This window comes from Gallinula chloropus (genome assembly GCF_964237585.1).
Source record: "Gallinula chloropus genome assembly, chromosome: 1".
NCBI classification, from domain to species: Eukaryota; Metazoa; Chordata; class Aves; order Gruiformes; family Rallidae; genus Gallinula; species Gallinula chloropus.
Genome location: NC_140085.1, coordinates 194,795,125 through 194,939,303, shown reverse-complemented (window position 1 = coordinate 194,939,303; position 144,179 = coordinate 194,795,125). Strand labels below are relative to the sequence as shown.

Below are 144,179 nucleotides of genomic sequence, written 5' to 3'. Positions count from 1 at the left end.
CTTATTCTGATAACTCTTTCAGAGTCAAAATATTAGCTTACATTACCTCCTCTACCATTGTTTGCACTTCTCCAATATTTCTTAATATACAAAAATAAGTAAGATTTTTGTTCTTACTTTTGCTACCCACAACTGCAGGTAGAAATCTTGACATCTAATGATTCATTGAAAGCAAGCAATTGCATGTGGTTCTGCATGTAGCAGGACATCCCTTTGCTCAAGTAATAGGATTGGGAATAATTAACCCTCATTTAAAATATTATGGCTTCACATACTTTACTTTAAACTATCAATTACTCTAAAACCTCACTAAAATTTTACAGCTGATTTTCATAATCAAGTCCAAAATCAGCCAATACCATAAACACACAATAACCACCTGTGATTTTTTTTACATTCTTTTCCATTTTAGGCTTTTCTTTTGTTAGTTTAAAAACCCCAAACTATCACACAGTAATCTCAAACTAAACTGAGCTGCCCTTACCCAAGCTCATCTCTGGGAATACAGGAAAATTGAGAGGGTGTGATGTCGCAGGATTAGACACAGGAAAGCAAGGCTACACTGTAGTTACACAACTTATAGAAAGTATCAAGCTGTAGTTCATCCCAGTTTTGAGATAAGTACTTAGCTTGCTTCATTAGCACACAGCAAAATAGGATTTAAAAAATATAAAGATTATAAATATTAGGGCAATCTGGTAAGAATAATAAGTCTTGGTCGAATGGATTTAGTAGAGCTAGAGGGTGTTAAGAGGGGCGGGGGTCAATTTCTCCAAGGAAAAAGATAAAATATCCCTTTCTGTACAAAGAATGACAAAAACGACCTTTCTCTTCAGGTTAGAAAGTCAGATGCTGAGAGACTTATAACAGAAGTGTATCAAATCCTGCACACTATATTGTACATGTTTTTGTGAATACAGATTGACTATTTTCTCTCCCAGGGATAATGTTAACAGGGATCAGTTCCAAACCAGAAAAGGAAGTGGTCACTTCTTAGATGGAAAACCTTTGTTTTAAGATGCCTCAGGACAGGACATGGTGAATGATAGAAGGGGGTGGCTTAAAAAAACTTCTTGAACAAATTAATTGGGGAAAAAAAAAAAATTCAGAAATACCTCCCCTATTGCAAATAAAGTCTGAGGTGCAACTGGCTCCAGACGGGTCCTGGCCTCAAAGCTTACACAAGCCAGAGTGCTGAGGAGAAGAGATTTTAGTCTGACCCAGCAGAGCAGCTCTTATGCACCACTTTGCTTCTCCCCAAACAAAACACTGATTTCCTTCTGATGTTAAACACAAGGCATTTTCTTCCCATAGTCTTTTTAAATAAGAGTTTCAGAATATAATAATTAAAAATATTGCCAAATGTTGTAGTCATCAATGGCTTGATGTCCAAATGGAGATCTGTGACAAGTGGTGTCCCTCAAGGCTCCATACTGGGACGGGTATTATTTAATAACTTCATCATTGATATTGATGATGAGGTTGAGTGCACCCTCAGCAAGTTTGCAGATGATACCAAGCTAAGTGGTGCAGCTGGCATGCCAGAAGGACAGGATGCCATCCAGTGGGACCTGGAAAAGCTGGAGAAGCGGGTCCATGGCAACCTCATGAGCTTGAACAAGAACAATTGCAAGGTCCTGCACTGGGGTCAGGGCAATCCTCATCATGATGATGTGCTAGAGAGCAGCTCTGCAGAGGAGGACTCGGGAGTGATGGTGGATGAGAAGCTTGACATGAGCCAACAATGTGTGCTCACAGCCCAAAAGGCCGATCATATCCTGCCCTCCATCAAAAGGAGTGTGGTCAGCAGGTCAAGAGAGGGGATTCTAGCCCCTCTACACTGGTCTTGTGAGATCCCACCTGGATTACTGTATCCAGTTCTGGAGTCCCCAACATAAAGAAGGGCATGGAACTGTTGGACCATGTACAGAAGAGGGCCATGAAGACGATCAGAGGGCTGGAGCATCTCTCCTATGAAGCCAGGCTGAGAGAGTTTGGCTTGTTCAGCCTGGAGAAGAGAAGGATCTGAGGAGATCTTACAGTGGCCTTCCAGTACCTGAAGGGGCCTACAAGGAAGTTGGGGAGGGACTTTTTAGAAGGGCATGGAGCAATAAGACAAGGGGGAATGGTTTTAAATTGGAAGGTGGTAGATTTAGATTGAATACTAGGAAAAAATTCTTCAATATGAGGGTGGCGAGGCACTGGAAGAAGTTGCCCTGGGAGGTGGTGGCTGGCTCCTCCCTGGAGGTGTTCAAGGCCAGGTTGGTGAGGTTGAGCAGACAGGTATAGTGACAGGTGTCCCTGCCCATGGCAGGGGGTTGGAACTTGATGGTCTTTACGGTCTCTTCTATGCCAAACCATTCTGATTACCTAGTTTACACACTCAGTTTACTCCTACCTCTCTACTGCTACATTACTCTCTGCAACTGTTACCTGACACATGAGCACAACTGGCTTTAAGAAACATTTCTAACAGATCATTTGAGGGCACCCACCATGATGTGGGGAATGGCAGGTACATCCAAAGGTAAGCTGGACACACATGTCAGTTCTAGCTGCCAGATCTCTTCACATGTATACTTCAGTAGTTACAACCAGCAGCTCTAGCTCATGGCACTTACTATTTTGAATCAACAGGAATCACATTTGGTGTCCTTAAAAATAATAATTTTTAAAATAATAGTTAAAAATTAATTAATTAAGCCTCAGAGGGCTCAAACTGAGTACCCCAAAACCTTGGAAATCCATACTAAAACCCTCAATCTCCAATTCTTTGCATATTCCAGGGTAGCCCATGGGGCCTCAAAAAATGGGAATGAGAATGGAGTGCAGGGGGCTTTCAGTTCCTCACAAACACAAGCCAGTCCCTCTTGTTAGCAGTCATCTCACAGACCTCTCTTTAATACATAGCACTGGGGGGAGGAAAGATTAAAGCTTACGATGCAAGCTACATAGGAAATCTATTCTGTAACATTTTCTGCTTGTAGAGATAGCAATATTCTTCCTGTATTTCACATGCAAGTGTCTGAGGTTAGCTACATAAGAGCCAGCCTTTCTAACATAAAATGTAAACCAAGTGCTTACCCAGAGTGGCAGGTTTCCGGCGCATAGAAGCTCTTATGATATCTGCTCCATGTATCTTATCCCTGTGCCTCTTTGACTTTGCTTCATAAAACCACTGCCCACTCATATTCTTTAGCTGAACATCATCTTTGACTTTTTCTGGTAAATGCCTGAGAAGGGAAAAAAAAAAGGAAAGAATGAGACACACACAGCCTACTAACCTGTGTGAGCAGAGTAAAAGTCAGATTGGGGGGGTGTGGGAATGACACAGACTGTTTTTGTTTGTTTGTTGATTTTTTAATGTGGTCTCAGCATGTTATTTCCATCTTGTTACCTGTTGTATTCATATTATGAAGGATGACAAAGAACGAGAAAGGGAAGAGCCTCAGCCCTGGCACCCTCAGAGTATTAGTAGATGTAACTCTTAAAAATATACATTTAAAAAAATCTGATAAACTGTCAAGCACACAGAGCTCTGGAGAAGCCTCTGATAACTGCAGATCTTGACTTCGTACCTCCAAAGACCAACTTCCAAGCTTGAAACTGAGATAAGCTAGCCAAGCAGTCTGTTCCACAATTATGTCCATGGCTGTTCTGGGGCCTTTTCAGGCTGTCCATACAGCACTACTTTTATACACACACTTCAAAAGCACACTGGGAAGGTGGTGTCATTTTTTCCATGGGTTACACAACAATCCTTGTATCAATACAATGAGTTACAAAGGAAGACAGCCTCACATGAAACAAACAACACAATTTTACATTGTTTATTAATCTACACGTAATCACCACATGAGCTGCTGCCATTTTAAACACTGTGAAGTAAGCTTTTAATAATTTGATTTCAGATTCAGGGACACACTGCTTTTACAAAGCATACTTTAACTGAGTAAGGAGTTGCTTTGTGCAGTTTAAGAGGTTGTTTTCTTTCTTTGTTAGGCATATAACACATTAGGCATATGCTTATATGCAGCCTGGAGGTTAACCTGTAGACTAAGAAAGTTACTACATAGATCTAGAGAGTCCTCAATCAAAAAAAGTCAAGTCAAGCTTCATCTGCCTTCTTCATTCATGTCCTTTCCTTCAGCAAACAAGCTAATAGCAGAGCCCAAGGGAGAAATCCAAACAAACCAAGTTACTCAGGAACTTTAAGGTTAAAAACAACCCACACTGCTATAGGATGGTGCTACCTTCCATAAGCCTGATGACCTTTAAAGCTCCCTTCCAACCCAAACAGTTCCATGATTGGTCACCTAGTCCAATCCCAAAGAGGTTCATGCCAGTTTTAGATTTCTTGTTTTACATTTCTCCTGGAAAGAGTCCAGCAGAGGCTATGAGGGTGGTCAAAGGCCTGGAGCATCTCTCCTGTGATGAAAGGCTGAGTGAACTGGGGCTGTTCAGCTTGAGAAAAGATGACTGAGAGGGGATCTGATCCATGTTTATAAATACTTCAAGTGTGGGACACAGGGGGAAATGGCCAGCCTCTTCTCAGTGGTCTGTGGAGACAGGACAAGGGGCAATGGCCTCAAGTTGGAGCACAGGAAGTTCCACACCAATATGTGGAAGAACTTTTTCACAGTGAGAGTGACAGAGCCCTGGGACAGGCTGCCCAGGGGGCTGTGGAGTCTCCATCTCTGGAGATATTCAAGACCCATCTGGACTCCTCCCTGTGTGACCTGTCGTAGGGAACCTGTTTTGGCAGGGGCGTTGGACCCGATGATCTCTGGAGGTCCCTTCCAGCCCCTACGATCCTGTGAGTTTAGGTGAAGGAACCTCCAGTGCAATCAAGTTACGATGATGACAGTTCTTTATAGGTTCTTGGTTTGACTGTGAATTACAAGACAAACATTCACAGTAGAGAGACAACACTGAGCCAATCCTAACCTCGACATTAAGACAGACCATTCTCACGTATCACCCAACTACTACTTCTTCCTTGTACAGCCAGAAATGAAAAGGTTTATTTGAACGCAACAGCTATAGTAGAATTTGAATACCTACACTTCATTTTGAAAGTGTTGCAAACAGCCAGTCCCTTCTAGGTGTGTAAACAACTTCTGTCTCAAATCAGCTACACACAGTTGAGGCTGCCAGGAGCTGAAGTCACCAGTGACATTTCTAATGCCAAAATTCAATAGCCCACTGCATTACCGGCCATTTAAAATTTGGCCCTCCCTCTTGCTTATAACTCTGTACTTCTATAAGAGCCAAAATACACACTTCTATGCTGCAGGTCTTCCAAGCTGGAGCAGGAACACAGCAGAACACAGCTTCCCTCTGTCCTCAAGCAAACACATTACTCAGGTATGAGCCAACTCCTCATTGCTCAGCCAGTTTATGAACATAGCCAGCAGTAAGAGTGGAAATATGTCATGCAAGAACTTTTTACACAAGTGATTGCTTCTCCCTTTCACCTCCTTTCCCATGTGTTATTTGTCTCCTCAGAACAATATTCCTTAGGGCAAGGGATTGGCTTTTCAGCTGTTTGTACAGTCTGCAGGGCAGCAGAGCACTGACCTCAGCTGGTGCTTCAGGGCAATATGACAACACATGCAAAGAGAGGTTCTTTGGCTGGAAGGTACTGAGTCATGGGACAAGTATTCAGTACCCTAACCCTGCTTGATTCAAACCAGGTTCTGCTTGCTCTATTCCCCTTTGTATTCAACCACTGAAACTAGGGTGTGGTAGGAGACCTTCACCAGTCAGCTCAGGCCAGTGAATCACTGCAGAAGACAGGACCCCAGGTACTCAGTCCTGTCAGCCTGCTTACCAGCTTCTTGGACTCTTGGATCTGCAACCGATAAACATCAGCAGGACTGAGACATGGATTTGTCATGGCTCTAGACTCTTATTTACTGTCATCCATGGACAATGCAGCCATCGTTTTGGCTGGAAGTGAATGTCAGGGATGTTGCTCCCACCCCTGCGCGCTGCCTATGGAAGTGAGTTGACCTTAACACCACCAGCTCAACAGGCCTTCTAGACTTTGGGAGATGGTTACGCTTGCTAACCCAGATATAAACGTGCTATCAATTTCCCCAGTACTTCCTTTACAACCAAAACATCTGGCTGATAGGACTTGTATGAGAGGCTCACAGCACCTGACTTATAAACTACTAGTTTTGCCTTCTCACCTTGAAAATGCTTGACTTTTGTTAGCTTGGCTTACTCGTCCCTTCAAGAGACGTATTTAGCCTCCCATTTCCATCTTTTGAGGAACTAAGAGCAACATAATGTTAGAGCTACTCCCAAACATTCCCCAGCACAAAGCAGCAGATTTTCATTATCAGAAAGACAATTATTTCTAGGACTTGGCGAGTAAAAAAGGTTTTTAAGAAGCCCCTGCTCACCAACATATCATAAACTTGTTGCAAAAGCAGCTGCTGAAGTTACAAATGGGAACTGTTACAAAGCTAGATGAATCCTCAAACCCTTCTATAAGCAGGCCCTAGCAGCAGCATCAAACTGCTTTCACTGTGTGGGCTTGTTTCGCTGCTTTAGGTTGTGGTTTACCTTCAAAGGAATCAGTGAGAAATCAGACTGCAGCCATGGTTTTCCACTGCCACGTACACGTCCCAGCACACCACAACAGGATGAGAAGCCAACAGTTGATCAGCTCCTCAGCAAACAGAAAGAGGCTAACCAAGCTGTCATTATGTTGTTTTCCTCATGGTGACCGAAGAGCCAGCAAGCATCCAGGTTCAGATTCAGATTGCAGGCTCAGCTGCCCAGGTTGCAATTAGAAGAAAATTAAATAACGGCTTTACACATGATGTAAGCACGTACTATGGAGGCCTCAGTGGTGTGTTAAATCACAGAACATTAGGATTTGAAAGGGATCTTGAAAGATCCTTCGGTCTAAAACCCCTGCCAGAGCAGGATCACCCAGACTACATCACATAGGAACACGTTCTGGTGAGTTTTGAATGTCTCTACAGAAGGAGACTCCACAACCTCTCAGGGCAGCCTGTCCCAATGCTCCATCACACTCACAGTGAAAAGGTTTCTCCTTATATTCCCATGGAATTTCCTTTGCTCCAGCTTGCACCCATTGCCCCTCGTCCTATCACTGAGGAGAGCCTGGGTCCATCCTCCTGAAAAATGTCAGGTAGCCTATGTTGCAGTCTTCAGAGTGAAACAGCCTGAAGTTTAATAAACCTAGAGCCTGTTTCTTCTGTGGGAATGTTAAACTCAAGAAAATGATGGTACATAGTTAAAAGGAATTCTCTAACATCCTCTTTTAAAATAAGCCTGTTTCCCTGTTACTTAATACGATTTTTCCACTATGCCCAGATGAAAAATTTTTTATGGCAAGATGATAAAGTTTTCATCCCACTGCAGCATGAAGTACACGCTGAAAGACACTGACCAGCATACACACAGCGACTGTCAGGCACTCTGCAGGCAAACATAAAATCTACTCCTGTATCAATTGGGTTGTTTCTCCCTGGAACATCTGACAGTCAGCTCAAGGACATGGTACCACTGTAAGGCAGGAAACCTGCTCTGATAAAATCACTCCCTCTGATACAATCAACCTTCCTTTTAGCAAATCCAGAATGCTTTGCAGGCTGGAGTACTAACTCACTGAGTGTTAAAGCAAAGTGGTAATGATTTGTTTCTTTTTTAAAAAGAACAGTACATATCAATGCCTACCTGTAATTAAAATGGTTCAGTCTCTCTTTTTTCCTTCCCTGTATCCCCTTATTTATAGTCCTTCCTACAAAAAACACACACCCCAAAAAAAACCCCTACAAAACCGAAGAAAAACCCCACAAAACCAAAAAAACCCACAGAATTTTCAAGATGTTAACTTTTTATTGCTGTATTCCTCAATCAAAAGCTTAAACTCAGCTTTTCAGACTTTTTTGTGACCTCTTGTGACAAATCTTGAGACAGATCCATTAGTGTCTCACATTTCCTATTCTGAAGAAACAAAAGAAGCACCCCAGTGATTGGTGACAAAGTTCTTTAAAGCCTGACACCACCACCTTACCTACAAATTCACTTCCAAACCCCTCCTCTTGAATGAGTGGATAAGGAGGAAGGACAGAAACTTTGGGGGGATTTATCCTAAATTCTATTAACTACAAGCAAAACAATGTACTCCAAGACCAACAGAAAGATGACAAAGGATTTAGGTTCCAGGTTACCTTCTGTGCAGACACAACACATTTTGTAGTATCGCTTATGCAAGAACAGGAGTAAAAGGATATATTAGACCACACGTCATGTCAGACTTGCTGATTAGATTTGTTTGCTTGTTTTAGAGTGGCAAACAGCCATAAAAGGTTTACAAGGCAGAAAGGGTAATTGTTTAAACACTCCACTTTGTATGACCATGCCTCTTTAGTCTGCACATACCTAGATGATGTGTAGGAACAAAGTCTGTTCTGGTGTTTGTTAGAGGACTACACCCAAAACATCTATAATGGGCAGCCCCAACTTGGGAGAATGGGTTATTGCCTTTGCATGGTAGCTGCACACATATGACTCCTCTAAAAATCAGCTACTATTTAATTGCTTTCAGTAATAAAGGAATATAATTTTAAACTGGTTGAGGGCTATAGTAGGAATAATAAAGGAAATCAATGGGGTCATGCAACCTTTCCCCATCCTTGTCATAGAATGTTATGGGTTGGAAGGGATCATAGAGTTCCAACCCTCCTGCCACAGGCAGGGACACCAACCTCCAGGCCTGGATCTACACCTCCAGGGACGGGGCATCCACCACCTCTCCAGGCAGCCTGTTCCAGCACCTCACCACTCTCTCTGTAAAAAAAACTTCCCCCTAATATATAATTTAAACCTTCCTTCTTTTAGCTTTAATCCATTCCCCCCTGTCCTGCCATTGTCTACCCTTTTAAAAAGTTGATTCCCCTCCTGTTTGTCACCACAGTAATTGATCAGCAACACCTCTTGAATTCTTGCCTTTGGGATTTCTTTGGATAGAGCAAGGTTTTGGGGAGTTAGAAGTAGGTGCAAACATGAGAAAAATGCAGTCAAATTCTGCTTGTGGTCATGCATGTTCTTCCATTCTACACCTATTCAGAAGTCTGAGCATGTTAGGTCAAATAACAATACTGTGATTAATTAATCTGAGCTAGCATCTTGCTTTTGGATCCTTGGAGAACTAACCAGGCTTGATGACTAACAAGACAAACTGCCACGTATCCTGAAGTCAAAAGGAAATGCAGACACATCCAGGCCTGGAACGTTAGAATGAGCAAGTTACATGTTTGTAGATGTGTGACAAGTCAATTCCCTTTGGAAAGAAAGAGAAAACTGGAAGTTCTGTTGCTCATGGAAATATGGTCTCCACTGACAACACTAAGGTGTGCAGTGCAGTCCATGTGCTGAAGGGAAAGGATGCCATCCAGAGGGACCTTGACAGGCTTGGGAGGCGGGCCTGTACAAACTACATCAAGTTCAACAAGGCCAAGTGCAAGGTCCTGCACATGGGTCAGCATGATTCCAAGCACAGCTAAAGGTTTTTCACTGTATTTTGGTGACAGTCATTGACATTGCAATGGTAATTCCAGTTCCCCCAATGCCAATATTCAACTCACCTCAGTACCTTAAGTATATCCCATCCTAAGAAACAAAAACACCACAGCAGAGCCTTTCCTTCTGACAGTCTAGAATATAAGGAAAACTGCGGTGAAAACCACTGAAGCTACCTGTTTGAGCTGACCAGAGGCAGAGAGACTTTTATTTACACTAGAGTTTCAACACCACCACTCTCCCAATGGACATTACGAGAAAGGTCAAGTGTATGTAGCACCCAGCAGAATCAGACCCTTGAGGCTCTTTTTTCTCTTTCCACAGTGCCACACCAGTTCATGTATTAAAGGGGTTTGGCACACACACAGTGGTCCCCACCCCCACCACACAAACAAGCCCACATCAGAATTTCCCAATCTCTAGTCTCCTTCACTTTATGGAAGGAGCAAACAATCCCAAGCACAGCCCACAACAGCACTGCCAGGTCTTGCTGGGAAGGGCTGGTAACCACAGCAAGGAACCCTGGTGCAAAGGCGACCGCAAGAGCTTTCTGCCTCAGACACACTGGTGCAGGGGCCAGCCACTCCACCGCAGAAGAGTCACCCAACCACAGCCCAGAACTTCAGATATATTTCTGTTCCATGTTACCATCCCCAGAAGCAGCCCAAAGTTGTGTTAATTCTGAACTACACAACTGTAAGAAGAGTCAGGGGCTATGCTGAAGCTACTGCCAAGAAATTCAGTTAAACATTTAGCCCACTTACTTGTTCAGCACCCAAACCCCAACTGAAGCAGGGTGCATCAGAAATTCCTGCCAAGAACAAGGGCAGCAACACAAGATAAGTCAGTAGTGTGCTGAAAAATAGCTTCTAGTCTTGACAAACTGGTGCTCAGCTTTTCCCATTTTATGCTAGTTTTTTCCCCTGACAAGCAACACTGCCATTCAGAAGCTGGCAGCAGCTCCTGGGGTAATGAATCCGAGAGAGGCATCTTCTTGCACTAGGAATAAAAAATGTTTTTGATTTCCTTGGATCACACCCTCTTGTCATAGGTTCATCACTCTTTTTGCCCATGGAGAAGAAAACACCCATATTCCCTTTCCTTTGGGACGTACCTCTGCAGAGGTCAGAGAGGAAGCAAGACATGCTGTTCCCAAAACTATCAGCCTGATTCATGACTGCAGCAAGAGGAGCCACAGGATGGGACAAACACCTATTACAGCACAGAATTGAGGCAGACCAGCCAAGGAGGCTGCACGGGGCAGCCTAAGCAGCACAGCTTTACCTCAGACAGGCCATGTTAGGAGCTGTCAGCAGAGAAGGGACTCCCACCATCAGGTGATCTGTAAAATTCCACTAGGAAGTTGCTCAAAGAGGATTTTGTCGTGTTACCACTTTGCCCACGCTTCAGGAACACGGTGCAGACTGTTAGAACACCCTTCAAAACTCAAAATTTCTTAATGGGATCTCTTTCCCTGTAGAAAAGACTTCCATTATATACACATACAAACAACACTTTGTCAGGGCTTGATGTTTGTATGAGGACATCTGATCCTAACTCTTGGAATCTTCCAGGAGTGCCAGGCTGTAGGATTCAAACTAAAATACCACATCTTGTTGGATGGAGATATAATCCAGCTAGTGTTTTAATATATAATATATAAAAAGCAAGCTCCACATGCCACATCTACACAGAAAAATCAAGTTCATCTGTAAGTTTCCAGTTTCTCAGAAGTTATAATATTCAGAAGAGACATTTTATTGTAGGAACAAGCATGTTGATTACAGGCTGCTACAACCTGCAGTCCCTTGTGTTTTCCACCACACCCTCTTGAACTAGAATTACAAGTGGCAAAAGCAAAGTTACACAGACAAAAATATTTGTTGACAACCCTTTCAGGCCACTACTGAGAGTGACTTTTATAATTTTCTGTTCCAGGAAGAGCTTTTTTCCCTGGATACTGTTTTCAAACTCACATCTACAATTACTTTCCCTGAGGTCTTTCAAATCTGGCACTGATGCACCATTCCAAGACTAGAACCAGCATTTTTTCTACTTATAGTTCTGTTACAGCAAAGACAGTTTTCTCCTTTTGGAAGCAGGTGACAAAACTGTGCGGTGAGAACATCTTCTCCTCAAGGTGCATTAAGAGAGCAGGGGAAAAAACTGGGAACGTTGCCTAGACTGATTTTAGTGGAATCAGTGGAGCAATTGCCGTAAGAATAGAAGCCTCTTAAACCAGAAGAAGCAAATGGTTTGACCTTTATTGCTCCTACACTGAAAAAAGCAAGAGGAGTAACTCAACTACACACTGTCCAAATGACCCCAAGGCAGCAAAATGAAATGCTGCTCTTGGGGCAAGTGGCAAAGCTGCCATTTCATTTGCTTCAGGGTACACCTACACAGAGGGCATTTGTCAAAAAGTATTTCTCAGCAGAAGAGAAGCATCACAGATCCCTCATGGTTGGAGTAATCTCAAAACATTTAAATGAGATACAGCTTCATGAGGAACATCACAATAAGAGTACTGAATCACTAAGAAAAAGCCCTGTCTCAGCAGAGCCCTTTCAACACGTGTGTGCTACAGCACAAAGGGACCTGGGCTCCTTTTTTCATTAGTCAGCCACTTAACATCTTGTGTAGCTGAAACAGCTACTTTCCTTCACACTGAAAAAAGCCCTGACTACTAAAATTCTCATTCTCAAGCAGGTAGGTATCTGTCTCAGCTGAAAGCACTGTTCAGCCATCTACACAAGTACAAATCACAGCTTTCCCAAAGCCAAGTCATCTGCTGAATGCTGTTTTCCATGCAGACATCTCTATTCATGGCAGCTACCCCAACAGCAGCTCTAAGAAAACCTCCCAGCACACAAAACACTCCAGAAAAACACCGCATTGCTCAGTCTGTGACACCACAAAGAAAACTGGGAGCAATTTTCTGCTTTAGCCACAGATCGTAAGGACTTCTCTTGGCAATGGAGCACAGCTTTGCTACCTCCCCTGCACTGTAGCTCTAATGCTCCACATATTTGAGGTATAACTTCATCACTTAGACATACTGCTGACTGCATCAATAGTGACTTCTTTGTTGGCTTGGGGCTCTAATGATCCTTTGGAAACGCGTCTCCCCCCTCAGTGTGCATTAGTACAGTTTGCAAAGGTTTTGGTACTTGCAAAATTAATCCTTTTCTGAGGAAACTAAGCCAGATGCTTAGCAAGTCAGACATAGCAAACGTGCTTGGCCCCTTGGGGAATTTAAGGGGTTCAAATCAACAGTTAGTGTTTGGGCCAGTAGTGACCCATTTGTGTCAGGGACTATGCTAGATCTAACCCAGGATAAAAGTCTCCAAAACACATATACTGTGGAACACAGAGCCCTCATCAACAACTGCTTTTAGGTACTGCTGAATAACTCAGTATATGAACTGTGCAGTCTTCCCAGGACAACACAGGGCACTAGGTCCCCTTACCTGACTCTCTCTTCTTCAGCTCTTTTAAGCTCTGCATCCCGTTGCAGCACCTTCATTATCGCCTCTTGCTCCTCCTCTGTTAGGAAGCTTAGGTCAATCATCTTGTCTGTGTTTAGGGATTGGTAAAGTATTCAGGAAGATCTTAAATCCTGCTGAGGAGGGTAGTCTTGTAGTCTGCTTTAAAGGTATGGAAAAAGAGAAGTCTTTTTTAGCAGGCACTGAGAAAGCTGGACGAGGGTACTGTCAGTTGTTTAATGAGCCCCAAACATTGCTTCCTTGCAGTAGAGTATGTGCATGCTTCCCTAGAGAACAGACTTTTGGGAACGTGTTGCATTCCTGCTTGCCTTCACAGCAATGTCTCCTCAGGTTGTCCTCTCAGCTCTGCTTCTTGGAGTAACAGTTCATTGACCCAGCATATCCAGTGTTTAAGAACAAACAAAACATCCCCTAAAAGAGAGACAAGGAAGAACAAACTGTGATATCAGGGATCAGGGAAGTAGATTATGTCTACATTTTTAATTAAAAGAAACAAGTTTTTCAGTGTGATTAAGCTACTTTGTGAAGTTCAAATGGTCACTTCAAGTCAAACCTGTTTTACAGGCCTCTTGAGCAAGGTGGCCATATAATGGCTCACACCCTAAAACACAGAATTAAGTGTCATTCAAATTACAAAGTTTTAAAATAAATGCATCTTAAAGTTATCCTTTAAATCAGAAGAACCATTTGAAAGAGAGAGGGAAGGGAAAAAATAAAATCAAGAACATCTAGAACGTTCATTTAAAGTTAAAAAAAAAGTAGTCACAAGTATTGACATCATATTCAAGAGGACAGGAGAAACATGTGTCTGTGGATATCGTACACAGATAGGCAAGAGCCAGATATCTCTGTAGAAAAATTCAACGATGCTTGCAGCCCTGATTCACAGCCCAACATGCCTCTGCGGTGTTAACCTTCTGTCAGCATAGGTTTTAATCACATCCATGAACTTTCTTCACAAGGGCTAAAGTTTGGGGTTTGTTTATTTAAAGAAAGATTGCCTGAACTCCAGGAACTGAAGACTTAAAAGAAAAAATACCAAAAAACCAATCAACCAAATAAAAAACTCAAAAAAACAATAAAAATCGTCACACACAGCCACTTGGACTAAAACCCATAAGCTGGCTATGCTGATTTATTTAGCACTAACACACATCTTGGACATTATTTTTAGTAAGTCACCAACCCAACAGAACAGAAGAACCACTCCATTTGGACAAGCCACTAAACTTTTGGACCCTGCTCCTACTAAACTCTGTGCCTTGCCCTCCACACCTGTCTTCCCACTCCAAGCCTTCAAAGACTCTGCTTTCAGATGATCAGAAAGGCAGCAGTCATCACAAGCCTGGAGGAAACCCCCTGGGGTGGTCCTCAGAAAGCTGCCAAACGCAACATGTTGCAGCAGTGAGATGGGAGGAGGCTGGGAATGCCTAACAGGAATTTGTACCTTCCTGTTCAAGATTTGGGGAGAGTGTTTTCAAATTGTAGCAATGCCTCTTTCTGCAGGATTTTGTCTTCTATTTGTAACAAAAATATGTATGACTCAAAAGCTACTCACAATCTACTCAGAAATGGAATCAGAGAACTATAGAAAGGTTATGGTTGGAAAAGGCCTTCAAGATCGAGTCCAACCATCTATCCATCCCTAATAGGTTCAACACTAGACTAAGTACAACAACTAGAAGCAACAAGTTTAAGAAACTATTTCCTCAAAATCCCCCCAAACAGGAATTCTGTAACAGACTTTTGACCAAAATACACATAACACTCCTCGACGAAGGGTCAGGTACCAGATTTGCAAAGTCAGGTTCCTTACAGTAAACCTGTTAAACAATCTAGAAGCTGCTGGATGGAGCTGTAACTGCTATGTCTTCTGACTAGTCACACTGAGGTCAAATAGTTCCCTTCATCCTGAGTCATATCCCTTCCTTTGTACAGGCCCTGATTTGGGAAGTCAGGGTATCTGTGATCATCATGGGCTGCAATACAGTTTAGATTACATGATACAAATATAACTTTCACTCACAACGTTTTACCATTGACAGCATATAATTATGTCAGGGATATGATCTCATGTAGGCCCAATCACTGCTGTACAGCACATATGGAATAAATGTGAAATAATATCTATGTAACCATCTTGAATATGTGGGATTAGAAGTCAAGCAGTAACGTGAATCTCACTGCTTCATCCAAAATAAACAGCACGTACAAGTAGTAATTGAAAATACTGTTCTGTCTGTTTTACAGGCCATGGTTCCAGAGGACTGTTCACTTACAAGGTGATCCCAACCATCAATGACAAAAATCCTTTTCTTAAAAAACTCAGAAGAACAAAGTGGGGGACAGGTGGGCACACGGGGATCCAGCTGTGTCTAGATTTGAGTCTTAGTGTCTCAGGGTTGCAGCACCATGGATGTAACGAAGCCAGAGAAAAAGAAATAAATATCTTGAATCTAATGTAAGCCTGAGAAGCATCCCTAGTGGCAAAGCTGGCAGGAGACACAAGAGAAGCAGTTGTTACTGGAAAGGTTTCTTATTAGGGAGCTACCATCACTATGCTCTAGGTTTGTGCATGCCTGCCTTAGCCCCTCACAGGCTGACGCTACCATCTGGCAGGCAGGATGCTGACATCATATCGACCTAAAAAACATGGCACAAGTCACTGCACTTGCTCGCCTGGCCACAGGCTTCAGCCAGAAGATTCAAACTGGCACTGGCACCACTGAAAGGAAAATTTCATCTCTAAAGATGACAGCATTTCTTACAGATGTGGAAGGTAGCTGCAGCCAGGTTAATGAGTATGCACCCTCTAAAAAAAAAAAAAAAAAAGTGCAACCTTCTGCATGTAGTTATGTTATTTTATGAGTCTAATATATCAGTATCTTGAACAACCTATCTGCAACTTTATTTATATTTAGAAAATTGCAGTTTTATAATTAGGCAGAATTAATAAGTGCTTACTATTGAGCTACCAACAAGCATAATCCTAAATTTGTTGGGGATCTGTGACAGCACTCCTTCAGCTTGCGAATAGGTAGAGATATCTGGTTTTACTATCAAAGGGAAACTTTTCGCACCATCCGATACACCAGTCAGCACCTGCAGTGCTAATCCAAACCTCTGGATGCAGACTGGATGGCACATGCACTACTGCCAACAGGCACAGAAGCTTATGTTGCAACCACAAAACCTGGACAGCTCTGAACTGAAATTACCAAGGATTTTTTCATGTAAATCAGGCAACTTTCCTGCCTTGAGTCAATCTAGTCAGAAGCAAGCTCTTGTAGGAATATCTCACCATGTCTTTGTGTTAAAATTGTCTATTAGAAGTAGTTGGACAGCATTTACAAATGAGGTTTCACCTGTGCCTGACAGTATACAAGTAAATAAAACTAGTGGAAGCAGAACTTAAGCCCTTACCAAACAAACAACACGTTGCAAGAGCTGAGCAAGTTGCACTGCAGTACCATCTTCCCAGGTACCATCGCTCTGGAGAGCAATCCCTGCAAATAAGTTTGCACTCCCATTTGATTTTCAGTCAGGTGTGAGATACCACCTCATCCTGGCAGGCTCATAACCATTTTTTTTGTCCATACAATATGGTTCTGTACTTCACAAAACAGTGTTTTTCTAAGTTTAACATATTTGCTATGCTGTTTCAGGGTCAGATTAGATGTTAAGAAAAAATTTTGTACGGAGAGAGTTGTCAGGGCCTGGAACAGGCTGCCCAGGGAGGGGGTTGAGTCATCAGCCCTGGATATGTTTAAATCAGGTACTTAGGGATATGGTTCAGCACAGGACAGGAACGGTTGGACTCGATCTTGAAGGTCTTTTCTAACCTTATGATTCAGTGCTATGTCTAGCTTCACTGGAGCACATTCTCCTCCCAGTTCCACAGAGGAAGATCCCACATAACTCCTGTTCTACTGTCCACTTGCACATATCCTGTATTCAGATTTACACGGTATCTCATTAGTTGGCTTTGCTTCCAGCCTAAGTTATGATTAAAAGGTTTCCCAGCCTTGAGCAGAACAGGAGAGATCCTTTAGGTTCCTTTGCAAAGCTAACAATGTTACGCTTCAGTTAAGGCATGTCTGAATACCGGAAAAACTGGCCCCTGATCTCACTAGATAAATAGTTAAGAAAACCCTAGCAATAATCAGTTGGTTGGTGGTTTTTTTCCTCTCCTTTAGTGTGTATCATCCATAGAGTGCAAATCACATCTATGATAAGAAGTCTGTAGTCGCTGAAACCATGCCAGGCACAGAGTGAGGGCAGAGCAGTTCTCAGTGCCTGCATAAGTAAGAAGAAAACTTCTTTCTGCGTGCGACGCCTTTGGCCAACCTCAAGGGACCAACTGATGCAAGTTACTGCAGGGCTGGCTCTCTGCAAAAGGCTGCAAGCAGTGTTTCTAATGGCAGATGGCAAAAAGCACTGGCTTAGAGTATAGCACCTGTTATAAGACCCAAGGCTAAGTTAAAAAAAAAAATAAATGCCTTTGTTCTCTTCAAGGTACCCACTACCAAAACCCAAGCTCAATTCATTCCATTTCTTTTTTGACATTTCTTTTTGCCATGTATACGGGCTTTTAAGATGGAAAAAAAGAACTGTGAGGTCTCAACAACGTTTGGTGCCATTGCAAGTTCAAGGGGAGGTTTTCCTTTGCCAGGAAAGTTTTCAGACCTAAGTTTCAAATAAAACTGAAAGATCCATACTGACTGATGAAATCATGGAAATCAATAGAAATGCCATGCTGACTGATTTCTGCAGAAAGGCTGTCATGTGCTTAGCCTAGCATTTGTGACTCTTGGGATATTTGGCATAATCTTTTTCTTAAACCTAAAGTTCAAGTGAAGCCACAGGAAAATCTTCCCTTTCATGAAATATTTCTAATCCCTGTAATAAACAGGAATCTGAAATGATGTTTTATGTAACTCATGCAAGAAATCTTCCACATTTTAGCAACAAAAGAAATACAAAGACAACCCAAAATATAGTTTCATACACACACTCTTAAGCTGCTCACAACTTCCAAATGCTTTAGGCCAGGCACTCATGCAAAAATTTTATAAGATCTCTGAAAACCTCTCAGGCAGTTATATATATCTCAATTCCTTTAAGTAAAGCTTTACATTTTTCAAGAGCACAAGTCATAACAGAAAGACAACCTTGTCCACAAACTTGTTTACCCTAATGAGAGAGCTGTTTACCCCCGCTGCTGCTTTCTCCCAAGTAAAAAATGGGAATGTTAATTCAATTCTGCATTCCAAACATGATTAGACATTGCTTTAAGGAGGTACCACAATCATAGTTAAAGTTTTCACTCAGTGTATACATATGGGATGTAATGAGGGAGAGGCGAGGAAGAGGTTGGAGTAGTTTGCCACGGTTCATCACTTAGAATCAGAAAATAAACAGCAAAACCCTAGTCAGCTGTTCCCTCCAAATTAGCAAGACCTTTTTGCATGTAGAAATCTCAATATCCTAAATTTACATTGCAAAACTACTTCTCAAGTGTTTCTTGTACAGAATACTTAAGCTCCTGAGAATGTGTCTTAGAGTCAATGTCTTCTAGTAAGAGGAAGAAGGCGACAGCCAAACTTTTGGCTGCTTTCACACCCCTATGTGTGCCAACTCCTCCAGTTGAACCAACAATTATCCTGCTGGCCTGGCTGATCAGTGACTCATCTGTATACATCTTCATCCCATAAAGTGTTCAGTTGAGAGGAAACTATTTGGTCTTGAAAAAAAAAAAAAAGAGGGTTTAGCTTTATTCATTTGAAAGCTACACATTTTCTTAACTTAAGTCCAGACACAAGGCAACAGGAAGCTGAGGAAGACAGATAACTGGAATTGTACAATATACCACGCTGCATCTGCAGAGAATCTTAGAAAAGAAGTAACTAAGTTTGGCCAACACCCATTCTCAGGAAATAATAAACCCTTATTTTGAAGCACGGAAGCCAAGAACATCAGGAGCAATAAGAGCTTTGCAGAATGGGCCCCTATTGCTCTGCAAGGTCACATTAGGCAGTAACTGTGAGGTCTACAAGCCTCAGGTTTGCAACAAAAACAAATTACACGCTCCCGGACTAAAATGATTCTCCACTGACACTTAAGCAGTTTGGCAATGGATAGTTCAACACCATCCTAGGCTTACAGGATATAATTTTTCTGCAAATACATGAGGCAAATCTCACAAAGGGAGAACAGCTAATTAAGGTAAATGCCAGTGTTGGCAGAAGCACAAATAGTTTAAGACAGTCACAAACCTATTTGTGCAGAAGATGGGAGGACTATGGGTTTCACTTTGAGTAGTGGAAAAAGAAGAGCTATTACTTTTCAAGAGGACTTAAGTCATAATTCAAGAGAGTTTTAAACACGGTGCCCGCAATGGTAAAGACCTTAACTTCAACACAAGAAGGCCTGTTGACATTTCAGTTCTTGAAGGAGAAGAAAGGAAGAGATCACCCAGCAAGATATGCTTATCTGTAGCCAATCCAGCTGCTCTTTCAAGGGGTATTATCAGAGCATTTTCAGAATGGTAACAGCTAAGTATACACAGCATATCGTATTTCCAACAGTCCCAGAGATTAATTTAGGGAACAGTATTTGCCAACATGTATCTTTAGTCAGTGGGAGGTAGAGGAAATCTTGCCTAGCTAGTTGTGAAGTGGAGGATGTTGCTGGAATAGGTACCTTTGCAGAAATGTGGGATTTCTAAAAGGAAACACTGAAGTTGCTCTTACAAATACTGGAATAAAGAACTTCTGTAATAAACCTATTCATTATAATACAGTTAAGAAAATATTCAACTTATCTGTAATTACAGGACCAGAGATCTGCTCAGAACAGCCCCAACAGGGGAAAAACAAAATATTAAAAAACATCATTTACAAGTCTTTTGCACACCTTACCATTCCTGAACAGTACCATGATGATCCCTGTTGTTTTTAACCTAAAAAACAGTTGCAATCTTAAAATATTCTTACTGACAGCCTTACATAGCCTTACATCTTGAGCTGGCTAAAAAAGAAAAGTGGCAAAGGTAATGCAAACACTTGAGAAAAGTTCTACTTTTCTCCAGGAAAATCAGCTTTGCTGGTCTGCACAGTTCTGCCTGCAATTTAATTTTGCTCTTTGTTTGGCAAGAAGTCCAGGCCTTCATCACTCTGAAGACTATACGGGCAAGTGTTCTGTTTTACACAAAATTTACTCTGAACAAGACAGCAGAAGGTGGTGAGGCCCTGGCACAGATTGCTCAGGGCGATGGTGAAAGCCTCTGGATGCCTGGCAGGGTTCAAGGCCAGATTGGATGGGGCTTTGGGCACCCTGGGCTAGTGAAGGTGTCCCTGCCCATGGCAGAGGGGTGGAACTAGATAGGCTTTGAGGTCCCTTCCAACCCAAACCAGCCTGTGATTCTATGAAAATGTTAATAACAGAAAGAAAAAGATGAAAGCTAACAACTGAAAGCGGGAAGAGAAAATAATAATTTGCTTTGGTTGTGGCCTAATCCCTCTAATCTCACATGGCAGTTTGCCATTTCTTTCATAGGGCTTGCCTATTGGCAGCAGTGCCCAAGAATGTCGATCTCTATACCTACTATGGTATGCGATCATTAGGCAAGTGGTTTCAAGAGGATGTGGGCTCTGGAATAAGAGGTTCATAAATTAAAGAGAAGCCTCAGAGACACACCTAAATTTATTTTTCCCTTGTGACCACTGTTTGTCAGGGTACTATAGATGCCATGCCATTTCTTTTATATCACCTTAAGTATAAAACTACTAGAAAAAAAATCATTTTGCAGCTTCAAACTGACACGGTTTCCAGCAAGTTAACATCAACAGCATCACCCTATCTCATTATAAATTCTGAGGTTCTTCAAATACAGCTGTGTTTCCTTACACATCACACCATTGGCACTCTGTTGTGGTTTAATCCCACTAGGCACATTGTCTGAACTAATAATATTTTGTTGCAAGAATTAAGTTTCTTCTAGTTGCTAATACTTTTCAGCAAGAGTTACAACACAAAGAATATTTTCTCAGGGTAAGAGACCTGAAACATAATAATGAAGGTGGCCCAGTCATTTAGAACTCTGAAGGCAGAGCACTGTCAAGTAGGAAAATTATTCTTGTCCCCCTTTTTGGAAGGGCTATAATCCCCCCAAAAGTAGAGGTGTAGGGGCTTACAAAACAAGCTCCCATTTTCATGTTCTCATCCTTCATGTCAGCATTCTCAATAGACACACACAGGGTCCAGTCTAAGAGCATTTTCATGTCTTGTTTGAAAACAGTTTTAAACAAAACACTAAAACATTTCAGAGAGACTGGCAAGAAATCAATTACTTAGTGGGAAGTTATCTGGCATGCTTCTGTATTTAATGGCTAGCTGTTTCTGAATGTTTTTGGAACATAATTAGAAGGTCAATTTAAAACCCAGCAAGGAAGTTCCACAAGAAACAGCCAAAAGATTGCCCTCCCCCTACAAGTCATAATGCAAGTCATTAATGAATTCCTTACACAGGTTATGTTAAGCCAATTACTTCCTTTCATTTTAGAGGAAAGGAGTGCTAGCCCTCTCCTCCTGGAGACTTGCTACCTTAACTGTACTGATTCAGTATGGATGATGAAAGTGAGGAAGGGCCAACAGTACTTACATTCCCTTCTCACAAACTTAGTGTACAGGGGAAAACCCACCTGCCCTTCCTCTCACCCACACTGGCCCACAGAGAACATGAGCATAGGAGCTGCTGAATCCCCTTCCTCCTCTTCCCTTGCCCCATTCTTAAAAACCCATTTGTATTCAAGTTTGGCCTAGTGCAGGGAATGCCAAATCCCAATCAATATCATTTCTAGATGCAAGTCAAACAAAACCACCCTTTGTACTAGGAAGTCCTTTTAAAAAAAGTTTTAAAATAGAAAGGCAAATTAAAACAAAACAAAACAAAACATCAAAATACTAAAGTGGCAGAATTCCTTCAGACAGCTGTGTTCTGAGTATACTTCTCCCTCATTTGTCTTTGGCTTTTCTTCATTCAAATGCTTGTGTGTATATATATGAGAAAACTGAAAGGAACGTTCCCAAAATTATCAGAACAAGGAGTCTGGTTTCCAATTTTTCCTGTGCTACTGCAATTTCTTAAAGGCATCAAACCCTACATTCCCCTCATCTTTCATCTTAAAATTCCCAGATTCTGTGAGCAGTTGCAGCCCTCAGTAAACCATAACTAGTGATTTACTTGACTTTGTTTTCTTCCTAGCTGGCTGTTCACAAAGTCTCTGCTTGATTTGCAGCACATTTTCTACATTAGCTCCCTTGACAACAGGCTCTTCTCAGTGATGGCCAGCAATAGGACAAGGGGCAGTGGGCACAAGCTGGTGCAGAGGAAGTTCCATGTGTATGTAAGGAGAAACTTTTTCACTGTGAGGGTGACAGAGCACTGGAATAGGCTGCCCAGAGAGGTTGTGGAGTCTCCTCTGGAGACACTCAAACCCCACCTGGATGTATTCCTGTGTGATTTAGTCTAGATGATCCTGCTGTGGCAGGGGGTTTGGACTAGATGATCTTTCAAGGTCCCTTCCAACTCATAATGTTCTGTGATTCTGTGTGACACAGTTGGTCAAAGGGTCGTGCTGTGGAATTGACACAAATAAACCCTCAAAACTGCTGTTAAACACGTTGTTCCAAGTTCTAGCAAGTTTTATCCTTAAGCACATCAAAGTTCTAGCGTTCCCACCACAGAGATGTTGACAAGCTAAGACACTTGAGACTTTGTAGGAACCATCCTGCCCTGCTTCCTCTCTTCCCGACAATTTAGCAAGTCCTTGAGTACCCTTTAGCTAGGACTGTGTTCTGGAAATTGTACCACTCACGAATGAAAGCGTGCAAAACAGTGCAACGAATTAACAAGTATTTCCTATCAGAGGCTACTGGGAAGTGACACACTTCCTGCACCTCTTCTGTATGAAAGCAAAAGCCAAGGAGCTGCAGTTTAGGCCTGCCCTCTTCACTGGTGCAGGCTTTCTTACAAGAGGTCTTTACTAAGGGGCTAGCAGCATTGATGCAGAGAAATTCACATTATAATTAACAAACATGGATTTGCATTAAAATACTTAAGACTGTGCTGACTAAGACGTTTTGTAGAGCCATTTCAGTCTTGGACACCAGTTTGAAGATAAGTATATAATTTCTGAAGAAACTTTGAAAAAGGTTCATTTCAAAGCCTGTCCATGTGACTTCTCTGGTGATTTTTGTCCCATTGGTCTGGGAATCTATTGAATAGTATCGGTTGCATCCCTGTGAGTTTAAGAATCCCATCTGTCACTCCTCATGTGAGTTGAGGTGATGAGTTCATTGAGCAAGGGTGGCCACCATCACGAGCAGGCTGGTGTTCTCCACTCTGTTTGTAAACCCAGGATCCTGCACATTACTAGGTTGTCCCTTTTATGCATCTACTCTAAAGCGCTGTCAGAGACAACTCCTCAGGTCACTGTTCCTCAGCAGGTGGGTGCACAACACAGCTCTGTGGTACAGCTCACACACAAAGCTGCCAAATCAGGAGGGCAGCATTTTACATCATCATTGCCTCCCCCGAGGGAAGCCACTGATCCCAACTTCACTACAGCAGCTTTGCCTGTAGCCCAACACAAAACTGAGATCACGGAACATTGCAAAAGGCACTCCATCATTCTCAGACACAATTAACTGTGGGAAGCAAAATCATCTCTTATCTAAAGCAATTTGTCACTGTAGCCCCATGCTTTTCAGCCACCAACCTTATTATTGTAAATACAGCTCTGTTTAATTGATTACGAACATGCACAAAGAGACGGTGAACAAAATAAGGCCTTTGGCTGTCTTTTCTCACAAGATGACTAACCAGCCACTGGCCTTAGACAGTCACTCATGCAAGTTTTTAAGGTTAAAATCAGCCAGCTAATAATTGATGTAATCTGAAGGCTATTAAGAAAGCTTGCGTCAATTAATCCAGTCCCTCCTACGATAACCGAGGCATATGCCTGTCTGAAAACAGGGCCTTACGCAGAACCCAATTACCAGCAGAAATCAGGTGCCAGAGGAAAAACAATGTACTTCAGGAGTCCTGCAGTCAGAAATAATAAGAAAGTTAAGGAGGGAGATGGGAGAAAAAGCTCTTTGACCAAGTTTTAATAGAAATTAAAATTCAAAATAATTAAAAGCCCAAAGTCTACAGTCAAAATCAGGTCACCTCAGTCACCAAAATTAGTTTAACCTTTGCAATGTATTTTTTAATAATTACAGTAAAAAAGCTTTCCATAGCTACCTATTAAGAGGAAAATCACTCATCTTCCAATGCATAATGATATTTTAATGGATAACCCCATAATAAGAGTATTCCATCTGATAGCAGATTCATTCTGGCAAAGCTGAAATGAACAAGCAGCAATGTCAGTCCTCCTTAATAGTAATATTAAATTGCAAGAATAACAGGAAGTCTATCAGCCATGAAAGCTTCACTCAGGAGATAGTTTGCAGTGCTGGGCTAGGCTGTATCATGCAGAACCCAGTCTTTTCCCTGACTGGTACAAGTTTCACTGAATACTCACAGCTAGATTCCAACAGAACACTCGGGCCCAGAAAAGGAGGTGCGCTACGATGCATAGTGTGGTGTCAAATCCCATTGCCCTGTAAATGCTGCTGAAGCATTTTGTGCTGAAAGCACCGGGGTGGCAAAGAGGGAGAAGATGTTTGTGATTGAAATTGTTTCTCAGGCACAGGTAGCAAAATCGGGACTTCTGAGTTTGAGAGTCTTAGATTTGGGTATAATCACAGAATCACAGAACATTAGGAGTTGGAAGGAACCTCGAAAGATCATCTAGTCCAACCCCCCTGCCAGAGCAGGATCACCTAGACTAAATCACACAGGAATGCATCCAGGTGGGTTTGAATGTCTCCAAAGAAGGAGACTCCACAACCTCTCTGGGCAGCCTGTCCCAGGGCTCCATCACCCTCACAGTGAAAAAGTTTCTCTTTACATTCACATGGAACTTCCTCTGCTCCAGCTTGCACCCATTGCCCCTTGTCCTATCGCTGGCCATCACTGAGAAGAGCCTGGCTCCATCCTCCTGACTTTCACCCTTAATGCCTGTCCCCGGACAGGTATTTAGTTTTGCAGGCGTGGCTCGTTCTTTAAGAACATTAGTTCTGCCTTAGCCAATGGCTACAGCACACAGTCAGGAAGCAGCCAAAACCAGAGCCCCCAAAACCACTTAACCCAAGAGGTTTCAAGCTCACATCCCCTTGTTTACCAGAGACACACAACAGTTTCTGAAGGTTTCACTTGGTTCACTTTTAACCACTGCTAGGGTTGCGCTACCGAGGATTAAACTGCCCAGCTCACAGAGTGGCCGTGGGTTTAAAGGGATGCCACAGCCTTGGAAACAGAAAGAACACAGGTCACATCTCTTACAGCCAGCCACCCACATAACAAATAAAGCTCGCCCCCTTTCCTGACTTCCCTCTTCAGCCAGTCAGCTCTGTATTCCAGTAGTTCTCAGAGAGCAGAGGGAACAGAAGAGTATCCCCAGGGTATTAATTTTTAATCCAGGCCTTGATCTCCAGAAAAGTACTCTAATCAAAATAAAACAAGACAAATGTAATGACACTTCCACTAACAAAAATTATCCCAGGCTTGACAAATAAACAAACAGGAACAACCCACAACTCAGAGTTACACAGTTACAAACATACTCACGCAATACCCAGGTGGAATACAGGCAATCTGCAAATGCACAGTCAAAAAAACTACTGCAACAGCTTTGTGTGGGCAGAACCAGAACTTCTCACAGGTAACCTTAACAATTCTATGATCCTTTTGTAGAACAAAAGCATATGGTAGTGAGTGCATGGGGATAGCCTTGACTGAAAGGGAGAAAAGAAAAATTAACTTTTAGAAGATTTGTACTACAGAGGAAAAGGCATATAGCAAGGAGGGGGGGGGGAATTGTCAAGTTGCATATAAATTTGGTCAAAACCAGACTGGCATTATCATGCAGATAAAGAGCTATAACATAAGAAGAGGGGTGGAAGTATGCTTTTCCTCCTCTGAAATACATTACATATCTCTTCCTCCTGCCTCTCTCAATGAAATAAATAGGAGTCAAGTTACATATAGCAAGGAGCCCTTATACCATGAGGTAAGAATCTAGCACAGCCAGTTGCTGGATCCAGGTGAATTGGAATGACTCCCTGCCACAAGAATGAAGTAAATCAAGAATAAGTCTGCTAAAATCAGCTGTCACTCACTTTATGCCCAAATAAGCTAAAGAACTGGAAAATGCTAGTACAGCAAATGCAACATCACTGGTTTGACATACCATAAAGTATAAGTGTTCTGGCATTGCAATCATGGAATCATTTAGGTTGGAAAATACCTTTAAGATCACCAAGTCCAACAGTAAACCTCACGCTGCCAAGTCCACCACTAAAGCATGTCCCTAAGAGTCACATTTAGGCCAAACTAAGAAGCCTCCTTAACTTGACTTACGAGTAACCTACATAAACTGACTTTAAAATGCAACAGGTGATGAACTTTGAGCACCAGAAGGTTACCTAGTGCTTTTAGCAGTTACCTGTTCAGTCACCCATCCAGACTGAAGAGCACTTGCTGTGCAGAAAAACAGATTGTTTACTCTGGTGGAAAACAACTTGCTGTTTAATGAAGACTAACTTCCATGGGACTGAGTCAGCACTTGTAATTAAAGAAATGTAAAATTAAACTGAGAGACTACACATTACTTTTATATGTTCCTGCAAACAATGTTTTCTTAGTAGACTTTTGTTTGAAGTCTGTTCTGTTCACCACTGGGAAAGCTGATTTCTTTTTCTTATGAGCACAGAAAACCTGATATGGGGCAGAAAACAAGTAATTCCTTCAACTTCAACCCACTGTTTAGCTTCCTAGTCAAGCTGCTTCTTGTTGCTAGACACAACAGTTAAAATCTCACCTTCTGTGGAAGCATCAAAGGTTTTTTCCAACTACTAAATTAGGGCAGAACTTCTACCTGGGAATCTGACAAGTGTCTCCTGCAGAATAATGGGAGTTTACTCCAGAGAATGTATTCTGCCCATGATCTGTATCCAGTGCTTTAGTAAAAATAGGAATTCTCCTTTTGGCATTAATTTTGAGGGGCAATGGAGTGCTGTTTTCTCAGGCCTTTGTCAGCACTGGTAAACAAGAACATGAATACCTATTTCCCTGAATTTTAAAAGCGACGGTTATACTGATAATACACTATTCTGGGCTGGAAGAGATGCTGGAAGGAAATGTCTTTAACAAGAGACACTTTTAATGACAGCATCAGAAAATTCAACAACGTGTTCTGCACGCAAAGCAGAAGCCTGCTGCACTCATAAGGGAGATGCAGAGTAAGCAAGACGCTTATTATTTCCTTGCCTTAAACCCAGACACAAGCACACTAAAACACAGTAACTGTGCATAAGTGTTTTCTAACATTGTAACACTATTGGTAGTATTTTATAATGTAACTACACATAAGTATACAAATAACCCATAAGTGCAAATGGACAGAAACTTGACCAAACAGCACACAAGAAAACCTGCAAATAGTAAAATCTGCAGGATAAGTACAAAGGATGTAGAGCAGGCAGAAAAAGATGTCAGATAAAATCAAAATAAACCTGCAGAAAAAAAAAAGAGGTGAGGTTTATTTTGATTAGGATTATTTTGGTTCCACCAGGCAGAAGAAAGATACCTAGCTTATTCCCAAAAGTAGTGTGAACTATGTCAAAGGCAGATGAGAGCACCTCCTTTTCTCCAAAGAGGCGGCAAGGCCCATAAAACAATACCAATAAGTAAAAAGAGATAGTAATTTATGAAAATCACAAAATGCTCACGTTCACTCCAGCTTCTCCTGACAGAGAGAGAGAGAGAGCATCAAGTTCTGCAGCCATAGTGCAGAGTACAGGGCACCAGCTCCACGTCACTGCATACTCCTAGGTGTCCTACCACTTAGGGATGTTAAGAACCGTTTGGAAAAATGTTGACGTATTTAATGAAGTGGTTTGATTCATCAGTCTTTTAAACACTCCGTCATACCTTGATTGCTTCTTTTATCCAAGAAAATCAAGTTTCTTTTCAGAGAATCCTGTCAAGCATGTTTTAAGTCCCCTCCCCATACACTTTGGGGAAAGTTCAGAAATACCTGTCCTGCCACTTGACGATTAGCCCCCAGATTTAAGTGACCTTTACCCCTGCAATAGCAATCTCACAAACAGGTCCTGCTGCTCACACAGCCAAAAAGCACATGAAACTTCAGGGCCAGCTCCAATTCCTCAAGTGACCCCAGAGACAGCGTTAAAGATGCAATTACTCTTAGCGTTTCAAAATGAAAGCGTTGACACGAAGGTCATTAACATCTCTCAACTGAAATCTAAGCACCTTCCTTTAAATAAAAAGAGGCTTTTTATTAAAACAGGCTCCTACAGAAGGTAGGCGCAGGGGAGGGTGAGCTCTGACAGTTACTCGGCTCTCACCGGCAGCTCCCGTCGGCGGAGCCAAGACGCCTCACAGCCCCCCCTTCGCAGGGGACAGGCTGCAGCCCTCCACACCGGCTCCCGAGACCCCTTCTGGGAGAAGCCGCCGGTAAAGCAGCGCTTTCCTCCGGCCTGGCTAACAGGGCCCGGGCGGGGCAGACACCTGCGAGAGCTGCCCCCGTCCTCAGGCGAGCGGCCCCGCAGGCTGGTCACGGCGAAAACACACGCCCAGCTGCCGAAAGCTGGGAGTCAGGACTCCTCGGCTGCCACACTCACCCTCACGCTGCTCCAGCACCTCCGGCACTAGCGGGTTTTGCGCTGTTTTCAATCCCTGGGCCACTCCATCAGCAAGACACCCGTACCCGCCGAGAGCCGCCCCCTCCCCGCCCAGAGCAGCCCCGCCACTCCCGCCGCCACAGTGGACAGCGCGGGCGGCCCAGCACCCCCGGCCTCAGCCTCGCAGCACGTCCGTCAACCCCGCCGCAGGTCCCCCAGAGCCCTTCCCTCCGATCAGAAACAGCACCAGTTACCTCATCGCAGGCAGCAGCCGCCACCCCAAGCCACCTCCCCACCCGTCTGAAGGGAAGAGAAGGGAGGCGGCGGGGTGGGAGAGACCGGGCGAGGCAGCCCAGTCCCACTGCCGCCGGGCCAATAGCGGCGCCGCGCCCCTGGGAGCGGGGCGGTTCCCCGCTCCTCGGGCCGGCCTCCTTCACCCCCGCCGCGGCCGTGTCACCTGTGGTGCCTTGTGAGGGTCCGGCCAGGGTCTGTGAGGCGGTCCGCAGCGCAAGGCGGGTCTCAGTGGGCACTTCTGAGGGACAAGCTGGCGGAGGGGGGCTGGCTCCACAGCGGAAAGCGGGCAATTCAGATAGCGTCCAGGCAGGAACCATCAGCTTGACTTGACAAGTTGCCTTGAGGTAAAATGATTAGTATTTCGCTTCACCTCAGAGGTGCGAACACACGCCCATGTTTGCAGTAAGGATACAGGCAGCGATAAGGGAGGTTTCGGTCATCTGTTTGTCCAGGAAGCCGCTGTAAGTGCTGTTCTGTTTAAGTAGTGGCACAAAATACACACGCTGACGTCTCAGCAGAGCCTTCCCCTTGAAGCGTCTCGCCCAGCTGCCAAGGCATCAAGATGACTTCAGAAGCTGGAGCCTGTCTGGGAGCAGGGTGACAGCACCAACCCTTTGTCATGTGGAAGGGTTGATGTGGCATTCTCCTGTTATGTGTGTGCTTTGTATTTTAATTGCGTTTTGTGGCAGCTGGAGGATTTCAAGTCTATGGAGTGCCTGGGAGCAGGGCCTGCTATGCCTTGTGGGCAGCCCCTGATGAGGCACTTGCTCCCTCTCGTTTGCAGAAACCCTGTTTTAAATTACTTCCCTGTTGTGTTCCCAGCCCGAATCCATTCACTCTCCAAATCCTAGATCATTAGCACTGGCTTCCTGCTATCCATAAAGTCTTACATTTGCCTCCTACTCAAAGTGGGTATGGTGAAACAATTATGGTGCTCTCTGTAGTGAGAGATTGGCTTGATATTAATGATCATGCAAGAGATGGCTTTAAAGAGCAAATGTGCACAAATGGGGCCTGATTGTTTTCCTGCTCTTTTGCTCCAAGACAAAACAAACACAAGTCCTGCCACTGACCCTGGCATCTTTAAATTTGAGCTATTATGCAGCATTGCTAGAGATTGCTGTCAAACACTCAGTTGAGGAAAAGACATGAAGCCCTAATTAGCTGTTTGATGATGTCTAGGAGGTGAGGAGTCTATGAGTAGCTGCAGTTTTCCTCAAGCGCTGATCAAAATAGTTTCTGCTTTGTCCCGTATGTGCACATATCTGTAAAAAGGTGACTACTCCCCTGTGACAGGATGGGGGAGAGAATGAGAAGAGTAGAAGTGAGAGAATTCATTGGCTGAGATAAAGCAAAAGCTGCATGTGCAAGCAAAGCAAAACAAGGAATTCAGTCCTTATTCCCCATCCACAGGCAGGTGTTCAGCCGTCTCCAGGAAAGTGGGGCTTCATTAGTGGTTACTTGGGGAGACAAATGCCATCATTATATGCTAAGCTTGATGTCATAGAATCGTAGAATCATTAAGGTTTGAAAAGACCTCCAGGATCATCTAGTCCAACTGTCCCCTTACCACCTATATTACTTACTAAACCATGTGCCTAAGTACCTCATATACATAACATATACATATACACCTTAAACACCCCAGGGGATGCTGGCTCTACCACCTCCGTGGGTCATACAGTATGGGATATCCCTTTGGTCAATTGGGCTCAGCTGTCCCAGCTCTGTCCCCTCCAAGGTCCCGGTGAACCCCCAGCCTGCTTGTTGGTGGGATGGTGTGAGGAGCAGAAAAGGCCTTGGCTCTTGTGTGAGCACTGCTCAGCAGGAACAAAAATTACTCTGTGTTATCAGCACTGTTTTCAGCACAAATCCAAAACACAGCTTCACACGAGCTACTAGGAAGAAAATTAACTCTATCCCAGCCAAAACCAGCACATCTCTCACCAGACTGCCAAAGTAAAAAAGAAAAAAATAATAGAAGCATGACAGTTTCTCTTCCAGTTGTTCCAGTTGTCAAGTTAATGGGACAGCTCAGTGAGAAAATCAGCTTTAGGGATGGTCTCAGAATAGGAACCAGATCTCTGGACTCAACTTTGTTATAAGTCTTTTCTTTGAGCAGAACCTTCTGCAGCCTATCTTAGAAGGTCATCGAGCAGCAAACCACATTCTCTGGCCTGCCTCTTTTTGGCACAATTTGTGTTTTCTGCGTTTCTTTCCTGCAAGGTACAAGGCTGAGGATTCTGGAAAGAATGCCCCCAAAGAGTGAAGGCTTCTCCTCCAGTCCTAAGGGGTATTTGCAAAGTTTTCATTTAATCTCTTTACTTACTTAAATAGGGAACCACTGGCCCATACTGCCCCTGCACTCTATTGATTTTTATTGATCTTTATTGATATTTATTGAACACAGCAGGACTTCTCAGTTCAAAACCAGACTTAGCAATATTCTACTGTCTTTCATTCTTGTGATGGACATTTTGTCAGTGGAATTACAGGACTCCTACACCTATATGCTCTGTTTCTGCCTTGTTCCCCAGTCCTATAACTTTCAGAGCACTTCCTGGGTCCTACCTCTTCAGCCTTTCACTGGGCTTTCTCTTTCTAAGAAGAAGGTTTTCCTGGTCCATCCTTCCTTCAATATAGCCAGAGCTGTTTCCTTGTCCACAAGGAAAAACCCATCACCTTCACCCAATCTCAGGCTTTGCAGAGGAGCAGGTTTATAAAAGAACAAAACAGGACTCACAATGCTTACTGGAGTATTCAAACACCTCTTGGGTATTTTGCAATAGAAAGAAGAGGGATTTCCCTTCCCTCTTTAGGTGTTCTCTAGGCTTTTCTTGTGCAGGTCAACTCTTCATGGCCCTGCTGCTATTTCCCTGCCTGTGTGAGCTTCTATTCCTCACTTTTCCGTGAGAGAGAAGTGCTCTTGGATCACTTCTTTCTTGCTCTGAAGGTTTTGTAAGTCTGCCCCATTGTCCCTGAGGACCTGAGGTGCTGCCTGCTGCACAGGAACATTTGTCCTGCAGTAAGTGGAGGGCTGAAATGACACAGGAAGATGCATCAAAGACCGTGAAATCCCAGGTCAGAATGGTCATGGCTTCCCTGACTTCCCAAGCAGAGGAACACTTGAGAACCCTTGACAGCCTTCCCTGGGTTCAGTCCCATACCCAGACTCAGGTTTGGGACAGAACACCAGAGAGAAGACAGCGTAGGACAGCAGGAAAGTGTTGACATTGTTCCCTTGTCAGGGAGGCAATGTAAAGGAGGAAGGGCAATTTTAATCTATGTATCCTCAGAAGACTCATACCCTGCGCTGTCATCTGGGATATCTGGCCATATACATCCCCCTGATACTCTTCTTTGGAAGAATGAGCCACCACAGCCCTGATGACAGCCTGGTTGACTGGAATTTTGCTCCAGCTGAACTCAGCATTCCCCAGACACAAGCTGCCTCTTCTCAGAAGGCATCATAGAATCCCAGAATGGTTTGGTTTGGAAGGGACCTCAAAGTTCATCTAGTTCCAGCTCCCTGCCATGGGGTGGGACACCCTCCACTAGCCCAGGGTGCCCAAAGCCCCACCTAACCTGGCCTTGAACCCTGTCAGGGCTCCAGGGGCAGCCACAGCTTCTCTGGGCAGCCTGTGCCAGGGCCTCACCACCCTCATGGGGAAGAATTTTTCCTAATGTCTGATCTAAAGATTTCCCTTATTCCTCTGGAGAAAACAGGGTTCTTTGAGAGGAAAGGGAGTATTTATCTCCTTTTGTGCCTGAAAACCTTCTGACTGAAAGGCCACTGGAAATCAGCAATTTCCTAGCAGGAGTTCTCCAGGCCCAGCTTGTAGGAGAGGTGGGAAGCTGGAGTACACACACACCATGTTCATACCCTTTTGCAGCACCTACTTTCCAGCTCCTGACATTTTCATAGACAAGCTGCTTCCTCCCAAAGCACTTCTGATATGCCACCTTTACACCAAAAGTCAGGTTAACTCCAACCTCACAGCTACTGCTGAAGGGCCAACAGAAGCAGTAACTCTCACCACTTCTTCCCAGTCCAGCCAATTTCTGACCACACAGCAAAAAAATCCAGTATATTTTGTCACAAACCTCAGCTTCTCCCATTTGAGGGGGAGAGCATTTTTCCCAGTCTTGGAAATCAAGATTGACACCTCTTGACTGTCTTTCCAGAAGAGAGAGTATGTGGTGTTAACCACCCATTGTATGGAGATCTTCCTGGCATCCATGTTCAAGCTTGTTAACAGAGGGTCCAAAAAGAGCTGAAAGCAGTGCTTGACCCTGAAAAACACTGCCAACCCTCAAAATAGGGACTCACACAGTATTTTCTCTTCCTGGATGTAAGACAAGGCTTTCCAAAAGATGTATTGTCTGCGCATGCAAATGGAAAAAGGCAAAGGTTGCCCTTAGTCTAGTTTAATCACTGTTACTTTTTGGCATAATGGGATTTAAATCCACCCAAGTTAAAGATCTTGTGCCACAAAGAACAAAGGTCACGTCTGTGTTTATCTTTGCCAGGTGATTTAAGATGCTGCTCTTTCTTTTCCCTGCCTTCTACTCAATGCCTGGGTTATGTGTCAGCGAGCTGCTGTGTCCTAATAACATCATTCAATCCATGATACAGGAGAAGGAAATTAGAAGTCACTAGATTTTAATTATTTGTGTTTTCTTATCTGAGCAGTTCTGTGGGGTCACTCAATGAATATGAACAGCATCTTCCTACTGCCTTCAGTACAGATGCATTGCAAATTAGGATCTCTGCCTATAGGACTGAAAGTGCTTTGTCCTTGTTTCAATCAATCACAGAACATTAGGAGTTGGAAGGGACCTTGAAAGACCATCTTGTCCAACTGCCCTGCCAGAGCAGGATCACACGGACTAAATCACACAGGAACGCATCCAGGTGGGGTTTGAATGTCTCCAGAGAAGGAGACTCCACACCCCTGGGCAGCCTGTCCCAGGGCTCTGTCACCCTCACTGAAAAAGTTCTTCCCCATATTGGTGTGGAACTTCCTGTGCTCCAACTTGAGGCCATTGCCCCCTGTCCTGTCCCCACAGACCACTGAAAAGAGGTTGGCCATTTCCCCCCGTGTCCCACCCTTCAGATATTTATAAACATTAATAAGATCCCCCCTTAGTCTTCTCAAGGCTGAACAGCACCAGTTCATTCAGCCTTTCCTCATAGGGGTGATGCTCCAGGCCTTTGATCATCTTCATAGCCTCTGCTGGACTCTCTCCAGGAGATCCCTGTCTTTTTTATACCGGGGAGCCCAGAACTGGACACAATACTCCAGAAGCTGCTTCTAGAGCCATCGTAGTCTGATCAAAGTCCTCAGTGAGATCCGCAAACCACCGCCCAGCGCACCCGACCGCGTTGCGGCGAGGGAGGCCCAGCGGTGCCCGCCTGACGCCCGCAGCGGCCGCTCCCGCACGTCGCCGCCAGGGGGCGCCGCCGCTCCGTTAAACGCGCTCAGAGGCGGGGAAGGGAGGGGAGGGGATTCCGTTGCTTTGGCGACCGGCGGCCGTTGGCGTCGCGGCGGCGCCGCGGCGGGCGGGGTGCGCGGTAAGGCCCGGACTGACCGCCGCCCGCAGCCGGGCCGGGGAGCCGGGAGTGGCGAGTCCTCCGAGGCAGGGCCGGCGCGGGGAGGCTGCCGCGAAGCAGAGACAGTGCGTGGGAGCAGCGGGTTGCGGTGGTGGCCGTTGACGCCTGGAGGACACGGGGGCGGAGGGGGGGCAGGTGCCCGGAGCCATGGGAGGGGCACTTGGATGTGGGTGGTGGCACGTCGAGGGGAGGAACCCCAAAGCATGGTTTGGGGAACTCGTTGTGTGGTCAGAGGCCTTGGGGGACGGCATGGAGAGGCTCTGGCTGCGGAGTGACAGCGGCTGCAGACAGGGAGGCTCTGGCTGCTGGGGGATGGCCAGGCTTCCTCTGCTGCGGGGCCTGGTGATGAAACGGGTAGTGCGGGACACACGCAAGGGCCGTGCAGGAAGGCACTGAGGGAAGAGGGGATTGTTAGTCTGCTTCGGAGATTGGGAAGGGATGATGGTGTGGCTGCGGAGCGCTGAGATGATCATTGAGGACTGAGGGGTGGAGACTACTGATAATGCAGCTGCCTGAGGTACAGGGAACAGCACGGGCGCAAGTGCTGATGTGGGTGGCACCAATGAAATGATAACGCTCATGTGAGCCATGAGCTGCCACATAGGTGGTCACTGTGGTGCGTGCCAAGCTGGCCAGGGAGGCGGCTGAGTCACCATCCCTAGGTGTGTTTTTAAAAAGGGTAAATACTTAGACATATGGTTTAGCATAGCACAGGTGTTTAAAAAAAAGGTAGATGAGGTACTTAGGGATATGGTTTGGCATAGGACAGGAATGGTTGGACTCGATGATCTTAGAGGTCTTTTCCAACCTAGCCATTCTGTGATTCTGTGTCTGAAAAGTCACAGTAGTTTTTTTCACAGTGTCTTGGATCTGCTTGCTGCTTTTGAGGCTGTAATGGCAGTGTAGTTACTGATTGAGGAAGTGCTGGTAGCGATAGCAGAGATCTGTCAGGAGTTATGCCTCATGCTTTATTTGTTAGAAGGAATAAATCTCGCCCTCTGCAAATGTTGTCCTGCTGGTTTAAAATCTGCAGTTAATTCTCAGTCACCCTAAATCTGTTTCCTTCTTTCTTGTGTGTATTTTCTGTGGTTTACAAAATGCAGCAAATCCCTTCTCATTGTATGTTTTGGGTTTTTTTTTACCTTGCTGTACAGCTTGGAGGCTTTCTTGTTGCTCCCTGAACAGGAAGAATATCATAAATATATCACTGGAACTCATCAGGGGTTGGAGTTCCAAAGAAACCCCAAAACGTTTTCAAAGTATTACTGCTCAAGATGTTTCAGTTTGTACCCAGTTTTAAGCAGGGGAATTGATTCTCCATTTAATGTGACAGATACAAAACCAAAAACAGACTAGGGATTGCTGCGTTTCCATTTATGAGGAAAATCAGTAAATTAAATGCTCAAGTGAAAGTGTAATCTTCACTAAAGAAGGATGACAGGTTCCTTTTTGTACTTAAAAAAAATGTATCCTGCATTTGGGATGAAAATATCAAAGGGGTCTAGGGGACCTAAGTACCTAAATTCCTGTCTCAGTGAGGATTTTTTAAAATTAATTTGGTCTTTTTTAAAAAATCTCAATCATCCAACAGTCTGTGTGTAGGACTTCTAAAAGTTTCATGAAAAATGTTATATTGCATTGGTATCCTCAAAGGTTGTGTGTGAGTATGAAGGATTTAGTACAGCTTCAGGCTATTGAAGTTCCACGGTAGAATATTTTACTAATGTGTAGCAACTATTCAACTGTGATGTAGGAATCAGAATTTTCCAGGTTTCTGTGAATGGAATCGGCTGTATCTATGACAAATAATCAGGTGGTGCAGAGAGAGATTGACAGTTCTAGACAGTTCTCCCTACGAGTGTGAACTTTTCTTCAGCAGCAGAATAGACAAAATCTGACAAACGGGTTTTCAACAGAGTGGGAGTAAATTGTTTTTCTGGTTAAAACATTATGAAAAAGATATTCCAAGATCTAAGGAGCTGTGTGGGGACATAGACTCCAGGGTTTATTTACCCTTTCTTTCACTTGTAGAGCTGCACAGTGAGCGTTCCTTTTACATGACTTTCTGCAGGACGCAGTGCACTGCCTGCCCTTGTTTCATCAGCAGGTATCAACTACTCGTTTAGGGTAGAAGGTTATTTTGTGTGGAGGACGCTGACATTGCCTTGCGTTGGGGTATGGTGAAGGCATCGATAAGGAAGTGTGCCAGCATATGGAGTAGAGTGCATCTGTCCATAGCTGGTTTAACTTCATTCCCATGCTTCTACAGCAATTTGGCAGGCTTCCTATGTGGCTTTCCATTACATTTTTTTTCCTGCTTCCTTGTGCTCTTTTTTTAACAAGAAAAGTATCCAGCCAGTTGTATTTAGCTATGGAACAACTTGTTACAAATTTTAGCTCTTTGCTAGAGTGATAATTGTTAGAATTCAGAACTTTAATTCCTAAAAACAGTTTAATGTGAAACAGACTATATACAATGTTTCTACTCAGTAATAAAATGTTTATATATCAAATGTTTCTATTTAGTAATAAAACATCCTATGTTCTTAGGGTGGTTTAGCCCTGGCTACAGGCCAGATGCCCACCAAAGCTGGTCTATTCCTCCCCTTTTCAGTCTGGCAGAGGAGAAAATATATTTTGAGAGGCTTGGGAGCCGTGATAAGGACAGGGAGAGATCATTCCGCAATCAGCATCACGTTTTTCTTCTTAGCTGGGGGGTGGGGGTGACATTCCTCACACCCTTCCCCTGCTGCACTGTGGGGTCCCACACACGGGAGGCAGTCCTCCACGAACATCTCTGTGAGTCCCTTCTGTCGGGATGTCAGCTCCTCACCAATTGCTTCAGTGTGACTCCCTTCCATGGGATGCCTACCTTCAGGCACAGACTCTTCCAGCCCGGTCACCCACAGAGTCACAAGTCCCCCAGCAAACCTGCTCCAGCATTAGTTGGTCTCTCCACAGACTGCAAGTTTCACTGCCAGGAACTCGCCCCAATGCAGGCTTCCCATGGGGTCACAGCATCCTTCAGGTGTTTGCATCTGCTCCTGCATGGGGTCATCCATGGGCTGTAGATCAGATCTCTGTTCCCTGCTTCACCATGGTCTCCTCCACGGGCTGCAGGGGAATGTTGCTCTCTGGCACCTGGAGTGTCTCATTCTTCCTACCCCCGACCTTCTTCCCTGGCCTTGGTGTCTGCACAGTTTCTTACATCTTCTCACCCCTTCTCTGGTGGCAAAATGCAGCTGCTAGCATTTTTTTCCTCCTAACTGTGATTCCCAGAGGCGCTGTGACCATTGCTGATGGGCTCGGCCTTGGTCAGCAGCAATTCTGGCCTTGAGCCGGCTGGTGTTTGCTCTGTTGGGCCTCTAGAGAGCTTCTGGCTGCTTCCTGCAGCAGCCACCCCTGCAGCCCCCCCCTTCTCCACCAGGACCCAGCCACACAAAACAGCAACAGTTCTATGAACTAATCTGGTTTTGGCATTTGATTGTGACTGCTAAAAGTGAGGAATCTTCACCTGTCCCCTTTCCTTGTGACTTCTTTTATATAATATATGCTACCAGTTCCGTTACAGAACTACTCATTGTCAGTTGAATTCTGAGGTTGGTAGTTGTGACAACACTCCCAGGGAATACTGCTGACATGCATTTCCCTTTAGAGACTGGTTTGTTCCAGCTCTGACAATGAAAACTGGTATCAGAGTTGCAGTGAAAGGGAAATATTCATAGAACTCTGAGAACAGAAGGCAAGGGAGAGAGATGCATATTAATAGGTGGACCCGATAAAACAAGCCAGATAAAGAAAGAGACAAATGACTGGATAAGGAACAACTGCTTGTTTGATTTGCAAGAATGTAAAATACAGCCTGCAACAAGGGATTCAGTAATTAACTGATGATAGAAGCACACAGCTTTTCTCAGGACAGCCTTCAGGATGTCCCAAAAACATGTGCCTGAGCGCTGCCCTGGGTAGCATTAGATTATTGTTGTCAGCAAAACATCTTGTTTTGTGCATTTCAGAACTGTTGAGAACGTGTTACAAGTGACAAAGGCTAGTGAGCATATGAGATCTTGTAACTCATTAATTTCTCTCTCTTTTTTTCTCTCCCTCATCCCCTTATTTTCCACTTGCCCTTTAGATCTCACTTCTAGCACAAATACAACAGAAAACATGGAAGAGAAGAAGAAAGGGGAGAATCCAGAAGGGCGATTTACAGTTCCGGAACCAGATTCCCCAGAAGCCTTACTAGAATTTCAGTAAGTTTAACATGTTTGACTCTTCACTCATACAGAATGTGTGAATGGATAAAGCAGATAACAAAGACAATTTATCAGCCCCTGAGCTGATTGATTTTGGAAGTTGTGTACTGTTCTTTTGTGTTCTCATTTTGGGTTTTCAAGGCTATTTTGGAAACAGACACTTTTTAAAAGCATAAGAAAGCATTTAAGTGGGTCAGAAAGAATTTAATGCATTTAGCTTATCACTCAAGAAAAAGAGTTTTATTATAAACAAACAAAAAACCCCAAACCACATTCTTGTCTGTTAGTAGCAAGCTTTTGATCACCATACTCTGAAGTTGCAAGATCACATTTGACTGTATTTTTTTAGATTCTTTTGTGTTCTCAGATGTATATAGTCACTAGCCAGAACCTCAAGGCCTACAGTATGCTCCCTCGGTGCAGCTGAGAGCAGAGCACAATGCAAAGTGGTTTATTTTTAAAATTAGAGAGGTAACTTCATGGTCTCTTAAAATCAAGCAGAGAAAAATAAGAGCTAAGAGAAGAATACATGAAGTAGTTGCAAAATAGCCCGACTTATTTAATCTCCAGCCTCTTGACTAGATGATGGAAAGGAGAAAAATTAAGCTCCATAACTTCTATCAAAGAGACAGAAATTGAAAGGGAAAAACCTCAACAGCCTCCACTATTCAGCAGTTACCAGCACTTAGGGAGCAAGGAGTACTGCCTTGGTGGAGAAATGAAAAGCAGGGTAAGCAAACTGAAGAGCAACAACATATAGTTTTAGTGACATCTATAGGAGTTTAAAGGATTTATGTGGAATTTTCTGTTTAATTTTACAAAGAACATGGCACAGGTTTCCACAGTGAAACAGACCAGATTTTGCTGAATCATGTCACAAATAAATACCATCCAAAAAGTCAAACCAGCCCATCTATTTGGCTAAGAAATAAATGAACTGTATTACAACTCTAAGGGAAAAAAAAAAGTTAACAACAGTGCTTTCTGATATGTTATGTATATTCAAATAGCCAAGAAAATTACTCGTCTGAAGAGGCTTCCACTGGAATGTGTCCTGTACTGACACAGGATGTTTAGTTTCTACAGCAACAGTAGTGGTAAAGGGGAAGAAAAATATTTTTCTATTTGTTTTTATCTTTCTACATCTCTTTCCCTCCTGCTTTCTCTTTTTCCCCTCTCTTCACTTCTGTAATCTGTAACTTCTCTGTACCACTTGATTGATCAAGGCACCAAATCATACAGAATCATAAGGTTGGAAAGGACCTTTAAGATCATCAAGTCCAACCATTCCTGTCCTATGCTAAACCATATCCCTAAGTACCTCATCTACCCATCTTTTAAACACATCTAGGGATGGTGATCCAACCCCCTCCCTGGGCAGTCTGTTCCACATCTCGACAACTCTTTCAGTGAAGAAATTGTTAACATCTAATCTGACCCTGCCCTGGTGCAGCTTTGTGCCATTTCCCCTTGTCCTATCTCCTGTCACCTGGCTGAAGAGACCATTGCCCACCTCTCTACAACCTCCTGTCATGTAATTATAGATGGTGATAAGGTCTCCCCTCAGCCTTCTCTACTCCAGGCTAAACATCCCCAGCTCCCTCAGCTGCTTGTCATATGATTTACCCTCTAGCCCTTTCCCCAGCCTGGGTGCCCTTCTCTGGACTCACTTGAGGACCTCGATGTCCTTCTTGTAGTGAGGAGCCCAGAACTGGACACAGCACTCAAGGTGCAGCCTCACCTCATGAATATACAAGTGAATATCTGTCACATTCTGGTTTAGGATTTATCAAGCATATAATATTTACTTAACTTCAATTCTTGCTTTTTCTTCTGTACCTTGAAGAATGGTTCTGTTCAAAGTGAGTTTGTTATTTTGCATTTTCAGTAATTTTCTGTTTCAGGATTGGTTAGGAACAACAATCCCATTAATTACTTGCCCTAGTAACATCATGTAGATGACTGAAAACTGTCATGGTGCTGGAGAAGAGTGTTGTTTCTAGATAATGAAATCATCTAGATGAAACCTACTATACAGAGCTGAAAATAATCATTTCAAAGGAGTCATCAATCTAGCTGGTTTTAGCTTCTTGAATCTGACAAATACTGTAAAAAATAATCTAAATGGGAAAGTTCCAATATGGAGTAGACAAAATAGCAAATGTTTATTCTATTCATAAAAAAAAATTACATTAAGAAAGTGATGGGTATAGACTGACATTTCATGGAAAACATTAAAGTAACAGAAATTAAGATTATCATCACTGATCAAAATACAGAAAGAGTTTGAAATTGCAGGTAATTTGGGAGGTCACACTGCATGAGCAAGCTGTCCCCTCTGTCCAATAAGTGATATATTTTTGCTGTAGCCCTCACCGCCATACTCCCATTTCTGTGGCCTGGTCTCTCTAACTAATGTCCTCATACTTACTGGAAAACCTGAAGAACACCTTGGAGCACACTGACTCCGGAAGATGCAAACTGAGTAACCTGCAATTTGTATGACTGAGTGATCTGAACAGACAGGAAAAAAATAATATTTTTTAAAAAATAACTTAATACAGTAGAGAGGGGACAAAAATCCTCAAAACAAAACCTGAAGGAACAATAGCTGTTGAAACAGTAAAAGACATTGTGATAATTGTAATACTTGCTTCCATTGTGCTGTCTGGTGAATGAATTCTGGGAACAGAGGGAAAGATTACAGAGAATTTTGCAAACAGATATCATTTGCAATCCAATGTTTCTCATTCTAGAGGAGGGAATACCAGAAAAAACCTTATTTTACAGCTGTGGCAAAGAGGATGACTAAGTAGTCTGTGAAAGTAGTGAAAGCAGTGAGCTAATTCTTTGATAAAAATGTCTAAACATACTTAGAGAATATTACTCAGGCTGCAGTTCCTATTCCTGTAGTGCTTCTTCAGGCTAACAAGTTTTTGGTGTACAAATGCAGTTTATGAAGCTGAAGAAACCACATTTTTAGATTAATTGAATCCTATTTAATTCTCTGTTTTTTTGACCTATATCTGAGTGAGTTGCCTAGGCTTCCCTATAGTGAGGGGTGAGTAATAAATATTTCTGGAGCACAAATAATCATGCCCTAAGAGTGACCTGTGCAACAGGTCAGCTAAACAACATCCAGAAAGTATAAACCAGCTTAAACTTCTTTAAAGGTCACAGAGGAACAGTATAATTGGGGAGCCTATCTCTCAGTAGGGAATGACACCAAAACTAACACAAAGGTCCATAAGTATATGGGAAATAATTTCTTTATGTGTAGTAAGCAGGCAGTAGTATCTACCCACAGGAATCAAGCAATGTGATACAAAAATAAACATTTCAGTACATTTCCAATGCAGCTTAAATAGCATCCCTTTCTCTTCTGTTTTCATAAGAATGTCTCTTTCTTTACTTTCTCCACAGAGTTGAGACAAAAGAGGCAGCAATTGATCGTCTTTTGGTTGATCTGAAACAAGTGGAAAAAAAGAACAAAGAATGTCGTGAAAGAGTGAGCGTCCATGCATCCTCTCCCAACACATTTTAATGTGTTTTTTTTAACTCTTAGCCTCAATTTTGCTCTTTTAATCTTAATACTACATTCACTAGAACTAGTAAATGCAGTGAATTTCTTACAGTCAATGAGACTAGAGTTCATGAGTCAATGTGTTCAAAAATTAGTGTTATCTGAATTAAATGGGACATAAAGCATAAATGTCTGAAATAGAACTATGCAAAAAAAAAATAGAAAAAACAGGAGCTGCAGTAGTAGAACATTGCAGAATAGGGCACAGCAGTAAGGGAAAGGGAGTTCAATGAAGGTGTTCTCCAATGCATACAAGATCCTCATTAACCACCTGAGTGTTTGATATGCAGCAAACACAGGACAGTGAGCCCCCTCTCAGTCGGCAACTTGACTGCAGTCTATTCAGCTGTGCCTTTTCAAACAGTCCTGAAAATGTTCCTCAATATTGCAGTGCACAAAGAATAAATAGTATTAACTTCCTATTTGCCAGTAGTATGAGCAGATCTGACCAAGTATTCAGATTTGCTGACCTCATTTGATTCACTTCTGAGGTAATGGAATTGCACAGGCTTCTGCAGGAGCTTAGTTGTTTTTGCAAGCTTAGTTACAATGAAAACTGAACAAAGAAGAGGGAGCATAACACAATTGTCTAGGTGCAGTTTTGAGGACTGCTTGATGAAGACTCACCTTCTTGTGGATTAAGAGTTATGTTGGGTCATTTTTAGATCAAGGCTGCGTAACTACTGATTGCACCCGAGTGACACTTCAAGGAGCAAGATACATTAACTGTATCTAAAGAATTGTATATATAAAGAACTGTTATGTGGCATCTGATGACTGAGAGCAGTGAACTTCAAAAGTGTGTATCTATATATCTATATCTCTATATATATACCGTTACCTAATGAAAGGAATTCAAATAGCTTAAAACTCCTTACACTGGATCATGTTATTAAACAATGTTGCAGCCTGACTTCCTATAGCAGTGAAACATTGAAACAAACAATGTGTCTCTGTCCTTCCCCTGCCCCATCCTTGCTCTGCTTTTCTAAGATCAATCTGTTCAGCTCCATGGTGGGATCTCTAGAGGTCCCTTTCAACCCCTACAATTCTGTGAGTCTTTGTGATTCTTTCAGTCTTGAAGCCTGGATTGTGTTTCATTGTGGCCTTAACTATCAGTGGAAGCGGCATTTGGTTCTTCTCTTTGCAGACATCTGAAGTCTTATATGGTTATTCCCCCAATTTTCTGCAGGTCTATCAAGGACTCTTTCACAGTTTATACTGTGCAAGGTACTTCAGAGAATGCTTGAAGTGCTGTTTGTTCAATTTAGCCATGTTTTGATGGTTATTTGGGCTCCCTTCTTTGTCTGCTGCTTCATTTTTCTGAGTGGTTTAGATCCTTTTAGAAATGAGGAATGTTTGAGACTCGCTCTATTGCATAGTTACTGTTACAGTGTGGCTGATATATTTACTCCTTTGGGAGCAAATGTACACGATCAGCAATTTCCAATAACTGGAGTGTCACTTGCTAGGGTCAGGGCGAGGTGATATGATCACACTTGTGGAACCAGTAGGCATAACTAATTCCAGCTCTGACAAGACTCTCTGCTGGGGTTACATGCAAGTGACCTGGTTCTCTGACATGTCTACGTGAAGGTGGTTAATTGTCATGAAGAATGTTAAAGCAAAGTAAATAAATCCTACAAATAAAGATTGTTATTAAATAACCTACAGGAACTTTCTTTCCAGGCAACAGGAGACTATTCATATGTAGGAATGTATGGCAGGCGTTTGTCTGTCATTTCCTTCTTATGATCTTGAAGTTACTGAGAAACTTCTGAGATGTGAACTCTCCCTTCTGCTCCATCCTTTTCAAATAGCTATTCAGCTGAGTGGTTTTGCAGTGTACCCTGGCACTGGGTCAGATTTTACTTTTCTTCAATACTTCAGTTTGTAACTTTGAAAACTAAGTTGAAGGTGTTTTAATATATGTTTTCTTCTGTTATTCTTTCATAGAATGACCTTCTAAAGGAAAAACAGCAGGCTCACATCAGGAAGATACTAAGACAAATAGAAAAGGCGGAGAAAGAACAAGATGAGAAGGAGGTTGTAACTAGGGAAGATGTGGAAGAGTCGCTGAAAGAAATGTGGCAATATGTTAAGGACAAAAAACAACTTCTGAAAGGTACATTGTGAGTCATGGAACTGTGGTTTGCAGTTTACACAGTTAGGATTGAGTACTGTTTTTTTTTTGCATTTTAAATAGAGATGCGACTTTCTTGTCTCATAAAAAAGCATAAAACTTTTCCTTCCCAAAATTAAGCTCTCAAAATGTGGTATGAGATTGTGGAGGCTTATAAGTAAATCCGGTAATTGAGTTAAAATTCAAAAGAAATGGGTCTTTACAGAAATCCTGTATATTAGTCTCTGTTTTATGGATGCACTGGCTTCACTGGAAGATTAAAAATAAATAAACTGATAGCAGCAAAAGGAGCAGTTTTGATTATTGAAACTTCTGGCTGCCACCTCTGACGTTCTCAATGGGAGTGAAGTCACATGTGTCTTTGGGTTCAACATTTCAGTAAGAACTGCTGTCTTCCCTTGGCAGAGTAAGGTCATGCTGTTTTCAGCAATGATGGAGGCCTGTGACATTATCTAAGGCTGTCATGTTGTATTGCAATGTAGAAAAGTCACCTTCTTTCTCTGATCTCAGTGAAAATGCCTTTATTAAATAATTTGATGGTGTAAGAATTACAAACTACCACTTCAAGTAGTTGGTAGTGAACTTGTCTTCTGACATTCTCTCTTTAATAGATCTTCATTCCCAAATTGAAGAAACTGAGCAAAGAGTTTCAGTAAAGAAGGCTGAGAGGGATTACTGGTTGGAGTACAGAAATGTAGGAATTAAAGCACAGGCCGACAGGATTATGGATCTGGAAAAAGATATCAGGGAAACCAAAGACAACTTTCACAAGGCTACAGGTCAGTTTACAGCCCACGCAATGTAAGTCTTACAAGCTCTTTTTCTATTACTGTTGGGAATTAATTAAATTATAAATTTATCTTGATTTCAATTTATAGTAATTTAATTCTTCTTCTGCAAGACAGTGCACCTAACATATATGATTCTATAAAATGGAAGAACTCTCTATCTCCATAAAAGTCCCTCTATTAAAGAATTCTAGGAAGTTTCAGAAATTAAGAACACTTTAAGAAACTGATGACCTTGTCTTCTGAAAACTTTTCTTGCAAAATACAGACAACTCATCTTAAAAACGTTACTGTGAAGGACAGTGGTTTTCTGAAAATAAGTCTCTGTGTATTTAGGTCACCTACACACAGATCTCCCTTAGGAGTCATACTTGAAAATGTTGACTCCTCTCTTGTTGCTTCTTACCATGCTATGAGCATTTCACATGTTGAAAACTCCTTTGATGGGAAAGTACCATGAGCTCAGTTTCAAAAGGGTCTGTTGAATTGATCATTCTCGTTTAAATGCAGAACTAGAGGGAGCTGTTCAGCCAGTGGCCTGAATGCCTCCTGATTGCATAGCCTTGTGTATGAGACCCTGCAAAATTGCCAGTAGGGACACATACAAACACTGGGAACAGTTTCAGTGTTGATACAACAGCGGAATTAATTTGAGAGTTTATGTATTCTGGTGCTGAGTGCTTTACAAAGCTTTCTTTACTACTGCATTATTTTAAAATCATTTAAATATTTTGCTGTTACATAACCCACGCTTCTATGGGGAGAAAAATGTCCTGGTTTTCTTCCTTTATGTCCCTCTCAGTATGCATGACCACAGCCAAGCAGCTGGTAGTAACAGGCAGTGACACTGCTCCAAGTGTCTCTGTATATTCTGTGACAACCATTACCAGGCATCAAACTACTGTGGATAAGAGCCAGCTAGCTATCTTTTCATCTCTTGACACATATTTTACCACAATTAAGATCTGCACTGCATTTCCTACGCTACCAGATAGCTTACCAGACACCGACCCTGTATTGAGGAGAGGCTGATATTTTTCATTATGCATTTTCTGTATTCTTAGTCAATTTTAAACTCATTATACAGCTGCTGAAATATGAAATATAAGAGCCCATTCTCTTCTTAATCGAATGCCAGAACGAGCCAGTAGGAACATTCAGTTTGTCCTCCTGTGTGTCACAGGGTACTGAGCTAAATATCTGTGGTCAAATGGAAGTGTATTTATTTGTGAAAAGACTGTTCTGGTGGTACATAGAACAGTTGCCTAATTAACATACTGCAAAAAGATGCTGCCACTACTGGATTTTACTCAGCTTCCTAAAATCAAACTTATAAAGTGGCCGGTGAATACAGTCTTCTACCTCACAAGAATCCCCCAAAACAAACCCAAAACAAAACCCAGAACTAACAAGCTTTCAGAGCGATGTGGCAGCAAATTTGGCTTGTTCACTTCTTTACTGTCTAACAGGCTTAAGGAATGAGCAAAGATGAAGATGTTTCTGTCTCTGTAAGTACCACTGAAAGGCTTGATGTTTGCACAGTTCATGTGGTCTGGAGATGTCAATTTAAGCAAAATTACTGGAGGAAGAGGAAGCAAAAGGGAGCCATACACTTGCATGAGGTGTGGGGTAAACCTTATGGTGATCTTATGAAATGTAACAAGGACCAGTGTAGGCCCCTACACCTACAGAAGAACAACCCAACCACCAGGACAGGTTAGGGGTTGACCTGCTGTGAACCAGTACTGCAGAAAAGGACCTTGAAGTGCTGGTGGACAAGAAGCTCTCCATGAGCCAGCAGTGTGCCCTCATGGGACCAAGAAGGCCCATGGTACTTGGGGTGCATCAGGAGAAGTGTGGTGAGCAGGCTGAGGGAGGTTCTACTCCCCTCCTCCACTCTGCCCTGGTGAGGCCACAGCTGGAGTGTTGTGTGCAGTTCTGGGCTCCCCAGTTCAAGACAGACAGGGAACTACTGGAAAGAGTCTGACAGAGGGCTACCAGGATGACTAGAGGACTTGAACATCTTCTGTATGAGGAAAGGCTGAGACAGCTGGGTCTGTTTAGCCTGGAGAAGAGAAGGCTGAGAGGAGATCTCATCAACATTTATGAATACCTGAAGCGTGGGTGCCTACAGGAAGGGGCAAACTCTTCTCAGTGGTGCCCAGTGACAGGATGAGGGGCAATGGCCACAATTTAGAACATAGGAAGTTCTATCTCCATATGAGAAAAATACTTCACTGGGAGGGTGACAGAGCCCTGGCGCAGGCTGCCCAGAGAGGTTGGGGATTCTTTTTCTCTGGAGACATTCAAGACCCATCTAGATGTTGTCCTGTGCAACCTGCTCAAGGTGATCCTGCTCTGGCAGGAGGGTTGGACTAGATGATCTCCAGAGGAGATCTTCCAATCCCTATGAATCTGTGAAAACAGTGTTGCATTGAGAGAATTAGGGAAAACAGCCTCCTGAGGAAGAGTAGGTATGTCTAAACAGTGCCTCCTTCACTCTTCCAGTACAGCTCAGGTTGTTTAACTACCTGAAAGAATGAAAAGATTCATTAATTATAGTGTGCAAATACTTCCATTTCATTCTGCCAAGACTTGCCCCTGTACTTGGCATTGGTGAGGCTGCACCTCAAGTTCTGGCCTCCTCACCGTAAGAAGGACATTGAGGTCCTTGAGCAAATCCAGGGAAGGGCAACCAGGCTGGTGAAGGGCCTGGAGGGAAAATCATATGAGGAGTGGCTGAGGGAGCTGGGGCTGAGGGGAGACCTTGTCATTGCCTATAATTACCTGAAAGGAGGTTGTAGAGAGGTGGGCAGTGGTCTCTTCAGCCAGGTGACAGGAGATAGGACAAGGGGAAATGGCACAAAGCTGTGCCAGGGCAGGTTCAGATTAGATGTTAGGAAAAAAATTTTCACTGAAAGAGTTGTGAGGGCCTGGAACAGGCTGTCCAGGGAGGGGGTTGAGTCACCATCCCTGGATGTGTTTAAAAGACAGGTAGATGAGGTACTTAGGGATATGGTTTAGCATAGGACAGGAACGGTTGGACTTGGTCTTAAAGGTCTTTTTCAACCTTGTGATTCTGTGAGTAGATGGGTTGGTGAAGGCAGGCCAGCTCCCGCTGTTAAATTAAGAACTAACACACAATAAATGTGTATTTGACTTCACACTGGGTCCGTGACCACTCATGTACAGCCAGACCAGCAATAGGCTGTCTGTAGCACAAGTGCAGAACTCAGCTGAATGTCAAGCCTCTGGAACAAGTATAAAGTTCCATACTTAAAAGAAAATCACTACAATTGCATTCATTCCTTCCAAAGGAGAAAATTCCAGGCAGCACTGGGCTACTTAGAATAGCACAAAGACAACCGAAAGGGAGGATGAAATGGTTCAGTAGTGAGGGACTCGGACTTGAAGCCGAAAAACCTCAGTTTGATGTAAGAAGTGCTTGCCAAATAATCACAAGTGATGATGAAAGCAAGTCATTGAGGTGATTCCCACATTCTTTGTTTTGTCCTGTTGTCAAATTAGGAATTCATGGAGGGTTTAGGTAAGTCAGAAAGTTTATTAGGCTCTGTGTAATAACCCACTGAAAAAATGCCATGTACATAAGATGATCCAGTGTGTTTATAGGCCTAAAACAAAACCCATTCGTACACAAATCTGTCATGTGACTCCAGGACCTCTGCTATTGATAGAGACAAAATTTAGTGTTAAGGTACCAGTATTTTATCAGATAAAGCTAGCAGTGGATTGCTCAGCTGTTGTAGTTGCCATCAGAAATGTGTAAGCCACTTCAGATTGCTGCTGCTGTAGTTGTCATTACTGTCCTTTGGATATAGGAGGGTAATTTATATGGAGAAGAATCTTTGAATCCTTTTCTGTGCAGCATCTATGCTGGCTGATAAGTTCTGGTTCAGGAACAACATGCCAATTATCTGTTTGTTGTCAGGAGAAATTGATGTGAAATATTGATTTCTGATTTTTGTTGTGAAGAATACTACAGAAATGCTCTGGAAGCAGTGAAAGAAGAAAATGACAGACTGTTTGAGAGCCAAGTGAAGTTAATTATGGAACAGGCCCCTGAGGTATTGCTTCTGCCTTTTTAAAAACTGCTAATGGCACCATATTTCATAATATTTAGGATTCATGTGCTCTGAATTAATGATTATTTTGACTTGAATTAGAATTTTCGAATAAACCGAGCGTAAATCTCCTTACTAAACATGTCTCTTTTTTTTTTTTTTAAACTCAGGTAGCAATGAGTAGATGTGAGGGCTTTTTTACAAAGTTTGGGAAACTGAGGCAACACATACTGATATCACTGGTTCAAGAACACCTAACTTTTGCTATGACCTTGATTTTGATGTTTGCGTGGACTTCAAAAAACAATAACACACTAAGAGATAGTCTGCATGGAAATACACCAGTACAGGTGAAGGATTGACCAGCTGGGAAATAGATCTGCAGAAAAGGACCTCGAAGTCCTGGTGGACAAGAAGCTCTCCATGAGCCAGCAGTGTGCCCTCATGGGACCAAGAAGGCCCATGGTACTTGGGGTGCATCAGGAGAAGTGTGGTGAGCAGGCTGAGGGAGGTTCTACTCCCCTCCTCCACTCTGCCCTGGTGAGGCCACAGCGGGAGTATTGTGTGCAGTTCTGGGCTCCCCAGTTCAAGACAGACAGGGAGAGGGTCCATCAGAGGGCTACGGGGATGATAAGGGGCATGTTTTGACCCATTAGGTGTTTAAACTCCTTGACTTCAGTGCTGGGATTTTCAATCATGTGAGAACATAATCTAAAGGACTTTTTTTACTGTGATCTATGGGGGCATCTTCCCTCCCAGTTGTTCCTTTCCACTTACTGATATAAAAAATTGTAGCCTTGGCTCATTAGCATAGACCTCTACATTTTTTAGTTCTCTTGTGATAGATCAGTACTGCCTCATTTGAGATATTACTGGATTTTTTTAATATCTAAAGCTTTGATTTTCTGAAAAACGGGACGATTTGAGCAGTGGTGGGAACACAGCAGAACTTGATGGGCAAAAATCTTTTCATTTAATATGGGAAATTACAAAATATTGGTAAATTGCTCGAGATATAAACTGCACTAGGCTGGATGAGAGAGAAGAAACAGCTGGTCTTGTCGACTAAATCCCCTTGTAATCCCTCAGGGGATGCTGCAGTCTGTTGTGTGGATGTTTCTTAATTACTTCCTGCTAAACAGCAGAAGGTTCTTCTTTATAGAATGCAGCGCTGTTGAAGTCCCGCTCTCAGATGAGATGATCTTAAATTGTGTTTCCTCAGAATGCTGTAAGATACTTAAACAAAAGCAGTCTCAGAGAACTCAAAGAGAACGAATGGCTGAAAGAAGAGGTAAGATGATCACTTAGCACTGAATTCAGGTTTGAAACACCTGAAGTACAGGCACAACTGCTTCCAGTGATGGATATCTGAAGACTGTCATAGGAAAAGGAGAGTGATTGTCCTGTAATTAATCAGCAATCCTGAGTCTATGAATCTGTAATCCTGACAGTGTATGTGAGCGATGAATAAAGGTTAAAGGTGACCATCTATTTTCACAAATGCAGGGCCCGTTTTCCTGCCCAAGCACTTAAGCTATACAATCAAGTATTGTATCTTTCAAGATGGGGATACTAAATAGTGCAAAGGTTCAACCCTGTAAGTATTTGAAGAGAGAGTAGTTTTGGTTCATGTTAAAGTCCTAGTGCTGCCATACTGAAAGGAAATGGATGTGGATGTTGGAAACATTTTTGAAGACAGGGCTTGAGATGGCCTTCAAGGGAATCATAGAATGGTTGTGGTTGGAAAAGACCTTCGAGATTATCAAGTCCAACCATCTGGTCAGCCTTACTAGGTCCAGCACTGGACTATATCACCAAGTACAACATCTACTCTTCTTTTAAACACTTCCAGGGATGGTGAATCAACCACTTCCCTGGGCAGCCTGTTCCAATATCTGACAACCCTTTCAGTAAAGATTTTTTTCCTAATATCCAACCTAAACTTCCCCTGACATAACTTCAGACTGTTTCCTCTTGTCCTGTCTCTAGCTACCGGGGAGAAGAGACCAACCCCCACCTCGCTACAACCAGCTTGTAGGCAGTTGTAGAGAGCGATGAGGTCTTCCCTCAGTCTCCTTTTCTCCAGACTAAACAGAAGACAATAAAGAAACCCTGGAGATGATTAGGACACTGAGGAGAGGAAAATCAAAATCGTACATAGCTGTAATTGATTACTTGATAGCTTTTATACAGTCCTTTCATGGCAGTTTAGAGCTATATAGTAGATACTTGTAACTGTTTGTTATGAAAAACCTTTGTGAGCCAAACTTGGGAAACTGCATTTCCATGGGCAAAGTTTGATGGTCTTTGTTCCAGTCAATACAGATTCTTTGTTGTGATCAAATCTAAGGAAGCGAGTTGGAGGGAGGAACTATCCTTCCCCATCTTTACCACCTCACAATTTAGAACTGAGCAAAACCTTTTGGAAAATTAATAAATGAACTTCTTATTTTTCAGTGCCACATCAACAAACCTGGCAGAGGTTTCTCTGTTTTACTTACTAGTGTAAAATACTTGCCAATATGCAGGGATACAGCTTTCCTTCTTCCCCCTAATGAGCTCTGAGCCTCCATCTTTAACTTTCCAAGGAGAGTGTCCAAACCACAGCTTCTGAGGCAATGAGATAGGGGTCAACAGGAAAGAATTAAAGTTTTAATCCCTATAAGAACCAGGAGCTCAAATCTGTACATCATACCACTGAATGAGTATGAATTCCCTTCTCCTCATCTCACTGAACACTATAGGAATTTTACACACATTAGGCAGTGTCAGCAGGGGACGTACACTTTGGAGTGCTCTTAAGTCCTGACAGGCCCTCTCCTGAGAGTTGAGGGATGTGGGTTTCTTTCCTCTCAACTAGAAGTTTCCTATGTTATGAATTAGTTTCCTATGTTCCTAGTTTCCTCTGTTATGAATTAGTGCTTTGAATTATTGCAGAAAACAAAATTATTATCACTAACTTCTCCAGCCCTCTGAATTCAGCCATTCATTTGCTCTGCTTTTCTTATAGGGATGAAATATTTTCTTCCAGGCTAATGGTTCTATCTAGTTGACAGATTCTTCCAGTATTTTCTTTTGGGGACATAAACCAAAAAAATTCAGTTTTGCCTCAGTTCAATACTTAGTTCAGTGGCCAAACTGAAAATCAACTCTGAAAAGTAACTTACCAAAACAGCCCCAAACTAGTTACCTCTCAAATTTGAAGAGATTTGGAAACTTTAGTCACATTTTTCCATGGTTACTCTGTCACACCGAGATGGTACAAAGCTGCATCACCTCATCATGCCAAGCCACATCCTGTCACTGGTTAATGTCATGTCATTTTCAGTTATTTTTTTTTAATCCCTGGGTAAATGGGAACTAGATTTTTAACTGTAAATCTGAATGGTTTAGCTGGGTTCATTTGGCTTTGGTGAGAACAGATGCATTCAGATCACAGGCACTGTTTGTAAAGATGTGCATGTGACTGAGATTCCTGGGAAGGTCTCTGTCCCACAGTAGGTTCCAATTCTGAGTGAAGGGGTAAGAACTTGCTTGCACTTCAGGACAAGTGAGAAGAATTGTGGGAACAGATAACTGCTGTCCTTCAGTTAGTATATCTTCATGGAAACATGGAGCAATTACCAGGTGAACAAAAAGTAGAACCTGGTGGTTATCCACTGTCATGGCTCCCTTGGACTGAGAGCTTTACCAGTTCTGGAGAAGAAGGTTTTGTGTGTAGGCAGGAATTGGGGAAAAAAACTTGCTGGGAAAGAGTCTGAATTTAACTCTACAAAGAAGGTTTTTTTTCTTCTCTCTCGACTCCCTGATGTGAAAACACAAAAAAGAAAAATCCAGAGCTTCTGTCTCCCAGATCTGTTCAGCTACATATGAGAAAGTCCTGTTGTCAGGGTTGCATAGCCCAAAGGTGTGGCTGTGACTGAGAGAATTGTGCCAGGAAAGGATTCTAAAAAGGGTATGAAAGAACCAGAGAGGCCCTCCCTCTGCCAGAAGATGTGTCGCTTTGTTCACTAAATGTGTGGTCTTGCTGATACATTCTTTATAGGTGAATGCTATTGAGAGAGTTACTGTGAAAGCTTTCCAAAATGGGTAGAGTCTTTCTAAGATTTTCTTGTTGTTTTTTTTTTAAATTTATCAAAAGGTTGAGAGGTACCGAAAGGAAGTTAGTGATTTGAACGCGTCTGTTCAGCTCCTGGAAGAAAAAAATGTCAATTTAGTGGCAAAACTGATTGATATGAAACTTCAGAATCTGAGTGTACCCAGGTAATGTGATGCCTTTACAAACTGAAAGTGATTTAATTTTAATTTTTTTTTAAGTTAATGCCTTCTCCTGCCCCTGGGCCTATTTGGGTTCTCCCACAACAAAGCCAAGGTAGTTTCCTAGTTGAGGAGAAGCAGGATTTGACTAAGTATGTGTGGGTCTTATGTCTGTGACAGTGACATTATAACCTCCTAAATACTGAAACTTGGGGAAGAAACTGGGTTCTTTACTAATCTGTTGAGCCCTAAAACACTCGCTTTCTTTTAGCGGGGATACCACTGGGGTTGGAAAATAGTTTCTTTGTGTTGTAATTGTCTCAGCCCCAGCATCTCAGACCAAGTGCTGAGTAATAGTTTTTTCCCCTTTATTGTTAGCAAAATGTTTAAGGATGTGAAGATTAATATGGAAATATCTGAGGTTTTGCAATCTCAAGTGAAGCAGATGACCTGGTACTGAGTAAGGAAGAGGCCCTGTGATAGATCTGCCCGCAGAAGTGTCTTGTTTCTTTTATACTGAAATTATTTAACATGTTCCCTAGAGGAAGATTAATTTAGCTGCAAAATATCAACACTAATGGTATCAAAAGCACAATGTAACAATGGGAATGATCCATCTTCATTTTCCAGTCCCAGCTCAGTGATTTCAACCATATTGCATCAAAAAGTTCCAAGTCTTAAGAAGTGACCATTTTTCTCTCCTCTCCAAATTTTGGACTGCTTTTAAGTGAGAGCTGCCAGCTGTGGTTTAAGTCTTGGACTGACTGGAGACTACAACATTTGTTTTCTTTTAGTCTCATGAACATAGCTGAATTTTAGTCACTAAGAATAAAAAAGAGCAATGTATGAGCTGCTAAGCTACCTGGCTGCCTCCATCACATTTTTAAAGCATTGCGCTATTCTACATCTGTGGTTAAGGAGTAAGTGGCTTTCAGAAAGGGCACCCTCCCCTCTCACCAAAAGATTTCAAAGGACAATTCAGAGAGGAAATTCAGACCTCTAATCTGAGTTTCACTTCATTATTTTTAATTTTATAGGCATTCATTTCTCACCCAAGCAGCTGTCTTGCAAGAGGAATTTCCTAAGGATGAAAGGAAGGAAATAGAGTATAGACTGTATGCAGGTAATGCACATGCCAGCAGCATGTAAGAACAGATGAATCACTAAACATTTAAATACCTTGTATTTCGGGGGGGGGGGGGGTTGTGTTTTTTTAATCAAACTGCCTGTTTTACATGGTGAACACTTAATTTTCCACTTAATTACAGCCACCACAGCAATGGCAGACCTAAGTTTCCATTAAGAAGATGAAACCACAGTCTGCCTGCAATACAGGTGTAAAATTGAAATTGGTGGTTCAATTGTTGAAGTAATTACACATATAGAGCTAGCCTGGATTGTAATTAATAGGATTGCCCATCATTTGTAATGATATAATTCATAGCTTACCGATTGATATCATCATGACTTAGAATCATAGAAACACAGAATGCTTTGGGTTGGAAGGGACCTCAAAGATCAAGTTGCATCCCCCCCTGCCATGAGCGAGTTGGAGCTAGGTAGACTTCATGATAGAACATGATAGACTTCATTCTATCTCATCCCTGAGAGGACACTCTCGAACTCTACACTGGCTTTCACTTGAAGTTTGCAGTCATTCAGCTTGTGGAGACACACTGGAGTTATATTATAAACAAATCCCTTGCAAGAGCAGAAGGAATTGCACTGAACTCAGCTTGAGCTGAAACACTTGGTAAGTGGTACTGAAGTTTGGGCTGAACCTCCATCTATTCTGGTAGGAAATGTATACACCTTTAGGCAAGAAGGACTGTATGGGTGTGCTTATCCATTCAGGGTGCTTGGTATGAATTCCTTACAATCACATGTTTTATTTACTCCCTTTATGTTAGTAGAAGAAAGAGGGAAAAATAGAAAGAACAAAATTAACGTGAAGAAATAAGTTCCAAAAATGGAAGCCATACAGTTATCAGTACATGAACAGGTCTGTTGAAGTTCTGGGCAGTTCCAGCCACAGGTTGGCATTTCTGGAGCTATTAGGCACCACCAAGCTTGTTGACTAAGGCTTCTGAGTTAGATGTATGTTTACTTGGAACACTTCTGCTCTGGTACCTTTACTAGACCCTTATAGTAGTTACTGGGAGGAGTAGGTTTTGTTCCAATAAGATGGGGTCAAGTCCCTGTCCCAGGCAAACATATATAGCTTGCTATTTCATGTCCAGAATTGTCTTATCAGCCTGAGAATTACTCAACTGCAGATGTGAGCTCTTCTGGGGTTATAAGCAGACTAGCTGTGTTTCAGGAGCTTGTACCTATGTACATAGAGAGATACACACATGGACATAGAAAAAGTTTATACTGTTTTTTGCTGCCTTTCCTATTTTTTAACTCTTCAGGGCTACACAGCATTTTAGTTGAACTGATAAAAGCTGATTTTTTCCCCTACCCCATCCCACAGGTATTATTTCTGATTTCCAATCAGTGCCTGTTTCTGATCTTGATCAGAAATTGTGAACAGAAGTAATCATAAAAATACCAGTGAGAAAACCCAAGCCAATTGGCTTGGAAAGCCAATTAAAGATCTTACCAAGCTGTTCTTTACATTACACTGGCCAAGCCCCATTAAAGACTGCAGGCAATGCTCGTACCAAGTACTAATTCTGAGCTTTGTAAAGCTTAACAATTGCATTCACATCACTGTTCTTCTCTTTAAAAAGCAAAGACAGATGGAGAGGAAAGCCTCAGAAGTGCCACAGTCTCCTGCCAGAAAAAAAACACCTTTCTGGAGAGTCGGTCTGAAATAAAGAGCAAGAAGCTTCAAGATAGGGATGCAGAGCTGTGGGAAAAGTTATTCACTCCAACCTTTGACAGCTTGTATGAAGATGAAAAAGATTTCCAGGTAGGAGTTAAAGTACTGGAGTCTTTCACTGGCACAAATGTATTTCAGTATGGAAACTGAGGTACTGGCGGGAGTCTTCTATTCCTAATGGTGTTACAGCAGGAGAAACACCAGTGGCTCCTACCTAGCACCCAATTCAGATGTTTAACTGTAGGCATCTGGTCTGATTTGAGATGAGCAGGACACTCCCTGTCATTCAGCTGCTGGGCTGAAAGAGCACAGGTTCTGTGTCCTTCCAGCCAGCCTCGTGGATGTTTTGGAAGCCTTAAGGTGTTCCCCACAGCATGAGGCACGTTGTTTTGGCAATTGAACGGTGTCCTGGGAATTAGTATATGTGGGTGTCAGGGTTAAACTCCCCCTAGAAAGAATCCTGGATGTCACCTAGTGACAGTTTTCTCTGGCATTGCACAGGCTCCTTTGCTTGGATGCTGGTCCTTTAGAATTTCTGTTGTGTAGTAGCACTAAAGGATCAACAAGTAATTTATTCCTTTGTCAGAGAGCCAGAATGAAGGTGCTCTGGGGTTGCAAAATACAGGGGTTGAGAAAGTAAAAGGTACATGTCACATGTAAACAGGCAGAGTTTGTGTGGTTCTTGAGAGAGGTGGTAGCACCTGCTTTAGGAGATCCTCCTCGAGCTGAGGTTGTGAAAAGATGATTCCTGGGTGCCTTTGTTACTACACTCTCGGGTTATGAAAACTTCAATACATTTCTAAATAAACTAATTACTCTTGGAAAATACATTACATCACCAATTTCTACTGCAAATTAAAGATGATATCGGTGTGGAGCAGACTGCAGGACATGTGGTGTGAAGATACTTCTCCATAATGTTTCTTTAGATTATTCTGTTCAGACACACTCAGTAAGGAGGTTAAAAAAGCCCAAGCAACCAAAACTAGTAACTCCCCTTTTTCTAGAAATTTTGTGTTTAGTTTCATTAATACACTGAAACTTGTGGCCAGAGAAATCATCTTGTGTCACAGAATTTCACAATATTGTAGGGGTTGGAAGGGACCTCCAGAGCTCATTGGGTCCAACCCCCCTGACAAAGCAGGTTCCCTAGGACAGGTCACACAGGGAGGTGTCCAGAGGTCTTGAATATCTCCAGAGAAGGAGACTCCACACCCCCCTGGCAGCCTGTCACAGCGCTCTGTCACCCTCAGTCTGAAAAAGTTCTTCTGCATGTTGGTGAGGAACTTCCTGTGCTCCAACTTGAGGCCATTGTCCCTTGTCCTGTACCCACAGACCACTGAGAAGAGGCTGCCCATTTCCCCCTGTGTCCCACACTTCAGATACTGATAAACATGGATCAGATCCCCTCTCAGTCTTCTTATCTCAAGGCTGAACAGCCCCAGTTGGGTCAGCCTTTCCTCAGAGGGGAGATGCTCCAGGGCCTTAATCATCTCCATAGCCTCTGCAGGACTCTCTTCAGGAGATCTCTGTCTTTTTTATCCCAGGGAGCCCAGAACTGGACACAACACTCCGTGGGGCCTGACCAGGGCAGAGTAGAGGGGTTTGTCCTTGATCAGAGATTGACTTAAGGAGAGGGTCTGTCCTATAGAGTTGTTACATAGACAAGTGAAACATTTTAAAAAAAACCCAGCCCAACGTGTCCAGGCATTTATGTCCTTGCAGTTGTTCCTCAGGAGATGAATACCAGCTTCACTTCCCTTTTCCTGCTGTTAGCGCTGCAGAGCCACCCCCGCTGAGGGACAGAGGTGCTGCTGGCAGTCTGGTGCTTAATAACAACGAAATTGCAAATGGTGACATTGCATTGGCAACTGTTATGAAAACATTCATTAAATAGGAGTGATTCAGGAGCTTGCACTGTTGGGTTCCTTCTTCTCTCACCCCAGACGTGGCCATGTGGTCCTTCTCCATCCCTTAGGGAACCCACAGTGCACTTTCCTGTAGCTGATTCACTCACTAACCCAGCAGAAAAAGTTGCCTTTTTGTTTGTTCTCCTCCTGAATTAGTCTTCTGTTGTGTTAGTCAACTGAATTGACTCAGAGGTTTGGAGAAGACCAGAGCCAACGCAGACGTGGTGGAAGCACATGGCTGGACTTGGACCTCTCTCTTTTGGCAGGGGATAGCTGTTGGCTTAGTTTGATTCTTCTCACAGAACTGAACTGTGGGAGCAGAGTTTGGTTTGCAGAGAAAGCATTACTGGTGAAAACACAGGGGAAGAGAGGGCAGCAGCTCCCAGGATGAGCTGGCCTGTAAACCAAGCTCGTTAACACCTATATGACCAAACACAACAACCCCAGGGCAGCATCTCTACAGTCAGTTTTAAACAGAAAGTTGCTGGGGTTTGGGTGGTTTTATTGAGGAACAGCTGCTTTTCTATGTAATTGCAGAAGAATACTATTCTTTCTTCTTAAGGAACACTTAAAACTGGGTCCTCTGGAGACACAGCTAATGTGTATGGTTGGAAGAGCCATGCCCATTCATAAAGAACCGGAAGAAATGCTGAGCAGGAACCACGAAGAAAATGGTATTAGTAAATCTGATGGGCACATCACAGCTGAGATGATCAAGGCCTTATCTAAAGGAAATGTTGGATAAAACCAGGCAAGCTGGGCTGTTAAAGTAGAAATGTAATGTTCTCTGCTCATTAAATCTTTGTTCTGTTCTTCAAGGCGTGTGTGGCACTGGGCTTTGTGGAAACTGATTTTGACTTGAGTGTGTGATTTACACACAGGAGTTTAACAAGAGGTACATCTACGTGCAGATGGCTAATCAAAAGGTTCCTTTCCTCACTGCTGGGAGAACTCTCTTGAGCTTCTTGGGCTTCTCAGGCCATGTGGTTGCACATGTATCTAATAAAGGACCCGAGGTACTATTTAGGTTTTGTGGTCCCCACTTGCAGCCTGACAAAATTGGAATTTCCTCTTGATCAGACAGTGAATGAGGCAATGCCGGCTGCCACAACACATAGAACTGTTACAAAATATTTATTACTGTCCTAAAGCAGAATTTAATTTACCCAAGCATAGCTCAACTGTCGCTAGAGATGGAATGTCAGAATGCATTTTATCTGTCTTCCTAAACCTCCTACCTAACCAAAAATAACTGGAAAAAGCATGGAAAACAGAGCATAATCAGTCATCAATTTTCTATTTTCTTCTTTAAAAATTGGCCAGGTCTGGTTTGTGGCTCATCTCTGTGAATATGCATCTTAGTGTGGTGGGTCAATGGGGGTTTTCCCACTCTCGTTGCCCATTGTGGACCCTTGTCCAGAGCACACAACACAGTCACATGGGCACAAGCAGGCTCCTGGCCTGGGTGTTTCCTGTTTAGAAACTTGTGAAAGCACTAAGAAAATCCTATTTAAACCCTTGAGAGGTTTTTTCTTTCTGGGTGGAGAAAGAAAAACCACCAACATCTCAAGTATGTTAAACAAGGTCAGGCTTGATGGGGCTCTGAGTGAAGATGTCCCTGCTCACTGCAGAGGGTTGAACTAAATGACCTTTAAAGGTCCCTTCCAACCCAATGCATTCTGTGATTAACCAACCTGTAGCTTGCAGTGTCTCATCTCACCCTGTACTGCAGTATTCCTGCTCAGCAGATGTCTCCTTGGAGGTGACGGTGAGTAGAACTGTGCTCTGGGCTCCACTGCCTCCAGCTCCTCTGAAACTGGGCTCGCAAGCAGTGGTCTAAAGGTAGGAGCCTTCACCTCTCTGTGAATCTCACTTGTGTCGCCATGTAGTGAACATCTAAATGAGTCTGGACGTGTCCCTGCTGGAGCCCGAAGTTACCCCAGAAACCGAGGCGACCGCGAGTGAACGGGGCTTGGTGCTAGCGAGCTGGTAATGCTTTCAGCAGGAGAGAAGCCTGCCCTCAGCTACACGGCCTTTCTCTCAGCACGTTGTACTGCTCCTCATGAAATGGCTGGCTTGGGAGAGATTAGTTCTGCTAAGTGATTAGTTTAACTTTTCATTTAGGCATGGGATTAGAATATGGCTTATGCCAAACAGCTTTTCAGTTTGAGAAAGGCCTCTCCTTCTTCCCACCACTCCCCAAAGGGCATTTACATTTCCCAGCGATGTAAATGTAGGGCCCATCCCTCAAGCTTCTCTTTGCTCATGCCCATAATACACCACATGCAGGATACACAGGAAGAGAATGCAAACTGGTACCTTGGAAAAAACAAACAGCCTCTTCCCATGACTGTCAGGCCTTTTGCCCTAGCTGTCTGGGTTTGTGTGAGGGGGGTAAAAAGAAATCTGCAAGATGCTAACGAGGGTTTGAGCCACCAGCAGCCTGCACAAAGCAGAAGCAAAACATGTTCAGTGAAGTGCCCTGAATCCCCTTGATTTTTCTAGGATTAATGTTAAGGCCAGCGTGAGGCTTTTGTAGGGAGAAGGCAAGGTCTTGGGCAAAACCTCTCAGGAACGAGCAACATGCTGTAGGACAGAGAGGCCGGTCAGTCTGCTTCCAGGCAGCATGGCTGGTGCTCCTGACTCTTCCTGAAACAACAGGAGTTGGGGTTGGCTGCTCCAGTTACAGGAGTTGCCCTTAAATTCCCAGCATCACTGTTTCTTTACTGTGTTGCCATTGCAGAAGACAACTATAGGACAAGGTCAGGCTTGATAGGGCTCTGAGCGACCTGATCTAGTGAAGATGTCCTTGCTTACTGCAGGGGGGATTGAACTGGATGACCTTTAAAGGTCCCTTCCAACCTAATATATCCTGTGACGATTCTATGACACCAGTCAGGCCATAAGATGCAGAAAAATGACCACATCTCCCAACTCTAATCCAAGCAGAGCCTCAGCTGTGTTTGAGCAGTGTACCAGCTGACACCCAGCTTCTAAGAAACTCTCAGTTTGAACAGGAAAAAAAACAGCCCACGAGTGTTCACTGAGAACGCAAAGCCAGAGAAACACAAGCATCGCCCAGATTGTAAGCTGTGTGGTAACTGAAGCCATTTTAATGGAACCAAAGTCCACGTGCTGGAGCTCAGAACCATCAAATGGCTAAATGGGATGGGGTGGGGTGGGCTGTGCTGGCCTGCATCACGCCATGAAAGGCATGCTGCTGGTCTGAGCCCTCGCTCAGCAATTCCCTGCACAGCCAAGCAGCTGGGTTATGTATATTACAGTCCAGCTGCATCCGTCCCCAGCCCGAGCTGCAAAGGAACACAGGTTACCTAACCGTGAGTCCGGGGTGAGAGGTTTGGAGCCTGTGGTGCAGCAGGGTTATATAAAGCCAAGACCTTGCCACAGGTCCAGACCTGCGTGTTTTGGGTAAACGAGGGCAGGAGGCTCGTTCTGCAGCGTTTGTTCCAGCTTGGCTGCTTTCCAAGGGAGAAGCTATTAAACATTCTGCTCTGGGTTCAAAGGCATTTGCCAGAACAAGGTCAGGGCAGAAGCCAATGGACTGAAAAGCTACACTGCAGTGACATGTGAGGAGCAGAGAACCTCCTGGCAAGGAAGGCTTAAGCCACTGATATATTGCAGCTGGATGTTCCTCTGGAAAAAGACATTCCCTTGGATTTTTGAGTCCAGGAAGGATGTTTCTCTGCAATATGACACCACAAACCCGGCATCAGTTTAGGATGCAACACGGTACTGAGATGCTGACAGCCGTTCCTGTGTGTGACCCACAGAACATCTCCACCAAGCTGGGATTTACCATGGTCCTGGAGTTTTTCTTTACTTTTAGTGACTCAAGTACAGGAAAAGGCTGAGATGGGGTCAAAGATTTTTCTAGAACAACAATACTTGGGCAATTGCTGTAGCTGCAGTGGGGAAGTTCAATGGTTACCACTGTGAACAAAGCTGAGATCCACGGTGTAAAAATAAACCTGAGACCTTAGCTCTCCTCGTGCACTGCGGCTGCCGGAGACCCAGAGCAGCACAACTGCATCCAGCACCTTCTTGGGGCACTATCAGCTCACACAGAAGTTCTCAGGAAACTGGCTGTTTGTTTCAAAGCTTTTTAATCTTCACCCTGGGAAATTTCATCACCAGAGAAGGAAAATAAGAAACATGTTTTAGTCATCAGTTATCTCGGGCAGGTCACCTCCCAGAAGTGACATGGATAGAGCGTGCACTCAGCCTCCAGCTACTGAAGAGTGTTGAGTGGGTGGCAGCAACATTACACCTTCAGGGGAACTTACTCATGGTTCTCTCCTCCTCCTTGCCCACTCTTCCGCTCCAGCCAGGACTTCTCATCCTGATCTGCCAAGTCCTGTCAGTCTCCAGTTTGAACACGGACAATAATCAGTACCTCCCAGCTTTGTCTTGTTGGGCAAATTCAGCAAAAGAGGCCAAGGCTGGTTCTGCTCTGCCCTGCAGCCAGAGCTCCAGCAGTCACACCAGGGCTTGCCAGTGAGCCAAGGACAAAGCTCTTAGGTTACAGACACTCCCCTCAATGTTACTTTTTCTTTTGCCTCAGCACAACCCCTCACGTTACCTTCTCAGTCTTCTGCTCCCACCAGCATTTCCTGCCTTCGCCAGTATTTCTGTTCCCTAATTCTCATTTTTCTACCAGAGTCTTTGTCTCAATTACATCACAGCCTTCAAGTTACAATGTGTTTATGTCACTACAAAATTTACACCCAGCTCTGAAAACAGGCGCTTTGTGTGTAATGAATGATGCAGGTTGGACCCTGTCCCTGTTCAGCAGCTGGGGGAGCCTGCAGCTTCTTCCAGCAGCTGGATGAATGGCTCATCTGACGTCACAAACACCGTGTTTAAACATCTCTTTCCTGAGGTAGCATCAATTTATTGCACAGAACAGTTCAGTTTGTGACTTTGAAACAACGAACAGAAGCAGCAGCAGAATTTAGTTTGTCTTCAGCTAAAGATTCCACATTCAGGCTCTTGGAACACTGACAGAGTTACAAGCTGTTCACGTTCTTGTACTGGCAGGAATAATTGTCTCATGAAAATTTTTTCCACTTCCAGTTGTTTTAATCCACCTTCCATGAATCATCTCCTGAGGCCAGGACATCCAAGGAGGGGATTCTGTCCCTCTGCTCTACCTACCTGCAGTGCTGTGTCCACATCTGGGGTCTGCAGGACAAGACAGACTTGGAGCTGTTGGAGCAAGTCCAGAGGAGGTCATAAAGATGCTTAGAGGGCTGGAGCACCTCTGATACAAAGCAGAGAGAATTGGGCTTGTTCAGCCTGGAGGAGAGAAGGCTCCGGGGAGATCTTAGAGCAACTTCCAGTACCTGAAAGGGACCTACAGGAAAGCTGGGGAGGGGCCTATTTGCAAGGGCAGGGAGTGACAGGACAAGGGGAATGGGTTTAAGCTAGGGGGTAGATGTAGGTTAGATGTTAGAAGGAAATTCTTCCTGTGAGGGTGGTGAGTCCCTGGCACAGGGTGCCCAGAGAAGCTGGGACTGCCCCTGGATCCCTGGCAGGTTGGATGGGGCTTCGGGCACCCCAGACTAGTGCAGGGTATCCCTGCCCAAGGCAGGGGATTGGAACTAGATGGGCTTCAAGGTCCCTTCCCACCCAAACCAGCCTGCAATTCTATGAATTACAGAATTCTCCGATTAAAAGAAAATTAAAATAACCTTGTGCTGATCTTGACCCAGAAGTTTGCACCCAAAGCTCTGAAGGAGCAGCCATCCTCTAACCAAACCTGACCCCTCCCCTGCTTGCAGGAGCAGGCAGCATTCCTAAACAGCGCCTCCTCCTCTACGTTAAACAACCTCTGAACTCAATTTTGAGGAGAAACAGGTTTTCTCAGCCCCCCCGTACTAAAAGTGATCGGCAGTTCACAGAAACACAGCCCTGACCTACAGCTTTTGAAGCTACAAGTGTTACCTGAAATCAGACATACTTATTACACATAAAGTAAATGGGAAAACAACCCTTAGCAAAATCCTCAAGCCATTTGCCTCTGAAGAGTAAACCAGAAGTAAGGGTTACCAGCTGCCAGTGAACATCACCGACCTTGAAATATGACAAGGCTGGTGGCTGGTTTTATCACAGCACAGCACACTGGGCTATGCAGGAGGAAGAGGAAGGTCTGCCTTCATCTTTCAAACAAGCCCCAGACTGTGCATACCCCAGTAGGTACTGATTTAGCCAACAGGACACAAATGTGCATCTTTTTTCCAGCCACCAACAAGCTCATGTTTCTGAGCCCAAATTCCTCTTGGGTGGGGGGTGAGGGGGGGGTGGAGAGGAATCCCACACTGGCACTCACACATGGTGGAAGGGAGAGCTTCAAGTGAACCATGAAACTCCCCAGGCCATGCCACATATACTCTGTATGTTACATCTACCGAGATACAAGACTACAAGCCTCAGGTAGTTGAGAGGAGGTAAGTTCCACTTCTACCCCATCTCCACATCTACCTCATCTCCATGACAAGAGCGAGCGTCTCACTGCAGACGATGCTGGAAGCTTCTCTGGCGTTACCTTCTGCTGGAAGATCAGGGGAGATACCCAAAATAATTTCTCTGGGGCATGTTTATTCTTCTTGCTCAATTATAAACAGTACAAGTTTATTGCAGAGAGAATTTTTAAAAACAAGAAGATTATGAAATACCATATTAAGTAAGGAATCCAGCTCTTCATCAGACAACTTGTCATAGCGGACCTCAGGTCGTCCGTCTGTCTGTCTACAGCAGCAGCACTGGAAAGATGGGGTAGAGGTCAGCTCGCTGCACCTCCTGCAATACACTGTGCACATATGAAATGCATTTGGTGTTCTATTAAGTAAACAAAGTGAGTATCAGTGCACATTTTAAGCAGCAAAAAGAAAAGAAGCACCTCAGACTTTCATACCGTAACAAAAGGTCTGTGGAAGCTGCGTTTTATTTGAAAATCCACCCATTTTTGCGAACATACATTTTAATATTTTAAACAAAAATAGAATCTGCAGAGACAATGCAGCAAGTATGCTTAATTCATGTACAGAATTGCTTTCAGATCATCGACTATCCTTCCGAAGGCCCCACCCCACCTGGAAGTTAGGATGTATTTACACAACAGCACCGATCAACAGCGCTACTTTAATTCTTCGTTAACTAAACACCCACTAGACGGACACGAGGAAGCTCCCTCACCCTTGTTATTTCCACATTTAAAAAGGTAAGTGATCAGAAACGTGGTGCCAGCCGAACGAAAAGGCTTCCCTCCCACAACACATACCACCTTGGTTTGGGTTCTTTTTTTTTTTTTTTTTTTTTAGGGATTTTTGTGGCTTCATTTTTTTACAGAAAAGAAGGAAAGTCTTAAAAGTGAAAGCAATTCCTCACATTCATTTTGGAAAGGCCTTATGTCAAATGTAAAAATAATGACATGCCAAGCACAAAGCGATAAAGTTCCTCCCCAACGCACTAATGCTGAATTAAAAATGTAGTGCTTCTTCTAGTCAGTTAACTGTTCCCTTGCAAAATCCTAGGCACAGAATTGACTATAAGGATTAATGTGTTTTACAGCTCATCCCTAATTCCCAAATATACTGAGAATTCATTAGATTCAGACCTTTAAAGTATTTAGTGCCCTGTATGTCAGCTGAAAAGCGTCCTGAATCAGATTCATTCTTTGTGGATAAAAATCAGACGTACTGTATACATCCATACTCATTTTCATAAGGAGTGTTTTCTTTTTTGATACAATATTAATGTTAAATTGATAATCATAAATAAATACAAACAATAATACATAAGGAATGTCTACTGCAAACTGAATATATAATTTTTTTCTTTAAAAAAAAGTTAATTTCCATTACTGCTGTGCCTACGTTTGTGAGGACTGAAAAGGTAACTGCAGAATTACAAGTTAGGATTTGACCCTCCCCTACCCAAAGTCTTGTTTCGAGTTACGGTAAAGGACACGTCTCCATTCCTGACAGCATTCCCAAACACCAATCTCCATTTCCAGAACAAAGGCTTCTCCTCTCCATGTATTACCCATTCCAGACATTATTAGAAGCTCAAAGTATTGACGTGTTAGTCACCAGGACAGAAAAAAAAAGGGAAAGAATTCTTGGCCTTAATTCATGGCAATTCTTGGCTTTGTCTACTGATGTTTTCTCATGGAGTTGTCCCAGGTTCCTTCATCGGTCTTCATCATTTCACCGCATCATTTAATGGAAGAGGAGTGTTCGAGAGACGGAAGTTCGTTCTTTTCCTGGAAGTGGGGGCTTACCGGTGAGCACATCTTGGAAACGTTCCTTTCTCTTCCATCTAACGCAGTTACATGAACTGAATCTGGAAAGATTGAGAACCCTGATGTTAACGTACAACACACAGGCAGGACTTCACTATAAAGCCACCTTTGTTTCAAAACTTTCCACTCTCCAAGCACCCAACCTTCCCCAAGATCCGAAGGGTCAAACAGAAACGTCACAAAATCGGGACCAGAAGCCAACCGAACGCCACCCGGATGTTCTTCCAACTACACAGCTCTCTGTGTTAGGCTGGTCCGACCAAAACCAACCCCTTGTCATCCCTGCAACAGCCACACCAGCAGCAGCGTAACACAGACCAACATCATCAGAAGGAGAACTCAAGGTCACTTTTCAAGCTGAACCACAGGGAGTGCACAAAAGGAAAGCAGAAGCCACGTGTAGTACAGCCTACTCTTGCTTTACTCTATGTATTCTTCCATTTTTTCATGTTATCACTCATTTGGGTATTTAATATCCACCTGCTCCAGATTGAGAACAGAGAACAGAAGACCACTCCAGGTCACACCTGTATCAAAATTTAACCCTCACACACATGAAACCAAGTATCTTCCTGCATGGAGTGAACTCTTCGGCCAAGCAAGCTGGTGCAGTGCCGTCAGCAGTCAGGCATTTACTGGTAACTACAAACCCCGCACTGTAAATACCAGTTAACACCAGTTCCTTCTCCCCAACTGCAGCCAAGTGCCACACACGCTGGTCCTGCAGCTCAGCAAGGAACCACTGAACTTTATTTCCAATGGACTGAAGCAGTTCATTGGCTTGTTCAGCTTGGAGAAGAGAAGGCTCCAGGGGGGACCTTATAGCAGCCTTCCAGTACCTGAAAGGTGCCTGCAAGAAAGCTGGGGAAGAACTGTTCCTGAGGGCAAGGAGCAATAGGACGAGGGATGATGGTTTTAAACTAGGCAAGAGGAGATGTAGGTTGGATATTAGGAAAAAATTCTTCACTGAAACAGGTTGCCCAGAGAGGTGGTGGAGGCCCCACCCCTGGAGATATTCAAGGTCAGGCTTGATGGGGCCCTGAGTCACTTGTTCTAGTGAAGATGTCCCTGTTCACTGCAGGGGGGTTGGACTAGATGGCCTCTAAAGGTCCCTTCCAACCTAATGCATTTTATGATTCTAAAGCAACAGGGCCTTTAAACTTAGTTACACTGAGTTTTCACATCACTTCCACAATGCTTCCAACTCAAACACAACTTGTTTCTATCTTCTTCAGAGACAATTCTAGTCATGTTAATAAATCTGGAATCAGAACTTTATTTTGCTCTGCATCACAAAACACCAGCATCTCCCCAGAATAACAGACAATACCTAAGTTGTTCTACAAGAAATCCTGGAGAGAGAGCTCTGCAAAGGGATCCTTTCCTGAGGCTCTGTGAGGACTCTGACTGGAAGGGCTGGATGCTGCAGACAGCTAGTAGGAAAGACGACAGAGAAAGGGAAAGAAAAAGAAAAAAAGGTCTCAGAATGACAGAATATGAAAGCTGAACGTGTAATGAAAGGACAAGGGGAGGTTAAGAGGCAAACTCTGTAGAAATCAACTATTAGCGCAAGGTGTTTGGTCACATGGAAAACAAGAAGCCTCTTTGATGGTCGGTGTAATGCAGAAACGAGCTGGACATGACCCTCCAGGAAGGAAACGGTAGCTGGCATTTGCTGAGTAAGCAGATAACCTGGCACCTCCTTTGAAAGGAGATACAGAACACAAAGCCTGACACTCCTGTGTGCAGGTTTGAGCTCTCCCTGCTTTACCAGCACTGCTACGTACTGGCAGAGAGAGTCGAGGTCAGGGGTCTGGCCAGGCACCTTTCCAGATGCCTTCTCCAGAAGAAACAGTTCTCAGCATCTTTTCCTCTCAAAACAGGATGTGGAGAAAAAGCAGCCAGAGAGCAGACAATAATTAATTGTCATCTTGGGGCCTAGGAGGAGAACACGGGATGTATTCTGGGGGTAGGGATAAAATATTAAATAAGAGTTTATCAATCGCTGTGGCTGTAGGTGGGAACTGAAGACCAGTGGCCCACACTCTCTCTGCTAACAAAAATCACATCCCTTAGCTGTGTAGTTAAAGCACCACACCACAAATACAGCCACACAAAGCACTTAACTTAGGAGCAGGTAATGCTGGCATTCTCAGAGACTGAGAATCTGCTGGCTGTAACTGCCGCATTATCAAGTATTTTTGATTTATTTCTTTTCCAGCCCTCTTCCTTCTTTACTGGGGCTTTCCCAGTTACAAATGGTGCTTTATTAAATCCTACTTGCCCTCTTCCCTCACAGAATTTGTTTTGTTTGTAACTGCAGGAACATGCAATCAGAGATGCCATCGCTTTAACAGGTTACTCATAACCGAGTCACCCATCACCGGTGCGTACTTGCACTTCATACTCATTGCAAAAAACCATTGTACGAAGACATGTTCCCTTTGGAGACCCTGGATGGCTGCACACCTACATGTGACAGGGAACATGCTTATGGGAACTGCTTGCACAAGTGCCCAGAGCATGAATGCTGCCATTTGAGACTGAAGTTTTTCATGTTAATGTTTGTTTCGGAAACCAGGTGGGGAAGAGGGGTTCTTTTAGGATCAGTACTGTGTTGGATCTATCTATCTATCTCCCAAAACCCAGAGGAGCACTTGGATCCAGTCCCCATAAACAGATCATGAAAGAGTCATGAGACAGAATGGGAAGGGCTCAAGAAGCAGTTTCAGGATGTCAGAAGTTCCCCTGTGAAACTTGGTTCTTCCCTTTGGAAAGCCACAGCAATCACACTCCACTGCTCTCCAGGATTTGAGCCAGCCTAACAACAAAACTCAGCAGAGCCCTTACAGCAGCGTGGCAGGTCTGATGTCACTTGGTTTCCTGGGACATTCTACCTCCCAAATTGCTCCAAGTCACACATTAAGAGTCTGTTCAATTGAGCTGGCAAATCTCCAATTGGTATCAAGTCTAAAGCAACAGCCCAGTTTGAAAGCAGTGTGGAAGACAGGTAGGTTTGCAACTCTCTCATTTGTGCATCATCACTGCCTAACCAGAAACAGAAGGGAAAGTTCAGGAAGCCTGATCAGGTTAAATACTGGGAGAAAACAACTTGACAATGCTCCTTCCTAGGTCCCACAGCCACATTTGGACAACACACTGTATCTTATGGCAAAATATGCATTTTGACAAGATTCCTTTAATTATTAAAAAGGAGGCCTAAAAAATAAATTTTTATATAAAGTGTTGCAAGTATAGTGAAGACAGTTTCCTACATTGCATCTATCCAGAATACTGCTTACACCTGAAAAGCACAGCCTACTGCAGCAGTTCCAGGGGAGAAGTGTTTCCAGCAGAGCACTGGCCATCGGTGTCTCTCACATTAACACACCTGGAACCGTGGATTTAACCTGACTGCTCGTGTGACCTGAAATGCACCATCTCGTCCCAATAGTGGTCATCACTTCTTGCTGCTTCCAGAGACTAAATTTCCCCAGAGTAAAAAGAAAGCAACCCCAAAACCCTCCCACAGTAAAATAACCTCCCCAGAAATGAGCGCTGTGCTGATGCCCATCACCACCCATGTACTGGTTTCCCATTACATGAGTCTGTCAAGCTGGTTTAGCACTTTAGAATTCACGTGCTGAACGGAGCCCCTGTGTAACTCTGCCCTGAACTTCACAGACTGTTATTCCAGTTTGAGGTCAAAAATCCTCCACCCAAACAAAACCCAAAGCCAAGTTACCTCCCCCCAACTTACTCCTTTGCCCATTTACCTCTTCACCATCCCCAACAGGAGCTGGCTCCTACTACTTTTTCTGTACAGTTCCGTGCCATTAGTTCTGCAGTGTTACAACTCACATAGGCAGCAGGCAGAGCAGCTTATTTTAAAACATATTTCCCTCCCCAGCTGCTTCCCCTCCTAAGCCTGAGTCTTTTTCAGGGCAATCAGACCAGCCTATGTAACTCTTGAAGGCATAATGGATTTGTCAGTACTGTACCACTTGCTACCAACCAACATGATGATGCTTTTGGTGGAGGTGAACGCTCAGGTACTGCTGTTCTGCGTGACAACACTCGGGTCGTACCAGGGGTAGTTACATTCCAGTTAACTGTACACCACAGATCTGGCTTGGCTGAAATGTTTTGCACTTGCCACCGCTCTGGCTACCCTTTAACCTTGTCTGGGCCATGCATTCACCTGTCCCTTCCTCACGCACACACTCTCCCTCCCAACAGCCAAAATGTAATCAAATGTCTCTGCCCATTCTCGCTCTTCTGGGCAGCACAATGGCCGCTGTTCTGCGGTGAGGAAAGCCTCCTATTCTATCATGATGAAAGCTATTATTTCCTTTTTGAAGCAGGAAATACTGTCCCTAATGCAAGGCAAGTGATTTCAAAGAAGAAAAAGGTACACACTAGCTTCTACTAAAACTACAAATAACTTCTGCACTTAAGTTTTCAGGAAGCAACCACTCTAGTCCCACTCTTTTCAAATTCCTTTGCCCTTAAAAATGAAACTGTGCTTGCTTTTGATAGCAAGAATTAGAAATAAATGTACATGCATATAGAGAGAGCACTTGAAAGAGGCAAAACATATGTCTAGAGGTAGAAGTAGTATATTTATAAGGATAAACCTTAAGTGTGTCAATGTTAGCAATACCAGTTTAAGTTATAAAGAAACTGAAAAACACTGGGATGTCTATTGCAGCAGTCTGTGTGCAAAGTAGGAGTTCCCAACATGCTACAACTTGGGAATTTAATTTTTAGGCAACACCTTGATATCTGTCATTATGATTTCCAGTCCCTTCACTGTAGGCAGGTACCAAACTATCAGCAGGCTCAAGGTAAGTGATACCATCTGGTGTTTTGAATATAAATATTAAGAACAATTTACTGTTTGGCAGTGATGACACCACGGACGAATCTTGTGTGCACAGCCATTATTCTTTTAAATTTGTTTACTTACCCCAATGTCCTGGTTTTGACTAGGATCAAGTTAGTTTTCTTTCTAGCAGCTGGTAGAATGCCGTGTTTGGGAGTTAGGGTGAGAGCAGTGCTGGTAAGGCATGGATGGTTTAGTTGTTGTCATGCAGTCAGGGACTTTTTAGTTGTTTGTATCACCCTGCTAACGAGAAGGCAGTGGGCACCCCGGGAGCTGTGAGGGGACACAGCCAGGACAGGGGACCCAGACTGGCCAAAGAGGGTATTCCATGCCAATTATGTCACGCTCAGCATAAAGGGGGTTGGTGGGGGAGGAGGACACAACTCCAGGACACACGATTTGGGGATAATCCAGTTTTGGGACAGCTCTGAGCTGTATGACCTGCGTCTTGCAGTTCAGTGAGAAACTGCACTGTGTATCACCAGTTTTGGGTATTTTGCTATAAAGTCCTGTTATTGTTATTTCTCTCTCTCTGCTCCTGGTAATCTGTCCTTATCCCAACCCATGATGTTTGCCTTTGGTTTTTCTTTCCCTCTCCCTCTTCTCCCTTACCCCCAGAGAGCACAGCTGCGTGGTGCTCAGCTCCTGGCTGGGGCAAACCCACAACACTCAAGCACACACAGCTTTCTCTGGTACAACAGGAGTATAAACCAAACCTAAAGAGGCAAGTGTGCTCTCCCAAGAGCCCCAAGACTAAGCCTAGAGCAATACTGTAATTCCCCTCTGTGGCTGTATGTTAGGAAATGCCAGCTCCACCACGCCTGGGGAAGCAGCTCTTGCACGCAGCCTTTGTTACACACAGGCAGTTTTATTGCTGTCAGCCCCCTAAAAGCTCAACACCCACACGAAACAGAGCCTGTGTCTCAGGGAAAACCCTTCCTGGTCACGCAGCAAATGCTGACTCTAAGAGTGTGTTTTCTATCCAGATAATTCTCACAGGAGCCAAACATGAGAAGCACATCAAGCAGAGCTCTCCACACCTGGCTTGTGACTAATTCCCCTTTCTCCTGTTACAACCAGCAGCTGGGATTCCACCTGGACCAAGCCCTGAAACAGTCTAAGGAAGCAGAAGCAGAAAGGCTCACCTAGCTGTTCACACCTACTGACACCTGTTTATAACATAATTAAGCAGGCAGATTTACTAGGTTTTTTAAAAGAGACATTTCACAGAATTTCAAAATAGATGGTCTGGGAATTGCAGGAAAAAAACCAACCACCTCTTCTCCTTAAGGTTCCTTTAGCTTGTTCTCGGTTTAAGATGTGTCATAAACATCTTTTTGCCCCTTGACATGGTCTCAAACCCACATGGAAGATCCCAAATCAATTATCTTTGCACAGTGAGCATGCGAAAGCAGCTCTCAGAAGTCCAGGAGAAAGTCAAATGAAACTGCATTTCTAGCTAAAGAAATCCAACAGTGTCTCTTTCAGATAAAGCCTTAAAAAAAAAAAAAAAGAGTAGTTTTTAAAAAAACTCTACTTTAGTAAAGGGAGTGGACACAGAGCCCACTGGCAGCCCACACCTGTTAAGTAAAGGATCACAGTCAGGCACTGGAGAAAGGTTTGAAGCTCTTTCCCTTTCCAAGCTACTGCTGAATTTTTTCCCCCTTCACACTCTAGTCCCAAAAACATACTTACATATACTCAATTCAAGTGAATTTATACATGCATGTTTTGAAGCAGTTACCTATAAAGCTTTACAGTAAGCTCAAAACTCAGTCCCAGTATATGACTTTAATAAAGTCACAATGTAGAGCGTGAACTCTGACAAAGAAACATTTGACTACTGGGTAAACCCACACTGAATACCGGAGCCCCAATCTGCCAGAGAAACTTGGTTCTGCCTCTAAACACAGTTCAGAAACACAAAGAAGTCTTCATGTGATTTTTCAGAAAATACTGAGATCATTATGGTGTTCAAGGTTGTCCATTCCCTCCGCTCCCTACTCTTTAAAAAAATGTTTTTCCTACCACAAAAATCTTTCTTTAGGGGGCTACAAGTTTAAAGAGAGCTCAGGCAGAAACTTCCCAGTGACACAAGTTTGCAAAACAAATGCTAAAAAGCACATGTTACTATTGATAGAGGCAGCTCTTCTCCATGTGCAGAGTAACCCTTCAGTGCACTCCTTTATCTGGTATGTTAGGTAATGGATCTACATATGACACCACGAGAAGCAGAGGAGCAGGCAACGTAAGAAACACTCCTTTTAACATTAACGCCTTCCTGAGCAGGGAGAGGCCAGCTAGATTCCTACAGCTACAGATGCTGTAAATACTGCCTGCTGCAGGAACTTGGAGGACTACAGAGAGCTTCAGAGAACACAAGGGTTAGAACTGGGTGAAGGTGCCACCTGCCTCCCACAGAGTGGTCAGTGCTAACGACCGGGGCACCCACTGAAGTTCCATCAACTTTGAGACCAAGTTCTTCTCAAACCATCACAGACTTGAAGGGTTACAAATGCCTTACTTGTCCCCTGCAGTGGCACCCAAGCAGGTAGCTTACACTGAAGAGAGGTTACAGCTACCACCAGACGTGGTTACTTTACTATCTAATACTTGTAAGTGTAACAGATCATAGAAGCTTAGGGAAAAGCTGCAATAGCACACCCTCAAAAGCTGCGCCTCCAGGTAAAGCTGCAGAGAACGTGAACTTCAAGAAGCCTGTCTTCAACCAGCATGGACATCAGCTATTCCCATCCTTTCCCTGAAGCGTTGAGGATAACCATGGTCACATTGACAGAAATCAATGCCTTCAAATGCCATCATCTGTAAAGCACACTTGATGCTACCAATCTGGATGCAAGAAGCCAGGAAGAAGCAACCCTTACACAAACTACAGGGCTTGTGCAACACATGGGTCCAGCAGAAGATATTAAAATACTTGTGCAGGAACTGAGCCAGCTGTACTTTGTTCACATCACCAATTATTTTGAAGATACCCACCTGTGCTCCCGGTACAGGGCCAAAAGGGTTTGGTGGCCTCATGACTGGCTGACTGTATATTAGAGTTGGCTGTGTCATTACTGGTATGCCTCCCATCTGTGATGGCTGTGGGGAAAGCAAGCCAGACAACATCAAATCACACACAGCATTAATGCACAGCAAGTGTTTACAGAGAGAAAGGAAAACGGTAAATTTTGGTCATACTTGATATATACAGTAAGATCTTTCTACAATACTCTCAAAAGAACTTTACTAGAAAGGACCATCAGAGACTTTTTCAAGAATAATCTTGGTAACAACTGTGCATATTTAATCTCTTGCTGCAAAAACCTCAAACACTAAAATACTTAAGCACAAACATTCGTGCCAGTCCCTCTTGCTCCCAAAACTGAGGTCTGACAGCACTTCCTCATCTGCCTCCGAAGGTGCAGGAGCAGTTTTACAGGTACCAGCACTGAGGGCTCAAGAGAACTTGAAACCTGAGAACTGTATGTACAGCTAATGTTAAGTCATTACACAATCAGAGCCTGAAGTGTTACTAACACTCTGGCTGAGCCAAGTTAAGCGTTTAACATATATTAATGGTGTTAGAAGTCAGGTTTTATTTATTTTACGGAGACGCCCATTGCTGGCACTGCTTTTGGCACTCCCCTCAGGCTTGGGTTGATACCCAGCAGCAGTCCTACTGAAGCAATCCCCACTCCCAGCAGCTTTTCCTTGACTAATCCTGGCAACTCCTCGTATCATGACAACCAGCTGTTTAGGCAATCAGACAGCAAACGCATTGAAGAAATCGACTCTGAAGAAAACAACCTCAAAAAGGTTAAAAATAACCTCTGGTGCAATGAAGTGGGCAGGGAGCACCAACACAGTCACAAAATTGTGAGTCCCAGTATGCCCTTGCCAAGGGAACAGCCTGCTACTAGCCTGCCACTTAGAAACGGCCATGCTCAGCTCTATCATACCTACTACAGCTTTACTAGAAGTAGTTTAATCACAATGACTTTGCACAGAACATAGTACAGGAGATCATGGATGGGTAATGGGGAACATGATGCTGTCCCAAAAGAGTGTTAAGAACACAGCTGGCCACTTTTGCAGATGACTGAGCATATGCAAATTATAAATTATTAATCTGATTTGATCATATGATGATACATTGAGATTATTTGTTATACTAATCTGAGCCATTTAATAGAATAACCATTCTCTCCCCTTTTCTTCACCCAACAAAGATTTGCTACATCAAAACCATATTAATAAAGAAGAATTAGGCCATATAATTTCAGAAATGTTTTAAAATTTGAGATAAGAACTAACATTTACACAGGTTTTCAGAGCAACAAGCAGCTAGGTCAGGTTTATGTCAAAAGCCTTCTGGTACTGGTGTGTCGCTAAGAGAATTGATTCTCAACCAACACCACAACACACAACCGCATCACAAACCTGCAGTTCGGTAGCACTGATTAGCACAGATATCTTTTGCTGAGGTTGGGAGCAAGTATTTAAGGAAAGTTTCATTCTACCAATAAAACTTTCCTGTGGGGAATGTACTCTCAAGGAGATACTAGTTTCTGAACAAGTGCACAGAGAACTGACACTGCCTGAATTTTAAAAAGTTTATGAAAAACTAAGTGAGGTAAGAAATGGCAGAGTTACTTCCACACAAAAACTACTGAGGTAGTTCAGAAAACCAGGATTTAATGTTTTGGTGAAGAATAAACCAAATAGTAAAGTAGTTCAGCAAACAAACTAGTTCAGCTACCAAACTGTTAGCAATGAAGTGAAACACGTTCTGAGTCACAGGAGTTCCACTCACCATCCCATAGCCCATCATCCCCGTCGGCGTCGTGGCAGGATATGCCATTACAGGCGGTGCCTGGTGTGAAAAACAGGGGTGAACTCAGAGGAGATCAGCTGCACAGGGTAAGACATCGCCTTCTATGGGTCAACTGCAGGACCTAGCTTATTATGACTATAGCAGGTAATAAATAGGATTTGCAGCCTTGTGTTAAGAGTGTATCCGAATTATTTCGGATGGAATACACCACCTAAACTGAAGTTTCTAGGTGATCTTGGCAAATCTGTATTTGCTTTTAACCTGTTCGGATTCTGACTGACTGAACTAAGCTGCAAGCTGCCATCCTTTTAACATCCTGTTTAAAGGAGAGATAATGAGACACAGAGAAGTTAGAGAGAACATTCTGGAAGCAGAAGCGCTATGTTAATCCCCTGAAGAATATGCTTATTTCAAAACCAGTAGCAATGGTACACAAGGAGTCTTCAGAGAGAATTTCAATGACCGAAAGATTATCATCTACCACTGCTTCTGCCAACATTACAGGAATTCTCTTCTCTTTAGCCAGGATGTACATGCACTGGGGATTTTCCTACCACACTTCAATCTACATTCAACTTTAAAATGAATATCTAACTTGCACTCCCACCCACTCAGTACAGAGAATTTGAACAGGCTAAAGTCCTCTTAGTACTTTTCAGATAGGGTTGTATTACCCTTACCCTAAGTTAACTTTTATGAAGCTGCAGTAAGTTTGCTGTCAACAGACAAAACCTGGTGTGACTACACTTGTGAACAGCTTGGCAGCATATACATAGAAAACTAGCTGATAACTCAGAAGAGTGTATTATAGACATTTCCCAACATCCCAACTGTATTTTCTTCTACATTTCCATTATCCATTTCCTAAATCAGTATTAATTCTTACAAAGATATAAGAACATTTTGTTTTTTTTTTCCTGACTGTAAATTGTTGCTTATAAACATTTAGATAACTTGCTGTTATCTACTCTACTTTTGATTATCATAGAATGCTTTGGGTTGGAAGGGACCTTAAAGATCATCAAGTTCCAAGCCCCCTGCCATGGGCAGGGGCACCTCTCACTAGACCAGGCTGCTCAAGGCCCCATCCAAGCCAGCCCTGAACACCTCCAGGGAGGGGGCAACTTGTTCCAGTGCCTCACCATTAGTTTCTCCTCAGAGAAAAAAAGTTTAACTCTCATGCTATTGCTGTGGGGATTACTGTTCACAAGAAAGACAAAGACCATATGCACTGCTTGGTACACAGAGATAAAAGATACAGAAAAGAGGGAAGTGACAAAATATTAATAATACTGGATTAATTAAAGCAGATAAATTGTAACATCAAGAATAGAACAGCAGTAAAGCTGCTTCTGAATTCAGTTCCAAGGTATCAGCTGCCTTTTTGTAAGTAGCAGCCAGTGTCACTGGCATTTCAATTGCCATCAGGACAGATTTCCCTGATCAAGCACTATCTAGACTGTGTAATAGCCACATATTTCCCACAGCTAGCAAAGCTATCCTGAAAATCACTTTGGGTTTTTGTTTTGCTTGCATATCCACCCCCACATACACAAACATGCTGACTAAATTTATTTTTGAGTGCTCAAGTGTGGACCTAACATCCTTTAGTTAGAGTTACCCTGCAATAAAAACAGAATACAGGGAAAGACCAATATCACTGTTGACATAAATGAAAAAAATCCTTTGAAATCAGAGACTGCATTCCTCAGACAGCAAGCACAGGTTACTGCTTGCCCTTTGTAAACTGTCAGCATGGATTTTCTTTTTTCATATGAGCATTAGTGACATATTGGTCTCTACCCACTAAAAAAGAAAATAAAATATTAAAAAATAAATCAAGATCTACTGTAAACGTGGATAAAGTGCCAAGTATCACAGAAGCCCGTGAGGTTTCATGCAGTTATTCAAACACAAACATTTTTTTCTTCATTCAAAATTCACCAAGTACATTAAAGGCAGCACAGACACACACCCCAGCTCTCTGGCAGCAAATGGTAAAGTTTAAAGCAAGGAAAAATAATCTTGGTATTTCCCATGCCATCATTCGAGTCAAGAGCCTGCAGACCACCTATGAAGTTTGTGTATGCTAGGAAAAGCTCAATTTTTGGCACACCAAAGATTTTAAAATGAGAAATGTGTAAATAGCAAGGAGGTTATGAGATTCTGCAACAGCAGTGGTTAATATCAGCATGCCAGTCGATTGCAAAAAGGCTGTGGGTTGTTTCACTTACGTATTGTGGAAAATGCATGCCATTCTGTATTTCCCAGGGAGAACAATTACATAATGCAATAACACTGGATTAGAAGCAAATACTTACACAACAGAATATACACAGATAGCATTTTAGTTCACAAATACATTAAATGTTTCCCCCAACATATTCTTGTCATTCAAGTCATTTACTGAGACAACACAGACCTGTGGCACTGTCAGCGGTATCGGGTTTGTAACTGTTTTGCATAGTCTATTTATCTGGTATATGCCTTTTTTCCACAGATGAGAAAGCCTTATTTTCAAAAGCATATTTATTTAGCAAGCAGCAGCAACAATAAATAGACCAGCAGAGGAAAACAAACTCCCCACTCCCCCGCCCCAGATTATTTCTGTTTCGAGGTTTTTACGTTAATAGACAGTTTCACAGGACAAGAAGTGTCTCAACAGTAGCTCCAAATAATAAAAGCTGTTAAATGTAATGACTTATCACAAGAAGATGTATATACGAGACATGAGTTATTAAACAGATTCAAGCACACATGTAAACTCAAACCACCAGTCATTAATCAGGTGAGTAGCTACAGTTTCCTCAGTATCTACACACGCCCCAGAAAGGTTCAGAAACGTGTCTCCCTACGTAAATGTAGAGTGTTGATAAGGGACACCCAGCAGGGAAGAGGTGGTGGATCCATGGAGACAAGCTCTCTCTTCCCACATCCCACAGTGTTGTATTATTACGCTGCGGATTCATCCTCCCCCAGTCCTTTATGGAGTCTGATGCAATAAATCCTCAGGGGTGGTTTGTTACCTGATCTGTCCATGTACAATTCCCCAGGTCATTGGTCAAAGGGTGAATAGGATTCCCATTCAAAAATGTTCTGTTAGCACTGTGAAAGCTACACATGTAAACTCTTCACTTTTTTCCTGACACATAATTAAGGGCCCTCAGCTTTACACACCGCCCCGAAATCCTCGCCAGTGCTACCTGCCACAATAGAAGTCGATCACCAAGACTGATGTGCTTTAAAACCAACTGCAGACTCCAGGGCGGGGAAGTAGTAGTTATATACATTAAGAAAACTATAGCCCACATCGCTGCACAGACACCTCTGACAGTATTGAGAGGGTTAATTGTTCAGCCTGTTCTCACCCTTGGATGTGATGTATACATACTTCAAGGATCAGTGCACCTGAGGAACATACTCCTCACACTTCTGTTCTAGAATGCAAAGTGCCCTCCCTCACCACTGGAATTCACAGTTTCATGTCTGAGTGAACCATGAAGGCTGCTGTCTTGCCATGAGAGAGGCTAGTCAAACACTACTGAAGTTCATGCTAAACCTGCACACGTCACGTGACAAACTATTTAGCAGTGCCACGCAGCCAAGAAAAACAAATCCAAGCAGCAACCAATTCAAATTAATCACTTCTTCAGCTTTCTTCTATTATCCCTTTACTGCACCTATAGATCACTTCTGAATTTCCTCACTATAGATCAGCCTGTGTATCTCACTTGCAGGAAACACAGTACTTGAAAATGAGTATTTGCTTACCAACGTTGGAGCATTCCACGCAGTGGTAGGCGCAATCTTGGGTTGCCAGTTGGAACCACCTGTTAGTTTCTTTTCACCGGGCTGAGTCCAGTTTACATCACTTCAAACAGATTATTTTTTAAGAATTGTTACAAAACATTGGATTTTCTTAGAAAGCTCTCTCAGGTAAACAATGCCTACTCTTGGAAATATGTTTTCTTTGGTTAGCGAAGCACCTCATTTAGCAAAGGAAGAGATAAAAAAAGATCTCTGAAAGCTTCTTTTAGCTAGGAAAAGTGAGGCAAGATGTTCAACATAAGCCACCTCACTTCAAGCTCAGTCAAGTTCCCCAGCATAGGTAAGTCAGTAGCTAATTCCACAGGTCAAGACAGTTTAGTTCAGGGCTACTCTGTACGAGATTTCTGCATGATTTCAGAGTTGGCACAGATGGTCGAGATAAGCCTGAAACCTGCTAATATTTGCTATCACATTTTAAACTTTGCTGCTGTTCTAGAATACACCCTGCTCTAAGGTTCGCTTCCCTAAGGGTCAACCAGAAGGCAGAGGATGTAGTTACACAATCTTTACTATAGCTCTGCGCACAAAGATCACACAAGGTATTTAAGGTGTGCTAAGATTATCTACAGCTACAAAGTACTTTTCTGTGAAAGCAACATTTTGATGAACTCATTTCCTAAATTAATACAAAGCCCAGAAGGAATTAGAGGCAGCAGAACATCTTGCTGCTATTATCACTGTCACTACCACTTAGTCATCTGCTAACAGCTCTCAACAAGCCAGTGCACCTTCCATGAGAACGAAGGTACAACCCCAAACTCGCTCTGAAGGTTCACACTGTGTTGGTATGCACAGGTCTGAACCTGTACCTTCATAAAAACTTAATAGTAAGAAAATCAAAACGTTCAACATTTGATTAAGCACACTTACTTTTTAGTAGTTCCATTTCCGATGCCCAAATCTGTCACAGAGTAGAAAGAGATATTATTGACACTATTCATTTAAAAGACTTCAAAATTATTTCTGTAATAGTGGTTCAATACTTACTGCCTACAAGATTGGCTAAAGACGAGTCCAGATCATCTGACACTAATTTGTTAGGTGGTACTTTGGCAACTGGAAGACTCTGGTTTTGAGAGGCCACTGTTGGTTTCAGGAGACCACCAAGTTCATCAAAGCCTTGGAATGATAAACACAGAAGTAGTGATTTGAACCACAGGCCTCTCATGGATGTCGTGACGTTCAATTAAACAAGCAGCGAGTTCAACACGATGGCTAAAATTTAGCTTAGTGATGCTGCACTGTACAAGAAAGTTAAGACTTATTTTGCCTCTCGATAAAGATATTTCCTACAGAAAGAAGGTTCTGCTGTATTAGCTTAACCTATGGGATATCCATTTTACATGGAACAGATTCACAACAGCAAAGCAATCAAAATGTAAAACTAAAAAATAAATATCCAAAATATTTCCACCTTATAAAAACACATAGATATTACTTTCAGCAGATCACTGCTTTGCCCAAAAAGAATCTGATATCACAAGTCCAGAGACCAGAAAGATTTACTTTCCAGAAGCTGAAAAGAACAGCAAGAGTACTAAAACTACCATCAAAATTAACCATGTATGTTTTGATAATTTATAGTGTTCTGAAATAATTGTAACATCAAAAGAGTAATTTTAGTTGATGACAAGTAAAAGTGAAAGCTGTTCACTGTGTGAAGGTTTAACACACAAAATCTTTAAGTAAAGGAAATCAATGTAAAACATTGCAGCAGGATGCACACAGAAATAGTATGTAAGGAAGTATTTGATCAATAAAGAAAAACTGTTTGAAGAATGCTGCTATTCGACCTTTTAAAGTCATCTTTCTTTTCTTCTGCTGGAATACTGTCACATCAACATGAGTAAATAGAGATTAAAATATTTATACCTAAAGAATAAAAGTTAAAGGACATTTGTCATCTATTTGAGCAAGTGTCTTACCACCAGAATCTAGGACAACATTAGAAGATTTGTTTCCAAACACAGACTCAAAGTCAACATTAAGGCCAGCTGATGGCTGTGGTTGAGCAACAGGAGATGGAGTGAACCCTGTGGAGAAAAAGAACGAAGTTGAATGCTTCCATACAGCATTTCCCATGAACCCACTTTCTTTATGGAAGACAAGCCAAATAAATATGTGGATTATTTAAGTACTACAGAAAGACTTGGAATACCTCAAAGGTCCAGATTACACCCTGACACTGAGATGGATGTAAAAGAGCTGAAAGCTGTTTATTTGAAGTTTATTTAGAGTTGCTTCTCTAAAAAGAGGTTTTGTCTCAAACTGGAGAGACAAGGTCTTAAACGACACTCCTGCCCCAAACTGCTAAATCTCTCGACTAACTATTCACATCTTCTCTATTCTTTTACCAAAACCTTACAATAAAACTCTTGATGAAATAATTACCATGCTTCTCCAGGAAAAAGAAGCTGTTTGGGTGCAACTGGGTACAACTCTTCCACAATGTTTCAAGATTATATGCCTGCAGATTATTCCCTCCATGTTTCATAATGTTTGAGCAGTTCTTCGATACAACTGAAGTAAGATCCAAGGTGCTTGACCAGTAGTGCCTTCAATTAGCCACTCTTAATACTAATATTTTTCGTAGTACTTAAGTTAATTTTGAGGATACACATTTTGCAGGCAATCATGTTTTGCAGGTAGGTTCCTAGAAATTATGGCAAGATACAGGGAGATAAAGCCAAGTTTTAACTCCTATTCCTGTCTGAAGTTACTACATTTGCCTCCTACATATCTTTAAAGCAGCATTCTCCAAATATACAATCCTTTTCAATACTGAAAATTTTCTGCAGTGCAAAGCGTTGCATGTGCTACTCGGCAGTATTGGGCAGCTGGTTTGTTCAGCCTGGAGGAGGCTGAGGGGCAACCTCATCCCAGTCTGTGGTTTCCTGATGAGGGGGAGAGAAGGCACAGGTGTCGATCCCCTCTTTGGTGAGCAGGGGTAGAACCCAACAGGGGAGGCTTAGGTTGGATGTCAGGAAGAGGTTCTGTACTAAGAGGGGGGTCAGGCACTGGAACAGGCTCCTCCGGGAAGTGGTCTCAGCACCGAGCTGGACTGAGGTCAAGAAGTGTCTGGACAATTAACTCAGTCCCATGCTCTGACTTGGCTGCCCCTGTGTGGAGCCAGGAGTTGGACTCTATGATCCTCAGACATCCCTTCCAGCTCAGGAGATTCTGTGATTCTATGCTCAATTCAGTAACATGGAAGCAAATACTGTCTTGTTTCTACAGTGTTGGATTTTTTTTTTAATGTCACATATGATCACACACACAAGTGTGCAAATACATTGACTTGATGGTCAGGCAATTACAGAAGTAATTACTTTATATGAAAAGCATAAAAAATGCAATGCCATCTTGAAAACTGGCTCGTCTGGTTTTAACAGAAATTTTCATGACAGAGAAATAAAAGGATCGTAAACACTTCAGCAGTAAAACATTGCAGGAAGGAGATATTACTTCCTGGATTTCATTTAGCACCTCATTTCAATTTTACTGTTTCTCCTGAAATAAGACGTATTTCACCTAAATAATTAATAATTATAGGATGCTATCCCTAACATAAAATTCACAGAATCCCCCCCAAATTTGGATTAAAGGAACACACAATTCCTAACTCAAAAGCATCCATCATTAGGAACTTAAACAATGTAATTTTCATTAAAAACAAACCAAAGAAAACAGTGTACAGCAAAACATGGGAAGCAGGAATATGGGGAAAGATAGGGAATAAATAATCAACAAACTGAAATGAGTATCTTCATGACACGCATACTGTCAAGCTGTAACAAGCCATTTCAGAGACTCTGAACTGCAGATGGGAATTCCTTTGATGGGATGTCCTGCAACTCTTAAAACTGTGCTGGTACCAATACAAAACTTAGGAAAACTTATGGAGGACTCACAATAGCTCATAATTTAATTTATAAAATGGCCATAACTGAAACAAGCTGAGTTTCCTGCTCTCACATCTTAGGAACTTTCAAGCTTTATGAAGCTAACGAGATGAGATGAGCCAGAAGACAAAACAATACACAGGATTCCTTTGAGTCAGCCTCTGAAAAAGATCAAATCCTACTCCTGGTATCAGCCACCAGCCCAGGGCATTTCAACTAACATGGATGATTTGAAGATGCAAAGGTCAGTATTGTAAGTGAACTTCCTTCAAGAATATACACCAACAAGACTTGACAGAAACTAATCATCCTGCTTTTTGGATACAGAGCAAAGAGAACAGAGCCGTATGTAGTGTTTGTTAAATGACTCTACCTAATTTCTATTCGAAGCCACTGAACTACAATGTAACCTTATAGTGCTTTTAAGATCTAACTCTTCCACAAACCATTTACTGAAGCTTTTTCTAAACCTTGCATAGTGACAATGTTAACACTCCCTGTTCAATCTGGTTTAGATAGATTATCATGTGTCATAGTCCACAGCCTGTCTAGCGACTGTTGGGATGGCATTCTGTGACCAGCATCAGTACTGGGTTACCATACAGATGCTACACAGCTGCACACAATTAGCCAGTAGCTTACTGCAGCAGCATGCTCTGTTTCAAAGCTCTGCATTAGTTTAGCACACTGTTTAAGAGTAATATATCAATAGAAATGCCAGAAGCAGCAAGAACATCCCAATCCCTTTATCATAAAAGCAATGAGGTAGAATAAGATGAGAATATGCTTATAACATGCAAGTCTTTTGCGTGGTATGCAGCAGCACATAAACTACAAGAGATCCTGAAATAGGGAGATACTCATTTCATATTTACACTATAGAAGTCTTAGTATAGCACAGACCGAAAAAATATGTACTATTTGTGACAACACACCTAGCACAAGCACAGGAATCGAAGTGGAGTCACTATAATAATGCACTTCTGCACCCAATGTCACACCTACTAGTTCTAGCACACAATACATTCAAATCTCTATGTTTGTGGTTAGGCTGTATCCCGTTACCTACCTCCAAATAGACCAGCTACAGAAGAAGGCTCATTGCGGAAATGAGAAGCATTAAGGTAAGCTTGAGGACCACAAAAAGAATCTGATAAAGCACATCACACAAGAGAGAAAACCAGGAAAGGAGAAGAGGGAGAGTTACAGGAAGAGAACCAAGATATACTATTTATCTGCTATTCAAAACTTCAATTTCAGGTCAGTCTATAAATCCACACATACTCTAAACAACACAGAACCAATGGAATGAAATCAATACACGTCAGACATACAGTAAGAAACAAGCTTACAATATCTATAACACAGAAGGGGAAGGACACGCTTTCAAAGTTACAACTATATTAGGATAAACACTTTCATCATTTGTTTTGTTTTTTTCCCACAAGCAAATGCCATGTTTTACACCCTCAGAAGAAATGAGTGTAAAATCATCATGGCATTTTTCTTATACCTGAAGTATAAGGATACAGCCCAATAGTGGATTCATATTTGGTTGCCACAAAGGGATTTAGTGCAGTAAATGGATTGTAATGATCTAAAGAACCAGAAAGAGTTATTTTAAATCCACATTCACATTATCGTAGCACCTTGTTTGTGCTACAGCTAAAAATGCATTTACATTTCACATATCAACCTGTCAGGTCATCAGACTTTGGTTCTAAATACATCTTTGGAGGAGGAGAGATTGGAAGGGAATACAATGTATTGGTGCCATCTGCTCTAGTGACCTTGGCTGTCAGGTGACAAATGCTAACACAAACCAGCAAGTGCCACAAAAAACCACCAGGGTCAACACAAAGGTTGCACTGCCACAACTTTCTGTATGGCTGCAGAACTTAGTACACAGAGGAAATTTGATTTTAAATCTACTAGAAGAGCTGTGTTTCAAATAATCATTTTACATTCACGTGAACCACACATATCTTATCAGAAGCATGGGAAAGATTATGGCACAAGCCAGATTATTATACGGTGGTACCAGTTTATATTTCTGCCAACTAATTCTCTCTGGGAATTATGGAGAGAAATTCACAGCAAGAGTTCTTGTGCTTGATCTTGTATGTTTTCTCTTTCCACTAATCAAAGACTAGCTACTAAAGTAGTGAGCTAAGGTGACAAAGTGGGGGAGGTATGAACATTTCTAAAGAGATCCCTTTGTTTTATCTCTTAACAAATATCAGGGATATCAATGATCTCTTTTATAAAAGGCTGGGTTCTTCTGCAATCAATTCTAGTGGGGTTCAACCTGAAAGAAGGAAATGCGTGGTGCAGCACAACTGTCTTTAAGCCTTGATTTGCTTAAGAACAGAACTGACATGTAATTAATTGATTTTTAGTCTATAAAAGCTAGCTTACTTCTTCATATTAAGAAGTAATTAAATTACCATGCAGCTGCACAAACAGAAACGTTAAGAGGATTTCTTATGACAGCCATGCTGAATCAACTTCAAAGTAAGATTTCAACAGCATTTAAAAGACGAGTCATTAGTTTACTGCCTTGTAGGTAAAGTTTGAGTAGATCATGCATCAGAATGTGCATGGCTTCATTATTTTTGTTAATGCCAACATGAATGGGAGTAAAAAACATCTGTGAGCAAAAAAAAAAGGTTAAGCTATTTTTAAAAATATTTCAACCTGAGGAGCAAAGCAGTAACATTTTCTTTTAGTTCTCAGGCATATGTGTTTTACCTTCAAATTCCTAAACATAACAGACTTTGCATAAAACTGCAAACAATTGCTTTAACAAGTTTCCTTTACATCAGGTAGAATCCCACTTAGGTAGCCAAGCAAAGATTTTAACACCATTCTCATGGCACAAATACTAACTTAAGTTCTAATGTAGCACAAAATCAGCCCCAAACGACCAGCTTTTAGTTTCTGAGAGGCCCCACAAACATACTTTTGAAACTGAAATAATGTTATTTTTTGTTTTTAGGAAATAGGAAACGAGTCGAAAATGGTACTTTACCAACAAACATTTCATGTGTGGGTGTCCTACTGGTGAAAGTAGATACATCAGAAGACACAGACAGATGAGCAGCATCATTAGTTTTTGTTAGGAAAGGATTTAGGTTTGGAATGGCATCATCAACACTATCAACAGTAGCAGAAAAAGGATCTGTTCAATTCCAGAGAGCAAGAGAAAGAAGAAAAGGGAGATGGATTTAGTTAGATCCTGCTTCCTAGGTAGAGAAGAGTAAGAGTCCAGGAAGTTTAGTTTTCTCCTCGTAACTCTAAACTTGGGGTGACCTAGCTAACTGTCTAATTTTCAAATCATTCAGAATTCACCATTTTCTGCTTAAGAAAAATACTACAGATACTAACTACTCGTTTTACTTAAAAAAAAATTAATACCACCTTGATCTATAAAGTGTGCTTCCTCCATAAGTCTGTTTTATACTGCAAATGAGTAGGGTATTCCTTTGTAAAGACAATCAACTCTTGCTTCACTCAGTGATGTCCTGACGACTGCAACAAGTTCTCTGACATTGAGACTACCTCTTCAAAAAACAGAGCCCCAGATGCTAAGTGAGGATTCAATGCAATACCATCCTCAAGATAGCTTTAAAAACCCAAACAAAACCAACAGAGCTTTATTTTTCCTCCATCTTTAAACTGTGCTTATGAATGTCATTTTTGGTCGTTTGCAGGGCATCATGAAGTTTTCAAGAGCTATGAATACACCAAGGTAGCACACAGGACAGCAGCAACGTCCTTGCTACCTGGGACATCAGGAACAAGCAGCTTGTTGTGGATATGCCATTTGCTGCAAGCAAGCAAAAACCTGCTGTTCTTTGAGGGACACCAGCCAGTGAGCCATGAAAACACAAATGTTCTTTATTAAAAAAAAAACCTGTCGGACCACAGCAGGGAAACGAAGGAAACATGGATCTATGTGAGTCCCTTCCTGAGGCAGATAGGTGAGTTTTGAGGTTTCTTGAGGATAGATAGAATTGTCAAAATGAGAACAGTCCTGTACTCCAGGATCCAACAGATAAACGGGAAAGGAAAGGTAGCTACAATACGTGCTGGCAGAAGGAGCCGTGGTTTAGCTGGCTGGCTTCATGGCACACCAATCCTTGATGGAGAACTCAAGAACTCACTAGTGAGATCGGCAAGAGCTTCATCTCACTGTTTTCTCACAGAACTGCAATTTACTCTTCCAGGCAAAACCACTACAGAGAAGGGTCCAAATATTAATTACAGGAGAGATTTCTTTAGCACTTCATTTCTTGCTTTTTTTGTTTGTTTTTGTTAAAAACCTGGTTAGATTAGCCATTTACCCACAAATCTTGTAAATACTACTGTGACACATGCAGCAGCTTCAAATCCTAAATTATTTTCTCACTGAATCTGATCTCCTGATCATTAACTATAAATCCCAAACAGCTTGGGAATGTGTAGATTTAGTCCCATGCAAGACCTGAAGGAAATGACATTTTAAATCAGGCTTAATACATGCTTTGATTTCCTGCAAGCTCAAGGTATCTTACTCAGTATGACCTGACTTCTCTTCCAAATTGCTTGTCTACATTGCAAGCGTGAGTGAAGTATCTTAAAAAGCCTTTTTCTAAATCATTCAATCAGCAAAATGACAGTGTCAAATGCTGAATAAAGGGTAGAATAGGCTAATAGAGTATTTTCAATATGTAACAGCAACACAGAAGTTTATTGCCTTCTGTATGTTTCAGGTGGTAGTATTGCTACCCAATGCACTTGTGGACATGCCAGTCACCTGAAACAGAGTCCTTGCTTTCAGGTACTGCTTAGAACTGTTGTCTGCCTCAAATGCTATTCTAGAGGCTGCAGAACAAACATATCTGACAATAAAACAGGTCAGGTTATCCTTTAATCAGGTCCCACTTGCTTCTCCTGCAGCTGCTTCACATTCTTCTGCTTCTATTGGTTCTCCTTGTAATTGGAAAAATCCACACAGGTAGGTCGAACCGATTATTTCTACACTGATACACTTATTTTGCTTCTGAAGTCTAATTACAAATTGATAGCTGGCAAATATACCAGATATGGCTAGAATAGTCTCAAACGATCCCAATAAACTGCTCAGATTAAAAAAATATGAAACTAAAAAGCACAAAAAGTTTTAAAACTCTATTTGTTTGAAACCACTGTCCACTGGAATTACTTTACCCACGCACGCAACAAGAGAATGACTACATACTACTCCATGTTCCTAAAACCCAAGGCTATATATGGAGTTTCATGTGTTTTGACTAGTATAATAATACAAATACAACTTTAGATTATCAGGATTTTCTCAGAAATGTAATCCACCCTCAGACTCCTCACTTGTCTGCCTCATTCCAATTCCAGCCAGTCTGTTCAATCTCATCAACGTCTCAAAGCTTGTCAGTGCCAGTGACAAAGGCAACTGAATATCAATTGGGTTTGGGCAATTTATATCCTTGCATATTCAGATTTTAAACACTGGTGTCTCTCCTGGCAGCAACGCCTCAATGTTTTTAAAGCCCAATTTCATCCCAGAATACACACGGGATCTATTTGTGTCAATAGAATCACTGCACCTTCACGCTATCATCAGGCATTAATGATTCAGGTGCATTTAAAAGAGCAGTTTGAACTCTGCACACTTCTACCTTTAAGTTACCCAACTAGAAATACTTTAGCTGTGAGAAAAGCTACAAAGCTTTAAGTGGCATCTTTCACAGTTTGAAAAAAAGCAAACTGAAAATAGACAATTACAGAATCCATTCTCTAGGAGCTTTTAACCTTGTTAGCATTAAGGTTTTTCGAAGCATGAGACAAAAGGTGTCAATACAAATATAAGGTTTTTGTAACTATTTATCCTTAAAGTTGCTGTATAAAATTTTTTTAACAGTAACTGATTTTAAGCCATTGCAATTTGCGGATTGTTTTGTGCAAAGCTGGTTCGTTACTCTGCTCAAAGTCACCGTATACACCAAATACAAAGATTGTCACGTCAGAAAATTACCTAAGGGAGGGATGCTGTGCAGTGGTTAGAGCACAGGACTGGAAATAGTTCAGGTTCCATTCTTGGCTCTGCCACTGACTTGCCGTATGACTTCAGACAAGTTAGTTAACTGCTCAGATTTCCCCATCTGCAAAATGTGGAAAGCACTTCTTATCTACCTCACCTATGCGAAGTGAGCGTTCATGGCTGTAAAGCTGAAGAGATTGGGGTTTTTTGGATGAAAGGTAACAAAAAATGGTGATTCCATAATTTTAGCCTAAAATTGTAGCAGGCAACCCAAAAATCTTCAGTTATATAAGTCTTAGTGGTATTTAGAAATGTATCAATAGTAAGCAGACATGTCAATGACTATTACTGAAGACTCTTACCAGGAATAACACAACACTGAACAAACACAGACTTTCAGGTTAATAAAGAAATGTCACCTTTCAGGGGAAGATATTTCCCCCTTCTATCTCTCACCCACGAAACAAACAGGACAAATGTAAATAGAAGATACTTTCCAGAAAGCAAATGAGATGAGCCAGAACATTTTCCTCCACTCTAAACCTATTAAACGCTGATGTTTGCACACATAACTTCATGTGCTCCTTACTGCATGTTTGTTAAAAGATGCTCTGCTCAGCAAAACTAAAGGACAAGTAGACTACTTTTATTTATTTTTGAAGCTACACTTATTAGCACTGTCCCTGTCACTCAAAATTCCGTGTATTTGCCTGCAAACAAATGTGAGAAGGTACATAAACCACAAAGTATACAACAAAAAATAAGTAGGAAATTAGAATGAATACACTGCTTATTATGTTCAAGTTAGATAACTAGAAAGATATTTAGGAAAAGCTACAGTTCAAAACCAAATAACGAAGTAAAGTTTCAGGACAGGATTACTTCAGTGCCTACAGAACCTTGTGAACAGCAACTCCCAATTTTTCAGAACTCAAAACAAAGCAATTTTGCAAATATCTGATTTATTAAAAACCTAACAATCTGGAAATAGCCTCATAGTTCAGGAGCTTACTATTTTATTTAGTGCTGTTTATGCAGGAAAATGAAAAGAAGCATCACTGTAAGATTTTTCATCCTCAGTATAACAGTATAACCAGCAACAGCACCTCTACCAGAAGTATTCTGGAATACTGCAGAGCGCCAAAGAGAAAACTGGCTTTGAGTAAATGATTAAAGCTTTATCGCTCCAGCTTATCTTGAAGTAACACTCATCACTTTTTGGAGAGCTCTTGCTTGCCACCTTGGTTTAAGGACTTGTCCGTATCAGTAAGATAATCTAACAGCTCATTCAGTCCATCCTAGCAACTGGGCAGAGCGATAAATCAGATGTTCTGAAGTCAGTTTCAGAGGGAAGAAATCTTTATAAATTTCACCTAGAGATCCAACCACAGCTTTTTGCTAATTTGCTTTTATAATTAACTGAAATACAACAGAGTATTTGTGAAGTGCCTTACTGTTTTCAGTAACTAATGTTTAAATTTTTTGCTTTCTATGCACAGTTGCCAATTGCTTCCTTTCAAACCTCATCCAAGTTCTTCTCTATTATCACCTGCAAATTTGATTTAATATTAGAAAAAAATTAAAATATGTATAAAAAAATCTGTAGTCAAGTTTCTTGATAGCAACATGGTCTATCTGGCACACATCTTCACAGCTGAGTTTCCATGGCTTGCTATGTGAATCAAAGACAGCAATTATGAGGCTGACAGAACTGGTCAACAATTGCTACAAAGTCTCATATTACAATTCTCTGCAGTCATCATGTGCTGCTACATCATTTTAACCCATACCCAGATTTTACTTTTTCCACTCCCTTCCATTTGTAGCTTGTCTTTGCAAGATTTCTGGTTTTAAGGAAGAAACAACCCATAGGCTAAGGACAACAATCACAGAAACACAGCCACAGCAATCATATCCTTAATCCAACTGAGAGTTCTTACCTCCCCAGGTACTTCCTACTTGTGGGGCAGCAGATATAGGATGTACAGACGGATGAAAAGTTGGCTGTAAATCAAGCAGATCATTTGGCAGCTTTGAAGTGCTGCAAAGACAAATTAACACAACTGTTTTAGCTACATCATAGTTTTCAATACAAGGTGTATGCTAGCAACTGCCAACAGTCAAGAAATCTTCATTACAAATTGGTTGTTAGAAAACGGATAGAACTGAGCCAAAATCAGAAAGTCTGGTTCTGTAGAAAAGTGTTAATTTAGCGAGTCCTATGTTATGCCAAGTGACTTTTGTCAAAGCTGTGTGTGACAAAGACAATCAGTCTTCTCATCTTCCTCACAGTTCTACAACTGGGCATGTTATGTTCAGCAACCTTCAGCAACTTTTTCTAAAACCCTTATGAAACCCCCACAGCGTGACAAAAGCAGACTGTCTGAATGAACCCCAAGGGGTTGCACCACCAAAATGTTTCATCTTAATTCCACAACTCTTATCTTTCCACTATCAATCACTGCTAAGGAACTGGCTTACATCTATGAGCTACTGATGAACTCTGGGGAAAGGAAAACATAAGAAGCCTTGAAACACGCTGTCACGCACCAGTTATGTGAATTAATACTCATTTAAATGCACATTTTAGAGGTATTCAAAACCAAACTGAGACCTAAGAACATAGTAGAAAAAAACAACAAAGGCTCAAATAGAACTTCTGCAATAATTTTAGGGGTTACAGGAACAATAAAATTCATTGTCTTGCAGAGTTCACTTCATACATTAAACATTCTGAAGAAAACCTAGAGTACTGGTGTTCACCCAGAACTTTTTAGCACACAAAACAAACCAAAATTTGCACAAACAGCCACTACTACAGACAGAAGCTAAGTCACCATGGTACCCAAGCATCTTTCAAAGGGAGACAGGCACAAGTGTTTAAAGGCTCGTAGCGACATTCTAGATGTCTGTATATTCTCCTGCTGATGCAATCCCTTGTATCATTCAGTCTTTTTCTGTTTCAACAGTGATTGAAATCACGTTTTGCCACTACTGCTCCCATAGAAAAGCAGCATTGCCTGGCACAGCACCGTAACGTGAGCAGCATGATCCGAAATTTCCAAGGTAAAGCAACTGAACTCACAACCCAAAATACCCCCTCCATTGCAGCTCCTGTTGTAAAAACTGTTCTTTGCTCACGCAATCATACTGCCAGCAACTGAAGACAAACTACCATTTGCTTTTTTTTAGAAGAAAGTGCTAGTCTCTACTATGCAGCATTTCTGACTGCTTGAAGTAGCTTTATCAGCTGTTTCTACACTTCAGACCTCTTAAGAAGATAGAGCAGATATTCAAAGTTGATAGTTCAAGGCAGATGTCCACTTCAAATATTTTGGCCTCTAAAAGGCAATTTAAAATCTTTCTGTTACTAGCACTGACAGATTTGCTAGCTCCTTAGAGATGATTCAGCTATTTTTCACATATTCAGCGTCAAATAATTCCCTACAATACGTTTCTAATGGAGAAAGAAGGCTGTCAGAGTGCTGACTATGTTTAAATAGCAGCAAAAAGCTGAAGGAGACAAGTAGCTCTGACTGAGCAACCAAGCAATCCTTTAGGTTTAGGATCACACCCAAAGAAAAAATACGCCTTCAGAGAGCTATTTCCTTCTGTACTGACAAAAGCACTGTACCTACTGCTCGATTTGACAGGTATTTCACAGAATGAAGACCACACACTTACTCATACCAGCACTTCCTGCTAGTTGAAGATCTGGATTAGCACGTAGTGAGTACTCTTTCACTATCTTTGCAAGTCCTTGCAGACAGAGATGTTCCAGATACAACTCAAGACTGCAAAACCTACCTCTCTTCTTTCAAACCCCATTTCAGGCTTGATTTTTTTTTTCTTCCTGAAAGTCTATGAATAGCTTTTGTTATCACACTACTTATAAAGATCTAGAAATGCAACGTTACATTTGGTATTATCTTGATGCCTTCCAAACTGAATCGCTATCTCGCTTGTCTCAAATCAACTTGCAAGGTTCTCTGGGGACAAAGCAGGTGCATTTTACAGTTCCGACCGTCTGGCTCACTGACTAAGAAAAGCTGCAAGGGTTGTCAGCAGTTGGTTCTCATCAAAAACCATTCTGCAAATGGATGACTAAAACACACTTTTTGTGTTATTTATGGCAATAGCTTATTTTCCCCATCAACTTTATCCAAAATATCATTTCTTACCACATCACTAATGTAACTCTACACCCAGCCAACCTGCAACGTATATTCCACAGCAGATGTTCAGAGGAAACCCTAGCTGTGGCACATCTCACAGTGAAGTGACACCATTAAGCATACCTGTTTGAAGAGCTAGGAGTAGAAAAAATATCAATGGCTGGTGTCGTCATTATGCTTCCTGCTGCAGTCGACACGGGAGAAGCTGCAGTTGTTAAAGAGGTATGAGGTTTCTTCGCAAGTTCTTTTAGACGTTGCTCCTGTTGGGAAAGTGAGCTGGCATAAGAAATCCAGAAACAACATTTGTATATATGACTTTGGAGGCAGGCAAAGCAGAACTTAAAGAATTATTTTTACTTATTCCACACATTAGTGTCGGGTACTTATAATTACAAGAACCAGTGGTACCACAAATCCTTCAGCAACTGTTCTAACAAACTGTCTATGAGCTAGTTACATGATATACATATATAAACTTCTACTTCCAGTGCTTTGCCAACAGTACACATGCAGTAATAATAATGCCGGTTTTTTCTCTTTGCTCCTTTAAGAGCCTTAACAAGCTATCAGTAAGAACATCAGAAGTGTGTTTTCAGTTTAAAAATCTGCATGCCTACCTTTAAAGCTTTTAAACGAGCTTGCTCTTCCTCTAACGCAGCTTGTTTTTCCCTTTCATCAACTTTCGTGAGAGACAGGCCAGTGCTTGCAAGGGAAGAGACTGCATTGGAAAGGGTGGTAGCCCTAAAGTAATTGGACAGGAGAAAAGCTTGCTGTTAATAGGTCACACGTGATAGGAACATCTAAAGAACACTTCATTTGTATCCACCCAGTCTCCTTCTGAACTCTTTAACACACTGGTTTTCTCTTACATTGCACAAGACGAAGTAGTAAGTTTAAATAAGAAACACTGTATGAAATAAGAGACACTGTATGAACTGCAAAATGAAAACGTCTAAAAAAACATGTTATCTGCTCTTACATACTTGACTATTTTCTGCCTTAAATATTTCCCCTCCAAAACACATCACAGAATTAATGTCTGAAGCCTTTGCGCTTTTCCTGTTTGCCCAAGTTGGTATTTTTCCTAGATATACTGGAAATTGGTAATTTGGGATCCAAATCAAATTGTTGCTAGTGTAACAGATCTAATAAAGAAACTATCCATGCAACTAGTGTATCTCCGAGAAAAAGCCTGCAAGCTATCATCATATCCAAGAGTGTGCAAAAGGATTTAAACCAAATGCTTAACTTTTAAAACAAACTAATTTCACAAAAGAAAGCAAATACTCTGAAAAGTCATTAACAAAAGTAGCAGCAAAGATCTATTGTCACTACCATAAAAAAAACCCTTAGAAGATATTATTGCCTTATTTTCTGAACATGCAATGAAGAAATGCTATTTAATTCTGCAAGTCTTCCCCCAGTACTAGGCTTTTTAAAATTTAAACAATGAAGTGAGTAGCCTAAACAACTTCCTTACATTGCACTTCTTTTGGCAAGCAGCTAAAATCAGGGAGCGCCTTTCACCTTATACTGTATGGCATGAATTCCCCATTGCTCTAATAACCCATTGTTAATTTCAGGAATTCTATGAGCATTTACTTGCCTCTGACAAAAAAGGGATTAGAGTTGAGATCTAAGAGTCTAAGTACATAAATAAATATTGCAGACCTTAGAGCAGTCTACTGATTAACATTAAATGAATGTTTACCAGAACTAATTGAAAAAACCTTTAGTTTCTCTTCAGAAGTTCAAGATGAAAAGTTAAAAGTCTAACTAGTACATGAGGGATTCTACAAGTGCTGGCAGCTACTGAATTCCAGTGCTGTTGACCTGGAAGAAGCTATCTTAAGTACTCAGCAAAAGATATGATAGCTTGCTATTCTATCATTACTAATATAATAGTCTTGTCTTCAACATAATAATACACAAATCTTAGTTTATAATAAAATTAAAAATTTGATTTAACATTTGATTCAACACATGTAACAGTTTTAAAGATCAAGGGTGTAAGCACCTGCTTGCAGCTGTGGAATCTTTGATTTTCTTCCCTTCTAGAGAAGCTAAATGCTGTTCCAAAGCATCAAGAAGGCTACTTGGTGCCTGCAAAAAGAGAATGCAACTGTAGGGCAACTGGTATAACAGCTCAGAATAGTTATATCGCATATTGGCATCCTGTGTATCTAGAATTACTTAAAATACCAGGTGATGTACTTTCTTCGCTACATTACTCTGTCATAATGACTCACCAGTTAAGTACTGAAATACGTCAAGATATTTTAAACTCAACAGCTAGGAAACAGCAAGCAGACAGTTGGAAGGACTCGGTATTTCAAGAGACGCTAAGATGGAAATCGTACCCAAACTCATTTATGTGTGCACACTATTCTATCTGCAAGCCTTCACAATGATTTTAGTGGGCATACAGCCAAAAGCAAGCTTGCTAAAAACCACAGCTTCATAACATCATGTGAAAGTTCCATTATGTGAACTCACAGATACAAATTGTGTCTTCAAGCATGATAGAAATCAGGTTGTCTTAAAACTCAATTAGAGTCTGACAGAAACAATCTATAATGTTGTACAATAAGATCACTGCACATAAAAAGCCAGGCTTGGAGAGAGGTTGGGTTGAATCGCAAACTTGGAAATAACGTCGTGACAACATATGCAAGAAAGCATAAGTGAATGCAGCAATGCCAAGTTGTTCTGATTATGCAACCCCAAAGCAGACATGTACTGGCAAACAGTAATAAGTTTATCTACCTGTGAGAGATCTGGTATGTCTCCTCTGTCAATTCCAACTTGCTGTAATAAAACAAATGAGCTTTAGAACCTGTTTGCATTTGTTCAAGACCGAAGTGCTCAAAAAGCAAATAGATGAAGTCACATAAAAAGCACAAACCTCTCTCTATATATTTTCAGTCTCCACAATCTGAACTCTATGACTGTCAGTTAGAATAAATTCTACTGTTAAATGTATACACGTTTGAAGTAGCTAGAGATATTTTAACAGATACAACTTTAGATATAAAACAGAGAAAGAATCAAGTGTTTCAAAATTTTAAGGCTTGAGAAATTTCCGTCCCGCAGCTTATGCAGTAAATTCTCAGACCAACTTAGAGCATGTACTTGCTAAAACAAAGCACCTTTCAAGTCAAGAAGCTGTTTCTTAAAATCCGTATTAAGCTTAAGACGTTCTACAGCAGGATATTCATTGTTAGGACAGAGTGATTAATACTCTCTACTTCAATTGCTAGTGTTATCAGCTGAAGATAGTACCTTAGAGATACTCTGTCAGGACAGACAGTAAACCAAGCTTTAGGGCTTCATTTTTTGTTAACAGAGCTACAAATGATGAAGGCAAGAAAAACAGGAACACATCTCAGCCTAGGAATTCCATAATACTAAGATGTCAATTCAGCAATGCTTCAGAAACAAGAATTCAACAGACTAAATGTTTAAAAACCAACACAGCAAACAGAACATTTTGCAGGGTATCTGCTTTTTCCAATACAAACGCACCTATAGACAAGATTTTTTAAAAAAATAATTACAGGTTCACCTAGTTGTCTCAGTTTCTTATTTGTGACTCTTATTTCATTTAAAACTTAATAAGAATTGTGGGTTTTAGACTAGAATGCAGCTAGAACCATACAAAGCAGCAGATCACTGTGAAGTTACTTTATTTGTTTAAAGCAAGGTTTTTCTTCAAAGAAAAACCTCAGAACTACTACATAACCAGAGAAGTTTAAAAATGTATATTTATACATCCTCCTTAAGTAAAAGATAAACCAGTAACTATTTTGTAGTCAGGTTTTTCAATGCAGTCCTCCAATGAACTAATCATCAAGGTAAAGACTAACAAGATGGCCCTTGATGGAACTGCAATTAGGCTGGAAGGAAGTAGTATCTGCTGTAGGAGAAAATAAGCACTTTATAAGCTGTTTCAAATAAAGGGCAAAGATTGGCTGACTAAAAGTTTACCTCTGCAACTTTAAGGAACTCTGAAATCCGTGTCATTCTAGTGAGGAACTTCTTATATATATCAAGGCCTTCTTTGCACTGGTTCTTTTTCATATCGAAGTATTTTTCTATAAATGGTAAGAATTCTTGCATTAAATAAGAAATCAAGTATTTGGCAAAGGCTTCCAGAGTAAAAGCATATAAACAAAGACAAAGTGACTGCAGAACTGTTCAATAAAAGAGTTAGCTGCAGAAGCCACTATGCCTGACTTGCACCAGGAGGCAAAAGCTCCATTGAACATGATCACATGCATACACTTACACCATACCTTGCAGGTACTAGATCTCACAAAAGCATAACCGCCCTGAAGAGGGCAATCAAGTTTAAGAATAGGTCACCCACAGAAATGTAAACTCATCTTCTTGGTGGGATAAAAATAAAAGTAATTTTGGCACAGTCTATTCCAGTGGCCATGTGTAAGGCAGGACTTTGATAGTCTCTGCCAAACTGATGCCTCTTGTTACGGCACGGTCCACAAAGAGGTGCAACCGACGGCAAAATGCTGGTGATGAAAGCGAGAGGGTCCCACACCCCTCACTGAAGCACCACTTCCCAGGCCTGCTAAGCTTCTCTCAAAATATGAAGGAAACGTAGTAGACAAGGGCTTCAGGCTGGAAGCATGACTGTCCTTCACTAATTCTGTATTTTAATTGCCATTTTGCAAACATTTGTTAATAACAGCACTCAGGTAGCTTGATCAAAATCACAGAATACAGCTCAAAGCCAATCAACAGATAACTCCCAACTTAACTACTTTCCAACTTTAGGATCCCCTGAATCTTCAGTGTGTACAAGTGAAAGGATCTGAAGCCTGAATTTGTAATTCCCCATAAATTATAAGATGGTCTGGATATATAAAAGTCATCAATAAACCAAATCAATATTTAAGTTTTGATAGCTAGACAATCACAGATGCTGTGCATGCAAATTTGTAACTGACCATAAAACATATTCCACTTAAAAATAAGCAAAATATGATCTTGTTTGTTAAAAAGATCATATTTTGTTTGGTTAGTGGTTGTTAAAACCACCAACCCAAAACAAAAGAAATACAACAAAAAAACCCCACCCGCAAATCAATATCACAATTCCTGTTTACCCCACAGTTCAATGAGGAAAAAACCCAAAAGAACAAAAGACAGGGTAAGAAAAAAAAAGAACATCTTGCATTTGTTTTGCTTTCAGAAATTTAGCCTTCCCTGTATCCAAGGCAATGGAAAATGCAGCTGCACAGAAAAAATTGGAAATTTCAAGGTAACAATAATATTTTGATGTGCTACAATAGGACAATTTTTTAAAAAGCATCTCTTTGTGATTGTTCCCTGAGCTCCCTCCCAAAGTTTACCATTGCAGAAAGCAGTTCTATTTACCCAATAGGTTAATAATCCCTTCGTTATATGCCGCAAACAGTCTAATGGCATCTTTGAAGAGGAGCATGAAGGCAGCATTAATTACACCATTTGTGAGTTCATTGCTGTTGACCTAGGAAGATCAGAAAAAAAAGTTAATTTAATCAAATTGATCCCTATTGGAAAAGTTCTAGCTGAACTCCAGTACACTATCCCAAGGCATGCTTTCCAATCGCCTCACTGGCTATTAACAGAAAGCAGCACAGCAAATCATACAAGATCACTCTGCACAGAATTAAATCAAATCATGTTGGCAGACATATCTGTTAACTTAGTTATGGTAGTTAACTTTCAGACAGAGGATAGAAATAAACTACAGAATGAACAAACAATTCCTAAATAACGTGCCCTTGTGGCCAAGAAGGCCACTGGCATCCTGGGGTGTATGAGAAGGGCTGTGGTTAGTAGGTTGAGAGAGGTTCTGCTCCCCCTCTACTCTGCCCTGATGTGACCACATCTGAAATATTGTGTCCAGTTCTGAGCCCCTCAGTTCAAGGGCAGGGAACTCTTTCAAGAGCCCAGTGCATGACCACTAAGATGATGAAGGGAGTGGAACACCTTCCTCTCGAGGAAAGGCTGAGGGAGCTGGGTCTCTTTAGCCAGGGGTGACCTCATCAATGTCTGTAAATATGTAAAAGGTAAGTATCAGGAGGACAGAGCCAGGTTCTTCTCAGTGAAGGCCAATGACAGGACAAGGGGCAATAGATGCAAGTTGGAGCAGAGAAAGTTCCATGGGAACAGAAGGAGGAACTTTTTTGTCATGAGGGTGGCAGAGCCATAGGACAGGCTTCCCAGAGAGGTTGTGGAGTCTACTTATCTGGAGACATTCAATACCCACCTGTACATGTTCTAGTGTGACCTAATCTAGGTGATTCTGCTTGGGGTGGGGTGGGGATGGAGAAAGGGGGGAGGGGGATGGACTAGATGATCTTTCACAGTCCCTTCCAACCCCTAATTTTCTGTGATTCTAAACAACATACACAAACAATGCTAATTTAGCCCATAGCATTCTCCCCAGTGAGCATCGTATTTCTCTTCTCTGGTTTCTTCTATATCAAAACCAAAATTATTTGTTGTCATTAAACTATGTAGATAATATGGAACCAAGTTCAAAACCTTTATATCCTTGACCTATCTTATAAACTTGTGCAGGTTTGTACAACGAAGTCAAAAGCATGGCAGCCACATATGTGCTGCTAAACTTACATTGAAATCAAGAAGTGCATCCATTTGATTTTGGATAATTGGTACAGTTTTTAAGAGTTTTTCTGTGCTCATTGTTCTCATCACTCCATCAGCCCTGTTGTGCAAAACAAACCAAAAAATCTTCACCTGAATTTTGAAGGCAATTGTTGGCAAATACGTAACATAGAAAATAAAATAGGGCATCAGAAAAAACATTTAAAATCGTTGCCACTCAAAGCATTTTGACATTTAGGAATGCTGTCTAGGCAATACACATGTAACAACTGCTGTGAACAAAAGCACCAATGTTTCTTTGGCCAAAATATGAATCCAAGACGAATTTTTATTCAGAGGAAATGAAATCAATAGTGCTCAGAAACATAGCAGAACTGCAGATCATCAGACAGCAACAAAAAAACCCGCTCTGAACATTATTTCTGAAGCAATTTTTTACATACACTTTTCCCAATCACCTGACTATCATTTTGTGTCCATTTGGATGATTTTATTTTTAAGTAAAAGCTGTAAGAGAGAATAAACAGTGACAATGTTTTCAAGCTTCTTCAGAAAGATTAGAGACTACATGACACCTCCTTTCAATAGCTGACTCACAGTATTTGGTTGTCTAGTAGTTGTCCAGATTAAATAGACCAAGACCTAAAACATCCAAAAAAGCAACAACTGAAGAAGACACTAAGTCAACTTTTCATAAGATAACTCAGCCAGCCTTGCAGTTGCATCTGCGTGCATGCAGCAAACCAAATGCTTCCTGCAAGTGCAAATCTCAGCAAGTCTGTGCTGAGAAACCATTGAGGCTGTTCTCCAGGCTGGAAAGTGATGGGGAATACAATGCTTCCAGCTGTCCAATTGTGCCATATGCTCCCCTTCCTAACAACAAACAGCAACTGCAAAGAATCTAGAATGGCAGGGCATGAGAGCAGAGGTCCTGAGAAAAGGTGAGGTGTGGAAAAGGTAGACTGCTGCCACCTGAAGAGTTATTCCTGCTGATTCCCAGGACCTCCAGGCACATACTGAGGGCTAAATAATTTGCTTCCTGAGTTCTACAACAACTGATTATAAAGCAACTGTGCAACTCTGTGGTGCATCTGGAGCCATCTCACCACACTGAGCTTCTTCCATATACAGGGTATAAGTGGTTTATATTGCTGGGGCTTGAACCACCTCTAAAGGCAGAAACAAAGGAACCCAAGATTCCCCTTATCCTTTCCCATCACATTTCATAACAGAATAGACCCTGTGGCATTAGCAAGGAGGTGTAAGGGATATTCTGGTCTTCTCAAGCCAGTTTCAAATGGCTTTATAACATTAATGCAAGTGATCATTATGCAGCCCACTACTGCACTTAACGCATTCAACAGCTTTAGGTTGAGATTGTTTTGGGTTAAGAGTTACTTTTAAGAATCAATATAAGATATCCTGTATATGGATGATAAAGGATGCCCAAATGTAAAACTGAAATTATTAATTTTATGCTTTAAAAAGCCCTGCACATGGAGATAAAAGACTTCCAATCAGTACATCCTCTCCAGCCCTCACAGTGAAGATCTCCAGATTAATTCCATCCTTCACTGCAACATGCAATTTACCCAACCACTAGTGCTCTGCACTGTGTTATTCCACCTGTAAACAGGTACCTAATCTCAAATAACTGATTTCTCTTAAAATGAGCTCACTTCCTAGGGAAAACTAATTCCTGTAGACAAACTCTTTGAGTAACATCCACTACAGTGTTCTCTTAAAAGTATAAATTGCACTACTTTTACCAAGGTAGTAACTTCATAGAGACATTCTGGGACAAGAAAGAAACAAATGCCAGGAAGGACTGCAAGGTGTTTCCTAAAACACCTGTCATTTAAACATTACAGGGCTATAAGCACAAGTAAAATGCATAGTACCCTATACTACACGGAAGATAATAAAGGAAGGTTTGTCTGAAGTCCTGCTCTTTTGATATATACTTTGATGCAAACCAGTTTTCATTTCTTTCTATTAAACTGTTAATGTTTAAAGAAATAGAGTAAAATTTTTGCAGTGTACATAACTGGGAAGTTGAGCCTTTGTGGGTCATGGGAGATACCCAACTGAGAGAAGCAGACATTACTGTCTGCCCTAAGTTGGAGCCACCACTGGTATTTTCCACTGGAATTGCAGGACATAAGACAAAACCTCAAGAGAAGCAAAGGAAAATACAGTCCTTACCCTCTTTTTACTTTTGTGAAGTCAAAAGCCACTTGTCTATAGGAAACTGCCTTTTCATTCAGGTATCTACTATACCGTCTGATAAACGTTGACATGTCATAACCTAAAAAACAAGTTTCAGAAGCTGATTACTTACCTAGCCAATTAAAAATACAATACTCTAAGCAAACTGCAAGACATTAATACAAGACTGCTTCATTATATTCTTGCCTGATTTTGTGTAGTTAATTTGCGTTACGAACAACTGTGTACGTCATTGTAGTTACCATGTAACTCAGACAATACCGCAAATATCTAGACAACCTGAACTATGTAGAAGTTTACACTTCACTTCCTAAGGAAATAAGCAAAACAAAGTACTATTACGCAAGTTCTCTCATACTATGATAAAAATGATTACCAAAAGAATTCCAACATGCATTCACAAAGATACTCATGTCTACTCCACACTATGTTCATTTACAACTGAACAGAAAAAAGGCACTGAAGGAAACATTAGGACATGACAAAGTTTCTTCTATGTTAAGGCAGTATAGGAAATATATGATAGGAAATATTTTGGTAACTGTCAGATACATACCAAGAAAAGATCTGCTCATAATCTATACTGAGCCCATGGAAGTTAAGACTCAATTAAATGAGGCAATTTTCCAGACCCTTGGTTTTCAGATGTCCCTGCTTACTGCAGGGGGGTTGGACTAGATAGCCTTCAAAGATCCCTTCCAACATAACATGTTCTATGGTTCTATGATAAGGGAGATGGTTTTGGTGCCTGGGCAACTACTGTTTGTGCCTGTTTTAGCACACTTGTGGCAAAAATTAAAGCAGTTACAGTAATGGAGAAAGAAAGAAAGAAGCCACCACAGAAGGAAAAAAAAAAAAAGTATGATCAGAACTGCACCAAACTGCAGAGTAAATGCTTGGAAATGTATGCCAGTTAAAAACTGAACCAGGAACTTATTTGTCCACAGAATTTGTCTAAAAGATGGATGGAATGCTCTTCAAACAATTTCCAAAAATGTTAATTTTTGGACACAGATCTTGTCTCACTGACACACTGTATCTGACGCACATACAAATATTCTGAAATTTAACTTACTAACCAATCTGCAAATGAAGGAATTATTCAGAAAAGAAGAAATACTAAGGTAGATCTGTTTAGCTACAAAAGTTAGAAGCATTTTTATATAAGCCTTTCCTAAAAGATGCAACAAATTCCTCCAGCAGACAGTTTCTGCCCTGCCATAATAGCATTTTAAATTAAGAAACGCGGTCTGGGCTAAACAGACAGAAAAATTGCTTCTTAAGTGAGACAGTCCATTAGAGTTACTGAATTGTATCTACTATCCCACTAACTGTTAATGAAAAGGTGCTTTACCTTGCAATCCACTTTTGTCTAGGAAATTGCTCAAGTTAAACAACGTGTTTCTGGACGCCAGATACTGGATGAAACGCTAGATAAAAGGAAAAAAATGGATGGCTTTTACTATATTACCAGGGAGCTGGAACTGATGTAACAGTACCAGAAACTCTTTTTAAGCAGCTTATGAAATTCAGCTTTTTTTCTTCAAGACACATTCCAACTCAGGAAACTATTCAGATAAATTTTCAAATTAAGTTAGGTTTGTGGGTTTTTTTTAATATAAAATCTGCAAACACATCAAACTTAGGTAGATACTGCATGAACGTCTCTGGCTGAAATACTTAATTTTAAGCTGGAATACATACAGAACTGGAAGTGTCTGAATGAATCCCCCTAAAAACCTCATTTTGCAGGCTCACAATTTCTTCACTAACTTCAATTTTGTAAGGGTTGACATCATTTTAGCAATGAGCCAAGGCATCTTAGCTCAGCATGCATTCGTTACTTACCTGAAATATGAAAGATGTGATATAAAGCTGAATTTGCTTATAAATCAAGCGTTAAACATAAGAATACATATAAAATATTAAGATGTACTAAGTGTGATACTGTGTTATTACTTACACATAGCACCAAATTATGTTTTACAAAGTGAATGATGTTTTCATCTTTTGAAGAAAGATTTCAGATCACTGCCACCACATCTTAATGTAGTCAGTTTTGTCTTCTAACCACTGCGTAGAGCTGCTACCGAAGTTCTGACTGGTATAACACAGTACTATGCATAAATGCATAGGTTACACAAAGAAAAGCCCAGAGCAAAGGCACTCAGTACTTAGCTATAAGCTAATTCAGCAAAAGCTGGAGGACCAAATGCCTTTCATTTTTTACTAAGGGATTTACAGATTCCATATAAACTTCTAGACATTTCCACAAGCACCTGATTGCCATGTTCATTGTTCAAGTACTATTGCTAGCTGTGAAATGTTTCACATTGAGCAGCAATCCTACCCTCATTGCTTCTGTAACACATTTGTCAAGCAAAAGTTGTTTAGCAGTTTTATTCTTAAAGTGGAAAGTACTCCGACAGTGATCCCGTGAAATACCTTTAATTACTACGAAGCACATTGGTATCAGCTTAAAATGTATATGTCTCAAAGCACAACAAAGGTGTATAGACTCTAAGCATCAATTATCCTTGAAATAATGCTTAAAGTGAACACGAGAAGTTTGCCCTCTTGTGGCTTACTTCAAATAACAGATTTTCACCAAGACCAGAAATACACTCCAGCTAACCTACAAGAGAAACCAGTACACAAATATATATCTCAAAAAAATCCCAAACACCAAACTTCAAACTCCCCACAACCCAGGCAGGAGTTATATGACCTGTAAGAACTCTGAATTCAACCTGAAAAGTTCTGGTCCTTTTTACAAAATCCTACTTGTAATTTTCTAAAGAGACCCCTCTTAATTCCAAAATTCACATAGCTTACATGATACTAACTGCTTTCAGTAAAAAGAAACATTTGTGAAGGCTTCCTAAGAAAGCCTTAGAAGTATAGTTTTGGGGGGGGTTTAATGCAAAAAGTTCAAGCCACTGCTATGTTTGGCTTTGTATTTAAAAAAAAAATAAGGGCCCAGAAGAATTCAAATTGTGGAACAAAACAAGCTTATACCTTTCTGTGTAAATTTGGGCTTGGTTTAATTGTTCTACAGTCAGGTGTTATTTAGATACTCACGCTCAAAGCCAGCTCACAGTCATACATTTGTCTTCTCTGCAAAAAGTTTGGGGGATGATGGTGGAAATCAGTTCAGAATAGAGTAATATGGGAGAAAATGCCACCTGGATTAGCTACAGCACAAGCTTAAAAATGTCTCAATTTTGGGCTTTCAGAGCCCCATTCAAGTCTTTCTGTTTAGTTTGGTTCTGTTATTGTCGAAGTTACCACCACAGAAAAAAGTACCTCCAGCATTCGGGACAACTAAGCAAATTAAGTAGACAAACATATAGTGAGACTTGTGTTCATGCAGTTAGACATAAAAAGAAAAATAAAGACTGTCTTGTAATTAGTGCAAGCATTCAGCTGACATTTAGAAATGAAGAGCTGTTCTCAGGCATAACTTTTTTAAAATTACCTCATTTCCATACACCATTAGATGGTGGGTTGTGATGAGAGATTTGAAGACCACTACCCAGCTACTGTTGGTGGTTCTTTCAAACAAACTGTCTGCCAATTGTGGGATGTTCACATTCATCTCATTTGTGCACTGGATTAGATCTGCAACACAGAAAAAAAACACACACAAAAAAATCAATATATTAATTTTATATGGTCATATTTTCTGCAAAAACTGAAGGGTTTTCCAGTAAAATAAATACTTTATTTTAAAGCACCATGACACTGGTGTACCAGAATGTCCTAATACAAACTCCATTCTGCTCACTGCCAAGATTCCTAGTCCTTAATTGCTTTTGCAGTTTCCTTAGAAGGTCTTGAAACAGAAGTACCACAATGACTTACGTGGCCTCTAACAGCTCCCAGCTTTCCAACATCTGAAGCATTAGTAGCAAAATAATTCTTACATGCTACCACTTAATCAAGTTTTACTGGAAGATTATGACTAGAATTAATCGTAAACCTCAGATTTCTGGCCTATTTAATGGCCAGTAAATCCTTCTAGACATTGGTTCAACATGCATAATAAAAGATCCAAATACCGCTTCATCTTGACACAATGCAATCAATGCCTTCAAAAGGTCAGAGGAAATGTTGAATGAAAGAATGAGCCTCTAGCTACACAAGTTGACAGATGAATTTAGTTAGAGTGAGTTATTAACTGAAAAGACGGTTAGGAGCACAGCAAAAAAAAAGGTTGGGTAGCTAAAATGAAGCTATCCAGTTTTTGCTCAATGTGGACTTCCAGTAGTCACAATCTACTGATTCTTCAAACAGTTGTAAAATTAAAAAGTTACCCTGTATGCCTTCTAGATTTGCTACTGTTACAATGATGTAACCACAAGATGCTATATATTGTCCTGTTCTGAGATGGAGTTATCCTTCTTTCTAGCAGCTGGTATGGTGGTGTGCTTTGGATTTAATGTGAGAGTAAAGTTGACAACACACTAGTGTTTTTAGTGGTCCCCTGCACTAATTCAAGGACCTTTCAGCTTCTTACGCCCTGCCAGGTGCACAAGAAGCTGGGAGCACACAGCCAGGACAGCTGATCCAGACAGGCCATATACCATGTAACATCACGCCCTGGATGTAACTGAGGAAGCTCACTGGGAGGCAGATTGGCTGCTCAAAAACAGATTGGGCAACAGGCTTCTTCCCTTCCATGTGTGTTGAGCAATTGCATTTGTGTATCACTGGTGTTTTTATATATAGATATATTTTTTATTGCTACTACTATTACTATTCTCTTCCTTTGTGATTCTACTGAACTGTCTTTATCTCAACCCACAAGTTCGTGGGGTTTTTTGTTTGTTTGTTTTTCTCCTCTATTCTCCTCCCCATCCCCTTGGAAGAGGGATAAACATGTGGCTGTGTGGTGCTCAGTTACCAGCTGTGGTTAAGCAATGACACACACTTAGAGCACAACCAATATAACAGTATGTAATAATCCAGTATCTTTTTTTCCCCAAATGCCCATGAAGGAAGAGATTAGTTAAGATTGTGACAACAACAAAATATAACAGTCGCATCTATATTAACATCTAGATGTGATATAACACAGCTTGCCAGCATTTAATATGAAGCTTAATGCAACATAGTAATGATGATATTTTACAATTATTACTACCCCAAAAATAAACCAGTATTTTTCACTTAAACTTTTAAGGCAGTTTTGTATCTCTCTATGAACAATCATTAATCAAGAAGGGTTCCTGAAAGCCAAGACCCTCCTTCAACCACAGAAGCAGGTAAGCATGGATACCGCAAACTCAACTAGTTCTGTCAGAACTGAAAAGCTGCTGCTTACAAGTCTTAAGGGAAGTAAGCAGGAAATGATTGCCACATTCAGAATGTAATGAGATGGAGAGATTAGCCATGCCTTTATCTGCAAGGAAAACTATGATGACTACAGGCATTCATGACCTCATTTTTCAGTCACGGTTATCTATTATTGGGTGATGATTTGGGGCTGTTAAGACAATGCTAGGATATTACTCAGCAAGAGACATGCTCTGAGTGGGATCATTAAAACCAAGCCCTGCAGCTTCTTGATCTTCAGGTCTTCCCACCTAAGGGATAGCCTTGCACTGAACTGCTGGTGTTACCTGGCAGGAACGCACATTAACTACAGAGGTGTATGTATCACAGGATGTCAGCTCATGCATTTTTGGCACAAGCAGCACAAACGTGTATTAGAAAGTGAGAATCTCTATTCTTAAATGGAACGTTTGCCAACTAGCCAACAGTAACAAAGAAAGAGGTGCCACTTGAAAATCCAGTATCTAAAATTATTTTTAGGAGTTATATCCATTCTAAATGATATTTTGTGCTGGAAGAAATGTTTTCTAAAGTTCCATTGGACTTTCAAATCATGTTTTGGCAGTGTGGAAAAGAAAACAGGCTCTGTAATCCAGCAAAAAGTCATCCCTCACAAGAACTGATGAGTGTTTATGTGAAAAGCATATGAATGAACTGGAAGGGGGGGTGAAAGCACAAGAGAGGACAGGCTTGTTAGGAGGGAGAACTAGTAGCCAACTGGGAGAGAACATAGGTAAGAACAGGAACAAACAGACAAGTCTGGCCTTCAACTGAACAAATAAATTTGTGAATCATGGAATCAGCTGGGTTGGAAGAGACCCTTAAGATCATCAAGTTCAAACACAAATGCTAACAAGGGGATATCACTGAGACACCAGTTACTACAAACAAGTTTAGCAAAACATGAGGCCTCTTTCACTACAAAAACCAGGTTGAACACCACAGATGCTTAACAATCTGGTACGTTCTGATATCCTGAAGTGCTGCTTTGAAAGTATTCACATGAACACCACTAATTAGGCAAAGTATTTGTACAGTTAAATCCAAATTAGATCAGCAATTTTTCTGCTAACCATAACATCAGCAGCACAGTGCAGACACAGCAGAAGAGATGACAGTACCACGCATCCCACACTGCTGCACTGCCTGCTCAGGAAGACTGCCACACACACTGTTCGTGCTTATTTATCCTATTCCCACAGACACCCTTCATTAAGGGAAAATAAATATATAATTATTCTCACATCCTACACTTGATACACAGCTTACACCCACTTATGAAAACACTAGCTGTATACTTTGAAATTTAAGTGCCCAAAGCAACACATCTCAAGACTGCTAGTTACTGGGCACGGCATGAGCAGTATGACGGGCAGGTATAGAACCGAAGAGCAAAGCACTACAGGGAGTAATAGCTTTAACCTAAAAAAAAAAAAACCAAAAAAAAAAGAAAAATATCAAGCAAACAAAAAAGGATAACCTTTGATGAAAGTTGGAAGACAGTTTTGTCTTTGAGCATCCTGTCATAGAAGAAAAGGAGGAGGATTGAATACTTATCCCCATCAATACTACAGAAAGGAAAGTCTATGGACCTTCTGCATTTGTGTTCACACCTCCTCACAGCTGAAGAAACTTCTAGGAAGTACAGGCCACCTTACCCAGTCTAAAGCTGCTTCAGCTTCCATAGCCTAAGACACACAGCATACAGATACCAAATAATAAACACTGATCACTGTTTCAAAGAAGGCAGCAGTTAGCAACAAGAGCTTTTAAGCTGAGCTTGCTGCTGACTGGAAGAATCATATGAGGAAAGCGTAAACAGCAATGAATGCACAGTCATATCCCTGGATATAGCTGGAGACAGCCCAAAGAAAGGCCATCAGCATGGCCAGGGCTCAGAGCACATGATGCACAAGGAGCATTTGAAGCAGGTGGGTTTATTCCATCTGCAGAACAGAAGGTTAAAAGCAGGGAGGGAGAATATAAACACTATCTTCAGAGTCAGATGTTTCTTGGAAGTTGAGTGCAAAAGGATGAGAGGCAGCAGGAATACTGCAACAAGGGGAATTCTTATCAGATGAAGAAATTAAAACTCTTAATGAAAGCAGCCAGGCACTAGAGCCTGCAAGCAACCAGATCTTTTAAAGTTTGCCCTGGATTAAGCTGGGATGTAATTAGAGGTCCTTCCGAGGTCTCTTCCAACCTATAGTAATCTACAATTTTATATACTGTATATTTTGGTCATACTGAGGATTTACAATTGCACCTGTACCAAAGCAAGTGTGTTGCCTAACCCTGTGCGCTGGTTTTGGCTGGGATACAGTTAATTTTCTTCATAGTATCTAGTATGGGACTAGGTTTTGGATTTGTGCTGAAGTTGATAACATGGGGATGTGTCTGCTCCTGCTGAGCAGCGCTCACACAGAGCCAAGGCCTTTTCTGCTCCTCCCACTGTACCAAGAAGTAGGCTGGGAGGTGGACTAGGAGTTGGGAGGGGACAGCCAGGAGAGCTGACCTCAACTGACCAAAGGGATATTCTACACTCTATGACATCATGCTCAGCATATAAAGCTGAGGAAAAGAAGGGGGAAGGGTAGGACATTCAGAGTAATGACATTTGTCTTCCCAAATAACCATTCATGGAAGCCTGCTTTCCTGGAGATGGCTGAATAAATAGTGTATAATAGTCTGGAGAAGAAAGAGGATACAGTTGGACTCCTGACCAAGATATCTACAGTCATTTCAGCTGTTCAGGCTTCATTATGGGAAAAAACAAATAATTCATTGCTTTACAGAACTGGTAGTTATTAGGTCAGAGAAGTATAAAAGTGAAAGAGTACAGTAAAAAAACCAGCAGGACTGAAGAGTTGTACCCAAGAAACAGAAGCAATCATCTACACAAAGCAGCTATTAAAAGAATAAGATATTGAAGTACAGCACCTACTGCATACTAGGCATGTAGATGTGGATTAGCTAACCCATGGTAAGTGATCATATGATTCTTGACCCACAGCAAGCACGAGGCAGTCAGGCTAGATAGTAATACCAAAGCATCTGCCACCAATTATCCTAGAGAACACGTGTGCTTTCAATACCTGCTTCTGACCTAACTCCAAGTGCAGAACCTCAAAATGCACAAAGAAAAAAAAAAAAAAGCTATAAAAAACCCTACTTCACTTCACCACAAAAAGACCCCTCAGGAAAGCTGAGCATTTTTTTACAAATTTCTGTCCAGAAACTTGCCCAGTAAGATTTGGCTTGAAAACAAGCTTCACTAAACTCAGACTGTATCACCTGCAGTAACCAGAAGAATAAACTGAGCATAAGCCAGATTTATGCACTGAACATTTCATAGAATCACAGAACAAGTTGAGGTGGAAGGGACCTCAAAGCCCATCTAGTTCCAAACCCCTGCCATGGGCAGGGACACCCCCCTCCACTAGACCAGGGTGCCCAAAGCTCCATCCAATCTGGCCTTGAACCCTGTCAGGAACAGTCACAGCTTCTCCGGGTACCCTGTGCCAGGGCCTCACCACCCTCATGGGGAAAAATTTCTTCCTACTGTCTGATCTAATCTATCTCCTTTCATTTTAAAGCCATTCCCCCTATCACTACATGCCCTGTAACCAGTCCCCCTCCATCTTTTCTGCAGTCCCTTCAGGTACTGGAAGGCTGCTCTCTAAGGTCTCCTTGACATCTTCTCTTCTCCAGGCTGAAGAAGCCCAACTCTTAGTCTGTCTTCACAGGAGAGGTGCTCCAGCTCTCTGAGCATCTCTGGACTTGCTCCACTGGTTTAGCTCCAATGATATTTTGTACAATGTTTCTATTCATAAGTATCAAACTGAAAATATTTATAAGAACCAGATCTTCCAGGCCAGAAAGTGTCCCCCACACCTCTAGTTATAGGTCAAGCAACTGACAGATTTCCACCTTACTAACTATTGCTTTTTCATCTATTAGACCACAGATGCTATTTGGAGTGAACACATCATTGGTTGTATTCTCCAATATGCTGACAGTCCTGTTTTGGACAGGTTTTTTTATTATGCAAGAGACAGTATCCATCCAGTAAATATGGAATTAAAATATTGATCATTCAACATTAGTAGGCACACGGTGCCAAGAATTAAACAGATTATATTCTTTAGTAAAAAACCCTATCAAAACCACAAAGAAAGCGTAAGGTACGTTACACTCCAGTTAGTTAATTCTTTCTTTACACATTCCATCACATACAGATAAAATGCAGATGAAGTCAACCCCTCACATAAACTTAAAAGCCTTGAAAACATTGAACTGCCTTGCGCAGTAAGTCACCTGCCCATTTTCTACATCTCACTGAATCTGAATTCATGTTTGCTAAACTAACTAAAGACATGAGCTTGCCCAGGACAAACTGCTGCAAAACAGTATTATATGGAAATTACTCGTAAATAGAAATTATTCTAGGCTCCATACTGCCTTCATAGGTTGGGAACCTACAGCAGAATGAGTGATCTATGCAACTGCATATCCAAATAACAGTCACACTGAAGGAGCTGATGGTGATGAAAACAATGAAGTCAAAATATAGGAATATATAGTTTGTCCAGATTGGCTACATTTAGTCTAAAACAGGACACACACAAAAAGTCCTCATAATAAGAGCACTTTGTTCTTCATTCACACACGTGAATGTTTACAGGATCCAGTTTTCCTGCTGAAACTACCTGATGTAGGCAGTTTGCTTGGGTAGCATGTTTTCTTTTGATCCCTGCTAGAGTTGCTACTGTTACAAAAACTCGGCGACCTCCAAACCAGCTTCTTACAAGAGCCCAGCCTGTGTTTGACATCCACCCACAGTCACAGATATAGGTGTCACAAACGCAGCCCTGCAATGTAGCGCAACATTCAATATGGAAGCGAAGATGTGAACAACAAAAGGGGCGAAATTTACCTTAACGCATATTTGCACATCAGAAACCAACACACACTAGAAGTACAAGGTAGGATCAAAGACAGGCACGTATTCCTTCACCACATTAAGCAAATATGTGATTTCTCCCAAGCCAACATCAAGTCAACAAAAGACAATATAGATGATTAGTCAAGTAAACCACACGTTAACAGTCTGAGCTTATTTATTCAGAATATGCATGTATTTAGCTCCAGGTGTACACAGGAGTCTCCACTTTATTCTGAGATCTTCCACAAGCACACATTTACACAGCCATGCCCAATAACAATTCCTATAGATGACCAGTTCTTTTAATTCTTTTTTTTTAATATTACTAAAGCAATACCCTATAAAATTAAGCAAATATCTCATTTCTTGGTACCATTACCTTTGGGCAGATAGGCACATTATAAATCCCTGTCCTACCACAAGGCATTGTCAAAGCTTAAAAGTCAGTCCAAATTGACTAAACACTTTCCAGACAGCATATGCTGCTTTATTCCAGATAAATTCAATGCATTGCCAAGAAAAATACTATTATAAAAAGGATACATATATAACTACATGCAATTTAAAACTGTCACGAAAAAGCCTTAACACCCTTCTCTTCCGGAACAGTCAGAATCCAAATACTCTAAAATAAAACAGACCAAAAGTTCAGCATCCCAGGAGGGAAAGAGAAGTTACCCCACCAACTCTGTGAAGCTGTCAGGAAGCTCTCACATGCTTCAACACTTCATCTTTTCCTAACAGGACAAAAGCCAACAATCGTTATTAGACTTTAGATACATATTGATGGATCCAAAGTATAAGCCAACTATGCAGCAGATCAAGTTTACCTAATTAGTAACTTTGTAACTGAAGCCAAAACACATAGCAAAGCCATTTCTTTATTAAATGTAAAATATAAAACATTTCTTGAATGAGATGAGTAAAGATTCTTATGAAATTACATCCACATAGAGGAGTTCAATAGAATACAATCCATTTACTATATGGATTCGCTTTCAAATTGAAGAAAAACACGCTAGTGACTGACACCCCACTTGTGCCTAATCATTATCAGTGGAAAACCAAAACACAACCACCAAAAACCCCCCACACATGTAGGTGACTGCTTTGCTATGACTCAAGTTCAATTCCCTCCTCTAGCTCTCTAGATTTCAATTTGTATCTTTTTACTCCACAATTACACTACTTTTCGTTTTCTTTTGTGAACACTTCTTGCTCAAGACAAGCATCACTGGAACACAGCAACAAGTGCTAATTATTCCCTCATTTGGTCAGCAATCTTAACAGAAATGCAAATTCTAAATATTAAAAAGAATCATAGAATTGTCTTGGTTGGAAGGGACATTTCAGATCAAATTGAACCATCAACCTAACCTGCCAAAGCCACCACTAAACCATGTCCCTGAAAATATGTTACACAGTTCAACAGGTAAGGCATTGCCAAGGGAAGGCTGAGAACATCAGCAGACACTACAGTGCTGCAAGTAATAATCTAGATCCAGATATATTGAACTTTCCCTTGCTTTTAAAAAATGGTAATTCAGCAAGTGACACCTTTTTTTTCCACCACTTGAATTTTACATGCTACCAAATACACAAGCATGGAAGTTTTTTCTTGGTTTTTGTTATGCTTCTTCTTTATTAAGTAATATAGATGAGAGGGGGACTCTTGGTGGATGGTTGGACTAGATGATCTTGGAGGTCTTTTCCAACCTTAATGATTCTGTGATTCTATTCGCCCCATATAATGACACACCAATGACACATAATCAGCAGCTAATGCTGTCAATTGTCTTTAAGAATTTGGGGAAAACTTTCAAAGATCAAGTCAGCAAATCTGCACCAAATTGGTTAATGATCTGAAATGATGGGGTTTACGCCAATAACAAGTTTGCCACTAGAGAAAAAAAAAAATCCCACTTTTAATTTTGTGTTAGGAATATGGATCAAACAAGCACTAGTGGTGGTGCAAAGTTTTCTTTATTATTCCTAAAGAAATTCTATGGTCTTGGGATTAATTATCCCCCACACCCCAAAACGGCTAACATCAACTATGCACCCAAGTAGATTTTAAAAATTGTCCTGTGTCAGCTTCTGGCAAGGCATGCATGTCTGCCTGCAACATCTTTCCCTTCCAGTAGGACATGGACAAATGTCATGCAGTAGGAAAAATGGGTCTTAGTGAGGAAAAAAAACCCAACCAGACCCTCCTGCTAAGTTAACGGAACATCTGACCACAAATTCTGAATGAAACAGAAACCGAATTTCAGCACTCACTGGAGCAGCTGCAGAGTTCTCCATGATCAGTTTTTATTCTGGCCTTTGCTAAACTAAAAATTTCATTTCAGTATAGGTGGCTTAGTGTGTGAAGTTTAACATGAAAGAGTAGAATTAGATAATGTCTGTATTGGATATTTTCTCTTCTTGCATCGCTATCTTCACATTTGCATAACAGATCATCGTCCTACCTTGAATCGAAGGCAAGTTAAGATGCCCCTTGTTTTCAAACATTCAAATATAAAGTATCAAGACAACAACAACTTTTTCAAATGGCTGATGACAACAGGCATTTTGGATTATGGTCATTATTTTTTTCCACTCATCCTGACAAGCTCATTATGAAGGTAACAAGCACTTAATATATTTCTTATTCTAATTTAATCCAATTTCCAATTTCAAAGAAATATTAAAAAGCCCAAACTCGAAATTACTTCGCAAATACATACCAGTTTTATCAGTAAAGTTTATGATCTCTAGCAAAACGCCTTAAAAAAAAAATCTATGGAACGTTTAAATATTGAAAAAGAGTACATGCTAAACACTGGACAATTTAGCCATGCCATGAAAGGCTTTTGGACACTTAAAAACACCTAAAAAATCAGAAATACTAAAATAAGAAATATCTGTTATTAATATTATTTCTACAGATGAACAGTCCTGATGACAGTGAACCCTGACACATTCAAATCTGACTTTACACATTCCAGATGACATTTTAAACCCAGGTAACTTTATGTATACATACAGTAAATTCCTAAATAACTTCCCACCTCTTCCACAGGTGATGTTCTTATTTGGATATGGAAAACAGGATTAGAAATGTCCTGGACATATTTAAGTAGTTTTCATTAGAGAACTAAACAATCTAAGAACACAATAATCAAAGTAATTTTGAACTTGAATTAGTGCAGGCAAAATTGACAATTCTATAAAATTTATATCTTCTTCAAAGAGATACATTTGGTAACTGCAATTGAAGCCTACACCAAAACAAAGAAACCCCAAACGGTACACTTAAGGGATCAAGCTAAAACAAAGAGAGTGATGTTAAATTTCAGTCTGAGCCAGTAAATGACATTTAATCTGACAGAAGAATATTATATAGCCTGTGTGCATTTGAAAACTAAGTGATACTTAAATGTTTTCACAATTGCCCATTTGGAAAGTCTTCCTCTGCATATAACATTTTTCTATAAGCTAGATCCATAAATTATTTCCTGAGTCAGTGTAAGAGTTAAAGAAATCTGAGAAGACCCACTATGTTCAGAGCTTTCCATGTTTAAAAAGGAATGCGATTTAATATTAAACAGGATTTTAAAAAGGCAGAATGCAGGTTTAATATAATGTAGAATAACTTGTTCTACAGCCAACAATTTATATTTTCATCTCATCAAGTTGCATCTTGTCTTTTTTATCCAACCCAAATAAGACTATCATGTTCTCTCTCCTACCTAAAACAGCAATTCCTAATTGCAATTCTTAGAATCTACTTTAAAACTCTATCAGTAACCCTGTGAACTCAGCATCACTGCCTCAGGTATCTCTAACTGTCAAGATTTACGGCAACTCTTTGACTAACCTTTACTACTTACGTCTGAGAACTGCAAAAAGCAATTAAGATACTTTGTGAAAGATACAGTAACAACTGGTTTAGCAGGAGGACTGCTTCAAAGACAACATCTCCAAGTCATATTAGGATTGTCTACCAAAGACTCAGCAAACGGAGCATCAATAAATGTAACAGTACAAGAAGTTAAAAATAAGGGAAGCACAACTCAAAAGACAACAATAAGCCAGCCAGAGCGGTTTAGAAATAGTATACTAACACCACAGTCCTTCCTCTAATCTGCTCACCTAATCAGATACGTTTCTCCTTGGAAAATAAGTGACAGTTTTAAGCTCTTCCATTCATCCTGCAAACATCACCACATTACACTTTCAGACAAGAGAAGTTGCTGGTATTCTGTTAAACTCAATTTAATAAAATAATCTAAATTGCCAGATTGTCATAGAGGAATAAATAAGTCATACATACTTAGGATAACAGAGTTATGAAATAATTCATCTCATATACTCTAATGCCGCATCTGAAACTGATCCATTTAGACCAACTAGGTTTGCTCAACTCCACTAAGCTACTGAAGAGTCTTAACTAAAAGGTTGTTGAAGTCTGGACCTCCCTGAGAAACAAGCTCCCAGAGACATCCAATTGTGCAACCAGTAGCAGCAACAACTAGTTCTGTTCAGTTTTAGGACTCTTCCCCTCCTTTCAGCCTCAGAGAAGGCTATCAAGCTCAGAACTGAACAGATTTGGGGCTAATGGATAAGATTTATGTGGCTACTATAAGCCAACTCATTCCTTCAATCCCCCAACATTTCTATTCATGTTGAATACAAGCCATTGCTTAATTTGCCTAGATCTTGATGCAAGTTTAACACATTGTGTAAATTAATTTTTTCAGACCAACACATTCATCACAAGAGGTGAGGATAGTTACACAAACAGTTAGACTAAGTGAACCATCAATGCAGCAAGAGAGAGCCTTAAATTCCACTTGCCTTCCAACTCCCTCAAGCTACCTTTCATATTGTTTCAAACACCAGCTACTTATATTCAGATCCCTTCCTAATTTAGATTCACCCAATCTCACTTCAATTGCTAAATCACAGAAATAAAAGAGGTTTGGACCTCAGTTAACATGTAATTCCCATTTTATCTTAGACATAATCATACAGAATGTGTTTTCATGACAGCTCACTGCCCCAAAACAATGGGGTCCCATTCCTGTTCTCTACCTGCTAATAGCCACACACTTGATGGCTTATGTCATGCCAGCACTGGCAGACTTCTCTCCAAACCATGCCATTTTCACAGAAAAGACAAAAGAAATCAACATACACTAACTTAAGTGGTGGTGGGTGGGATGACACATAGGGGGGAAAAAGCCCCACATAGTTTTTCAACTGTTCTATGAGATTAAAAATGGCTCACAGAAGATCAAGAGTGACAAAAGTCACTACAGAAAAGGAGATAACATGCAAAAGTAAGAACAACAGGAACAACAGAAGCGGCCAAGTCCTCCCACTTTCTTTAACAATGATCAATTGTATTACTCAACTACCCAAGTACAGTTATCCACTGTTCTCCAAAAGTGCCTGCTTTGGCCTTCATCGGTGACTCCACATGTTCATTAATTCCAAGTTCCCTTAGACCTATCTTATATCCAAAAAGCCTGACGTTCTGGTACAGGTTAGAAAAGGAAGTGTCTCTTGTCCTTCCCAGTGCAGACAGAATATCTGCCCCCCACATAAAAACCATCAATACAACAGAAAAACAATATTCTCCATTATCTATTTTCTTAATAAATGTTTTTCTTTCAGTGTTTACTAACTTTCCAATCATCTTAATTCAGATGATCTCCTACAGATTCTCTACAGTTTCACTTTTTTTTTTCAATATAGGACCCCTAGCTGGATACTGAAGCTCCCCAGCACCAAATATAATGGAAACATCTTTGTCTCCTAATACATTTCTGTACAGACATAGTTGGATGTCCATCTTTAATGCAGCCTCACATTGGTGGTTGATGATGAAAACAAAATGAGCCAAAGTCTCTTGTACTTTCAGATGATCTTTTTATATTCAACTTTGACACATTCCTTGCCCATTTAGAACTTTGCACTTGCAAGCATTCATGAAGTACTACTCCAATTTATCAGCATAAATCTGTCTTCTGATCTTGGTTTGAAGAGCAGCTGCAAACATTCCCAGCACAATACTATTCCGCTAACACATGGTGAATTCCAACACAGTCATTATTAATAAAGAGCATTACCAGAATCAGATATGGACATACTCATTTTAAATATCCTCCAATTTGATGGCAAAGTGATGTAAGCAGCCTGTATTGAAGCAGCTCTCCGATGCGCCACTCAGTTTGAGAGTCATGCAGAAAATGCCAAAACCCACGCTCGTTACCGGCACCTATCAGTATCTGTTGTAACAGGAGCAAACTGTTAAAAATCTTAAAATATTAATCAATGCAAAAGTATCTAAATGGTATAAGTTGTCTTTCTAAAGATTAATTTTCCAAGTCCTATCATCTCCCTACAATTCTTTTTTGTCAGTGGTTCTTCACCGTCCACGTTTTCTCAGAGACAGGCACCAAAACCATAAGAGATTAAAAAAGAATCAGAAATTTCATTTCAGATGATGTTTACTGGGTCCCACCAGCTTGAATTCTACTAAGTAAACATATTAAGTAAATACTTCTTAGCTTTTTTAGGGAGAGGGAAGAGGAGGGGGTGGAAGGGTGGAGAAAAAGGAGAAATAGAGCATTCCTTTCCTCTTGTAAATAATAACTGTACTAAATATCTGGTCACAATTGCGTCGTGTCCCCCCCCCCCCCCCCCCCCACACACACACATTTTCTCCCTATTTAGAAAGGCATGTTTTAAAGTTTATTATGAAATTAAAAAGGTTATGGATCTCTTGAGTGGATGCAGCACGCAGGCAAAAATTCCTTAGATGAATAGCCATTAGTGATCCCATCTCTTTCTGCTAAATAACTGTTCTGACACAATAAGCTACATCTCTACTTAGGATTTGTGCTGGTATTTTTTTTTTTCCCATCACATCTTTTTTAGTATGACATTTTGAAGAGTTACAAGCTCTTTGTCAGTACATAAATACACTTCTTTATTACAAATGCATCAAGCAGAGACAGTTTTTAAGCACACATATATAGTGATGTTGTTTACATACGGTGAAGTCATGCTCAATGAATACAAGCTAAGTCATCCAAAGAAAAGGACTCCACAGCTATACTGGGCACAAAATGTGAACAGCAATTCCAAACTAATGTTCATACCAGTGGAGGTTTCTGTCAGCTCAGCCTACACCAAATAATCCACAGCTCACTAGAACTTCCTTGGCTGAGGATGTGAAAGCCTGACTTCGAATCCTTTCGTGCTCTGAAGTGCTAACATTGCTCTCCTACATACCACGGTTGCAGTCTGAAAAGCCTCTCAAAAACTATCATCTCACACATGCAACACTTGGATAACTGAAACATGTATATACGTTTTATAAATTTAAACTAGGGGGACACAAAGGCAAAATAGTCTGCCACACACTGTTGTCAAGCTTTTATTCCCACACACCACACATACATAGTTTGCAGTTTTAAAAAAGCTTGTGAACTTCTAATTGCCTGTACTGCATATAAAGAAGAGATAGATGTATAACATTAGAGAGGTAAGATTTTTCTCCCCCTCTAATTTAAGTAACACCTCTTACAACAGCTTTGTAGATATCCAAGTGCTTCTGTTAAAGCATTACCTTTGCAAAGTTCCAAGTTTTATCAATACTGGATTACTCTTAAGTCCTTAAGCTCCTACTCTAAACAAGAGAGCAAATCAACTACTCATCCAGAAACACGCAAGACATGCTAAAACTGCTGAACACTTTTGCTCCACATTTAATTCCTGCAGTATGCTTTAAAAGCATTTTATCATGAAATCTAGTCCAAAATAAGTATTAGCTCCCACACACACACTAACACATTATTCCCACTGAAAAGTATCTGCAAACTTAGAACCTTGATCCTATCTTTACAAACATGCTTAATAATGAGCCTATGAATCATACTCTAAAGGTGATTCTTGATTACAAGATGAAAATGTCTGTATCTGCCAACCAGCATGACAATTCTTGCATAAGCAGTACATTTAAACCAAGTATTTAACCCATTCGCCTATTTAAACCAGAGAGAAATATTTTTTTCACTGATCATATGCTAGTTTCAATGCACTCATGAATAAAATTAGGAACAGTTATTTGTTCAGCATTAAGTCAGTATTTTCAGAGGACATAACTGCAAACACTTGAGGATGCATCCACTCTGTTATGTTCTGATGAGCTAGAAAGTAGCTACATACCTTAAGGGGGTCTCTGTATGAGCAGCACTGTTTGAGAATGCATTAGAACAGGTGGCCAGGAAGGCTTTAATTTTTAATGGCAGCCATCTGATTCAATATTACAATAAATATTTATGTTTAGTATATTAGAGCATAATATTATAATACTTAATATAGTAATTTAATAAGTATCCAATATAATATTTATAGTGTGGATAGTCATACCGACTGGATGGAAGCACAAGAAATTATATTAGGTGGAACATTTCTATTTTAATGAAGACTAATTATCTTGAAAATCATATAGCTTTAATACTAGGTTGATCTACTGCAAACACGAAGCAATTTCAAGCAATCTGAATAAATGCAAGTTTATCCTATGATTTCACCTTAAAGTACATAAAGGAGGCACATAGATAGCTGAGAGAGTTCAGTATATGATGCCAGAAACAGGAACCCCCAAGCCTCTTCATGACCACATACACATCAAATATGTTACCAGGCTGTTCGTTCTTTCTCTCCAACAAGAACAGTGTCAAAGACATCGTTCTTCAGCCATCCATCTTTACAGACTGAAATTTACAGCCTGTGCATTAGAGTATGCACTTTCCTTTTGCTCCAGAACAACTCCGTAAATACTATATAGCTATTACACCACCACACAATAAAAGGCAGTTGTGCTAATGAACATGTGCTGAAAAGACTTGTGAAACATGTACTATCTGCTGTACCACCAATAGTATGCAACCAATTGTTGCAGATTGCTCTAGAATACCTCGACTCCAGCAAACTACTAACAAATACCCTTCTACCAGGCAGTTTGCTAGCAGCAGTGCAGGAACACAACAGTAGCCCAGCCTACTGAGAAACTATTTTGTCAACAGCAGCCACTGCAGAACAAAAAGAACCCTCCATCCTCTACTGTTGTTTTGCAGCAAAAACAACATTTATTTGTGTAAGAAGGTAGGACTTTAATATAACTAGGGTTCACGTCAGTATCTAAGCCTTCTTAATCCTGCAAAGAACTCCTGCTCTCAAAGCTAAGTGGCCTGACTTCAAAGCTTCCAGTCCCAGAGCTCACCTGCTCCATGTGGGATTTGGATCAAACCTGTTAAAAATTATACCCAAAGGCAAAGTACCTATGCCACCTTCCAACATTTAATCCTGCGTTACAGAGGAACAGAGAAAACACACCTGACTTGATGCACAGCACATTTTGTCAGTAGACACCTCTAGCAGAGTTTCTGTATCTCTCTATATATAGAGATTCTAAAGACACAAAGTATTCACACAAGTGCAGTTTAGGTGTTTCTCAGACATTTATTTTCCTTATCACTTTATTCTAAAAGATGCATCATCAAATAATTTTGTAGTGGTGCACCATCACTCTGACACAGGAAAACTGAAATCACTATCAAGCACTAGAACCAGCCTGACCTGCCACATCTCACCAAACAGATTTTCACACCAGAAAATTTTTCTTATACTTACTATTTTACAAGTAATCACACACATGTAATGAATGTTTTTTCCTTTAAATAGTAGTGCTACAGCTTTAATTAGAGAGTATAATAGACAAAGCCAAAGATAAGCATTAATCAGTACTATCTGATCTGAGGTTTTCCTACTTCAATACTTGTCTCATTTCCCTGGCTCAAAAGTCTTACTCTCACAAATTTGTTTGGGATATTTGTTATTCTCTCCCATTTTAAAAATACAGAATCTAAACTAGAGCTAAAATAGCACATTTTCCCTGAATGCCTTTGGGAGCTGTCAGGAAACACGTAGTTGAATTAAATGAGTTATGCATCAGTATGTGCCTGTCTCCATCAGTGCTGAAACTGATGATGATGATGATGTGCAGCCACCATCACATGGCAAAACTGTCTCCACATCAAAAGAGTTCTCCAGTTTTTGGAAAGTCCTCACACCAAAACACATCTACTGTGCAACCTGCCAAATTGCATAATGCCTGCAGCACACCAAGTGTCCTGGTGTACTCAAACTGGACATTATAGGACAATAAACTCAATGTAACTGTAGAAAATAGTTAAATAGGACATTTCCCAGCAAATATTATCCTCTACAGTTTCACCTACAGTAAAGTGCTGTCTGGACTGGCAAAAACAACCCCACTGAGATATATAATTTTGTGGAAATACGCCTTCTTTCCTCAGGAGTTCATGCCAGTTTGTTGTACAAAGTAAGCTGCACCATTAGCATCTCTTGACAGGACAACACCACCTGTTACAGACCCTTGGGCCCCTGCAGTACAGTGGCTAAAAACCAACATTCTGCATTTAGTTGCTCTGCCTATACTTAGAGAGTAGCAAAATTAAGTTTAAACCTTATACTGGAAAAAATCTGGGAAACTTTTTAAGCATATCATTAAATGTCATTATTGTTGTATCAATACCATAAAGACACAAAAATTACTTTAAATAATTTGGGTTCATTTTAATACAGAAAGCATCAAAAGCTCAGTACCCAAACTTGTTGAAAGCGGAGCATTCTCTGCCACATAAGAAACAGAAGCAAGTCCAATATATTTAGTACTAATTTTAAAATATACATTATAGTTATTACATGATAGTGCTACATGCCTTTCCTTATAAATAGCATGATGCCCACCTGTTAGAGAAAAACTCTCAGAAAGTAGGTGTCAGCCTGATCTCACTAAGAAGAAACCTTACATACATCTTGCCACAATCCAGACACACAATGTTGCTTATTTTGTGTGGAAAAGCTGTGTATCTTACTCCTCTGTTGATCTCTCAGGAAATACCCACAGCATGCCTTCACAGTGCCCTGTCAGATGACTGCTTGCTGGTTCAGCTGACTAAATAGACCTTAACAGGCCTTTGTGAAAACTAGCTCTAATTTAAGAGCTTTTAAACCATGACATAAGAAGTAGCCCAACAAAAGTGGAAAAATGGGAAAAGTGGGGAAAATAAAGCAAAGACAAGAAAATCATGCTGCTAGTAACTGACAGCACAAAACAAAATACACATTTCACGAGGGAGTTCTGCTGTGGAATCAATTTTCCCCCCTCCCATAGTTTCTATAAAGGAAGCTGGTCAACCCCAAACAAGTAACCCTCAAGACTTTTACTATAAGTGTTCTCTCTCTGCTGACAACGCAGAGACAATAAAAACACTTGCCCAAAGCTTGCTGCAAAGCTTTCCCTACCAAATCTCAGTTAACAGACCAACAAGGAAAGCAATTTAAATTATTTGTCTATTATATCAGACAACGGCTTTTCTTAAAGAAAATAAAAATCCCGACAAATTATTTTGAATGTGCAAAGGAGTAAATCCTCAAGCTTCATGTATTTACCATTCAATGAAAATCAAAACCCAACCTTCACCTACAAAGTGACTGGCAGAAAAATCACAGAAGACAGCACAGGTTTACACAGTTACTCAGGCTAGCATCTCAGAGATCAAACAGGCTGAGTTTTGTACTCCCTGACGTTGTATGAAACAGTTTAAATGGCAGTTTTACAGAACACATCCGAGATTTTTCTTCCTCTATGCTGAAAGCCTGCAATGAATTCTAGACACAAAATTGTGCTGCCTTCCTTCTATTCCTTGTTCTTTCCCCTAAATCTCACGTGTGTTTTCTTCCCACAGAAGGCTATCTACATATCAGCCATCTACCTCTCTATGACTTCTGTCTACTCCTAAGCAGGACTAATTTTGATTCTTCCCAGCAGGAACAGGAGAAAGAAGCATAACAAAAACCATGAAGCAGCTTCTTCCATGCTTTCATATTTGGTGACATGTTAAATCCTAGTAATTTTGGTTAAAAGTAGTGTCACTTGCTGAATTACCATTTTTTAAAAGAAAGTAATATTCAAGACACCTGGTTCTAGACTATTTCTTGCAGCCATTTTAAATGCAATATCCATTGATTCTATATCATCTATTTCACAATTTGCCTTAAAATAGGTAAATTCATTAAAGGAAATTTGTCACCAACATCCACTTTCACACTTTTTTTTTGGCTGATGTAGGATCAACTGTTTGTAAACTGGATAAAATAAAACACTGGGGCTCAAGGAAGTAAAAAGTAACTTTAAAAAGTCACAAGGATCTTCACAAAACTCTTTCAACTGACACTCACGGTCTGTAAGTGCACAGCTCTTCCATGAAGGGAGGTAGTCAAGTAAAGGAACAGCTAAAATCCTCCATACTATTAATAGAAACGTTGGAAATGCCTGCCTAATTTAGCCTTTACTTCCTTCTTCAACTTAGACTAACATCTCCCATGAGATATTTGGAGTTCCTTGAACAAACAAAACTTATTCTGGCTTATCCCAAGTAAAGCTTCAATGTACATTTGAATAGCACCCTTTTACAAGGGCACAACAGCTTAAGGATCAGAACCATCCTTTACAGCCCACTTGAAGCTGCTCAGAGTATAATTTTAAAAATGCTACTTAAAAATAAGTTAAGGTGGAGCAGGAACGATGAACATGGAGAGTGAAAATGAAGTTGTATTTTTCCAGCACCATACATTAAGCTTTACTGATTTTCAGTAGATAAAACAAAGGACCTTACAGAGGGGAACCCACCCTCTTAGAACAATGCTGTTATGTCTGAGTTTCATAAGTCAGATCAGCTCCTCCCTTCATCTTGCAGCTTTGGAAATCATTCCTGAGCGCTTCATTGGAGACTATGCTGTTACTAAGTTTCACACACTTCTAGAGGAAGCACAGAGCTTCAAGCCCCTCAAGTTTTAAACTGGACTGGTAAGAGAAGTTGCACGCAGAACTCCCACAGCTTTCAGGCAGGAATTTCTCTATTTACCATGCACAATGACATGTCCCTATCACAAACAACCTCTAAGATAAACTAAAGCCAAGAGCAGAAGTAAATAACATCTGCCTTTCGGTCACCAGGAAAAAGAAAGATTACTTCAGCCAGATTCTACCTTTAAAACTAAACTGTTTCAAAATGAAAAAGCTCTAAATGAAAAACATAGTTTTTTGCTTCAAAGAAAGATTTATTTGTTCACTGGTTAAAAACTCAAGAGAGCTAAAAAGAATAAGGAGCTGTAGTAAAACTAGGTGTTATAACATCTTGTGTCAGCCCTACAACATACCCTGAGCCTGACCACATTCCTGCCTACAAAGCCTCCTCATTAAAAAAAATATCTCTTCTAATACACTGAATTTTACTTACAGATAATTAAATCTGAAGAAAGCCTCCTTATAAAATAACTGTGTGTAAACAAGAGAGAGACCCCTGGAAACACAAGAGCTTCAAATTCCTAACAATGCAAATCCAAGCATCAGAGGTTGAACTAACTGTGCTGTTCCCCGTATTTGAGCACTAACACAAGAGTAGCTGGATTTCCATCCCCTTACATGCCAAATCTGGCACCGAAACAAATTTCACATATTCCATATTTTTACTGCAAAGTAATCTGCTATGAAGTTTTACTTAATTTATGTTTTAATTTTGATTATCATGGAACAGCTTGGAAGAGATTTTAAAAGTCCATCTAGTTCCAACCCCTTGCTACAGGCAGGGACACCCTCCACCAGTCCAGGGTGCCCAAAGCCCCATCCAACCTGGCCTTGAACCCTGTCAGGGATCTGGGGGCAGTCCCAGCCTCTCTGGGCACCCTGTGCCAGGGCCTCACCACCCTCACAGGGGAGATTTTTTTTCCTTATATCTAATCTAAATCTGCTCCCCGCCTTCAATTTAAACCCATCTCCCCTTGTCCTGTCACTCTCTGCCCTTGCAAACATCCCCTTCCCAGCTTTTCCGTAGCCCCTTCAGGTACTGGAAGCTGCTCTAAGGTCTCCCTGGAGCCTTCTCTTCTCCAGGCTGAACAAGCCCAACTCTCTCAGCCTGTCCTCACAGAAGAGGTGTTCCCATGCTCTGAGCATCAAGGGCTTAACACCATGTGACAGGCTTAATGATGCTACTGTGGTGGTAAAGCATTCCAACTGAACAGCTCTGGAAGAAGGTTTCAGCTAACCTCCTGTTAACTATCAAGAACTTAAAAATAAAAGTTTGTATTCAGACCATCATTTTACCCCAAAGCACAACATATTGTGCTAGTCCCTGTGTTTCAATCATTTTAGTGCTAGGAGTTGTGCCTCTTAAGTTTTTCCATCAAATAGCTAAGCCAATGCAGCAATTTACTATGCATTCCATATCCTTATTATAAATAGCTGTCGCCCAGGTGTGCAAAAGTGTTTATATTTGGTATCTATTGACTTTTCTTTCACTCCCACAAATAAAATCTGCTTTGCATATATTTTTGATACTTAAATTTCATTCTGCAAGGCTGTACTGTGACAATCATGACTAAAATGCAAGTACTCCCGGGAGAAATAGCTCTTATGGAATTTAAGACAGGTTATTAATATATTACAGAAAAATGTATTAAAAGGATAATAAATCCTACTGTAGTAATTTGAATAAAACCCAGGTAATTAGAGCATGTCTATGTCAATGAAACCAAAGTGATATGGACTTTCATCCTGAGAATGAATCCAAAATTGAAGTCTGCCTAAGGATTCCACCACATTTCTACACAGTAATCAAACTTGGTCTGTCAAGAGGAAAGTTGGAACAAAAGGAGAGTTGGAACAAAAGGAAAAAGGAACACATGGCTAGGTATTTTTCACCTGTTTAACCCCAACTACGATTTTAACTGTACTACTCATAGCTTATGAGGAATAAAAAGTAATTGCAAGTGGAACACCTGAATTTCACTCCTAAAACTTACAAGCTGGCATAATCACTTCTATAAATATTAAACTTAAGCATATCTTGTAAGACAGAAGAAAAGGGTAAAGACATTTCACGAGTAAGCTACACTCAAGGAAGCTTCAAAAATGAAGAAATGCTTTGTGAACTACAGCTACATGTAGCTACCACCCATAATAAAGTAAATATTCCTAACAGACTGATTTTAAGCTATTTTTAATCTCTTCATAACAGTATTTTTGCTGAATTATGAACACCAACAGTTTCTGGCAAATAGAAAAAGGACAGACAATGAAATCCAATCAAATTACACCACATCACTCTCAGTATGGAGCTTAACCATCACAATAGCTTAAACCACTCAACATTTCATATTAAAAAAATAAGGTCAGGTCAAGAATACACAGAGTTGTGGATCAAACACATTCACAAAGTCTGAAATAGGTTGCAGTGATGGCTATAACCATTACAACAATATTGGGGTGAGATAAATCAAATTAAAGTGTGACCTGATTTCCAACTAAGTATCGACCCATTTGTCAGTAAGAGTGGAGATATCAGCCAAATAAACCGAGCACCACTGCAAACAAATGTAGGTAAAATCCTGATCTGATTTCTGAACATATGGGGAGAAGGAGGGAAAAGAGGAACACAATGCTACACAACAACACTAAACCCCAAACAAAAAGCACACATCTGAAAAGCAAGAGACAGGTACAGAAACATTGTCATATCACATTACAGCTCCTCATCCACCCCAGAAGAATCCAAACATCACCAACAGCAGCCCTTAAGAATGCCAAGGACAGTGAAGACACCTGCTTCTACTGTTCGATAGCAGAGACACTTAACCTTTTGATTTAACAGGGCAACAAATCAGAGCTGCTCTGAGTGGTGTTCCTGGCAGATTTAAGGCCTTGAAAAATCTAAAAAATAAATATATTTAAAACATGTTTGCTACTGTCTGTAACCTGAGATTAGGTTAGAATTTGGTTCATTCTCCATTCTGCATATTGAAATCCAGTCTACTACTGGAACTCTAGGAACTGGCTGTGCAGTACAATACCAGTGGGTTGTTTGTTGTGGACTTGAGGTGGGGCACAGCTGGGAGGCATGTGTTTTTAGTTTAACTAAACTGAGGAACAATGCAAATATCATTATCACCATTTTTCAACAGGATAACCCCCCACTTTTTACAAGCTATTAATGTGGAAAAATCAGGTCTTATATATTAAATACTTGACTAGGAAATAAAGGATTTTTAAGGATTCACAATTTGTGCTTTAAATTGCATTAGCTACTCAAAATCAACAAAGGTTACCAGCAATACAGATGCTTTATTGATGTTGTAACACTTGGATACCTGAGCTACATGCCAGCGCAAGTATCACATTTGGAGTAAATACATGAAGCAAATACATGAAGTAAATACATTAGAACAGTGCAAACTTACCACTTCCTACATAAGCAAAAGCAGCACTGCCCCTAGAACCGCACGGCCCCTAGAACCGCACGGATGTTGTGACTGAAGGACTGCTTGCTTGGGAGGAAGCAATACAGAACATTAGGATTTCCCTCTCTGCCATCACTCTACTCCAGTAAGGGGTTTGGGGTTTTTTTATGCTCCATGCTAGGGATTTACACTCCCAAATTAAATTTTGGTGTAGATCTTGTCATTTTACACCATCTCTTTGGAGTTAAAACTTAAAAATCTAATTTACTTATGTTTAATATTGCAAATGATCCAGATAAGCATTACTTTAATAAAGCTCCTTTAGCAAAACAGCAGAGATGTTTAGTCAGAAAATCCAAAGTATTTAAGTCTTTGTGAAATGCTTAACTTCATTAAGTTATTTTCACACAGTTAAATACAGCTTAGTTCCCTAATTTCTCAAATCTCAATACCCGATTTGTCATGTATTGCTCATAACTTGGATTTGCCCTTAGCAGACTTGAGAGCACTGCAAGCTAGCACTGAATTTACTAACATTTTGAGGTTTACAAACTCTGTATTTCATTCTAGCTTTACATCAAAGTGCAACAGTATTGCTACTTCCTTTGCTTTCAGAAGGATACATAGTTAATGAATGTTTATACCCTGCCTGCTGACAATCACATTTCAAAATGGAGAAAACTACTAGAACAGCAAGAAAAATATTCAACCCAACAATTTTATATCAGCTTCCACTTGGCTGCAGCTTTTTGGTCAGTTATTTCTTGTATACTTGGAATCTGATACAGATATAATCAGCAATAAAATCTCCTTCCTATCTAAGCCTTGGGAAGATAACATTCCACCCCAAATTACAACTACTTCTAGCATTAAGACTTCAACCAGTGGGAAATGAAATGGTTAAACTCACATACTGATCGAACAACGGAGCAACACAACCCTCTCCCCCCACCTTCCCAGTTCTTTGACACAACACAAAATTTTTACTGCTGCAGCAAAGAGTTTGCTAAAACACTCAGAAGAACACAGACAAGATTATTGCTTTAAACTTGTATTATGCACTATTTGGAAATGTTTAATAACTGTTCCAATACAGGACTTCAAGATTTTATAAACAAGTCATTTACAATGCTTACCTGATTTCTTCTGAAATGTTTGAGGAATAGCTCCTACATAGTTTACAGAAAATATGAGTGTGCATATTCTGACCAGTGAGTTATTTTTAGAGAAGTAACTGATGTTTGAGAATGAACGAGTGAAAAGATTTTAGATATACAGAAACCTAAATTTAAGAAGGCTGTTCAAAGAATTAAGCTTTCAAATGCAAAAGGTGCATCTGCTTCAGAAAACGTGTTGCATTTTCCAGGGAGAGCAATAAGTCAGTAACATTTTACAAGTGAACTTCGCCAGCATTCTACCAGCATCACTTGCTACTGTGGTGCACTGATCACGTACTTTACACAAGGCAACATTCACAATGCACAAAAAGAGAAGCTTTAAATTCCATGTAGGATAAGTCATCCCTTTCGTATTATTATGCAAACTAGTGTTACTTTGTGAGCCAGGTCACTAGGAACAACTTAAAAATTTCACATTCACAGATCAAAAGCTGATCTTCAGATTAGGAACTATTTCAGATCATCAGGTCACAGGCTGAACTGCAAAAAATGCCTCTTCCAAGCATCACTTTTAGAAGAAAAATCACAACTAGAGCTCCAGCCCAAAGTTGGCTGAACACCTGAATAACCGCAGCTAATGAGAAACAATGGCAGTATGAAGAGTCATAGTGAGCTGATTGCAGGTGTCCTCCAGCTTCTCCTCCTTAGTCCCTGCCTCTTACTTCATCCGAAGTAGAATACTGCTTCAGGCTAAGTAAAATAAAACAACAGCTGCAGAACTAAATGGCTATTCTTTCCGCAAATGAGCAGCTGTGGTAGAAAATTGGCCCTCTGGCAGTCTAGAGGAGTATGGCAGTTCTCGTGCTCTACTACGACACAAATACTCCAAAGGAGTTCTTGTAAAAAGTTAGGAAAAGTTGTCTAAGGAAGAAATGATAAAGGGATCATGGAATACCTCAGAGAGAAAAATGAATGCTTCAAAAAGTTGTAATAATGCAATTATGTATATTTGAAATAATTAGTTACACAGAAGAGTTCTAAGCAAAAATAACAATAGATTGCTTCCAGAAATTGAAGTCAAGTACAAAATGGGAAGCAAAGTCAGGAGAAGCTTCAGGTAACCCCGCCAAAACCAGAAAGTAAATACGAATTTGGTGAAGTACAACACCACCATAAATGGAACGTGGATGATTTACTTCTACTGGAGAACACAGTAGCATCCACGAGTTAACTCGCTGCACCACTGAAATAACCCAGTTATGCTTCAGTATGTAGAGACAAGTGAGCACTTAAGCTGTTTTTCCCAGCTTTACTACACGTGTCTTGTGAGGTACAGGGCAAAGCAATGATCCTTGTACCTCACTTCTGCAAGACACCCTTTGCGTACTGTCCCATTTGGAAGTGGAAGCCATTCCCAGCACAGACATTAAGCAAGTCTATAGCTGGACTTACTTGTACTAGTAGTAGCCTCTAGACAGAACTAAACCAGCTGACACTAGAAACTTGGGTAATAAATTCCCAACAAGCTCAGTTAAATTTACTTTCACTCAGCTGCTCACAAATGACCACCCATCACAGGGCAGGGTTCTGGTTTACTGCCTTCCTTAAAAATACAGATTTTTCTTCACAATAAGAAGCTACGGAAGTTAAACTCTGGCATAACTATAGAGAGATTTCCTGTTAAGAATGGATAATTACAGCATTGCAACTTCCTTCCAAGCCATCCATCCACATTCTCCTTTAAAGAGCACTACTCCATTAGCTCCAAGCAGACAGGGTTACTACACCATTCAAGAAACCAACTCTAAAGACGTGTCACATCAAAACTTTTTTAACCACACTCCACAACATACACAAGCATTTTTTATGCCACTGAGGTATCACTGCTACAGCAGTTTCACTGAACTAACCCAGTGAAACCTTCTACTTGGTATTAACTATGTATCTTCTGGTTTCCCTAATGTAATTAGCCACCACACATATATATGCAAGCGCACACACCCTCACAGAAAAGAGTGAAACCTGGCAACAAGTTTTCCAGCACCATTTACATTTAAACAATCTAAAGCACTTGTTCTTAGCATCACCATACAGCACCAAACATAGCAACACAAAGCTAAACACAAAAGAAAGGGTTGTCTAAATCTCAGTGTAGAAGTTAAACCCCCAGACCAGTTTTGAGTTTTCACTGCTCAGAGAGGTGTGAAAACTAGGACAAAGTCCTCACCAAACTAGGTTTTCTGCAAGAGAAATTTCATGAACTATGCTTTGAGGTTTCCAAGACTATTAAACCTGTCTGATTACTGTAGAACAAGTAAACCAGCATTACAATGGCAGCACCTGCATTAAAAAACAATCCTTACCCCAGCTACAAGACTGAGCCTCCAAATCAGAAGAAAAAGCCTGAGAAATATCCTCAGCACAGGCATGGTTGTTGCTACCGACCACATACCATGTCCACTTGTAAACCAGAATTGTAATTCAAACCAAACAAGCAACAAAGCTTCCTAGTGGGAGAGAAAACATTCTTTGGAGTAGATTATGTTTTTATCACTATGGGCTAAGAATGGTTTTTTACATTCTTTTGATTATTGAGGTAACGGTGACCAAGGGAAAGAGATGGAATATACAAACCTAGGATGGGGAGCACTTCAGGTGTGGAACTCCGCAGACAGTGAGGAGCCAGGTAAATAAGGATAGGAATAATTATGGGTACGGGTACCTATGTAAGGTTTCCCCCAATCTGCACAGGTTAATGTGAGGCTGAGCTACTTAAATGAGTTCACAATGGCTCAGGCTTAATAAAATTTGTGAAAAACAGGACAGTCAGATTCTGAGGTCTGTACAAGCAACACAAATACCAAATTAACAAGAATATGTGTCACAGTGACAGAAAAAAATGGTACAAAATTAAGACTTCACTCCAGTAGAACATTAGAAAACTCAGATTATGAACTCATCCAGGACACAATCTTTAACAAAGTAAATTTTAAGTGTCATCACAATAAAGACTAATTAGAAAACTATTTAATAAGCATGCCACCCATGAAGATTGGTATACTAGTTGTCATTCACACGGAGATGTCAGTTCATAGAACATATCCAACAGTTAAACTGTTTGTTGTAAAAGGAAGGTATCTGCAAATCATTCAGAGGCAGCTCTTGAGTCACAGTTTGTGCAAGAAACATTCATTTTTAAACATACAACCATAATTGGATTGAACAAAGAAAAATTTCAAAATATGAAACTATGTGGCACTTCCTGATGCCAGGAACTCAGACTTCAAATAAACTTCTTAGGGGAAGTGTACAAAACTTATCTAACCATGATCTATTTTAACCTCTTAAAAAAAGAGCTAGTAGTAAAACTAATAAAAAAACCTCCGGTTGCTTTGCTCCAATAAAAGAATTCAGGGAGAGGGGCAGGAACTGGGACTGTTGACAGGGCAATAGAGAAACAGGGTTCTCATCCAGCAAATACCAGTAATCTTTCTCAGGAAGTTTAAGCATCGTCCCCTAGGAACAATGCCCAGCACACCATCCCTGCATACACACACCAGTCTGAAGAGCAGTTGCCGGGTCATTTTGATGGTCTCCTTAATGAAGCTTACACCACAAAATACTTCAGCTGCTACATGGCTTATTACTGAAATTGTAATTACTTTTAGCATTATTACAGGCTGACAACGTTGGGTTTTTTTTCCCAGAAAACCTCCCTTCTGCTGTGTGGAATCCAGTAACACCATGACTTTATACGTAAGCCATATGACAAGGTGTTTTCTTTACCTGAAACTAAGTTACTTAAAGCCCAAAAATCTCCTCAGCCTTCTGACACTCTGGGCCGACTGCAAATAACAAAGCCACTCAGTTACTAGTCTCCAGGCAAAAGAAATGGAAGAGGGAATACAATAAAGAAACTGATGCAGTTGTTCTGGAACTACCCTAAAAAAAATGGCTTACATCCCTCTTTGGTACTCACAGAATTAAGAATTTATGAAATGTTTAAGCCAGACATGTTTTGGTGGAAAGAATAACTAACTACAGTACAATTAATCCTAGTACTATCATCTGGTCTTCTCATCTGGATATAGAACAACTCAGAAGACACAAATTCAAGACACATGAAGACCCAACCTTCCCCTCACAGACGTGGGTGGAAAGAAAGGAGAAAGCATGCATACAGAAGGCATAGCCACACATCTCTCTCCAAAATCTTTCCTTCCATATTGGGGGAAGCGAAAGGGGAGCAGGGAGAGGACAGAACAGTTCTTAAAAGGCCTAGAATTAATAGATGAAAGATAATCAGTTATTCGAACCAAGAACATCCTCAGTCCTGTGACCTTACAGCTTAGTGGAAGACATAATAATATGAACTTCAATGCTCATCGTTCTCTTCATAATCACCTGGATGAAACAGAGTTGATAGAAAGCCTTTTAAGCCTTCCCAATTTGGAGCTATTTTTAAAAGAAGCTGAAAAACAGCCAGTCCCGGTATATGATGTTAAGCATAGGTACTGAAGGTCTCAAGAAGTCCTCTTAGGCCCATCTTGCCAAGTGAAGGGGACAGACTACAACGGGTAAGACTAAGAACACCCTTACTGAGATAGATTAGCTCCACAAGCTCTCATTTCACATTCTTCTAAATGGAAGTTACAAGAATGACAGAGAAGCAATTTCCACCCTCCCACCCCCAGTAGACTATCCGGGAAAGAATTAAGATAACTGATTAGCTGTTCCTTCTTGAAAGTCCAGTAACCTCCTCTACAGAATGGGGGAGTACCGCCCTAGCAAAACACAAATGAGATCAATTAGTAAGGAAATTACAGCCAATACCTCGGCTTGGCCTCCACGGTTTCCAAGGAAGGGGTATGGGGCAAGCCCTGCCCTTCAGAAGCTCACGTTCTCCAGGGCCCTGTGCACTGGGAAGAGCTAATAAGGCCCCTTCTGGAGAAGTAGATACACTGAACAGCCTCTCCCAAGCTCTCCATCGCCACGTCCCCGATCCTACCTCCCCCCCAAGAGAACGTCCTATGCTGAAACACACAGAGCTGCTCCGCCCGACGAGGCTTCGCGTCCCCGCGAGGCCGGTGGGAAAGCACAGCGGGTATTGCGCTCCACAGGACCCCGGGAGAGCGGGGAGCCCGGCAGGACGCGCGGGGAAAGCCCTCCGGCCGCCATCCCTCCCCGGTACTCACAGTCCAGGTGCTTCTTCTTGGGCCCCATGACCTCGTGGGTCGTGGCCTTGCAGACGGTCTTCGAGACCGCCGAGCCGGTCACGCTGTGCTGCGCCGCCGTGATGCGGTCGGTGAGGCTTTGGCCGGACATGGCGGGTTGCTGGCAGCGCTGGAACCGTGAGCGGCTCCGCTCTCTCCTCAGGGGCCGGGACGGGAGGACTAGCCGGGGGATGGAGCTGCACGGACTCCTCACCCCGCCGTGCCGCAGGCGGCCCCCGCTCCGCCCTCAGGGACGGACCTGTCACCCGAGCAGGGACCCCTCCTCCTCCCACCCCCCTCCCCCAGCCGCCGTCCCCTCCCCCTGCGCGCCTTCCTCTCGGCCGGGGACAGGGGACACACACTGAGCTCCGCAGGAAAATGGCGGCCACGGAGCTCCTCCTCGGATCTTTCCGGGCCGCCCGCATCACGTGACGGTCCCCCCCCGGCGCCCCGCCCACGTGACACGCACCGCCCCTCGTCGCCGGCTGCGCCCCGCGCGAACCTCCTCGATGGGAGGGGGTGTGGGGTGTGTGTGCATGTCACGTGGGGCCCCTCGCGCCCCCCGCGCGGGCGTGGCGGGCTGCGGCCGTCGCGGGCCGGCGGGCGGGGCCGGGGCTAGTCGCAGCTCCGTTCCCTCAGCGCTCAGGGCCCGACCCCCCCCACCTCCGCTCAGCCTGCCCTCCTCCCCTCCGCCCCCTGAGGCTGGAAAGGAAGCCCCCCAAGCTGGGCGATGCTTGAGGCGGGGCGGTATCCCTTCCCGTCAGGCAGCAAGCGGTGGGGGAAGCGTGAGGGTCAGTGGGCCCCTGTTTGGGTCCAGCGAGGCGGGTCAGAGCACTGGGTAAAACCCAGTGAAGCAAGTGAGGTGTCTCCGCCCTGAAGGGATTATTTCTTTTTTTTCAATTTATTTTTTTTTTTATTCTCATTTTGGAAAGTTCTGTGGAAACTCCTTCAGTGTCACCTTAGACAGTGAGAGTGTAAAGGGAAAAGCCATTCACAGGCTGCGAGGAGTTTGGAGCTGTGTGGTTGCTGCGATCACTCGGAGCTATTTTTATTTGAAAGCCTGCCAAAAATTTCTTCAATGTACATCAACAGCACACGTAAAAAAATCGGTCGTTTTCAGGTCTTCCATGATCAGCCTCCCACTGTTTCACTACTCAGTTAACACTTCTCAGGGCTCTTAGACTTACTTGGTGCCTCTGTCCTTGGCTTGTCGGGATTTTGTACAAAGTTACTTCATGGTTTTGTTCATAAAAGTTAGCTGACTATCCCTTAAGGTGCCTTCTGTAAGCCTAGTACCTATATGACCCAGGCCATGGTGGACAACGAGGAACAGCTCCCAGGAGTCATTACCTCCTACCGTTCCTCACCAAAGTGGCAGTCACAGCCTCCCAGTTTACCTGCAACTTTCATTACTCGTTACAACAGGGTTCTTCTCTTTCCCGAGCACAGAGCAGCAAATAATACAGCAAAACCACAGGATTCCAGCAGACAGATGTTCTTCCTCTCCCAGAAGTGCCTCCTGATGAGTCATCTTGGAACTGTCCCTCATCCATGAAGCCACTGAAATATTTATTAGGCAACTTAAACAGAAGCAGTATACAAACGATACTCAGCTCTGTCTGCTTGATGGGATATATAAGTCGGATTATCTGTTTATAACGCACAAGGAAAATCAGTGTCAGAGGAAGGACATCTGGCAAAAGCTGAACCAAATAATGCCATTGCTCTGTGTGTGTGGAACGAGCACTTGCACATGTAGAACTTGCTTCCTTCATAATGCCAGGAGACTCTTTGAAGATACTGTCATATTTATATTTCTTGGCTCCTTATGAACTGCTCCTGGACCCTTGAATGTCCATGCTCGAGAAATAAAGCACTGACAATATACAGTGGTAGGCTCTGAAATGACAGCTTTAGCATAAAGCTTTGCACCATGGAAACACTGAGACTACTGTAGGCTTTTGATACAGTAACACACATCACTGTCAATACAATATCATTTCTTATTGTTTACAAATGATACTGTAAATCATAGATATAAATAGTTTTTAGGCTGATGGTATTTTTTATGCTAAGGAGGATTTCAACACCCCACTTCAAGTTACTTGGAGAAGTTCCATGGAATTGGCCTAAGTAATTTAGGTTCCATCAGTTCTTCTCCGATTACACCCCTCCAGGAACAGTGAAACTATCCAGAGAAAGCTTGAGACTCTTAAGAGTTACTGAGACCAGATTTGGACAAAATATCTCATTCCTAAGGGGACAAAAAGTGACCTCGGTCTTAGAGGTCCTAAACCAAAAATAAATTTAGCCTTTTTACAGCTCTTCATACTCACAGAAACCTCACAGTTTAACCACGCTCAGTTAAAAATTCTGCTCATTGTTTTTGTTCAGAAGCACAAATGGGAGAGAGGAGTGATGAGAGAACTTATTTTTTGCAGTTGTCTGTTGCTTTTTAATTGCTTGGGAGCCACTTGATACCATTACAGCAGGGAGCTTGAAGCACCATGATAGATAATATCTGAGCACCTCCCAAAGATTTGGAAATTGAAATCAAAATATTATCTCTTTTCCTTTCCAAACCGAAGAAAACAAGTTTGATTAGTTTATAACAACTCATTTGTTTTTGTTTGGGTGTGCTTGAGAATGAAAGGAGAAAGAAGTACATATCTTAAAAGAAAAAAAAAAAACCCTAATGCAGAGATAGAAGTCCTAAATTTAGTGAAGCAGCAAGCCTAAACAACATTCTTTTCTCTTGTGAAAAATTCTTCCAGACCCTGTATCCAGATCCTGCAAAAATGCTGCATCTTGCATTCACAAGCCTCCAAAACTATTAGTGCCTCACTGGCACCCAGCTATCCTGGAAGGAATAGGGGGGTTGACAGGGCTGTTTCTCCCCATGGGTATCATACAGTGCTGAAAACCTTGCCACAGCGTGTAATTTACTACATCTAGCACTTTCTTGCAACAGTGTCATTTCTACTCTGTGCGGTGCCTGCAGCACTGTAGTGCCAGCAGTCCGTTCGGGTACTTGGGTGTTCATTGGTGCTGCTGGCACCCTTGCTGTCCTCCACACTTCATGCTATTAGCTGTAGGTTGGGGGACACTGTGAATTTGGTGTAGCTTCAGATATAAAACAGGTGTTTCAGCTGGATTTCAAGTCTATCAGAATTCAGGCCTTCTGGGATGCAAAAGCTGGTGAGGCACAAAGCTGAGCACAGGCTCCTTACCAAGGATTTGTGGGCATATCTGGAAACATAAACAACAAAACCCCTCAATCAACCCAGTAACCATAACCTGGGAAGTGAAGGTGGCTGATGAAGAAAAGTTTCGGAGAGACTAAATATGTGCAATAGGGCTGAGACGAACCTCTGAAGGGAACAGTGAGGGACAGTGATGGGGCAGGGAGGCAAAGGGAAGGAAAGCCAGAGGCACCAAAGACACCTGAATAAGGTTGGGAAACATTCTTTCAGTATTGTATAAATGATTTAGAAACATGCTACAATCCAGATGTTTCCCATGACCCATTTCAAGGATCACCATAGTTTCATTTTTAGGGTTCCAAGGATTTCCCCCAGCTTTTGAGGAAAGGTGAATGTGGTAGCAGCCCCAGCATATGTTTGAGACACGAGATGGAAGGGAAAATGAAAAGGAAAAGGAAAAGGAAAAGGAAAAGGAAAAGGAAAAGGAAAAGGAAAAGGAAAAGGAAAAGGAAAAGGAAAAGGAAAAGGAAAAGGAAAAGGAAAAGGAAAAGGAAAAGGAAAAGGCTGTAGAAAACAGAAAACACCACCTCTTTGGCTTCCCTAATGCAGCTAGTTATGACATACACCCATGTCCATGGTCTCTCAGGACTAGATGGTTCATTTCTCATGTGCCTCTGGCAATGCAAAACTCCTACTGCATGGCTCAAACCAGGAAACTTGTGGGCTGTACACAGCAACCTGCGGTTATTGATGCACTTCTGACTAGCCCAATTTTGTCCAGCCTAGAAGAACTCTGACCACTTAACTGCAATATAATAACTTCAAACCTTCTTCAAGGAGTTTGGCAAAGATGTACCAAATATTACTTTACCAAACACTGCTTTTCTATGAAAGACATTCAGAGTCATGCTCCTGCCTGACTGTAATAAGAATTCAATATAATTTGTGTCACCATAGCAACTTCATCAAATAATTTTATGGGCAATAATTAATTTGTTCTTGTAGCACTTCTAAGAAGATAAACATGAAGAAACTGGGACAGAAAAGTTACAGTCAAAGTGATACTTGTTAGTGGCACAGTGGCACAAAGTAGCCCAGGCATGTGGTTCTCATTACTCATTCATATGGAGGTACGTGCAGAGTGGCCAGACTCCATGTGAGGGGAGAAGGAGACATGACCATCGAGGACTGCTGGAATATCATAAACCAACTGCAACGCACAATGGAGTTGGGCTACTTGTTTAATTGATAGCTCTTTCCACTACTCCAGATGTGCTCGTGAATGCCTCTTGCCCACCTGTAACATGACAACCCATCAGATCTTACTTTTTTCTTTTCTTGTTTCCAATTTGTATGAAATTGTGTTTCTGATCCTTCCAACTTTAAGTATTCAGCTCTCTCCCTCCTTTCCTAATTATCATTATTCCATTGTCAGTTCATTCCTGCTTCAAATTCCTGCTTCCCCCTTCCATCTAAATACCCACCTTGAGCCTATGCAGAGTGATCCTGCTGAAATTACCTATTGCTCTGCGTTCCTCACGCAGCACCTGTTTTTCTTCCTGCTCCTCTCCGTCCTCACATCCAGCCCAAACCTCTGGTCCTTGCAGACATAGCCAGCTTCCTCAATCCACCATCAATCTGACATCTCTTTTTTTAATCCTCTTCCCTCTTTCTGGAAATGGTGCCAGCTTTGAGATTTCTTTTGTGCCTCTCCCTGTAAGACCAATATCCACTGTCCTTCCTCCTATGTAGTACTCTGAGCTCTGCAGCTTGTGTCACCTTCTCATGCAGCTCCGGTTCACTAGTAGTTGATGCCCTTTTCTCTTCTGTTCCCCAAAAGGAAGGTGACTTTGTCAAGGAAGAAAGTAGCTGCCCGAGAGCTATCGTAACTTTGACACAGGAAAAGCAGGGAGGTATGGGAGAACAGTGAGTCGGTACTATTTCACACAGGAGCAGCTATCCGAACTTATTTTACTGCGTTCACTCAGGAGTAGAATATCTGAGTAGGAGCTCCCGTGCTATATGAGGAAACCTAAATTGAGCTGGAAAACAAATATGATGCTCTGAGTTCTGTTGTGGGTTATAACACCTTCTCTCCTTGCCCTGACATGAAAGTTGCACATTGCAACATTGATCACGTCATTAATGCTAGCAGCAAATGCCTTCACAACCAGGCTTGCTACCTGGCAGACAAATGTGTGTAACAAATGCCTTTTGGAGTGAGTGCGAGTTAGAAAGGAAACAAGCTTCCCTACATTTTGTTCACACTTTCCGGTAGATGTGTCAAACACTGACACCTCTGAAGAGGAAGAGATGTTCTGTCCCCTGTGTCTGCCATGCATTGCCCATCAGCAAGCATTCCTAATGCACTCCTGCTGCTCTTTCCTAAGGACTCGTTTTATACACATCCTTTCTCAGCAGCAGGCACTCTCACAGTAACTCACTCGGATGCTTCATGGGGCAAAAACAGACCCTGCAGCAGACCATTACCAGTGCACCAATATACTTTTCCCAAAATTGTTCTGGAGACCATCTTTTTTACAGGGAAAACAAGTGGCCCAGTCCCAGCTGGTGACACTGTCTTCATCCCTTCCCCCTGGTTTCATCTCAAAAACCTAGGGCCTTGCTGCCAAATACTTCTCCCCATCAATCCAAGCTGGCAGTGTTTGTGAGACTTGGCAGGAGATAGCATTTGATAAGAATCCTTCTCAAGGCACTTCTGAGTGGGCACTGTCATTCATTTCACTTCCCTGCCAGTTCACAACCACCAAGCCAGCGGGGTGAGTGCAGGAGGAACTGCATTCCTTTCAGGCTCCTGTAACTCAGAAGCAGCTCCTATAATTTTCTTCAGTCACCTTTGAGCCAAAAGCAAGTATAACATGCTTCAGCCCCAAAGGAATATTTTTAAGGAAAGTTATAAGCAAATGAAAATGCAGGGTATGAATGGAACAGCCACTTCAGCCTACTGCCAAGCTATAATTGGTACTTATGCTCACACTCTTGCACACACATACGTGCAGCAGAGCTTAATAGATTCCCTCATTAATGTTGAGGCTCATGTGCTCATGCTCTATGTCTGGGAAAGCTTTACACCCACATGAATTTTGATGTGGAGCTGAAACAAAAATGTTGATGCTGGCAATGCCAACTATAGAGACTAAATAGCTGGGTCCAGTCCTGCCAATGCTGACGTGAATGGGGCTTCTCACCCAGAAGGAAACCTATGTGTGAAAAGTATTCTCACGAGCTGGTCTCAGCAGCAAAAGTAAATCCCGCTTCTCTTCCTCAAATGAATAAATCCATTTATGTCAGTGAGTTGGTTTCAAGCCTTGTATAGGTAGGTCCCGCTCCCTGGTCTTTATGTGAGATCTGAATCTTGCCCATTGGAGTGAGTCAGGCTATCAGTGTTTGGCTCTGTGCTTCGGGGTCAGTGACTGCATTTACATGTGGGCAGACTTCATGCTGATCACATCAAACTGCTGCACTGCAAAGGACATTAACTAATGAAATGGAGGAAATGCATAAAAGGAGACACGAACTGCATATTTTAAATTACTTTGTTTTTTTCACAGGCTGAGAAGCGAAGAATTACGAGTTATATTGGAGTCACTGGTCTCGCCTTCTCTGTCATTCTGTGTTTCCAGGTTTTACTTCTTAGAGCTCCAAAAGGAATGCTTTCAGAGCAGCAGAGGCGTGGCCTTGTCTTGATAATGTGCTTCAGCCACGACCTCTGTCTATAAGTGATTGGATTATATGTTCTGCTTATTTCCTCCACTGAGACCGGGGACAGATGCAGGCCAGATGTGAATGGCAGGGACACAGTGTTTCCTTCACAACCATATGTCAGGCACTCATTTTTCTGCTATGTCATCAGCGCCTTGGGGAGGTCCCACAGTGGAGGGCCAAATACAGGAGAATACATAGTCATGGTTCTGCCTCAGGTTGTGCCTTCTCCCGACTTCATACTGCTTGAGGTACCAGAGTGAGAATGAGGTGATATGCTGGGAACAAGTGAATTGCCAGAACTACCGCAGAGGAGTGGGAAGGAGGCTACAATAAGGCTAAAATTGCCTTGGTAGCCTCCTGTCAAATCTATATCGGTTTAAATCTACAACTGAATCTGGCAACAAACTTCTGTGACTTCAGAAGACACCTACTGTGTTGGAAGTTGCATGATGTGGACCTTTCCACTGGCAACTGGCTGCAGGCCAACAAATTCACTCTCTATGGATCATAAAATCACCAGAATTTTTACTGCTCATTTTTATCTGAATGCAGGGACAAAGAGTGGTAGAGGATCTGTATCTCATTTCTCATGCATCCACCTATGCAGCTCTTCTCTTTGGACCATTTCTGTGTCCTTTCACTAATCAATTAAGCCCTTTTCATACTGTGTCCCTTTTCACTGGAAAGCCAGACATGTTGGCAGTGGTTGCTACCAGAGGAATAAAGAAGGAATAATGATCCAAAAGAAAGGAT

General features: G+C 41.5%; 3 protein-coding genes across 3 annotated transcripts in view; 1 reads left to right on the top strand and 2 right to left on the bottom strand.

Annotated features, from left to right (window-relative positions):
* The window catches only part of SYTL2 (synaptotagmin like 2), a gene marked incomplete at both ends in the record, with an annotated part of 42,325 nt that extends 29,187 nt beyond the window's left edge, over positions 1-13,138 (bottom strand). Inside the window, 2 exons of the mRNA XM_084279279.1 lie at positions 3,085-3,233; positions 13,038-13,138. Coding sequence (XP_084135405.1) covers positions 3,085-3,233; positions 13,038-13,138 — 250 coding nt within the window. The remainder of the gene's footprint in view (positions 1-3,084; positions 3,234-13,037) is intronic.
* Positions 13,139-38,964: 25,826 nt separating this feature from the next.
* Positions 38,965-59,388, top strand: CCDC83 (coiled-coil domain containing 83; the record flags this gene model as incomplete). Its single annotated transcript, XM_084275971.1, has 10 exons — positions 38,965-39,050; positions 42,477-42,561; positions 44,593-44,761; positions 45,391-45,558; positions 49,561-49,652; positions 50,872-50,940; positions 53,791-53,912; positions 54,944-55,029; positions 56,642-56,823; positions 59,206-59,388. The coding sequence occupies 10 exons, from the start codon at positions 38,965-38,967 to the stop codon at positions 59,386-59,388; spliced, it is 1,242 nt and encodes a 413-aa protein (XP_084132097.1).
* Positions 59,389-66,873: 7,485 nt separating this feature from the next.
* Positions 66,874-136,609, bottom strand: PICALM (phosphatidylinositol binding clathrin assembly protein; the record flags this gene model as incomplete). The annotated part of the gene is made up of 24 exons (XM_084272768.1): positions 66,874-67,007; positions 68,297-68,399; positions 74,852-74,956; positions 76,671-76,730; positions 78,926-78,949; positions 80,463-80,562; positions 81,390-81,420; positions 81,507-81,638; positions 82,445-82,552; positions 85,491-85,571; positions 85,935-86,018; positions 87,453-87,602; positions 92,402-92,502; positions 94,760-94,896; positions 95,254-95,377; positions 96,654-96,739; positions 97,403-97,444; positions 98,624-98,730; positions 100,034-100,145; positions 101,279-101,372; positions 103,478-103,580; positions 104,856-104,931; positions 106,980-107,122; positions 136,480-136,609. The coding sequence occupies 23 exons, from the start codon at positions 136,607-136,609 to the stop codon at positions 68,307-68,309; spliced, it is 2,223 nt and encodes a 740-aa protein (XP_084128894.1). The 3' UTR covers positions 66,874-67,007; positions 68,297-68,306.
* Between the last annotated feature and the right edge of the window lie 7,570 nt (positions 136,610-144,179).